General features: G+C 34.0%; 9 protein-coding genes and 2 long non-coding RNA genes across 35 annotated transcripts; 4 read left to right on the top strand and 7 right to left on the bottom strand.

The window, feature by feature from the left end:
- Positions 1–15,501: 15,501 nt before the first annotated feature.
- Positions 15,502–18,074, bottom strand: LOC107900792 (E3 ubiquitin-protein ligase ATL4). Of its 2 annotated transcripts, XR_001685038.2 has the most exons (3): positions 16,646–18,074; positions 16,464–16,537; positions 15,502–15,723 (listed from the first exon to the last, which is right to left on the bottom strand). XR_001685038.2 is itself a non-coding variant. In XM_016826504.2 (2 exons), exon 1 carries the CDS (start codon positions 17,666–17,668, stop codon positions 16,649–16,651), a length of 1,020 nt encoding a protein of 339 aa, XP_016681993.2. In that variant the 5' UTR covers positions 17,669–18,074; the 3' UTR covers positions 16,272–16,537; positions 16,646–16,648. The 2 variants fall into 2 exon arrangements, 1 of the variants encoding a protein (XP_016681993.2); XM_016826504.2 differs by lacking the exon at positions 15,502–15,723 and having other exon boundaries at positions 16,272–16,537.
- Positions 18,075–54,279: 36,205 nt separating this feature from the next.
- Positions 54,280–64,956, bottom strand: LOC107900793 (uncharacterized). 19 transcript variants are annotated; one of them, XR_005916834.1, is made up of 5 exons: positions 64,405–64,956; positions 62,226–64,132; positions 61,330–61,403; positions 59,574–60,897; positions 54,280–55,410 (listed from the first exon to the last, which is right to left on the bottom strand). It is a non-coding gene; the product is annotated as an uncharacterized lncRNA (long non-coding RNA). The 19 variants fall into 19 exon arrangements; XR_005916839.1 differs by lacking the exon at positions 59,574–60,897 and having other exon boundaries at positions 62,441–62,871; positions 63,990–64,132; positions 64,405–64,865; XR_005916835.1 differs by lacking the exon at positions 54,280–55,410 and adding an exon at positions 55,417–59,178.
- A 947-nt stretch (positions 64,957–65,903) lies between these two features.
- LOC107900794 (ATP synthase subunit delta', mitochondrial) lies at positions 65,904–68,512 on the top strand. Its single transcript, XM_016826505.2, has 2 exons — positions 65,904–66,326; positions 67,928–68,512. The coding sequence occupies exons 1-2, from the start codon at positions 66,066–66,068 to the stop codon at positions 68,270–68,272; spliced, it is 606 nt and encodes a 201-aa protein (XP_016681994.1). The 5' UTR covers positions 65,904–66,065; the 3' UTR covers positions 68,273–68,512.
- A 492-nt stretch (positions 68,513–69,004) lies between these two features.
- On the top strand, positions 69,005–76,629 carry LOC107900795 (eukaryotic translation initiation factor 4G). Of its 3 annotated transcripts, none has more exons than XM_041098365.1 (12): positions 69,005–69,361; positions 69,520–69,747; positions 69,884–70,023; positions 70,136–70,270; positions 70,366–70,439; positions 70,529–70,585; positions 70,862–71,717; positions 71,815–71,909; positions 71,988–72,263; positions 72,356–75,429; positions 75,836–76,030; positions 76,125–76,629. In XM_041098365.1, exons 2-12 carry the CDS (start codon positions 69,584–69,586, stop codon positions 76,453–76,455), a joined length of 5,397 nt encoding a protein of 1,798 aa, XP_040954299.1. In that variant the 5' UTR covers positions 69,005–69,361; positions 69,520–69,583; the 3' UTR covers positions 76,456–76,629. The 3 variants fall into 3 exon arrangements, with proteins under 3 accessions (XP_040954299.1, XP_040954300.1, XP_040954301.1); XM_041098366.1 differs by having other exon boundaries at positions 69,031–69,119; XM_041098367.1 differs by lacking the exons at positions 69,005–69,361; positions 69,520–69,747 and having other exon boundaries at positions 70,122–70,270.
- Positions 76,630–76,969: 340 nt separating this feature from the next.
- LOC107900797 (metacaspase-1) lies at positions 76,970–79,604 on the bottom strand. The gene is made up of 5 exons (XM_041098368.1): positions 78,974–79,604; positions 78,383–78,713; positions 77,981–78,101; positions 77,653–77,880; positions 76,970–77,219 (listed from the first exon to the last, which is right to left on the bottom strand). Exons 1-5 carry the CDS (start codon positions 79,377–79,379, stop codon positions 77,160–77,162), a joined length of 1,146 nt encoding a protein of 381 aa, XP_040954302.1. The 5' UTR covers positions 79,380–79,604; the 3' UTR covers positions 76,970–77,159.
- Positions 79,605–85,861: 6,257 nt separating this feature from the next.
- LOC107900799 (60S ribosomal protein L37a) lies at positions 85,862–87,396 on the top strand. Of its 3 annotated transcripts, none has more exons than XM_016826510.2 (5): positions 85,862–86,055; positions 86,443–86,482; positions 86,817–86,905; positions 87,013–87,095; positions 87,185–87,396. In XM_016826510.2, the coding sequence occupies exons 1-5, from the start codon at positions 86,053–86,055 to the stop codon at positions 87,246–87,248; spliced, it is 279 nt and encodes a 92-aa protein (XP_016681999.1). In that variant the 5' UTR covers positions 85,862–86,052; the 3' UTR covers positions 87,249–87,396. The 3 variants fall into 3 exon arrangements, with proteins under 3 accessions (XP_016681999.1, XP_016681997.1, XP_016681996.1); XM_016826508.2 differs by having other exon boundaries at positions 85,950–86,055; positions 86,385–86,482; XM_016826507.2 differs by having other exon boundaries at positions 85,951–86,055; positions 86,378–86,482.
- A 298-nt stretch (positions 87,397–87,694) lies between these two features.
- LOC107900798 (uncharacterized) lies at positions 87,695–90,654 on the bottom strand. The gene is made up of 3 exons (XM_016826506.2): positions 89,317–90,654; positions 88,599–88,860; positions 87,695–88,297 (listed from the first exon to the last, which is right to left on the bottom strand). The coding sequence occupies exons 1-3, from the start codon at positions 90,423–90,425 to the stop codon at positions 88,130–88,132; spliced, it is 1,539 nt and encodes a 512-aa protein (XP_016681995.2). The 5' UTR covers positions 90,426–90,654; the 3' UTR covers positions 87,695–88,129.
- A 3,211-nt stretch (positions 90,655–93,865) lies between these two features.
- LOC121203436 (casein kinase II subunit beta-1) lies at positions 93,866–97,570 on the bottom strand. Its single transcript, XM_041098363.1, has 5 exons — positions 96,713–97,570; positions 95,971–96,189; positions 95,135–95,244; positions 94,874–95,039; positions 93,866–94,310 (listed from the first exon to the last, which is right to left on the bottom strand). The coding sequence occupies exons 1-5, from the start codon at positions 96,915–96,917 to the stop codon at positions 94,180–94,182; spliced, it is 831 nt and encodes a 276-aa protein (XP_040954297.1). The 5' UTR covers positions 96,918–97,570; the 3' UTR covers positions 93,866–94,179.
- A 1,862-nt stretch (positions 97,571–99,432) lies between these two features.
- LOC107929665 (rac-like GTP-binding protein 5) lies at positions 99,433–102,520 on the top strand. The gene is made up of 7 exons (XM_016861154.2): positions 99,433–99,802; positions 99,915–100,002; positions 100,481–100,590; positions 100,736–100,799; positions 101,246–101,310; positions 101,789–101,854; positions 102,133–102,520. The coding sequence occupies exons 1-7, from the start codon at positions 99,668–99,670 to the stop codon at positions 102,229–102,231; spliced, it is 627 nt and encodes a 208-aa protein (XP_016716643.2). The 5' UTR covers positions 99,433–99,667; the 3' UTR covers positions 102,232–102,520.
- Positions 102,008–104,996, bottom strand: LOC107900801 (trihelix transcription factor ASIL2). 2 transcript variants are annotated; one of them, XR_005916824.1, is made up of 3 exons: positions 103,142–104,996; positions 102,549–102,752; positions 102,008–102,452 (listed from the first exon to the last, which is right to left on the bottom strand). XR_005916824.1 is itself a non-coding variant. In XM_041098362.1 (2 exons), the coding sequence occupies exon 1, from the start codon at positions 104,284–104,286 to the stop codon at positions 103,162–103,164; it is 1,125 nt and encodes a 374-aa protein (XP_040954296.1). In that variant the 5' UTR covers positions 104,287–104,996; the 3' UTR covers positions 102,008–102,752; positions 103,142–103,161. The 2 variants fall into 2 exon arrangements, 1 of the variants encoding a protein (XP_040954296.1); XM_041098362.1 differs by having other exon boundaries at positions 102,008–102,752.
- A 17,457-nt stretch (positions 104,997–122,453) lies between these two features.
- Positions 122,454–123,273, bottom strand: LOC121219848 (uncharacterized). The gene is made up of 2 exons (XR_005916823.1): positions 123,125–123,273; positions 122,454–122,794 (listed from the first exon to the last, which is right to left on the bottom strand). It is a non-coding gene; the product is annotated as an uncharacterized lncRNA (long non-coding RNA).
- Positions 123,274–144,179: the final 20,906 nt, after the last annotated feature.

Genomic DNA, 144,179 nt, shown 5'->3' with positions numbered 1-144,179 from the left:
AAAAACATAAACATTACAAGAAAAAGGCTAAATTGCACTAACCAAATTAAAGCATCAAAGTTGAACCCTTATGGTCGAAACCCTTCTTCTTCTCCTTCTAACATTCAGTTATTTAAGGAAGAAAAGAGAAAAATGATTTATCTTCCTTTCTGATACCTATCTTTATCATATATTTTTTATTGCAAATTTTTATATTATAACATGTTTGATATAGAATGGGACAAATGAATTCGAAAGTGGATCATAAAGTTTGTTCAAGTCATGGATTTGACTTAGGGCTTTAGACGTTCTAAAAGAAACTTGGGTTTTGACACAACCTAAAACACAATCAAAGCCAAGTCAAACAAAACAAATTAAATAATTAAATAACTAAGATAAATAAATAGAATAATAAATCAAATATTTGAACAATAAAGAAGAAAATAAAGGCGATAGATGGAAAAGACAGAATGTGATATGTAGAAGTCCTAAGAAGCTTTGGAAACACGAAGAAACTACAACTCCCTTTAAACGACTCTAGTTTCCCTTCCAAGATAGAAACCTTGGCAAGAAAAAGTTTGAAGATGATCCCCACAATCTAAAGAGATTGTTAAAACTCTTTTAAAAGAAACTCAAGAAAAATTCTTGAAAGAAAAACTTAGAGAATTTATTAACTCAAAAGAAAAGTTGAATAATAATGAATTTAATGATTTGTGTACAATGCAAAGGCCTATATATATAGGCTATCTATATAAAACTCTTAAGTATACTAGAACTCTAATTAACCTAAATAAGAAGTATTTTTAAACTAAACTTTCTTATTGACATAAAAGTCCTAAATAACTTAAACTACTTAATAATTACTAAAATTTTAGAATAATAAAATGATAAAATAATAGTAGTTGATAAATACAATATTGTGCTCATATATAATAAAAATTAAGCCTAAAACCTGAACCCAATATGATTTAAACTCGAATTAAAAGCCCAAAACTCATAATTCCCATTATAATCACGTCCAAAAATTCTATTCGCGTGGTCTTTAGTAAAACGGTCATAACTTGAAGTCCCAAACTCGAAATGGAGTGATTGAAAGTGAGTTTCGAAGCTAAAAGATAAATCTTCGAACGCCATGAGACGTCTCAACCTAAAAATTCTTGGATCCCATCCAAAAAGTCATTGCAAATCTGTTGATTTCTTTAAACTTGAAAATTGGCAGCTTAGATAAATGGAATTTAATAAATTCCAACCATCCGTGCATGTATCATTCCCCATTTCCTCGAAAAGGTTCATCCTTGAATCTTGTTTTTGATCTAATCTTGGTTTGATTTGCTTAGCCTGTGACATTATTGTTAGGCCTTGAGGTAACGTGAGCCCATCACATCAATGGGTCTAAAATTGGCCTTGAGACTTGCATCATTCCCCCTTCCTCAAGAAGATTCGTCCTTGAATCTTTAGCTGTACAAAAAGAAAAGAGATTAGAATAACTAACAATAAAATAAAAAATACTTACCTAAGCTTTCTTGTACACCAAAACTATCTCCAGGATCAAAGATATGATTTTGATCTCCCAAATCAACATGGATCAAGTATCTCTCCTTAAAAAACAAACCATCAACACTAAACAAAGAAATATAGGGCACATGAGTGTTCAAGTAAAAAATAGCTTGTAACTTTCTTTGAATATGCATGATCATCCATAAGAATTTCCAACGATGAGTCAATAATTTCACATAATTATAAAAATCAAGTAGTTTAATATTATTATGTAAAAAATTCATATTTAAAGTCTAAGGTAGAAAATTTTGTTGTCAGATCAAATGCACAAGGTTTTTTAATAAACATGTCGAATGCAACAAAAGTGAGTTTTAAATACCTAGATAAACCCATAAAATCAATTGAACTTTCAGACCATTGTTTATTGAAACTTGACCAATGAGAAAACATGTCGTAAGGAAAAAAATCAGTAGCATACTTATAAAAAACATTCAATGTATGCCTACATATTTCAATTTCTGATGTATCATTACTTTTGTTACCTTCTAGCACTTGTGGAGAATTATTAATGTTCAACTTACCTCTTTCCTACAAGTAAAATCGTCTATCACTAGTAGAGTAATATAATTGAGAGTCCGTCAATGGATCTTTGAAATCCTGTAACAAGGAAACACCACTAAACAAATTTGAGTTAGTGTTAGTTAAAACATATTCATTCCTCACTTTTGTATGGGTATTTTCTTGCTTTTCATTTTTTTCCCACTTGAGAACTCTCTAATTTTACCTCATGGATTTTTACTCACCAAATTTGTACCATCAAGTAGACTTTTATCACTCAAGGTTTCTTTTCTCTCGGTCTTTTCAAATGATTTTTCCTCACTTCTCATATCCCCCTCACAAGTATTATGAACATTTAATTTAGTGCAATACATCTCAGTGGGAGAACATTACATTTCTATATCATAAACTCCATAGATTCGAGGGAAAAAATTTTCACTATCATTTTTTTATCAATAAAAGTCTCGTGTTGGCACAATCACCACTATAGTGCCCATGCCCTTTGCACTTAAAACATTCAATTTCACGAGCTCTTTGTTGTTTTGGTGAAGAATTAGTGTAATACCCCGAAAATTACTACAGTAAGAAAGTAAGATAATATCCTTGATATAGTAAAATAAGGAAATAAAGTGATAAAAAAGGTAATATTGAGTTATGTCAACATTGGGAAGTATATTATGACATATTAATTTAAGAAAGGATTAAATTGCAAAAGTGAGAAAAGTTTTGTTGCCCAAGAATAAATACTCAAAATTTGAGGGGTTAAAGTGTAAATATAAAAAAATTGAAGGACCAATAGTGTAAATATTTTAAGAGTGGAATAATCTAGAAACTAAGGAAAATTGATGAATTAGGACCAAATCGAAAATGTGAAGAATTTTGAGGGATTAAATTGCAATTTTACCAAATTAAGTGATGACTCAAGGATGGAATTTCAAAAGATTATAAAGGGAAAAATGGTCAAATAGAGAGAGAGAGAGAGAGAGAGAGAGAGAGAGAATTCTAGAAGGTAATGATAATGTTTGTGATATTTTTAATTAATTAAATAGATAAATGTTATTTAATCAATATTTTATTAAGATTTTTAGTATTATTTTATTATTAAATGATTAATATAAAATGGAGGAAAGATGATGAAAAAAATTATCATCTTTTCCATGCAACCAACGTGAGAAGAGAGGAAAAGAAAGAAGTTTTCCTTTCTTTACAATTTGGTCCTCCCATAAAAAATTCACCATTTTCACTTAGAAATCAAAGAAATTTTCATAGCCACCAAGAGAGAAATTTGATAAGGAGACAATGGGGAACTAGAATATCAAGTTAGATTCAAGAAATAGAAGCTGGAGGAGAGAGAAAATCAAGTTAAAGATTGAAATCAATAGGACAAGGTAAGAACATCAAGATTTCAATATATTTTTAAGTTTGATATTATTGAAAAAGCATAGAAATAATGTTATAGTAGAGTTTTCTTATATAAGGTCTTAAGTTCTTGATATATTAGTGAAGAGAAATAAGTGAAAGTGATGGGAAATATTATAGAGAAAGGGAATAAGGGAGTTATACACCTAGTAATCAACATTTTGCACTAAAACAGTTTTGGATAGCAATAGTAGGTTAACTTTGAAAAATCACCATAAATTGTGGAAATCGAATTAGAGTATGAATAAAATATGGAATTAAATCTTATTAAGTCTAGTTTCTCATAGAAGAAACGGTGTAAGTAATGGAATTGTAAATCATGAGATATAATAAATTTTGTGAGACAATGTCAGAATGAATTTGGGTTCCCCTGTTTTGACTTTGTAAAATCATAAAAAAATTGAATAAAAAAATTAGAGGCTTAAATTTATATGTTTAAAATCATTAATGAGTATATTTTCAATAGAAACAAATGGAAACATCATCCAAATGTTTTACAAAGAGATAATTAATTTTTAGTGAAGAGGGGTCGGAACTGTCAAACAGTGAAAAAGGGAAATCTTTAAAGAATAAATTGTACTTATTGGCTAAACCAAAAATTCTGAAAATATTATGGTAAGTAGATATGTTAGTATAGTTTCATAGGAATTTATAGGATCTTAATTTGGAGTTCCGTAGCTTAAGATATAAATAATTTAGTGACTATGACTCAAGTGGACAGCTTTGAATTAATATATAAATAAATGGTGGAATTATAGATAATGTTACATATAAGCATATTATACATTTAAGGATGTGGAATGGAGAGAAGGAGGAGGAAAATAAATGATTTCAACTAGCATGAGTTCTCATTAAAAATGGCCAATTTGCATGTTTTAGGTTCAAGGACTAAATTAAATAAAAGTAATATTTTAAGGGTAAATTGGTAAAGATGTCAAAAAGTGACCAAATTGCATGAAATGAATTGTTTTATTATTTAAATTAATAAATTTAATGAAATATTAATTTGTATCAAGATTGGGTGAAAATTCGAGGAAAATAGAAAATTACCAAAATGTCCCTGAATTTTGGTATTTTTGCAATTTAGCCTGGTAAGTTCGTGTAACTTGAATTATGTTCTTAGATGATTGAAATATATATATTGGATTGAGAAATTGATTTGAATTGTTAACATGAGAAATTATGAATTGAATGAAATGGAAATGAAACTTTGAATTACATGAGTAAATATCGGGTCTCGTAGGCCCTATTTGTTATGAATATAATATTTCGAGGATATGTTGTAAAAAATTATAAAATCACGTTAATAATTTAAAAGTTTTAATTCGGAAGAAATTTTGTAACTCGGTTTAATACGTATGCAAATATATGTCTTCTAGTAATGCCTCGTACCCTATTCCGACGTCGAATACGGGAAAGGGGTGTTACAATGTGACATCGCTAGTTTCGGTCATAACGTTTAGACCAGGTTTGAAGTGTTACAATTAGTATAAGTGGGTTGCTTAGAATATGTAGAATAGGGTTTTGTAGAAGCCTCACTTTTCCACTCAAAATGGTTAGTCTCATCACATTTTGGCAACAACTTATTAGTAGCATAAGGAGGTTTTGAATTCTTGAAAGTAGAATTAGAACTCCTACCTTTTATAATATTGTAATGCACCAAATGGACAAGATTGACGTTGTTGAAATTGCTACTCAATCTCAAATGCTTTGTGTACCGCCTCTTCAAGATCAATGTAGGTTTGAAGATTAAGAACATTAACTATCGAAACGTTCAAGCCATCTACAAACCACACTATGGTAGTCTCTTCATCTTCTCACACATTTTCTATTTGTATAAGCATATCCATCTCCTTAAAGTACTCATCAACAGATCGATTACCTTAAAGAAGACGTTAAAGTTTCATTTTGACCTCTCTGTAGTAATGAGAAGGAACGTAATGCTTTCGCATCACTTGCTTCAACTCGTCCCATGTTTCAATTATCCTTTCATAGTTTCTTTGACGATTAATTCCAAGTTGAACCCACCAACTCAATGCATAATCTGAAAATCCAAGGGTTGTTAATGAGACTTTTTCCTCTTCCAGGTATTTATAGTAACGAAACATAAATTCAATTTTTGATTCCCACTCACAATATGCCTCAAGATCATACTTTCCACGAAATTTGGAATTGAGAACTTTGGTTTAGCAAAAAAAGGTTGTCCACGATCATTATTAATGAAAGTCTCATCATTCGTGTGAGGTGCACATCTAACATTATTTGCACGAAGACGAGGTTGATCAACCTTATCTCCCAAATTACAATTTCGATGTTCAATTTGGGTAGTTAGACGTTCCAAATTTCTGTTGATCGTGTCTAGAATAGTGTCCCATTGCTGATCTTGAGCATCTCGAACCTCTTGATCTTTTTGCAACTTTCTGATCATAGTATCGCAAATCATTATGAAAACCTGAAAAGAACACAACACTCAAGAAAAGAAAAATTAAACAAACCTATTTGTTATGCACTTAAAAATAAAATCAAATTCTCAATGAGGTAAGAATTAATCTTGTGATTTTTTAAAAGTGTTTATATCAATTAATCAGACCGCATTAGAATCAAACTAGCAAAGAAAACCTAGTAGCACTATTAGTCCAAAATCAGCTAGACACCAAAGAATTATGTTGCACGGATGAAGGAATATGCAACATGCTTTAACCTACTAACATAAGAAACAATAAAGTGTTAGGATGCGTAAAGGAACAATAAAAAAAACAAAAACAAATTAAAACCTAAGGCTAAGAGTTAATGAAAATTGTTGAAACCCGAAAACCCAAAAATTTATTGTAATAGCTCGTTTTTCAGTGTTATCAAAAATAGTGGTTTCGAGGCTACAAATCCAACGAGTGAGTCTGCAAATATTATTATTTAATATTTACAAGTCAAATATTGTATTACATTTGATTTTGATATGGTAATTTATGTTATGTTAATGAATAATTTAGTTTAAGTGGCGTCCCTAAAGTCAAGTGGGTTTAAAAAATAAGGTATTGGGACCTCGTTTCTATAAACCAAGCCCATAAATATTTAATAAAATATAGTGCTATTAAGGCTATATTAAAATTTAGTTAAGAAATTTTAAGGTTTAGATAGTTAATTAACTAAAAATGATTAAATTGCAAAGGTTGCAAAAGTAAGTTTCTATTGATTAAATGGATTAAATAGCTATGGAAAGGAAAACTAAAGGAACTAGATGGTAATTATACTATATATATTAATGAGGGAAAATATGAAATATCCTAGTTACTTTATAAGTTATAGCTTATGGTTAAATAAGTAATTAAATAAATAAAAGTTTAATTTAATAAGTTAAAATAGCATCATCTTCTCCAAATTTCTAATTTTTCAAATCGAAACCCTTGTTGAGAAGATGAAGCTTTCGACCATGGATTTTTACATGCATGGTATGTTGTTGAGTCCCGTTTTTAGTGATTTTTATATTTTTGAGCTTATATTAACTTAATTTAGTTAGCTTGGGGGTCACTTTGTAAAGTTATTAAATGTTTAGAATTATGCCATGGATGTAATTGATGTGTTATGAATTTAGATGATTGATTATTAAATTTGGTTACTAAATAAACAAGTTTTGTTAAGTAATTTTTAGTGATTTTAATGTTTAGGGATTTATTTGTGAAAATGGTAAAATTCAAGGAAAACATTGTAATTTTTTTATAAATATGAGCCTTATAAGATTGGGTAAAAATCTGCTAGCATGAATTATGGTTAAAAATGGTGAAATTTCAAGTTTCGGGTTTAGGGACTAAATTGCATAAAATTTAAAATATTAGGAATAATTTTGTAATTTTTCAATAGTATGGGTTATAAGCTTGAATTGAATATTTTAAGTTAATTGAATGGTTTAATTGATTAGAAAATTATTATTAGATCAAGAAACGCTACAATTGAAGTTAAATCTCTGAAAAGCTTAAGTTTCGGATTAGTTGTCAACTCTGTTTTAACAACAATTCTAGTTGAGGTAAGTTCATGTTACATGTAATATGTTATATTAAATTCTTGATATTTATTTTATTCTAATAATTTTCGTTATTATAATTATTGAATGTTGGTTGTTGAAAATTAATAATGAAATTGAATTGTATTAGAGATAATATATCGGACTTTGAGTCTAGCAGGCTTCGTGCTGGTGATTTATATCAGGCTCTATGCCTAGTAGGCTTCGTGCCAATGATTTATATCAGGTTATGTGCCTAGCAGACTCCGTGCCCATGTGTTGTATCAAGCTGTGTGCCTAGCAAGCTTCGTGCCGGTGATTTATATTAGGCTCTGTGCCTAGCATGCTTCGTGCCAGTGATTTATATTAGGCTTCGTGCCGGTTATTTATATCAGGCTCTCTGCCTAGCAGACATTGTGCCGATGTAATTGTATCAGGCCTCGAGCCTAACATGCTTTGGTTTGGTATGATATATCAGGTAACTGGTACGGTAAATATTGTTTGAATTATCAAATGTTGTTCTATTTGGTTCAACGGGTAAGGTATTGGTTAAAAACGAAAAAGTATGTAATGAACGATTGTTTTTGAGTAATGATATTGTTTATGATGATATGTGCAATTGAAAGGAAAATTTGGTTTAATGTATGTGTATGAGTGATGAATTACAAAAGTGAAATGTAAAATATGTTTTACACCATGCTTTGATTGGATTTGTATATGAAATGTTGCACCAAATGACCTTGTGAGGTGATGTGTATAGGAAAGGAAAATTGGCTTATGTTATAATGAAGTTATGCTTAGTTTTTTAACTTAAAATGTTTGGTAAGTTTAAGTTTCCTTGATACGAGCTTACTAAGTACTAGTTGCTTATGTTGTTGTTTTCTCTATCATGCAGATCATCGGAAAGCTTGATCGGTTTAAAATTCTGTCGGAGCACCATCACACTATCCATACATTATTTTGGTAGTTTTGGTTGTTTTAGTTATTGCTTATAAATGGCATGTAATAGAAGTTAATTTTATGCTAATTACCAATGTGATGTGGTTTAAGTTTACTTGCCTATATGTCTTGATGTTGGCTTATAAATGTATATGTAAGCATGAGTTTTGGTCACTTGTGAATGCCTTGTGATTTAGATGGCTTTTGGTTCACAGAAGTGTAAATGGAGTGGTTATACAATAGATGTGTGAGGTAAGTTTAAAATATGAAATTATGACATTGAGTTTAAGTTGATTTGAATATTTACATGTGGTACTAATGATGGTACATTGGTTGGTTGATGGAAATAGGTTGTGTATGTGTGATTTTGGCATGTTTTGGTCTTGTTTTAGTGAATTATTGAATGGGTCTAAAAGTTGGCTAATGGTATACTTGTGGCCCAAGAAAACATTTTTGGTAAACTTAATTTTTAAGGTGCATTTTGTTACACATGACCTGAGACACGGGTTGTCACACGGCAATGTGTCTTTTTAAGTTTTAGGTGCAGGTTCTATACAGTTTGATACACGGCCATGTGACCCTAGCTAGTGAGTTACATTGTTCAGGAACACAGATGTGTGGATTAGCCACACAGGCGTGTGTGTTAGACACGCGACCATATTTTTAGCCGCATGAGCTGGCCTATGTCACACGGCCTGGCCACATGGCCGTGGAACCCCTGTTTTTAAAATTTTCAAGTTTTTCCTAAAATTTATGTTTTGATTCATTTTGATCCCTGATTGCTTTTAAGTTGTTTTTAGGGCCCTCGAGAGTTTGATTTAAGGCCTAAATAAGTATGTTTGCTATGATTGGAATGAATAATTGGTAATTATACTTAAGTTGAATTATTTGTTCGAATTTAAAGTTAAAGTTTCTGTTTTGTACAATAACGCTCTATAACCCTAATCTGGCAATGGAGACGAGTTAAGGATGTTATAATTGCGAAGCAACTTGACAAACTTCATTCGAGGTGTTCCCTATTTCCAAAAATCACGAAATTTAAATTGAAGCCTCCTCAAATAATATAGATCTGATTTGAAAAATTTTGGCACAAAATTCAACCTACATAATATTTTTTATTTTTCGTTTTTTCTTTTTTTTTGTACTTTTTCGATAACTTTTTTGTGGGAAATATTTTTCATATTCTAAAATAGTGCCAAGAAACATTATGTAAAATTTTAGATCGTTTGAAAAATGTTTACCTACTAAAAAATATTTTTTTGAAAACTGTCTAGATAAAAAAAATTATTTTGAGGCTGTTTGCAGGAAATCAATTTTATAAGAACACAAAGAATACCTAAAACGCCCAAATCTGATACCAAATGATACGGAATGGGGCAGATGAATGCGAAAGTAGATCATAAAGTTTATTCAAATCGCGGATTTGACTTAGGACTCTAAACGTTCGGAAAGAAACTTGGATTTTGACACAACCTGAAACACAATCAAAGACAAGTCAAACAAAACAAATAAATAACTAATATAAATAAATAGAATAATAAATCAAAGATTTAAAAAATAAATAAGAAAATAAAGACGATAGGTGGAAAAGACAGAACGTGATATGTAGAAGTCCTAAGAAGCCTTGGAAACACGAAGAATCCACAACCTCCTTCAAACAGCTCGAATTTCCCCTCCAAGATAGAAACATTGGAAAAAAAGTTTGAAGATAATCCCCACAACCTGAAGAGATTGTTAAAGCTATTCTAAAAGAAACTCAAGAGATTCTTGAAAGAAAATCTCAAATAGAATTTATTAAGTCAAAGAGCATTTATTAACTCAAAAGAAAGGTTGAATAATAATGAATTGAATGATTTGTGTACAATGCAAAGGCCTATATATATAGGCTAGCTAAATAAAGCTAAAAAAACTCTTAAGTAACTAGAACTCTAATTAATCTAAACAAGAAGTTGTTTTAAACTAAACTTTTCTTGTTGACATAAAACTCCTAAATAACTTAAACTACTTAATAATTATTAAAATTTTAGAATAATAAAATAATAATAGTTGATAAATACAATGTTGGACTCATATATAATAAAAATTAAGCCTAAAACCCGAACACAATATGATTTAAACTCGAATTAAAAGTTCGAAACTCGTAATTCCCGTCATAATCACGTCCAGAAATTCTGTTCGCATAGTCTTTATTAAAACGGTCATAACTTGAGCTTCCGAACTCAAAATCGAGTGATTCAAAGTGAGTTTCAAAGCTAAGAGATAGCTTTTCGAACACCACAAAGACATCTCAACCCAGAAATGTCTGGATCCCATCTAAAAAGTTGTCGCAAGTCTATTGATTTTCCCAAACTTGAAAATTTGCATCTTCAATGAATAGAATTTAATAAATTTCACCCCATCCGTGCATATATTAATATTTAATTATAATTATAATTTTTATAACATATATATTATACTTTAGTCCTTATTGTTCCCTTATCATATCTAAAGTGGTTTAATTGTCACTTTAGGTGTTATTTTTTTTAATTTAAAAACTTTTAGCAATTAAACTTTCACCACTTTTATAATTTAATCTGTTTTATTTAATTAATCACTAATTCAATAAAATTACCTATCCAAAATTAAATTCACCTATAATATAACTCCATAAATATTTAATAAAAATATATAAGGACTTGGTTAACGGAAATGGGGTCCCGAAATCGCGTTTTCTAACACCACTGATTTTCAGGTCATTACAGAGTTGGAGTAATTACCGGGCTTATTACTTCTAAATCCAACTATACTATGACCTTCTAAACTCCTACGATATTTAACTTTAAGAAATTATTTTATACAAGTTTAAGTTATAAAAATTATATTATAAGTATGAACACATATGAATGTTTGGAATGGTTATGACAAAAAAATTCTATAGTTGTATTATAAATATTAAAAAGTTATATTATAAAAATAATTTGTGTTAATTTGTAAAGTTATAAAAAAAAGTATATTATTAAATCCTAAAATTTTTTAAAGTTATGATCAAAAAGTATATTGTGAAAATTAACTTACACCTTATAAAAGTGTTATAAAAAGTACTACTATATACTTATTTATAAAAAAGTTATAGCCAAAAAGTATGAATATAACATATTTGCATGTCAATGCTATATATTATAAAAAAATTAACATATTTATAAATAAAGAGTTATAATTTTTTTGTCATAACTTATTTATAAGAAATAACTTGTCAAAAAATTATATTTGTTATGGTATTCATCATTACCGACCCACTACCCGATTACCCACTCGGGTTCCAGCCCGTTGCCTACATTGTTCGCACCCTAAGTTCACATGTGAGGTGTTCACATCTTTTAGTGAGCTTGTACGATATGGGTTCGCACTACCATGCAGGTGAACCCACACATAGAAATCACATGTTAATCCTAAAGTAGGGTACGTGTTGGCATGCATGGGGACCTACCTACAATGTCACAATCTATGAACAGTAACCGTATCATATAAATAGAGAATTTCAATCTTCAGATAATCAGAAAACCAAGATGACTCACCCCAATGAGAATTTCCCCAGTAGTTTCCCATCGAACCATGTGGGAGGTTTTGGCACCGATAAACAACCTAGTGAAATGGACCTTTTGCTGGTTGGTTTGCTGACTAACTAGAAAATCTGGGCAACTCATGCCAAGTAGGTGCCTCCAATTCTTTCAATCTTAATGCTCCCTCTGGTTAGGAACTGTCATTTCCTTCTAATTAGGGAGCGTTGCCATAACAACTATTTGGTTTACATGAGTATCTGAGGTTGATGAAGGAACAAATGACTCAACAAAGTGTCAAGTTTAGCAAGTATTTCAGCAGGAGCTGCTAAGACAGAACGAAGAACTAAGAAGAAAGATGCAATTTGACAACTCTGATCTTTTGGACCATGTCACGCCTTTTCAGAATGAGGTTGTGGGAACACATGCAAAGCCATGACAAGATGAGATAGATGATTTGCGTAGAGATGTTCGAGCATTACATTCTGATGTACAAGACATGAACTGGTTGTTTTGTTCTAACAACCCTTTATCTCCAAAAATAGCAACTGTGAGCTTGCCATCTGAGTTCAAAGTGCTGAAAGAGATGTTTGAAGGCAAGAGGGATCCTAGAGCCCATCTCATGTAGTATAATGATTATATGAATGTATTAGGGACCTCAGATACGACGAAATGTAAAGCTTTCTCAACGATTCCCAGAGGAAGTGCGAAGGATTGGTATTTATCCTTGCCCCAAGGCTCCTTAATGTCACTTTTTGCTAAAACATATTGACAAAATCATTTAAATCTGGAACTAAACATAAAATTTTTTATCCAAAAAAATCAATTAAATAGAAGTAAATCTGATGGAGGAAATTCAAATAATAATAATAATAAAAGAAAGAAAATGATTTCTGCAGAAAGCTTAAAGAAACCTACGTTGTAGTTAGCAGATCGAATTTCTCATACCATTGATTTTTTGTTGGATAAGTTTAATTAAATAAATAATTTAAAATTAAAAAAATATAAAATTAATTCAACCATTAGTTCAATAGTTTTTTTAATCTGATTCAACCAGTCTCTTATGCTAGTTTAATATCTCAACCGGATTCCTAATTCGACTACTTCGATTCTAAAGCAATGATAGCTAGTGAAAGTGGAGGGGTTTTTTACATTAATAATAAAAATATATAAAAATTGGGTGAAAAATAAATTGTTTGCTAGAATGGATTTTTTTGAACAGTAGATGTGGTATCCATGGTAAAACGATATCACATATAAAAAATAATATGATAATAAAAATAAATAAAAAATAACATTTTAATTATAAAAAGGTGTCTGCCAACTAGAGGTGATCATGGGCCGGGGCCAGGTCGGGTTCGGGTTCGGGCCGGGCCCATACAAAAATTTTAGGCCCATTTTTTAGGCCCGGGCCTGGGCTCGGCCCGAAAGAAAATTGTTAAGCCCGAGCCTGGCCCGGCCCATATTTGATTAAAAATAAAAAATATATATTTAATATATAATTCGGATTAAAAGTCCAAAAAATATATATATTTAATAAAAAAATATATTTGATTAAAAATAAAAATATATATTTAATATAATTTGGGCCGGGCCGGGCCCAGGCCAAAAAAGTCTTACTCGAGGTCTGGCCCGTTTTCTAAACGGGCCTCATTTTTTTGCCCAAACCCATATTTCAGGCCTATATTTTTACCCGAACCCTCCCATTTTTCGGGCGGGCTGTCGAGCCGGGCCGGATAGCCCAACCCATGATCACCTCTACTGCCAACCAAGGGGCCGCGCTCCTTTTTCACCTGCCTTTTACTTTTATTTTCTTTTATATTTTTTAAAACAAATTTTATATTTTATTAGTTTTATATTTATATTTTATAATTTATTTATTTAATAAAAAATTTGTTAAGTTGTTAATTTTATAATTTTATAATTTTATAATTATAAATTTTGGAATATTTAAAATAATGACCAAATTTTTAATGTTTAGAAGAAAATGGTTGAGTTGTTTTATTTTTTAAATTTTATTTTATAATTATAATTTTTTTAACATTTAGAATAATAACCAAGTTGATAACGTTTAAGTGTTGAGGGGGAAATGTATTGACTTTTTAGAAATAGAATCAACTGGATAGAATGTGTAAAATATTAGGGGCTAAATTTATTATTATACCAATTAAAAGATCACATAGACATTATGTTTGGTAATCCGAACAGAAACTCGCTGAAAAACTTGAATGACTATTTAAGTGATTTACCCTAATGTTTTTATGTCAATTTTACTAAAAATTTATCAATTTGGTCATTATTTTAAATATTCAAATATTTATAATTATAAAATATTAAAAAATTATAGAATTATGAAAATAAAACAACTTAGATATTTTTTATTAAATAAAATAAATTATAAAAACTATAAAATATAAACATAAAACTAATAAAATATAAAAATTGTTTTAAAATTATAAAATAAAAAGTAAAGGGCAGGTAAAAAAAGGGTGTTACCTCCTTGGTTGGCGACACCCTTTCATAATTAAAATATTGTTTTTAATTATTTTATTATTTATAAATGGTGTCCCCTAACACATTAATGCAACCATGTTTTGTTGTTCAAAATAATTTATTCTTGTAAATAATCTAATTTTCACCCATTTTCGTTATTATTCTTTTTGGTATTACTAATTAAAAAACCGAAAAGATGAGAGTTGAGACTTGAGAGTCAAGAAGAAGGCAAGTTAAAGAGGAAATTCAACTTTGAGATGGGAATGCAAAATTCTAACGGTAAATTATGTCATTTTTTATTTTAGCAAAGGTACGCTTGGAATATTCTAAAAATTTTTAGATTTCGGGTAGTGTTAAGAGGATGATAAGTGTCCTATGAAAATATAATAAAATATTAAATAAATAAATATTTGTAAAAAATAAAAATATATTAATTTTTTAAAGTTATTTGTGGAATAAGAAAAATACATTATTAATATACCAATATTGACCTAATTTTTAAAATTTAATTGTAAAATTAAAATTTTTGGAGAAAAATGATTGCCTCAGCATAATGAGAAACAAAAAACTTTTAATCAAGTAAAATGAGGTGTTGTGACATCTAATTATTACCAAATAGAATGAAACCAAACAAGGCCTTTGTTATTAACTAATGTATTTAAAGATGTGTTGAAAAAATTAATATTGTTATTAAATATGGCACAAAAACGTATCGACAACCTTAACAAAAATGTTACATATGTCGTCGGCCTCTTTTTAAGAATCTTAAAACTCTCACTCCAAAGTCTAAACTAAGGGTGTTCATGGCTCCAGCTCCTACTGCACTTAGTTGGCGGGCCAGACTCATGTCACTTTGAGCAATATTTTCAACCTCGGAACGTTTTCAATTAATTTATTTTACTGCTTAAAAATAAATTTATAATAATATTTATATATCTCTTACAATTAAATATAAATATAAATAAAAAATAATCATTTGAAATCGAAATAAATCCTTCTAATCTAAACCCACCCTAGTTGTAGAATTAAGAATCAAACTCATCAACATTTAATTGTTTATGATTTAAAATGAAGATAGCAGATGGATTTGGAAATAATAAAACCAACGATAATTTAATTAATTAGGTCATTAACGTTGAACAAACGCGACCAAAACTACTTAATATATGTACCTACTAAAATTAATGTTCGAGTGGCAGCAACAGAAACAATTACAGGTAAACCTGAAAGAAAGCACAATCTCACCTCCATACTATATGCACTAATGTACACTGCTGAGGTGGTGTTGTATTCCATGGAAAAGAAATCCTAAATAAATGCCAAAAGAAATTAGCTCAACCCTTAACCACTTAGCAGTTACAGTGGGATCCACTCTATTTTGTAATTATATGATCTGATCTTTGTTTGTTTCTGTGTGTGTACTGACATGTGCGCATAACATTGCATGACAAATACAAAAAAAAACCAGCACGCACTCTCGTTTTCCATTGGGTTTGGTTTTATTACACATTTTGTCTTTAAACTTGACTTGGCTCATCCTATTTAAACAAACCTTTCAAAAATAACTAAATTTGTACTAAGAGCCCCCAAATTTTGCTACTTCAAGTATTTCTTTGCCTTTTTCCAATGACTCCACTAAAAAGAGGGGATGACAAAAGTTTATGCTTCTACTCTAATAAATAAAATTATTAATGGTGGTTTTTAGTGTGTTAGTTAATCGTAAAAACACAAAAAGCCAACAGTAGTTACCAAAATCTCTAGACTAAAACCATGAATATCATGAATGGTTGAGGTGGAACTGTTAACCATACAATATTAAAAAATAAATACATTATATATATGTAACTACGACATCGTTTCGGTGCGAACAAATTTAATTTATCATGACTATCAATATAAGTAGTTGTTATAACATAAAAATGACCCCCTGTAAAAATTGAATTATACTCCAATATTTAATCCCTCGAGTTTTCCACTGTCAATTGTTAAAAAAGGCATTTTTTAAAGCGGATAAAATGGTAAAAAAAAACAATAAAGCATAGCTTCACCTGGCTGCAAGCTGCACTTCTCTAAAATGTTTTGCAATGTCCACTCCATTTCTCAATTCTCTCTGTCGTTTGATCTATTAGAAATAAAGTGGACTAAGCAAAAAAATAGGGTGGAGTAATCGTACCGAAAAGCCGTAAATGAAGAAATGCCAAGTGCTCGTACGGTCAAGCCTGGTATTTACCTTTTATACCCCCGAGAACCAGCGAAACATTTCGCTGATCTCCTCGCCGATACGATTGGCTTCCACGTCGTAATCTCCATCGGCACCGGATATGTCGCTTCGGCCGCTGCTCCCGGTGACTAACCTTCCTGAGCTACGAAATGACATGGCACGAGATGATAACGAAAAAGAGAGCCTGTCCACGTACTCCTTAAGCCGACTCCTTCCGTTAGCAACCTCCGCGGCGAGGCTCGTTTCCGATATTGCCTCAGCTCTTCCAACCTCTTCTTTATCGGACATATTTCTCTGGTGTATTTGGTTCCTATTCAGCTGCGATTCTTCCTCGACAATGTAATCGAAGGATCCAATGGAATAAGACCGTCTCTGATCACCGGAGTCAGAGCCTGTTCGCTGCTGACTGATAGAGCCGATCTCGAGCCGGAAACTATCGGTACCGCCACTTGTAAATGCACAGGCTGCGTTGGACGACTGAAGTAAAACCTTCATAAGATCGGACTCGGAGGCGAATAGAGATGAGCGACAAAGAGGACAAGTCTGGTTTGTAGTGAGCCAAGCATCAATGCATTGAGCGTGGAACGCATGGCAACAGAGAGGAAGCAGCCGGAGTTGATCCAGCGGTTCAAACTTCGACAAGCAAACGGCACAATCTCCGGAAACCGTTGAGCCGTTGTTGGAGCGGCGAGTAATGGAAGAGAATGTAAACATAGGGAGAGAATCTAGGAACGAAGGCGCCGGCGATTGTTCAGGAGTGACACGGTGGCTGGCGGAGGCGGTGATATTGGAGGCAGAAGAACGAAAGACACGACTCAAGCATCGGCGATTGAGGTGGCGAAGGAGGAGATAAAGAGAGACGGAGAGAAGCACAGTTATAGAAAGGATCAAAATTATGACTATAATACTCGGTTTCACATTGTCGATCGACGAGGAAGAATGCGAGCGGTCACTGGTGTTATAATTTTCGTCGAAGTTAACAGCCCCTCCTCCCATAACGCCATAAAACAAAGGCGGCGGCGGCGAAGCCATCAGAGACTTGATACGAAGGAACAGAAGAGAAATGATGTGTTCAACTGGAGGAGGAGGAGGAGGAGGAGGAGGAGGAGGAAGATCACGTGCATGTCACATGGAAGGAACAAATTGTACGGAGAGAGGTTTGAAAAGTGAAAAGCGTGGCGAGATGAGATTATGATTTTTTTTTCTTTGGAGGGGGGGGGGAGAGGGCGTGGATGCCTTGAAGGGGTACTTATAATGGAGGAAGGGAGTATTAAAAAGAGTCATTCATTTTGAACAGCTAAAATGAATTTTAACGAAAGGAAGGGCAGGGATGAGTAAATGCTATGGCGCAGATTTTAAAGAGGCAGACAGCGGCAACGCTGAGTCGTGACTTGTCGTCGACTCACTCGAATCCGATCCTCAGACTCAGGGCAGCACAAAAACCCTCAACATCCCCACTCACAATTAAAGACGCTTCAACTTTCACCGCAACTTCAATAATTGCTGTTGAAATAAAATAATATAAAAGGCATTATATGTTATTATTCTTGAATTAAGCCTGGTAATAGTTTTGAAAAGTATTTTTGAATATTTTTGTGAAAAAGTATTTTTGAAAAGTTTAGTTTAAAATTTGAGTGTTAAGTACTTTTGAGAAATAAAATGTTCATTGTAGACATATCATTATCAATTAACAAATATGCATTTAAATAATATTTAAATTAGTTAATATTATTATATTTTAGTAAAAATATAAAAAAAATTATTATAACTTGTTATTAATACTTTAATATATGAAATATAACTTTTAAATATTTTTAAGCAATAAATATTAATTATTTATAAAATTTAATTAGAATATATAAATTATATTTTAAATATTTAAATATAACCATTAAATATTTTTAATTAGTATTTTAAAAAATATTTTTTTATTTTTAATTAATGATTTTAACACATTTGTAATTAATCACCAAGAAAAGAAAGAGAAAGTACTATGTTATTGGAGGGGTGAAAAAGTAATTAAGTACTAAAAGTGCTTTTGGGAGAGGGAAAACTAAAAATTTTTAGCTTCTCCTTTCATAAATGTTTTGAAAAGCTAAAAATTTCAGCCAAAAATAATTTGTTTAGCACAGCTTTTCTTTCAAAAAGTGTTTTTGGAGCTAAAAGTACTTTTTTAAGCATTGCAGAACAGGCCCTTAATCCAACATAACTCAATTAAGCACCGGACGTAACTCAGTTAAAAAAATTAATATTAGACTATTTTCTATCATTTTATATTTTTCCTTAATATATTAATATGGTAGTATTTTCCCTCCAAAGAAAAATATATGATAGTATTGGGCATAATACCATTTTTTTTTTGCTTCAACCATTTAAAATTCATGTAAATTTTTATAAATCATATTTTTAAAAAATTAAAAATAAATAAGACACATTATAAATTCTTAATCATGATTGGGAGTTTAATTTTTTTCACCGCTAGTATATTAGGTTTAAATGAATAAACGTTTGTTTTTGTTTTTTAAATTGTTCATGTTCATACTGACTGCGTCTTAATTTGATTAGTACGTACATTGTTGTCAATGTAGGAAGATATGGATTCGAATGTGTTAAAATGTATTATTCTCTTATTTATGGGTGGATGAAAGACTATAAATAATTTTAAGTATTATAAAAAAATATTCATGTTAGATTTAAAATTTCTACATCATCATGTTCGAACACGAATAACAATGAACAAATATTATTCGTGAAATATTATAAATATTTAAAAAATTAAAAATAAAAACAATTAACCACTTATATATATGTCTTCATATAATGTGTAGACATGGGAGGTCAACTTCACTACATACACTACATGCGCATGATTACTATTATATTTCTCCACTTTTGGGGTGGATTAATGAATCCAATAGCCATAAAGTCAACAAACCTAAATATTTATATATAATCCTTAAAATTTGGATAATAGTTGTTTTTTAATTAAGCAAGCAGAGTCAAATTTATATTTATTTGAAAATCACGTGGATGTAGATTAGTGCATATGTTATCCAGATAAAAAGTGTAGGAATTTCGTAAAGCATAACGTATTGACATTTGTCATGTGATCTCAATTCTCTGCCTTTATCTTACTACTTAGTTGTATTTATTGGTTTTTTTTTCGTAATTTCATTCTATTGGTCGACTTTACCTTGATGAAAACTCATGTATTTGTGCATAAAAATAAATAACATGGTGCTTTTAAAAGTTATAGAAATCTTTAAATAGATAAATAAATATAAAGCATAACTACCCTCAAACTTTTAAAAAAATCATTTTAATATTTAATGTTTCGTCTTTTTTTACTTTTAAAATTATATTTTAGTCAAGTCGTTTTAAATGGATGGAAACATTTGCTGACGTGGCATATATGTAGATTGTCACATAGGTGACACGTCAACATTTAATTATTTTTTAAATTTAAAAAATATTTTAATAATTAATATAATTTTTAAAAATAATTTTTATATTTTTTTTTGAAAATTTAAAATTTAAATGTCAACAAAATTAGAAAAACGTTAATTTGTCCATTCATTTTAGGATGATTTGACAAAAAAAGAGAGTGAATTTAAGGGCTAAAAAATTAAAAATTAAATAAAGAACTAAAACGACAATCTTTTTAGAATTAGATAACCAAATAAATTATCATGCCTAAATATAATTTGGTATCCCATAATTCATTTCACACTATAAACAAAGGGAAATTAGGGCGGGCCTACATATACCAAAACAATATAAAATGTAAGCATGACCTCCTCATTATCATTCTAAAATAATGCAGGTATCGTTACTTTCATAATATGTATTTATGTATGTATGAAGTGGGAAAGGAATGTTGGTGTGGTGTTGAGTTGATTTATGGGAAATGAAGCTGCCCAAAGATGCATAATTTATATTTCCTACCTAACTGGATCTGTCTTAAAAGTAAAAACCAAGATGTAAATTAAGCTTCATCTTGATTTTAGGTCATCTAACATCATTTATTACAATCAAGTACGTGTAAGGAATTCATGCTACAATATATATACTTGTTAGATAAACTAGTTTCTTCTTGCAACTCAGTTTCATCTGTCTAAACTACCTCAAGGTTTTGATTTGCAGCAAACTCAAGTTTCCATTTCTTATTTTGAAAGGCAAAGGCAAAGTAAGTTCCATTAACCATTAAAATCTTTTGATTCACAGGTCTGAATGGTTAGCCTAACTAAAGTCTCCAAGTCAATGAAACATGTATAAAAGAAGGTAGATAATGGGTAAGAATAGCGGTGGGATTGAATGACGGGTAAAATGAATGTGTTACATGGAGATGATGGAGTTGGACAGCATTATATGGGATGATGGGTAACTTCGGGTGGATGTAAAATTTTAGACCTATTTTTTAGGTTTGGGTTCGGTTCGAAAAATAAAAATAAAATTTTATTTAAATTCGGTTCAAATTAAAAATGTTAAATCCGATATTAATTTGACCCACACGTATTATTTTTATATATAAAAATAAATTTAAAAAATATAATACATCAAATATTAAAATAAATGTTTTCTAACAATTTGAAAATGCATTAAAAATATTTATATTTAAATAAAATTAGAGTTGTCCATAGCCCAATCAGAAGGCCTACTCGAAAAATGAGAGGATTTGAACAAAAATATAGGCTTGAAAAATGGGCTTAGGCAAAAAATAAGACCCGTTTAGAAAATGGGTTGAGCCTCGAGTAAGGTTTTTTTTTGCCCGAGCCCAAACCAAATTTGCAATAAAAAACTCTAGCTGTTTTGCTGTTGTTTTCCCGCTTTTTGCCATTGTTTTGCTACCATTTTACTATTATGTTGTTAATGATTGGATATTATATAACACTTGTTTTATTGTTACTTTTGCTACTATTTTAGAGGCATCTGCTTGTTAAGTTGTATTTATCTTAGTGTTATTCAAGTATAAAGACTTTTTAAAAAAAATATTTTCAATTTGTAGGGAAACATTTATTTTAATATTTTAGTGTATTTGGTGTATTATATTTTAAAGTCATTTATATAAAAAAATTTAAAAATTAATACGAACGAGTTGGGCTCGGGTTTTAGCATTTTTATCTGGGCCGAGTTTAGGTAAAAATTTAGGCTCATTTTCAGGCCCAAGCCAAAAATTTTGTTAAGGCCCGGCCCACGGATAACTCTGAATAACACTAAAATAGTTGCAACTTAGCAATCAAATGTTTATAAAATAGTAGCAAAATTAACAATAAAACAATAAGTATACAATACCCAAACAACAACAATAACATGATAGCAAAATAAAAGCAAACAATAGTAGAAAAAAAAGTTTAAGCTAATTCGGGTTAGGTTCAAATTAAAAAATCCTACCTGAGGCCCGACTTATTTAGAAAACGAGTATTATTTTTTGTACAAGCTTAATTTTTGAATATAAATTTTTACCTAAACCCTGATGATCTAAAGGGTAGACGTACAACACACCACCTTGTAATTCCATTGGACTAAAATTAAAAAGAAATTAACGGACTCTGCCCATCTCTTTTTAGTTTATATTCTTCCAATTTTAATTAAATTTGCAATTGAAATTTTATTACCATTTGATTGAAAAGAATGGGTAAATCCCTTTCAGTTCAGAGGATGATATTTTATTTGATTTAAACAAGTTTGTGAGAGTGGAGTTATAGTCTCAAAATCACCAATGATTAACATTTAACATTTGATGTTCTCATTTAAACAAATTTCTTAATAATGAATAACATTTGTGTCGATTCAGTTCTTTTATATGTAAACATGGAATCGATTTTACTGTGAAAACCGATTAATCGAACTAAACTGCTCAATTTTTTTTTAGATTTATTTAGGAAAGAAAAAAAAACTACCACTATAAACCACACATTATAAAATTTATCATTACACATATGTGACCGAATTCTTTTATTATTTGATTCTAAAAACAAAAGAAAAGACAACAAATTTGACAAAAAAAATGTATTGTCGGTATTTTTAATTAAGCATGTATTTTAGGTGACAACTATAGCGAGAACTTTTAAAATGTGAACTGTGAAAACTAAAATGATCTTAGTCATTAGATCAAAATCAATAGTTCTAAGTATTAGATTTTGTATTTATCTTGTCTTATTTAAATAAAACAAGCAACACCTAATCTTCCCTTTTCTTTTCACCGTGTATTTGAAGTCTTAGTGTGAAAAAAAATTAAATAACCTTTATTTTCATATTTAACTTGTTTTGAGAAAAACATTGGAATGGAAAGTAATAGACTAGGGTTATTAAGATTAATCAATTTGATAGGAAATTTGATGGCGGAAGTTAAGGGCTAGATGGAAGGCTTATCGGGGCTGGGTTAGGATCTAATGGTATAAGACCAAAAGGATAACCCAATTGAAGGCCTTGAGGGGAAAAAGAGGCTGAGATCAATGGATCCTTCTGCTAACATCTCGGGTTTTTCGGATGCTTCAGTGATAACTGATGGGTGTCTTCAAACTCATCGCATGAGATTATCGGCGGCCGCTAAGGGGCAGGCTTATCGGTCGCATTGAAACTCATGAGTTGGAATGTCTAAGGGTTGGGGAGTCCGTGGGCAATTCGAAGACTTCAGTATATGCTGAAGCTTAATCATCCCTAAGTTGTCTTCTTTATGGAGACAACTAGATGCGCGAAGAATGGAAAGAGTGCATAGGAAGTGTGGGTTTTATTACGGGATTGACATACCAGATGAGGGAATTAGGGGGGCTTTGCCTCAGACGGAAAGCGAATGTGAAAATAAGTTTAAGGAGTTTCTCAAAGCATCATATTGATGTGAAGATAAATGATGACACAAATAGGGGTAAATGGAGAATGACAAGTTTTTATAGCTTTCTTGATGTTGGATTTCGAAAAAATGTTTGGGACCTCTTAAAGCGATTGGGTAGGATCAAAGTTTGCCCTGGATGGTGTATGGGGGATTTTAATGAGATCATATATTCTTTTGAAAAAAGGGCAGGTTACCTTAGAGTGAAGTATGTATAAAGGAATTCTGAGATGTTTTAGTAGATTGTCAACTGGAAGATCTGGGATACGAAGGTTCTTGGTTCACATGGGAAAAGAGGAATTTGGTGGGAAACAATATTAGAGAGAGATTGGATAGGGATGGCAAATTCGGTTTGTTGGTTGAAATTTCCTGATTTTTCATTACGGCACTTGACACATTCTATGTCTGATCATTGTCCACTACTCCTAGCTACGGATCAAGAGGATAAACGTAAGTCTCAACATAGATTCCAATTTGAATCTTGGTGGACTTTAGAAAAGTCATACGAACCCAAAATTCGTAGGTTGTGGGCTACTAATGTTGGGAGTGTACCAGAATGTCTAACGATTTTATGCTTAAGAATGAAAAAAATGGGCTAATCGATTGAAAAAAACAAATGAGGAAAGGATAAGTATGCTCCAGAGACGAGTGGGTTATCTGAACCTGGGAGATAAAGATGATATGAATCTTTCCGGGCTTCAGGATGTCAAAGTGTTGCTTAACATGGAAATAGATAATAAAGAACTTTATTGGGGACAGAGGATAAAAGAAAATTGGTTAAAACTGGGTGATCGGAATACGAAATTTTTTTTTATCATTTTGCGACTCAACGGCGTTGTGAGAATCGAATAAAAATGCTTCTTAGGGATGATGGATAGATAACCATGGATAAAGAGGAAATACGAGGTATTGCTAATAAATACTTCTCTACTCTGTTTTCATCATAGTGCTTGGGTAATTCGGATCATATTTTGGAGGGAGTTAATCAATGTATTACGGAGGAGCAAAAAAGGATCTTAACAGTAAGCTATGAACGAGAAGAGATTCATGCGGCTTTAAAGGAAATGACTCCAATAAAAGCTTCAAGACCTGGTGGCTTACTCGCTTTGTTTTTCCAAAAATATTGGCATACTGTAGGCCAAGACATTGGTGCGTTTTGTCTTGAGGTTCTTAATAGAGGTACTTCTCTAAAAGAGATTAATCATACTCACATCGTGCTCATTCCAAAGATAACAAACCCGACTAGGTTGGTACATTTTTGACCTATTATTTTAGGTTTGGTTCTTTTTAAAATTATATCCAAGACAGTGGTTAATCGATTCCAGAAGGTGCTGAATGAATGTATTGACGAGGCACAAAGTGCTTTTGTTCTGAGATGATTAATTACATACAATATTCTATTAGCTTTTGAGCTTTTGAATTCTTTCAAACAAAAAAGGACTAAGCAAAAAGGTTTGTTTTCTTTGAAGCTTGATATGAGCAAAGCCTATGATAGGGTGGAATGAGTCTTTTTGGAAAAAGTAATGCTAAAGATGGGCTTCTTGGTAGGATGTGTTGAATTTATTAAGTAATGTATAAGCACAGTATCTTATTCGGTAGTACTTAATGAGGAATTAGGAGATGTTATCACACCGGCTAGGGGATTAAGGAAAGGGGACCCTTTTAGTCCTTATCTTTTTTTTTATATACAATGAGGGACTTTCATCACACATGCGACTAGCAAAAAGGGATGGTTTACTAAAAAGGGCAAAAATCTGTGGTCAAGGGCCACAAATTTCTCATTTACTTTTTGCGGATGGCTGCATTCTCTTTGGGGAGACAACGAGAGAGAAAGCTCGGGTTCTAAAACAGATCCTATAGGAATATGAAGTAAGTTCAGGCCAGTGTGTTAATTTTTAAAAATCAATGATTTTTTATAGCTCGAATGTTCATCAACAATTAAGAATGAATATTTCGAAATATTTAGGGGTTTGATCTTCCTCCGATCAGAAGAAATATTTGGGTCTTCCTAATATGGTTGGGCAAAATAAAAAGAGAGCTTTCCAATTATTAAAAGATCACATGTCAAGCCGGATTAACAATTGATGTATTAAACCTCTATCGCAGGAGGTAATGAGGTTTTCATTAAGAGTGTTTTTTAGGCTATTCCCACATATGCGATGTCTTATCTTCTTTTACCAAAATCTTTATGCTCAGAGTTGGAACGCATCATAAGTCGATTCTGGTGGCAAAAGGATAAGGGGAAAAGGGGGATTCATTGGTGTGAATGCTTAAGCTTGTGCGATCTTAAAGAGAATGGCGGAATAGCTTTCGTGATTTAACAAAATTTAATGTTGCGCTTATTGCTAAATAGGGGTGGCATTTGATAAATAATCCGAATACTTTGTTGGAAAAATTGTTAAAAGTTAAGTATTATCCTGAATCAGATTTCATGGGATCGAGCTTAGGATCTTACCCATATTATACCTGGAAGAGTACATGGGTTGCAAAAAGTCTGCTCCAAATGGATTAGGTTAGCGGGTTAAACTTGAATAGAAATAAACATTTGGGCCGATGCGTAGGTTTCTGGATTAGATGGACACAATATACAATCAAATGTTAGTGGGATAAATATAATGAGGATTTCGAACTTAATAGAGCAACAAACTAGATAGTGGAAATCACAGTTAATTACTAGTATGTTCACTGTTGAGGAAGCTAAAAAGATCTTGTGTATTCCATTAGCACAGTCCTAACAGGAGGATAGGATTGTATGGCGAGGCAAATCAAAGAGGGAGTTCTCAGTCAAAAGTGGATTCAATATTCTGTTACAAGAATCAAGTTTTCCAAGGTCTAGTGAGCTACAAAATAATTACACATTACTTTACAATAAACTATGGCAACTTGAATTGCCTGAGAAAATAAAAATCACAAATTGGTAGAGTTTTTGCAATTACATCTCTAATTTCTATAATCTCTACAATAGAAGGTTGGTGGGTTCGCTAGTTTGCCTAAAGTGCTCAAATGGTCCTGAAAGCCTTGAGTATTCGTTCCGTGATTGCTTCACTGCAACAGAAGTTTGGGAGGAATTAAATATTCATTGGCTACAAGAGATATCAAATTTTTTGTTTCAAGATTGGCTATACTATATGTTCTTTACTTTTTCTAATCGTGTGTGTAGGGTGGTGGTGTGTACATTTTGGTTCTTATGGTCAATAAGAAATAAGGCAATTCATAACAAAGTTACTTATCAAGCCTAGGAATTAGCGAGGAAGATTCATGCTTATATTGAGGAGATAGATGCTCTACGGCTGAAAGCACCGGTCAACATGACCAAATTTGAGAGATGAGACCTCTAGAAAATTTCTCCATAAAAATAAATTATGATGCAACTCTTTAAATTTAGTTCTTGAAGTCATGTTCAGGGATTGTAGTGAGAAATCTTAGGGGTTATGTTATTGTTTCAACAACAATCATCAATCAAAATATACCTACTGGGTTTGTCGTGGAGGCCCTTCGATGCCTTTAAGCAGTTTGTTTGGCCATAGATCTGGGATTTTAGGATGTTTTGGTAGAAGGTGACGCTTTTACGGTGGTCAAGAAATTATGGAATAACAGTCCCGATGGTTCATGCATTAGCACATACATCACAAGTTTAAAAGATTTGAGTAAGAATTTTAGAAAATGTCTTTAATCATACACCAAGGAGAGGAAATAATGTGGCTCATCTATTGGCAAAGGAAGGTTTAAAAAGGGAACAGAACACTTATGTCCTTGGAAGAGTATCAAAGTTTGCAATAAATGTGTAAACTTGAAATTATATAGGGTTTTTCTATATGTTTTTACCACCTTTTTACTTAATAAATGTGTTTATCTTAAGTAATTGTAATTAAAATAAGTGAATTTTACTTAATTAGTAATATTGGTCATGAATTTATAAAGTATGTCAAATTGTACTTAATTACATTATTTTTGTACATATTTTATATTATTTCATGTTAATTTATTAATATGTGATTTTTCACTATGTAGGAAGACCATTGAAGATGTGATTAATATGAATGAAACATAGACATGCACAAATCAATTCATGTGGATGACAAGACCATGCAAACCTGGTCATGAGGTTGATAATTTGAACCATTAAAATATGTACTATAAGATGGACATGTCTGATTAATTATTAGACTAGGAAACCGTCCAATAAGGGGGAATTAAAGCCCAATTTCGACACAAGTAGATGGCTGCCCAAAAGCAAGCTTTGCGGTATTTAATTAAAGGTCCTTATAGTTGGAAAATAATTAAAAATTATCCCAACAACTTTGCTGTTGAAACTGTCCACCCTATGGCTATTAATAGCCTTGATTTGAATTTAAAATGAGAAGACAAAGTCATCCCTTTTCCATGAATTGTGACCGGCCATATGTGAGAGAAAAGGAAGGAATTTAAATTCTATTTTTAGCAAACTCTACCCCTTACCTTCACTTATAAATAATATGCACCTATCCCTCATCCCTTAACACTCATCTCTCATTCATTCTCTTATTCATTATTCTCTCTCATTTTCCTCTTCCTTTCCTATGCATAGCCACCATCTCCCTTTCCATCCTTTAGCCAACATAAGCTTTGCCAAAAGCATTCTTTGGCCGACCACCTTGAAGCCCTTAGGAAAAAAGCATCGGTCAGAACAAATGAGCGTATCAGTCAAAATACATCCGAAAGGCTGCTGAACTGAATAGAGTTTACTCTTTCCTCTTATTATTTATTTTAATTATGTTTGCTTTGATTTTATTTTTTTGACATCAACTATGGTATTTTAAATCCTATTTGCTAGGATGATTATGTTAATTTAATAAGATTTATTTGATTCATGTTTAACCTGTTTGTGCCTCAGTCGATCATGTTTTCAATTAAAATCAAGATGTATTTCATTCATACGTGATTGGGAGCATTCAGATTAGCTGAGCAATCCTAACCAGGCGACGGCTAGTAGAAACATAATTGAAAAGTGTAATGCTCAATTTAGATCATTAAACCCGACTAAGTTGAGGTTCATAATATCTTTAGTTAGCTCTATTATCTTGCATAGTTTTTAGGTTTATGTGATTAAATTGTTGGAAACGTAAATGTCCCTGTGACCTCGCATAAATACTAAAAAACCCTTAGTTTAATATGATCAGTAAAATTTATATTTCACTAAGTAAAATATCCAAAAGGACTTAATTTGGTTTCCAAACTCATGAAAGATAGAATTGCCATGGAATGTTTTCTGAATATTGTTAAGCATGATGAAAATGAATTGAGTTGATTAATATAATTATCATAGCCTATTTTGTGTTGATTGTTTCTGTTGCTAAAGTCATTCATTCATACGTTTAGATAATTTGCATTTAGATTAAAATTGCACAGGGATCAGTCTTTACATCTAATTAATTTCACTTAGTCTAAACATCACCATTCAAATTATTGTATTTTTATACCAAATTGTGAATCTATAATTTTACAAATAATCGATTAATATACACAGTACCTATGAAGATGATAACTTATTTTACTTACTTATTACTTGAACGACTGTTTACACTTGAACAAATCACGTTATAAGAGGTGATGGAGAAGGATCAATGGGGGGTAACCCTACCAAACGAACCTTGACTCGTATAGATCGATGCCAGTTATAGCTTCACATCAGCCTGAGTTTGATGGTGAAGGATCAGAAGGGTGGTGAAGGGTCTGGAAAGATGGGAGAAATGAAGGCTAAGGGTCACAAAAAACCGTTTTAGTTTCTAGAGAAAATAAAAATATGATTTCTGGAAATGATAAGTTTTAGAATAGGCTCTTATTAATAATTGTATGTTGTTTTCGATGCTTGAAAGGGTCCATTTAGTAGATGGGGTTAAATTAAGGTTAGGTAAGTAGTGGCCTGTTTTGGTTAGGTTTGTTTTTAATTTTTGAGCATTGTTGGTCTTTTATTGTTTGTTTTTTCAATAAATAATAACTCCAGCAGATTAATTGTTCAAAAAAAAGATTAATCAATTTGAGGATTACATATTTTTTTTCTTAATATACAAATTGATTAATCTTTTTATAAGGGAAATTGATTAACCTAATATATTTCTTTCCATTCCAATTTTTTTCTAAAAAAAAAAGAAAATAAATATGAAAGTAAATATTATCTACAATTTTTTTCACATTGATACATTAATTACACAATGTAAAGAAAAAAAAAGAAAAGAAAGATCGAGTGTTGTTGGTTTTATTTTAATATGTTAAGAAAAATATAAAATCTAAAGCTTAAAACCATTTATTTTAATTTAATGGTAAGATCATTTTTGTAATACCCTTATACCCGATCCGACCCTTGGAACCTGATATAGGAATATAACATTTGATGCCAAAGTGGTATTAGCTAAACACTAGGTAATTTAAAACATTAACAATAGTATTTTAACTTATTAGGCTCAATATTTATTACTTTGAACATTTTGGGTCATTATTGGTTATCTGATTACATTGGAAAATGAAATAAATATGATTTTTAATCAAAACAGTGGGCAAGTATTGGTACCAGAACATAAAGTGTCAATACCTAACACAAAGTATTTATACCTCTGACAAGTACCGATACCAAAATCGGCTAATGCAATTGAAGTTTTTTTTGTAGATATCAATACCTATATTCAAGGTATCAGTACTTGACCTTGGGTACCAATACAAAAAGAGGCATCGATACCAAATTAGCATTCTGTTTCGAAAATTTTTTATTTCAAGACCTAGGTATCGATACTTGAACCCTTGGTATAGACACCTTAGGTCAATTTTGGTCGAAATCATTTGGAAAATTTGCTAAAAGCCCCTTGCAATGAGTTCAAACCATTTCAAACACTTTTAAACCATTTCAAAATAGTCCAAAACTTACTAAAGCAACCTCATTCATATCCACACACATCAACTCTTGAAACCTTATTTTGAACATACTAAGATTTCATATAAACATACTGAATTACACACCATAAGCCTTTGTACATGCCATTCTATTACAAAACATAAAACCATACTCTTATCCAAGCCCGGTGATATGATGGGATGAGTAGGTCTCGAACCACTTCTAACTTCTCTTTTCGACTTCAACCTATGCATTAAAAGAAAATGCGTTAAACTAAAATATCTTAGTAAGTACTACAAGAATTTAATCATAAATCACTTATAATATTGCAAAATTAATATACTTACATATGCTCTTAAAATTAATCATACTTATTCAAATTATACTTACCAATTTGCATTTCGATCACAAGGCCCACAGTAGACTGATTAGAACAATTAGGACATACATAATAGAACTGAACATCGCCGAAGCGAATAACAGAACACTACCGAAGCGAATAACAGAACACTGCTAAAGCGGATTAACAGTAAGCACTATATATGTTCCTTAATGACATGCTACTAATATCCTAATGGTTCTTATTTCGTCTACTTGGGTTCAACATCAACTATGCAAAATTTTCAATTTTTACAATTTAGTCCTTGGACTTATAGTTCCACATACAACTTCCATTTACAATTACATCTTTACCACACACATAATTAGCTTAACACATATAATTCACCGTCCCACTTTTATTTTCATTTACATTCTTATAACATATTTTACTATCTTTAAAATTTAGTCATTTTTATTACTATTACACATATATATCTAAGATTTGAGCATCCAATTAACAATCCTATTATTAATATATAAGGAAATGGGGATTAAATCCTTGTAGTATTTACAACCAAGGCTTGAATGATTAGTTTTCTTCTTCCTTCACTCTTTAGCTACACCTTTTCCTTTTTCTTCAATTTGATCATCTCCTTTCTTCTCTTTTTCTTCAATGTCCTTAACAAATACATAATATTTTCTTGTTAAAATCATGATCACATAACATATTCATGCTCAAATAATAGAGAATAACATGAACATCATGAAAATTTTCCATCTTTTACCTTGAGTTCTTGATATCACAAACTAACACTAATTTTCTCTCTCCTTTTAGATAGATATTGACTCTCTTTTAGTGAAACTAAGGTTACACTATTCTACTAAAATATCTCATGATTTTAATTAGAAATGGTTAATTTGCTATCTAGTTCTTAAGCTAACATATTTACAATTAACCCCTAATCATTATGTCTCATAATATCTTATTTAACTAATTATTATTTTACCCTTCCTTATCTCTAGAAATTCCATGTATGAATCATATCTTGTTTGGTAAAAATTCCTCTTAGTCCTTCCTTGTTTTTCTACCAAGTCTATGTTACTAACTTAACTTTTAATTTTCACTCTTTTTCCCCACTACTTTTCATTTTCCTATAATTTAGTCAATACTCCAAGTTAACTTTTCTCATTTCAAAAACACTCCAAACCCTCAACTGGTTCCAACTAAATTCCACACTATTATATTGATATTCCTAATAAATTTATTTCAAAAAAAACTTTAATTTTCTCGGCCCTACTTGCTACTGTACCACTTACTGTACCTTGAGGATGTTACAATTTTAGCTGTCATGATTCTCATTTTAAAAGTTCTCATTTTGCCACTATGCATTATATTTTATATTTATTTTGATTTAAGGTTGACCTTATATTTGGAAGAGTTTTGATAAAAATATTAGCCTTAAAATAGGTTTGAGTAATAAAAAAAAGACATATCTAAAATTCAGTTTAGGCTTAATATTAAAGTTTGAGCCTAACTCAATTTGTTTCTAAGTTCATAATATCTTATTTTTCTTCTTTTTTAATATATATTATGCAATTTATATCATATTAACAACGCTTTGTTGGATAGGGTGGTAAGGAGCTTAATGCCTCATAAGCAAAGTTTGGAATTCAAATTTTATGAATGAAGAAAATAATGCTAGAGGGATTTGCCATTGTTTAAAGGTTTTATTAGGTTCCGTTGTTTAAGGGTTTGATTAGGTTTGACTTCACATTTAGGCATTGCTTCTCAAACTAGCTTTCCAAAAAAAAGGCTTTTTGACTTATAAGCAAGGTTTAAACAATATGTTTTTTAAGCTAATCTAAAAAAACTAAAAATCCAAAATTTTGGCTTTTCAAAAGTTATGGAAAATTATAAATTTGCTCCTCATTTATGTAAATTATAAAAATGATTTATATATTTAAATTAAAATTTAAAAACAATTTATATTAATTGCTTAAAAAATATTTTTAATCGAGCATTAGTTCGGTTAGCATCATTGTCGTTGCAATATCTTAGAGGACATGAGTTCAAACACGCTTAAGAGCATAGTATACTTACAAAGTTTAACATGAGTTCAAAACTCCATTTTCGTAAATATAAAACTTGAGTATTTACAAAGTTAACACAAAAATATATTAAAGAATGATTAGATAATTTAGTCAATTACATAGTTAATTAAGGTTTAGAGACTAAATTATAAAAGTTCAATTGCTATAAAATTTTAATTGTCAAAAGAATTAGGGACTTATATGGAAATTAACCAAAGGAACAGAATGGTAAATAAACCATTTTGAAACAGGAGATAGTGAATGATGATGACATTTCCATCTAAACATGATTGATGATTAAATTAGGTTAATTAAACCTTAATCATACTATATATATTAGATTAGTAGGTGGAAGTGTCATCTTCCTTATCCATCTTCTTCTTGTCGTCCCTTGAAGGAAGAAACCTAAAAAATATTGTGACAGTCGACCATTAATTAGTAAGTAAAATTATGTCCTTTCTTATAAATTTTATAGATTTATGATCATTAGAGCTTGACTTAGCTAACCCATATACCAATTTGATAAACTATTAAATTTTTAGAAAGTTGTCATTAATGATTAATTGATGAGTTAGGCTTGAAATTGATAGATTTTAAGCTTAAATTATGGAAAGGACTAGATTGTAAAGTTAATCTAACTTGTTTATTAACTTTCTTAAATTAGGGATCGAATTGACTAAATGTAAAACCTATCATGAAATTAGGTTAGAAATAGATAGTATAAGGTTCCTAATGAAAATATATGAAATCAAATTTTAATCTGAATCTAGGAATTAGAAGTTATGTTTATCCCAAGTTTAGGGACAAAATTGAATAAAATGTAAAATATGAGGGAAATTGAAAATTGGATTTACGTAAGATCATGCTTCTCATAACATTTCTTGAAAATGTTTGGTATTGATTTTTTATATAAAATCATTGTATACATCAAGAATTGGATCAAAGTGGAGTTAATAAAGAAAAAACCAAAATTACATATTAGTCTTTGAAAAATCCACTCGTTTTGTATTTTGAATAGGTAAGTTCATATGGAACTTAATATCTCATGTTGTGTTATATTTATGCTTGTATACTTGTGTTTAAATTGATATATATATTTGAGTATAGTTGAAATATTAGTGAATTTAGCATATATGGCTAATAATGGATTTAATTGAAATGTTATGTGATAATTGACTATTGTATGGAAATGAAAAAATGTGATCACTTACAGGGTGTCATATGTAACAACCATTTTCAGTGAAATCAGAACAGTAGTTTCGGGACCATAAATATGAAGTGAAAATATTTATTTTATTATTATTTTAACATCTAAAGTTTTTTAGTAGTGTCGTATAAAAATTTCGTTAAGAAATTTTATCGTTTGCATGCTTAATTTGGTAAAAAGGACTAAATCGTAAAAGATTCAAAATTAGAATTCTATAAGTTAAAAGTACCCAATGGCTATGAAATTAAATTTTTAAGGGATTTAAATGGTAATTTTACCATTTATAAAGTTAGTGGACATTCTTGGACATGAATTAAGTATTTTATAATTTAATTTATAAGGTTATTTAAGTAAATTGATAAATAAGTTAAGTAATAATATAACTAATAAAACATCTTCTTCTAAAATGTCTTCATCCACCAAAATTGAAGATTAGAAACTCCATCCTTGCATGTAAGTGAATTTAGGTTCTGTTTTTAATGATTTTTATGTTTTCGGAATCGTTGTAGCTTAATCTAGCTATCCCAAGGACTAATTTGTAAAAATTTTAAAGGGTTAGGGTTTTTCCATGAATTTTTTAATGAGATTTTTTATGTTTGATGGAAGAAAACGAATCTTTGTTGATAGATAAATAAATAACTTTTGTAAAGTGATTTTTGTTGAAAATGTCAATTAGGGATTTATTTGTAAAATGTGTAAAATTCATGGTCAAATTGCGAAATAATGATTTCTATGAGTTTCTATGGGTTTATATAGAATTTTGCTAGCATATTAGGTGGATGAAATTGCATGAATTTCAATATACGAGCTTAATGACTAAATTGTAAAGAAGTTAAAATATTAGGGGTAAAAGTGTAAATTTGAAAATTATGTATTTTGGAATGAATTGATTAAAGTGAATATTGAATGCATTGAATTTTCTTATTTATATCAAGTTAAACCTCGTACGGATCTAGATCGAAGAAAAGATAAAGTATTGGACTAGTAGATCCTATTTTGTCGTTTTTGTGTTCGAGGTAAATTTATAATATTTAAATGTATAATTGAATTTCCATATGTATTTTCATCTTATAACTATGTAATTAAATACTGATGTTAATTATACCTGAATTGCACATACGTGCCCCTGTTTGTACTTCGGTACCCCTAATTGCATATACGTGCCCTTGTTTGTACTTCAGTACCCCTAATTGCACATACGTGCCCCTGTTTGTACTTTGGTACCCCTGATTGCACATACGTGCCCCTGTTTGTATCTCGGTATCCCTGATTGCACATACATGCCCTTGTTTACACTTCGATAACTTCAATCGTGTAAAATAAGAGTTGCATTCAATCGATGTTAAGTTAAAGGATTTACTATGTTTTTACTAAGCTCTATAAGCTCATACGTTTTTGCTTATTGTTTTGTATATCGTTATTGCTGACATTTAGGCGGATCGAATCTTCGCTCACATTATCCATCGATGTTGGTAGTTCTTGTACTCCTTAGGGTTGTGGCATGTATATGTATATGTAGCTTTGTAGGTTATTTTGGTACATTATGGCAAATTACTAAATTAAGTGGTTAGTTAATTTTCTAAGTTTATGAATAGATATCTTTTGGTATAAATAGAATGGTATGAAAGTAAACACTTATGGATTGTTTTGGTATGTTGATGAATTAAGCTGTTATGTTTGGCTTGTAAATATGGTACTGTGGTTTGTGTGCTTTTGGCCCTTTGATACTTTGTTGATTGGTACGGATATGGTCAAGTGAAAGTATGTTTTGAATGGTTAATTTGGTATGTTTGAATATGATTTTGTAACACCTCAAACTCAGCCTAGACGTTATGACCGTATCTGGCAATGTCACACGATAGTATTTTTGAAACCTCGTTGTTACGTTGAAAACATTCCATTTTATTATCTTTAGTAAACCTTTGTTAGAACTTAGGAAGTCGTCTTTATTCATTTAAAATATTTGTTTTGAAACATCCATCATTGCGGAAGCTTTAATAAAACAGTCTAAGTGATCATGCGTTTAGAAACTACTTTAACTTTTGAAAACCGAATTTCCTACAACCAGCAGGTATAAATCCATGAAGTAAAATAAATAAATAAAAACCCAAAATTTAAAACTAAAGTCCTAGAGGGTTCTTAAATTACAATCCAAATAATCAATAATAATTAAATCATAAAACGTAAATTGAAAACCATGAAGTCCAAAAATTTTTGTGGTCACCGCTGAGTCTTTCGTCGCATCGATCTGTCTAAGTCTGAGGATTACCTGTGCACATTAAACAAAAAGGGCGAGTTTACGTAAACTCAGCGTGTAATCCCGTAGAAACAAACAAACAATTAGTATTCACAGTGTACAGTTGAACAGTCTTGGGCCTAAGCCCTTTTCAATATCAGTAACAGTTTGGGACTTAGCCCATCACAGTATCAGTAGCAGTAACAGTTAAACAATAGAAAAATCCTACCCAACCAGCCTCTACACACCATCTCCATCCAACCCTACACTCCATGTGCGGATATAATCAACCCACCCATCCCTACACTCCAAGTAGTACCGAATGCGGCACAAATCAGTAGTTTGCAGCTGAGCTGCCATTAAATTAGGCTTAAAGCCTTTTAGTACACTTCCTCCGAATAACAACCCTCAACCCAATGCAATGCAACATACAATGGATGATATGCTATTATGCAATTTCAGTACATATATTCGGTTCAGATATTAACATGTTCAGTACAGATATTATTCAGTCAATTTCACACATTTAAGGGTTTAAATAGCGCTTACTGACCTTACAGTAGGTTCACAGTCAACTTCATGTGACCCATGCAACCTTAGAAACATTCCAACAAAAATGGGCCCACACACCCGTGTGTGCCTGTGTGGCCCACTCGGCCTAAATTGGCGTTGGCCGTGTGATCCATTTTTAATGTAACACATGCTAGCTAAATATTCAAATATGTTTTCACTATTTACCTATATGTTTATTCAAAGCTGTCTACTTGAGTCATTGTCCCTAAATTATTTATATCTTGAGCTAAAAATTCCAAATTAAGATCCACTATGTTATCAAAACTAGACTCAAATACCTTTCTACCATAAAATTTTTAGGTTTTATAGTTTATCAAATAAGTACATTAAAATCTTCAAATCTATCCCGATTCTACTGTTTGATAGCTTCAACCTTTCTTTACAAAAAATTATTTATCTCTTAGTGCGGAATTCGGATGATGTTTCTATTTGTTTCTCTTGAAAATAGGCTCGTTAAGGATTTAAACATATAAATTTAAGCCCCTAATTATTTTTTTACAAATTTTTATGATTTTCCAAAGTCAGAACGGGGGAACCCGAAACCATTCTAACCTTGTCTCACAAAATTCATTATATCTCATAACTTACAATTTCATTGCTTACACTGTTTCTTCCATGAAAAACTAGACTCAATAAAATTTAATTTCATATTTTATTCAACCTCTAACTCAATTTCCACTATTTTTGATAATTTTTCAAAATTACACTATTGTCACTGTCTAGAACTATTTTAGTGCAGAATGTTGATTTCCAAGTTTATAACACCCTTTTTTCCTTTCTCCATAATTTTTCGTATCATTTTCTCTTAATTCTCTTATTTCTCGATAGCAAGCAATTTTATCTTTTCATCGAATCCCATTTTTTGCGTTTCGAGTACACACCTGGTATCTATTCGCTGTGCAAAGTAACCCGAGCCTTCAGAAACCTATATTTAACCAATATATCCCTTAATTAATCACTTGATTCGTCAATCAACCAAATATCCCCAACATAAAACTCCAGAAAATAAACCAACGATGATTCGAAAGCTTACCGCGATGAAACCGATAACCAGTCATCTCTACACACTGGAATATCTGCTTTAAACCTTTAAACAGCACCTAAACGAGAGTAAATCGAACCCTTTGTTAACTGCCTAATCAAAATACGATAACTAAGAGGAGAAATTCCACTTACCGAAACAGATGAAGTTGAAAGTTGTACCCAAAGAGATGACTCGTAAAAAAATATAGGAACGAAAAGAGAGAGGAAAGAGAAGAAACAAGATTCGGCCAAAGGGGAACAAAAACCAAAAGTGAACAAGAAGGGAGAAAATATGGCATAGAAACAAAAGTCTAACGTCAGAAAATTTGTTGGGAAAAAAATAGAAAATAGGAAACTGATAAGGAGAAAATCTGATTTTGATAACTTCTTCCCAATTATCTCTTAAAAACACTCCCTATTAATCCACTAAAACACAACTACTCAGCAGTCTAGTTTAATTTGAACTCCACCATGCCACACGCCTCAAACAAAAATCAATTTCCCTGCTTGTGTAGGGACTCGAACACAGGACCTCCTACACACTACCACTCCACTTAACCACCAAACCAGCAAACCCATTCTGATAAATTTTCCCCAACAATCAAATAAAAGCCTACTAAACAAGAGTAAGGCCTAATTCGTTCAAAATACCAAAATTTTCCCAAGCGAAGGCTTGAACTTAGGACCTCCCAAACACTCCCAGAGCTCATAACCACTAAAGATGACAGATATTTGTGTTATATTTTCATAATAACGAAATTAGAAATTTTAGGGCGTTACAATTCTACCCCCTAAAAGAAAATTTCATCCTCGAAATTTACCTAATCAGAATAGGTGAGGATATTGCCGACGCATCGCATCCTTAGGCTCCCACGTGGCCTCTTCAGTAGTATGGTTACGCCACAGAACCTTCACTAAGGGAATAGACTTTTTCTGAACGACCTTTACATCACGCTCCAGAATCTGAATTGCTCATCCTCGAAGGTCAAGTCTAGTCTAACCTCAATCTTCTCAACAGAAACAATATGCGTGGGATCAGAGAGGTAGCGCCTGAACATCGAGACGTGAAATATATCATGAATACGATTCAACTCTCGAGGTAACTCCAATTGATAAGCGATAGGTCCCACTCATTTCAGAATGTGGTAAGGTCCAATAAACTGAGGGCTCAACTTACCCTTGCGATCGAACCTCAAACCTTTTTTCATGCTGAGACCTTGAGAAAAAACAAGTCCCCCACAAAATACTCGATCTCACGCCTCTTCAAATTCATGTAAGATTTCTGCCTGTCAGAAGCCGCTTTCAAACGATCTCGAATCAATCTAACCTTATCCTCTGTCTTAGAGACCAACTCAGGACCCAGAACACGTCGCTCGCCCAACCCAGTCCAACATAAAGTAGTGCGACACTTACGACCGTATAGTGCCTCGTAAGGTGTCATCTGGATGCTAGACTAGAAGCTATTATTGTAGGAAAACTCTGCTAATGGCAAGTACTTCTCCCAACTGCCTCGGAAATCAATAACATAGCTCCTTAACATGTCCTCCAGTAGCTGAATCACCCTTTCCGACTGACCATCTGTCTAAGGATGGAAAGCAGTACTGAAGTCTAATCTTGAACCCAGAGCCTCTTGAAGCTTCTTCCAAAACTGAGATGTGAAACGAGGATCCCTATAAAAAATGATCGAGATAGGTACCCCATGCAGTCTCACTATTTCTGATATGTAGAGCTTAGCTAATTTCTAAAGAGAAAAGTCTGTCCTTATCGGGATGAAGTGAGCAGACTTAGTCAATCGATCCACGATGACCCAGACAAAATCCTTCTTAGTGGGTGTTAGAGGCAACCCACTAACGAAGTCCATCATTACCCACTCTCATTTTCATAACGGTATCTTAACTGGCTATAGCAAACCCAAAGGCAACTAATGCTCAGCCTTAACCTGCTGACAAGTCAAACAGCTAACATTTCAACCCACAGCTCATATAAGCAGGCCCATTTCATAGCTCGTGTGAGCATTTGTGTAAAGGAAAAGTTACGGTTATAAAGAAACACACACTACGTGTGTGAGTATTCCCGAGTATCCAATGCAATTCTAGATGATTCAACCGGTAAGAAAAGAAATGGAATGGTCAGTAAGTAAATGGAATGGTTCATAATCTTATGAAATGGTTGATGAATATGTTATGTATCTTATGAAATCTACTTATGTTATGAACTTATATGTATTGTTGATGAATCTACTAACTTGTTAGCTTGATGGTGCTCTAATAGGCTTTTATTAAGCTATTGGTCTTGGTAATGATATCATGCTTATTCTAGAAATTGTATTAATGAAATGGTAAGTTATGTTTAAGTTTATATGAGTTTACTAAGCACTAGTTGCTTACGTAGTTACTTTCCTTTATTTTATACATATTCGAAAGCTCGAACAGTTGGAAGATCGTCGGAGACCTATCACACTATCCAGCAACCATTTCGGTAGTTCTTAAGTATTTTGGTCAAGGTTAAGAATGGCATGTATAAGATCTTCTGTAATGGTAGTTTATAAATGTGTTAATGGTGATTTGGTATGTTCATGTTTGTGAAGTTTATGTTTGAATTTGATGAACTTTTAATACTTGTTTAAGTTAGGTCATTTTGACCATTCTTAAGTACTTGTATAGAATGCTCTTTTAGTATGTTTGTGATGGTTTGAAAATGGTCATTTGTGGTATCATTTAGTGGTTAAATGAACTAGGCTTGTATGCTTGGAATATGACAATATTGACTTATTTTGGTAAATAATATTTTGGTATAATTGTGGTGCCTTTAAATGGCATATTGGTTAAATGAATTGGGATGTTTGAAATGGTATGTTAGGTGTGTGTGAATGATGTTTTAAATCCCCTGAAGGTATGCCCAAATGGTATAGATGTCTAGGTTTGATTTAGCCTTGAAATGACATGAATTTAGGGTCAAATTATAGATCACACAGCCTGGGACACGGGCTATCCCATGGTCGTGTGTCATTGAAATTTCTTAGTGTTTCAAGTCAATGAGTTACACGGCCTGGCACATGGTCATGTGTGGCAATTCAAAGAGTTACACAGCTTGCGACACGGCTGTGTGACCCTACTCAGTGAGTTACATGGGTCAGGGCACGACCATGTGTCCCTTTGTTCAAATGTTACACGGCCTGGGCTATATCAAACAACCTGGTCACACGGCCGTGTGACACCTATTTTTCAATTTTTTTTCAACCTTTCCCAAATCTTCTGTTTTGTTTTAAATTAGTCCTAAACTGCTTCTAAGCTATTTTTAAGGCCTCGAAGGCTGATTTAGGGACCAAATGCATTTGTTTGATTGTATTTAATATGATTTAATTAAGTAATGTTTAATTACTATATTGAGATGTATTAAGGTTAAATGTTTTTCGATAGTACAGTAATGCTTTATAACCCTAATCTGACGATGGAGACGGGTTAAGGGAGTACATGATATGTAAATATGGATAATTATAGTGTATACACACGTGAAAATGATTTTTTATAGGGAATGATATTATACATATGTAAAATTGATGCCCATGTGAACTTCGTAACAAGTTAGGATACAATTGGCCTGCCAATAGGGTCATATGCGCACTTGTACAGGATATGTGATTGTACAAAGATTATTAAAGGTTATATCGAGATCCAACATATGTTGCAGATCATTAAGCATTATATGTCTCTACGAAGACCCTGGTGTGGTGGAGGAATGTATTAGCATATGAATATGCATTTGATGTCTACAGGCTTTGTACTTCGGTGTACTGGTGTGGTGTAGTTAATTCTCTTACAAGCTACCTGGTGTGGTGTAGTTCACACGTGTATCGAAGTCCATTTTACTAGAGTTCTATCGAGCAAAACTTGTCAATTTAAATTGGAAACTTGAAAATGGACATTGAAATGAATAATTTGAATTTCGTATAAACTTATAGATTGATAATAGAGTATGACAATGAAAGGAATGATGTGAAATTGGTATAGTCCTATAAATTGATGTTGGAATATGACATTGAGATGAATTGTGTGAAAGTGATAAAAACTGGTTGTGTTTTGAGTTTTGCTTTTAATGTTTAATGTTCATGAATATTTATGCTCACTTATTGTCATTTTAAATGTCATGTCCTAGCCAAATTTATGCCAAAACTATGGTAACTTACATGCTTAGGTATGATCAACGTAAGCATAGTATTTTTCATTTGAACTTACTAAGCATTTATATGATTATTCTAGTTGTTTTCCCTATTTGTAGATCATCACCTTGCAGAACCTGTCAAGCAAGATCAATGGGTAGCACACATTGTCAATAAGACAATAGAAATATATTTGTTTTGACTCTAAATATTGTGGCATGTATATCAGGGCACCTTATTATGAAAATGGTCATTTTTGGTGGATTATTATGTGAAAATTGTGGCTATGGTTGAACTTGTAATATAAGCTTGAAATATGACTTATTTGATGCATGGTCTTGGTCATGTTTGATGATAGTATGTTTGATGATCTTAAACTTGCATTGTTGGAAAAAAAATCTGATTTTAAAACAATTTTCTTGTACATTAGAAAAATAAAATTTTGAAAACTGAGTCAGTTTGTGATATTTATAGTAATAAACTTTTCCCAAAATTGCACCTTTGTTTTGGGATAGGCAGATCTTTGTCGTTCCCGGCTTTCAACGGAACGATCTTTTCTGCTATTCTCATACCACAAACTGCTTTGAGTATGGGCTCGAATACTTTCAAATCAAACACAAAACTAGAAATTATTTACTTTACTTTCAGTGGGAAAGTAAATCTCTCTCTTATAAAAACTGGTAGAATTGTTATTCCCGAAAAATAAATGTTATACTTAGAAATAAATTCTCAGTATTTTCGGACAGAATAACAAAATCTCAAAGTTGTGTATAATTTATTGTATTTTTATCCCAATCGATGTCATCTATTTATAGAGAGAGGAAATGAAACCCTAGTTGAATTAGTAGATTGCATTTAATGTCTATTTAATAGAAAAAAACAACAATCCCTTAGTTCAACTAGGAGAGAGGGGTGGCTAATAGGGTGTGTTCCCCCTCATATGTATTATGATGAGGATTTAGACCTCTCTAATATTGAGTCCAATTATATGTGTTTCATGAAATTTTAACTCAACACTTTATAATTTAATCCAACGTAGTACATGTTTTTCTATTTCTCATGTAATGCCTCTCACTTAGTCCGATCACCGAACTCAAGTATTAAGGTGCTACGAAGAATTATCACACAATAACAAACATTTTACAATTTAAAGTCATGAACAAATATTAAGTAATTATATACGAGCATGTATATGATCATTATTCAATCTAATTCAATAAAATATTGAGTATTCGGTAATAAACACAAAAACAAAATGTAAGGAAAACCTGCATACAGGGGAGTGTCCCCTGACTGTGTGTACTTAGAAAATGCCTTTCAAAACAAGTAATTTACCTATAAAACACTTATGCTACAAGCCACCATTTATACCAAATTTAATATCTTCAAAAGCATTCAATTCAAGTCAATAATAATGATGATGATGATGATAATAATAATAATAATAAACATCATTTTAAACAACCATCCTAAATGCCTAACTAATATGCCACAATTGGCACCTCATTCAACAATTTAAACTAGCCAAATGACCACATTCATTCTTACCAATATACCTTCAATGGTATCTCAAATATTCAAGCCACAAATGTATACATTCAATCATTCAACCATCACATATTTAAATATTCAACTTACCAAAACATTTCTTACTTATAATCTAAGCATATCATCTATCAAACCAAAATCAAGCATTAACCAAACACATTGCCTAGCATAATTTTTTTTCTCAACTAAGAAAACGTTAAGCATATTACTCAAAGCAACCTATGAAATTATCAACCACATGACAATTGCCATCACACTTATATATGTTTACAAAATCTCAAAAAGGCTAACTAAATACAAAATAATCATTTAATCATTAAACATCCTAGGTAGATGTCAAGACCAAAATGAACAATTCACCAACATTTGAGTTCAAGATTGCCGCTGGATGCTGAGTCGAGAATCGAATCGATTTGTACGTAATCTGTGCACGGAAAATAATTCGTGCGTTGAGTATAACTCAACGGTATTTCTATAATTCAAAAATTAAAAGCAAAATATAATACATTAAATTGCTCAAGTTAAAACTAGATAATGCTATACTAATGTCATATCGAATTTGCAAGTTAATATATGCATTAATTTATCAAATACATTTTACTAATTATAATAATACAAGACAAATTCAATTCACATATAATATAGTATCCAAGCCTAATTCCATACCATGATCGCATCAACCAAAATTCAGTTTATTTCATATATAAATCAACACTATTCCTTATTCACATATCCATTCACTATTTTAATTTCCAATTCACATTTCATTTCATTTTGAAACATTTTCTATTTCATTAGCATTGTCATTTCAATTTCATTTGCCATATCAAAATCATTATTTCGAGTTTATCATTTTCTTCCCCTATTAACATGACTCAAACTCGGACGGATACACAGATCCAACCAACACACCTGTTTGACACCCAGAACCTCATCGAATAAATCTGAAGCAAATAGTTGCGCCCAGTGCTATAAATAAATTGACACTCAATGTCTCATTGATTAAATCGAAGCAAATTGGCACCCAGTGTCTCATCGACTCATAGTCGAAGAATCCCTAAACTCTTCCTATCCTATGGCATGCCAATTATATCTGACTCTTCCCGAACAATTAATAGGGTTTCCATTTAATTATTCAATATCAACCAATGTCTCAATTCACATTTATCTATATTAAGTAAACATTGATTCAACATATATAGCAACAAAAAATATCCCAAATCATGTGCAATTTTCACATTATAAAGAATACACACATTTTTCAAGTATATTCAATTTAATCCCCATAATCATCAATCGACTCAAATAATTACAAATGAACAATAATCTCACCTTATAATCTTTCCATGAATAAATAAATCAATATGCAACATTTATAAGTTAGTTCAAATTATAGAACTACAAACCGTAAACTCCTAGCTATTCGTCGACGACTTTTTCTTTTCCTTTCTTTTTTCGAGGAATCCGGGTCGACGTTAGCTACAAATCAAAATAACCATAATAATTTATCAATAAATAACCAAAAGCTTCAACTATCTTATAATAGCAACATTATCAAACTTTAACAATATAAAAAAATTTCAACATGGGTCTGCTAGATTGAACTATAGGAACTCCGAAAATATAAAAATGATAAAAAATGACTAAATTGGAATAACTAATTTTGAGCTTGAAATTTAAGAACCCTAACATGCGTTTCTTTTTCTCCCTGCTCTTTCTTATTTCGAAAGAAGAAAGTAAATTGAAAAGAGAATTGTCTCCTTCTCTTTCCATCCACTAACCATTTTATTTTTATTTTATTTTAATAATATCTTATATTTTAACTTGTTTTATTTTAATAACCAGCCACCATTATGACTGCACATAATGGTTTATTTCTTTAATAAGTCCTATAAATTCAATTTTAATTATATTTCTTTAACAATTAGATTTTTGACCCTTTTTATAATTTAGTCATTATACTTTAATTAAACACTATTTCATCGAAATTACTTATCCGAAATTCAATTCACTTCCAACGTAATTTCGTAAATATTAAATAAAAATATTTATGAGTTCGTTTTACAGAAACGGAGCCCTGAAAATACACTTTCAACACCACTAACTTTTGGGACGTTACATCTCAAAATAGACATTATTTATTAAATTAAATTAAATAAATTAACTTTTGTTGAGATAGAAATACACCTTGAGGGGGGTGAATTGGTGTATTAAAATGATTTCGGGAAAGGGAAAAAATAAAACGACTCAAGTATTTATAGTGATTCGGCCTCAATTGCCTACATCCACTACCTTAGCTTTCCTCAACTAAGGATTTCCCAAATCCACTAGATTTGACCTTTAAGGAAAATGTTTAACTTACAAATCCCTATCTTTTCAAAGGTAAGATAGAACCACTTTCGCTTAAAGTTTTCTACCCAAAACCTTAAGTAATAGCTCATAAATGAGAGAAAAATAATGATGAATAAGATGATATCTCTAAAATGTAGATAATCAACAATTAAGCACTCTCACACAAAGTTACAACACTTGAAAGAATGATAGAAAACTTAACCCACAAGTGTGTACAAGAAATATTTAGTAAAAGATTGAGAAAGATTGAAAATTGAGTTTAGCGTTGGAGTAAAACGCCTGAACAAGGTTGTCATAGCAAGGACCCCTAAGTTGGAGACATTCGAGCCAACCCCAATAGCGAAGTTGGTCGGGGTATTTGAATTTAAGGGTATTTGCTAAAAAGTTTAGATCAGCGAGACGAGAGAATTGAACCGTACGGGTTGCAAAATAGGTGTTAAATTTTTCGAAGGAATCGTTGTCCTCGAAACATTCAATTATCGAAGGGTGATCTAAAGGAGCAGAAGATGACTCACCTCTAGCATGTTTAAGTGCGAGACACTTACGGGATGTATGGGGAGGCATTTTATCTAAAGGATAGGTAGACGAAAGGTTAAGGGGTTGGTTTAAAAAGTGTACCTGTAGAAGAAAACAATGATACGAACAACTGATATCCCCAATAGTAGAATATGCAAAATTTTTTAATGGAAACCTAAAAAATATTACTATAAAAATATACCTAAAAGGACTAATCCCTAACTATGTTCTTTTAAAATTAGTATTAGTAAAAAAAATTTTGAAAAAGGAGATTTTAGGGTTTACCTTAAAAATGTGGGAAGTGAGGAAAATGTGGAGACTTTTGGTAAAAATCATGTTGAAAATGAAGTCGAAGGCATGTAGGAGACAAGATTAAGTAAGGAATTTTTAATATACTTTTTATTGTATCAAAATACTTGAAAAACTAAAGCTAACAACTTTCCCATTAAATAATTTTCTCAACTTAATTCTGATTCTGTTAAAATCATAACAACTGTATCGTAAAATAATCTATGAGAAAATATATTTAATTTTCTACATTCAATGGATTCACAATTACCAAGTAACCTAATTATATTTTTGAACTTCAATTAATTCATTAATTAATAATTCAAAAAATCATAAATGAATTCCACTATAGTAATGTGACTAAGCTCTCCCTAATCGCATACCATTATGAAATCTACGAATGACTTAGAAGTCGGTGGGGTCAGGAATTTGTCAACCGAAATCGTAAATATTTAATAAAATTATTTATGGAGATAATTTGTAGGCTAATTGAACCTTAAATAGGTAATCTCATTTACGTGGTGCTTAAATTAAGTGCAGGGACTAAATTGCATAAGAGGTAAAAGTGCAATTTATAAAAGGATTATAATTTGAAATAAATAGAAAGGACAAAAGTGGCAATTAACCATTTAAAGTTGTTAGTGTCGTTTAGGTGAGTAAATGTACGCTATAATATATGTTAATAATAATAATAAATAAAATAAAATAATAAAAGATAAAAGAATTGAAATGTGTAAATGGTAGGAGTGGGTGAAAAGAAATAGATTGTTTCTTCATCCTCATACCATCGACACAGGGGGAGAAAAGTTTAGAGAAAAACCTTATGGTTTTAAAAGTTCAAAATTTCAACTGGTATGCTTAATTTAATCTATTTCTTGTCATTTTTATGTTTTTGGAATCCTTATTCTATAAGCTAACTGACCTATGTATTATTTTTCGGTGTTGTTAACTATTGAAGATGCTACCAGTTTTGTATAGTTAAAGTGTTAAGGATCGGTTTGATAGATTCTTGGGTTAGAAATGAAAAAGAGTTAAATTATAAGATCAATCATTGATTTTGTACAATACAGACTAAACCGCAAAAAAAAATTGAAATATTGAGGAAAAAATGTAAAATAGGGAGTTAAACTAGACTTAGAGCAAAATTATTTTACAGTTGAGGGTTAAGTTCGAAAGTTATGTTGTTCTCGATTTCTAGGGGCTAGACTAAATAATATACAATGTTTGTGTATTGTTAATGTGTTTTATTTGTTTAATCCATGACTAATGTCAACTTGGAGCCTTCAAGGAAGAAAGGAAAAGACAAGATCGACGATGAATAACATGGTGATTATGGTTGGTGTTTTCTATAACTCGTCTATTTCAGTTATTGTTCTTACATATATATATCCATACACATACCACTTTGTGTATGTTTGTGTAATGGTAAAATAAAATTGAAACATGAGTTGGAAATGAATGAACACTTATTTGTCGGTTATACCGACCAGTGCTGGGCACACTTATTTGTTGGTTTTACCGATCAGCGCAAGGCGCATTTATTGTTGGTTATACCGACCAGTGCTGGGCACACTTATTTATGGATTCTACCGACCAGCACAAAGCGCATTTATTGTTGGTTATACCAATCAGTGCTGAGCACACTTATTTGGCAGTTCTACCGACTAGCGCAAGGTACATTTCTTGTCGGTTATACCAACTAGTGCTGAGTAGACTTATTTTTTGGTTCTACCGACCAACACAAGGCGCAATTATTGCCAGTTATATCTACCAATGTTAGGCACACTTATTTGTTGATTTTACCAGCCAGCGCTAGGCGCAATTCATTATTATGGATTTATCCGTCAGGCACTGGGTGCCAAATTTAGTGTGTTAATCAGAGTCGCGTAGACATCCAAGGTCGAATTACGTTAATAAGGAAAATAAACAGAGGAAATGGAAGTAGGAATTAACATGAGTTTGATAAATGGCGTTAGAGTGGGACATGAATTAGTTGATTATTTAGCAATATGATTAAATTGTTGACTATTCCGCAATATGATTAAGTTTTCAAATCATAGGAATACTTCTAGACTATTATCCAGTGTATGATTCCATTTTCTGTTATATGTATAGGTTAGGTACTCATTGATCAGATTGTCGGTTCAATATCCAGTGACAATCCTGGACTCAGATATTGGTGGTTTATTCTTTTGGTCTTGACATGTACCTCAGTGGTTTAATGTCTTTTTGTTTTAGTTGTTCCTTTTGTAGATGATGTAAACATGCATATTTGATAAATGAATGTGGTCATTTTGTAACACTAAAATGTGTTGAGGTGCCAATTGTGGCATATTGGTTAGACTCTTAGGATGGTGGATTTTCCATGATCATTTGGGTTTAGATTAATTACTTTTGAATGTATTAAAGTGGTTGAAAATGGTATTTTATAGCATAGGTGTTTCTAGGATGAATTCCATGATTTTATAAAGCATTTTTAGGTACACACGATCTGGCACATCGTCGTATGCCACACACGGAATGATGGAACGACCGTGTGGTCTGTAATGTTTTCAGTGACTTTATTACACATAGGGTCAGTGAGTTACACGGTTTGCTCACACGGCTGTGTGACTCTCTGACACAGTTGTGTGAGTCTCTCACATGGTCGTGTGGCTAAACACATGTGCTGAACGATTTTCACATGGTCTAGGGACACGGTTGTGTGTCCCCTATTTCTAATATTTTTTCTAACTTTTTTTCTTTGTCTCAAATTTATCCCCAATCTTTACAGAATTATTTTTAAGCTTTTGTATACTCTATTTAATTGAATTGGAGTAAGAGGGTTCATATGCATGCCCGTACAAAATTATTCGCAATTTCATTATTCTTTTAAATGTTTAAATTGTTTGAAATTTTATTATAATTGTTTGTAACACCCTATTAATCAGGTTCGACGATCAAACTGTGTGTAACGCTTCAGAATTTAGGCCTAGAAGTATTGGGCCTTGAGCAAGGGAACGGTTCGAAAACTGTGTACAAAAGTATGTCTGCTTTAGTGGTTAAGGCTTTTGAGAGGAGTTGAAAAAGTCCTGGGCTCAAACCTTGGCTTTAGCAAAAATTTTGGTTGTAAGTGGATAAAACCCTGGATGCTTAGATGTAGGCCTTTTAAATTATTATGTTAAAAAATGTCATAAGGAAGCATGTGGTCTAGTGGTTGTGGCCTCATTAAGGTTACAAGGGAGCTTGGGTTCAAGTCTTAGCTCTTGTAATTTATTTTGGTTTTTCTTTTAAAGGAACATGGACTTTGGCCTTTAGACCTTTTAGTTAATTGAAGACAAAATGTGACACAAATGAGCTTTGTGACAAGGAGGCAAGTGGCGTGTTGAGCTATTAAGGGGGGCTTGGGTTCAAATCTCATTGCAAGCAAAAAGGATATTTATTTTGCTAGCATGAGTCGACAGGAGTTTGAGGTGGTTTCGAACTTTGTTGGGTGAGAGTTTGAATGGGTCTTTGAGGTTGTTATGAGGATATCAAGGAGAGATATTTGAAGAGATTTCGGGAGGTTGTTGTTGTGGAGAGCTATATATCACACCGCATTTGTTCCTCTAAGAACTAAGGGTACAATGATCACTGTAACTGTAGAACAGCAAAAGCTGAAAAGTTGAAATACGTCGTTTGAGAACACACGAGCGTGTGGGACACTTGGGCCTTGGGCACATTTACACTATTGTGACCAATTACGTTACCTGAGTCGCTCGAGACGACTGCAGATCTTTCGAATGGTCGATATCTAGACTGAAATACCCTCTAGGGTAAAATAACCATAATGCCCTGGTGGGTAAATGACTATGTTTGCCCCTCGAGGTTAAATGATTGTTTTGTCTGTGGTTAATTTATTGATTTGTCTGTGTTTGGTATGACTAATATGTCTGTGATTTGAATGATTGATTCTGAGCATGGCATTCTGCAAACACGAATACTGCATAGGGTTGGGATATTGTTATGGAGGAAGTACTGTACTGGTGGCTCTGCCACAATCACTGTTACTGGTGGCTTGGCCACATATACTATTACTGGCAGCTTTGCTGCGATACTCTTGCTAGCAGCTTTGCTGCGATGCTACTGATGGCTTTGTACTAATCATAGTACTGTTACTGATGACTTTGTGCCGATCATATTACCATTACCGATGGCTGTGTGCCGATCATTTTACTGTTATTGATGGTTGTATACCGATCATGTCACTGCTACTGATGGCTTTGTGTCGATCATGTTACCGTTACTGATGACTATGTGCCGATCATATCACTACTACTGATGACTTTTTGCCAATCACATTACTGTACTTATGGCTTGTAGTCATTCTGTTTATAGCTTATAGCTATCCTGTTTACGATTCTTAGCCATTCTGACTACTGGCAGCTCTGCTGCATTATTACTACTGGCAGCTATGCTACGATATTGGTGTGAGGGTTGGATGGGTCGACTCTGTCCCCACATGGTGTGTTGGGTTGGTACGGGTGGTGTGTTGGCTGGATTGGGATGGGTTTGCATACTTGCACCATACTAATACTGTATCGGGCTTAGGCCCACACTATTTCTGTATTGGGCTAAGGCCCATACTGTGCTGTTCCTGTTAAAGGGCTCTGGCCTAGATTGATTCTGTTCTGTATGTTGATTGCTTGATAAGGGATTACACACTGAGTTTTCGTAAACTCACCCTCTCCTCTTAACTGTGCAGGTAATCCTCCACCATAGTTGATTCGGTGCTGCGAGGGACTCGGAGGTGGCCACACAACCGCATCAGCATTCGTTTTTAGATTTTGATTTATAAGTAACTGAATTTAGGTTTTTTATGTAAAAATGCCTCTTTAAAGTTATAAACTTTAAATTGGGTTTTTTATTTATTTAGTTTGATATAAACTGATAGTTATATAATAAGATAGGCCTTCAAAAGGTAACCGTTTTCAAAGACACCACGTTTTCGCAATAAATGTGATGTTTGAAAATTTATAACGTTTTAAAAGTGGTTAGTTTTTAATGATGCATGCTTGGAAATGAACAAAATGATTAATTGATTTTAAAGACTTCAACAACAAAAAGTTTTACGCTAAACACCTCAATGTGACACTGCCAGATTCGGCCATAACTCCTAGGCCGGGTTTGGGGTGTTACACTAGGCCAAGGGTGTTACAAGCTACTCGATCAGTACTCGTCTAATCACCTTGTTATAAGTTTGTTACTCTCATAAGATATCTTTAATCTCTTTGAGATAACTCGTTCTCTCAACATGACCCTATTTTATCTCATGGTAGTCATTACATCTTCCTTGATGAAAAGTCATCTGCTATCAAATAGTAATTAAGTCATTCATCACAAAGACAAACGACTCTTTACCACGTTTACTTTTCATCTATAATGTAATGCCAATGAGAGGATATCATTTACCCATGTTTTGGGCTATGAATTCCACTATTGTGAATGATGCTACGTAATGTAGAAGTCGTATACCCAACGAATCAGCTTTCAGTTCCTTATCTATTCGAACTCAAGCTTTTACTTATATCAAAGTATACGAATCACACATACATAGTCCATCATCCACTTAGGATTAAGGTATGCCACACTATGAATGTCACAAGTGACTAAATCCATAAACAGATTTAGGATCTATTCTGCTTGGGTCCAGTCAGTCACATCTATGTCTCTATCTTCTAGAAGTCGTCCGCTCTAATCCCCAAGACAAAACATATCCTCAATTAGACTTGATAGATGACATATTAGTCTTTCAATTGGTTTGCTAATTTCGTATTAGACTAAAGACATATTTAGGTTCGCCTACTAATATAGGTTTTCTTTTCGTATTATGATCCGACCATGTAATATTGCTTATATTAGTTAAAAATTAAACAACCGATAAGCTAATATTTGCTTTTATTTTACTTTACATGCAAAAACCACGTAAGAAAAATATACAAAGGGTAGTAATGTAATTCATGAATAATTTTATTAACCAATCTATTACAAAAACTTACAAGTGTTTATAGATGAAAACACTACACTTAAGACATCAAATCCAACATGCATGACTTTGGCATGTTAAAGGTTGCAAAGTGAACTAGTTGGGATAGATAAATTGATGAATGGTTTGAAAATGCTTTATTTGAATGTTAAGCATGAAATATAGCTTAGTGTATACTTTTTTTAATTCATGTTAAGGTCCTTTAAGTGCTTGGTTCTCAATTTGCATAAGTATGATATGTTTGAATTGGAAAAAAAATAATTTGGTATGGCTAGTTTGATAGAGGGTTTGATTATGTCTTAATGATGAATATTTGTTTTGTACTATATTGAATGTTTGATTCGAAATGTTCATAAGCTTGAAATGGTATAAATTGATATGGAATAATGATGTTTTGATTGGGGAAAGATGTATACAAGTATATATGTGTTTGATTGAAATCATGAAAAATGTACGAATGTGTTCATTGCCAAAACAAGGGCAACGTCGCGACAATAAGTCCCCGACATCGCGACATAGATCAATAGTGAGTGGCGCCACGACGTCAAAATGCCTAAAGTCATGACATAACTCATTGATTGATTATGTCGTGACGTGGAAACCATGATGTCGCGATGTCGACTAGAAAATTTGAAAACTTTATAATTTGGTCCTAATTCGACCTCATGTTAGCAAAAGACCTTTCGTAAGCTTGTATTGAACCCAAAAATGATTATGTAGCATAGTATGATTGCATAATATACTTATTTGCATGTGTAAATGGTTGTATAGTATATAATTGACAATAATTGCTCCGGTAACGAACTTAGTATCCTGTAGCTCGGACTCGACGATCGGGTCGAACAAGGGGTGTTACATATAGACCTGTTCATGGGTCAAACTACCTACATAGGCCTAAAGGCTTGTTTGAAATTTGGGAGGATTTGGGTAAAAATATTAGGCCTATTTAAAATATGGGTCACGCTAGGGCTTGAACACTCAAGCCCCAAGCCCGACATGTTTTAAAGTTTATAATACTTTATATTATGTTATTTTTATATATTATATAATTTATGACACATTACAAAAATAAAAATATACTAAATATATAATACTACTCTAATGTAAACATTAAAGTAATGTTAAGATGACTATATAAAAAATTTCAATAAATAAAAATATATAAAATTATTAAATATTAAATTAAAAATAATATGGGCGAGCTTAAAATAGGCTTGAGTAAGTCTTTTGCAAAAATGGGCAAGCTTGAGCAAAATTTTTGACTCATGTTTCGAGTCAAACTGGGTTTCGGCAAGCATAAAATATATTAAATTTATGCTTAGACCCGACCCAAACCAGGCCCAACTCGATCCATGAGCACCTCTAGTTCCATATTATATAAATAATGCATTAAAAATAGAGTTAATTTCACAATATATCCCCAAATTATTGATGTTATATCATTAAGGTTATTCCATTACAAAATTGTTAATTTAACTGTTAAAATAAGATGTCAGATCTTGTAACACCCCTATACTCAGCCCAATCGTACGGACCCGGTATAAGACTATTACATTTGGTGCCAAAATGGTTTTGGCTAAATACTGTTAATTTAAACATTCATACATAGTATTTTAACTTACCAAACCACATTTGCAAACATACTTATAGTTTCACTAATTCATTTCATATAGACCAAAATACTTCAAGTAACCCAAAATAAATAGAATTTCAAGAGTTTGCATTTGAGTCCCTAACACATGGAAACACATTTGGTCTATATATGTACATGCCATTTTAATTCAAAATATGGTATCTACTCTTGAAGCTCTTGAGGATGTGATGAGATGAGAGATCTCCTAACCCGATTCTACCTCTTCGAGTCTAACTGTACTATGCTTTAAAAATAAACGCGTTAAGCCGGTGAAGGCTTAGTAAGCACTACAGGAATAAATTGGTAAATGAACCATAACAAAATATTTTAAACTTATTCAATTAATACATATTTACACACATATAAGTTTCTTTAACTATGCCTTACTTTAATAAAATTTAACTTACCTTTTAGTAAGTTATCAAACTTACCTTAACACATTGGTGATTCACTTTTTGTTCACAACTCATATTCTTAGCCCAAAGTGGACTTTATAGAACACACTAGATATACGGAACAAATACAGAGGTGCATTGTTATGCACTATTGAACATAGAGTACTAAAGTGTTATACAGAGAGCACGAATGTGCTAAACGGAGAGCACTAATGTGCTAATAATCAGATAGCACGCTAAGGACCATTAATAGCATGCCACCAATATCCTAATAGTTCTAAATTCCGTCTACTTGGGCATTAAAGCTGAATTTCATATATTTAAATACTTTACATAAATATTTCGAAAAAAAACTTCTCATTTCTCCATCATCTACAATTTAGTCCCCATTTCACAAATCACAAATATCACACCTTTTTCTCACATACACTTTTACCACAACATCATTACTTAGTGTTCAAACAATATACCATTTCATATTCTCCACCTATAATTTTCTTTACAAATTTCGTAATTTCATAATCTAATCTCTTTTTTTACAAATTTAAATATATATTTTACATTTTTATTCTAAGTAATTTCATACTACAATATAAGTATTTAAATAAAAGTAATTTAAAAATCTTGTAGTACTTACAACAAAAACGTTGAGATGATGTATTTTCTTCTTCCTTCACTCCTTAGCCTTCTCTTTGCCTTTTTCTTTAATTAGGTCCTCTCATTTCTTTTCCTTTCTTCAATTTCATATAAAACATATAACATTTATATGTTAAAAAAACAATCAAGTGACTTTCCTATAGTATTTAATAAAAATAAACATTTATGGAATGATAATTTCATCATTTCTTACCTTAGCCTTTTGATTTTTACTAAGGAAATTTCAAAGAAAAATGAAAGTTTGAAGCTAGGATGGTTCAACTATGATGGTAGGACATGTAGGGAATTAAAAGAAAATTTGGATGGAAGTTGAGGGCAGATGACTAAGTAGTGACGGTTTGTGTTGAGAAAAGATGATATATTTTCATCTTTTATCCACTTTTCTACACCATTCCACTAAAATATCTCACATTTTTAATTAAAATTGTCAAATTGCTACTAAGTCCTTAAGCCATCCATCTTTTTATTTTTACCCATCATCATTACACTTAATAAATATCTACTTGGCTAATTACCACTTTGTCCTTCCTCATCTTTCATATTTTCTAGTATGACTCATACAACACATTGGTTAAATTTTATTTTAATCATTCATTCCTTTCATCTACAATTATATGTCTCCTAACTTAATATTTTTCCTACTGTGGCATAAACAATTTCTTTATTCTTTCAACTAAATCAATCTATCTATTTTAAAATTTCCTATCTAAAGAGTATTTTTTTAATTTTTTATTGGATCTATATACTTTCGAATTTAATACTCAAAATTCCTATTTATTATATTTCAAAAAAATTTTATACTAATTCTTGACTCGATCCATCACTGTACCTAACCCCGAGTTAAAACGTGGATGTTACAATTCTCTCCCTCTTAAATAAATTTCGTCCTTAAAATTTACCTGATGTAAATAACTGCAGATATTGCTGTCTCATCGTTTCCTCTCTTTCCCATGTTGCTTCTTCTTAATTATGATGTCTCCACTAGACTTTTACCAACGGAACTTGTTTTTTCTCAATTCCTTTACTTCCCGAGCAAGTATATTAATTAGCTCCACTTCATTACTTAAATCCGGTTGGACTTCTATTACTTAAGGAGTAATCACATGAGATGGGTTAGACCGATATCTTCATAGCATTGAGACATGAAACACATTGGGAATTCTATCCAACTCCGGTGGTAAGGCTAACGATAAGCAACTGGACCAACCCATTCTAAAATCTCATACGGCCCAATGAATCTTGGACTCAGCTTCCCTCTCTTCCCAAATCGGAGAACTTTTTTCCATGGCGACACTTTCAAAAATACTTTTTCACCCACATTATATTCAATATCGTTCTTTTTAAGATCAACATAAGATTTCTGTCTATCTGAGGCTACTTTTAAACGGTCCCTGATCAACTTCACTTTCTCTTATGTTTCTTTAATCAAGTCAAAACCTACTAATTTATTTTCACCCAATTTTGTCCAGCACACAGGAGTTCTACATTTTCTTCCATACAGTATTTCATACTGCGCCATTTGAATACTAGGCTGGTAATTGTTATTATAGGTAAATTCAACCAATGGTAAATGCCTTTCCCAGTTGCCTTCAAATTCGATGATGCAACTTCTCAATGTCTTCTAGTGTCTGAATTACCTGTTTTGATTATCCATCAATCTGAGGGTGATATGCCGTACTGAAATATAATCGTGTACCTAAAGCTTCATGCAGCTTCTCTCAAAACTTCAATGTAAATCTCGAATCCCAATCAGAAATGATGGATACTAGCACTCCGTGAAGCTTTACTATTTTATCTATATACAACTGTGCATACTTGTCCATGGAGAAATCAATTCGTACTGGTAGAAAATGGGCAGACTTCGTCAATCGGGCGACTTCGTCAATCGATCTACAATTACCCAAATAGCATTATTTTTCTTCGGTGAGAGGTAATCCTGTTACAAAATCCATAGTAATTCTTTCCCACTTCCACTCTAGTATGGCTATTGATTGTAGCAATCCCGACGGAACTTGATGCACTGCCTTCACTTGTTGACATGTTAAACATTTAGAAACGTATTCAACTATGTCTTTCTTCATCCTTTTCCACCAGTAAAATGGTTTCAAGTCGTGATACATCTTATTACTCCCCGGATGTAAACCAAACGAACTATGATGTGCTTCATTCAAAATAATTTGCCTCAAAACTTCTTGATTAGGTACACATAACCGACCGTGAAATCTCAAGCTCCCCTCACTATCAATCTTAAATTCACTATTTTTCCTTTCCTCAAGTTGTTTCTTAATCACCAATAATTCTACATCTTCTTTTTTAGCATCTTTCACCTCCTGCAACAAAGTTGGTTTCACCTTTAACTCAACAAATAACTCACCATTTTGTTTCATTTCTAAATGTGCATTCATCGTTTTCAAAGTTGCCAAAAATTTTCTACTTAAAGCATCTGCTACTACATTCGCCTTCCTGAGTGATAATCAATGATACAATCATAGTCCTTTAGCAATTCAACCCATCTTCTCTGTCTTAAGTTTAAATCTTTCTAGGTTAACAAATACTTCAAACTCTTATGGTCGGTGTAGATATAGCATTTTTCCCCGTACAAATAATGTCTCCATATTTTTAACGTAAACACCACTACAGCCAATTCAAGATCATGCGTCGGGTAGTTCTTTTCGTGTGGCTTCAATTACCTAGAAGCATATGCTACTAACTTTCCTCCTTGCAATAGCAGGTAACCCAAACCATTGTACGAAGCATCACTAAAAATCACGTACTCTTTACCAGATTCTTGTTGAATCAACACAGAAGCTTTTGTTAATGCTGCTTTTAATTTTTCAAAACTTTGCTGACACCTTTTTGTCCATTCAAATTTCACATTTTTTTGCAACAATTTTGTTAATGGTGATGCAATCATAGAGAATCCCTCAACAACTCTTCTATAGTAACCAGCCAATCCGAGAAAACCCCTTACTTCTGTCACATTCTTTGGTGGTTTCCATTCAAGTATAGCTTCTACCTTATTTGGATCTACCCGAATACCATCTGTTGATACAATGTGTCCCAGAAAAGTGACTTCTTTTAACCAAAATTCACACTTACTCAATTTAGCATACAATTGTTTTTCTCTTAAAATTTGTAGCACAATTCGAATATGTCCATCATGTTCTTCTCCTTTTGAATGCACTAGAATGTTATCTATAAATACCACCACAAACTGATCTAAACAAGGTTTAAAAAATCTATTCAAAATATCCATGAAGACGGCTGGAGCATTAGTCAATCCAAATGGCATAACCAAGAACTCATAATGACCGTACCAAGTCCTAAAGGCAGTTTTCAACACATCAGATTCCTTCACCCGTAACTGATAATACCCTGATCTGAGATCAATCTTAGAAAATACATTTGCTTCTTTTAACTGATCAAAAAAACCATCAATCTTGGTCAACAGATATTTATTCTTTACAGTCACTTTATTCAACTAACGGTAATTTATACAATGCCTCAAAGACCCATCTTTCTTCTTCACGAACATACTAGTGCTCCCATGGTGATACACTAGGGCGTATGAATCCCTTATCCAGTAACTCTTGCAGTTGAGTTTTCAATTCTTTCAACTCAGTGGGTGCCATCCGATAAGGTACTGTAGATCTCGGTACAGTGCTCGAAATTAACTCAATCCCAAACTCTACTTCTCTTTCTGGGGGCAAACCCAATAATTCTTCTGGAAATACGTCGATAAAATCTCGAACCACCAGTATCTTTTTAATATCAGAATTCGTTGCACGAGTATCTAAAATGTAAGTAAGAAAAGTAGTATATACTCTTCTCATCATCTTAGAAACCTGCATTGCAGACACGACATTCGTCAATGCACTATATTTTTCACCGATTACAATCACTTCCTCTCCATCTAAAGTTCTCGAGGAAATTCTTTTTCTTCTGCAATCAACCATAACCTCATGTTCTGAAAACCAGTCCATACCCAATATCACATCAAACTCATGAAACGTAAGTGCCATAAGGTTTGCTAGAAACTCATAATCATGAATTTTTAAGGGACATCTTCTACACACTTTATTAACTTTCTCACTTTGCCCAAAAGGATTAGTAACTACTACTTCGTATTCTGTAAGTTTACTGCTAACTCTCTCTTTCACTAATGTAATGCATATGTATGAATACGTAAAGCCAGGGTCAATTAGTGCAATTACAGAAGAATCAAATAAAGAGAATTTACCAGTAATCACATCAGGAGTGTCTCCCTCTTCTCATGTCCTAATAGCATAAGTCTGAGGTCTCTAGGATTTAGATCTATCAACTGTTTCTCTTACCGATCTTGTACCACTACTAGTGCCACCAGAAATTCCAGGTCGTCTACCTCTTTGTGAAACTGAGCTACCTCTCGCAGACTGTTCTGTAACACTTTTTGACATCTTTGGACAATCTCTAATCAAATGATCTTTCGATCCACATCAAAAACAAGCTCAAGAATTCAGTCGACATTCTCCCCAATGATATCTTCCACAATGCTCACATGATGACAATGTTGGTTTTCTTCTGGAACCCTCAATACTAACCATAAAGGTCGTTTGCTAAGTTTGTCTTGTTTGACTTCTGGATCTTTGCCCAACAGTGGGAGATGAGTATTTAGAATCTCTAGAATCCCTCTAGTTGCTAATATTTTCCCAAAACTCTTCTCTTTGGATCGAGATCACCCTTCTTCCAATCGTTGTGCTCTATCAACCAAAATAGGAAATTATTGTAGATTTAATGGTATAAGAGGAACATAAATTTCTTCATTCAATCCCCATTCAAATCTCCTACACATATCTACTTCATTTGTTATTAATTCCTTGGCATATTTACTCAATCTGATAAATTCACGTTCATGTTCAGCAACAGACATGTTGTTCTGCTTTAAATCCAGAAATTCTCTTTTCTTCTTTTCAAGATAAAGTTGATCCATGCATTTCTTTCTAAATTTGGACACAAAGAAATTCCAATTAATTTTATCTGTAGGATGAATATTCATGACAGTGGTCCACCATTGGTAAGCCTCACCCTTTAATAAAGATACTGCATATTTTAACTTTTCATCACCTGTACACTACAATTCTTCAAATATCCTTTGACTATTCTCTGACCACTCTTCAGCTGTAGCTGGGTCATCATCTTTCTTTCCTTTAAACTCTTCAGCTCTATATTTTCTTATTTTCTCCAAGGGAGATCGATGACTAGATATAGACGGATGTGGATGTGGAGCAGTAGGATGAGGAGATGGTGGTGGAACAGGTGGAGCATTATTAGTTCTTACAACTTGCTGCAATAACTGATTCATTGTCTATAACAAGGCTGCAATTGGAATTTCTTCTTTAGGCAGTATCGACTCAATTTCAGTTTGAGTTCTTTCTTCCAATTCAGGCTCTCTATCATCCCCTAAGTTTACCGATTCACTTCGGGATTGGGCTCTATGTTGATCTATTTCCCTCTCTAAGTTTGGTGCCCTACTCTCTACATCATTTTTCGACTCTTCACGAGATCTATTTGACATCTTTAAGTTTCTACAATATTCATAAATTACACAATTAAAAAACTAAACCTAATCTCATCTCATTAATATACAAAATGACATGCACAGATAGACTCATTCCCGACCCAAAAACTCAGAAAACCTAGGCTCTAATACCAATAAATATAACACCCCTATACCCGGTCTAATCGTATGGACCCGGTATAAGACTATTATATTTGGTGTCAAAACAGTTTTGGCTAAATACTGTTTAATTTAAACATTTATACATAGTATTTTAACTTACCAAACCACATTTGCAAACATACTTATATTTTCTCTAATTCATTTCATATAGACCAAAATACTTCAAGTAACCCAAAATAGATAGAATTTCAATAGTTTGCATTTGAGTCCCTAACACATGGAAACACATTTGGTCTATATATGTACATGCCATTTTAATTCAAAATATGGTACCTACTCTTGAAGCTCTTGAGGATGTGATGAGATGAGAGATCTCTTAACCTGATTCTACCTCTTCGAGTCTAACTGTACCTACGCTTTAAAAATAAACGCGTTAAGCCGGTGAAGGCTTAGTAAAGCACTACAGGAATAAATAGGTAAATGAACCATAACAAAATATTTTAAACTTATTCAATTAATACATATTTACACACATATAAGTTTCTTTAACTATGCCTTACTTTAATAAAAATTTAACTTACCTTTTAGTAAGTTATCAAACTTACCTTAACACATTGGTGATTCACTTTTTGTTCACAACTCATATTCTTAGCCCAAAGTGGACTTTATAGAACACACCGGATATATGGAACAAATACAGAGGTGCATTATTATGCACTATTGAACATAGAGTACTAAAGTGCTATACAGAGAGCACTAATGTACTAATAATCAGAGAGCACGCTAAGGTCCCTTAATGGCATGCCACTAATATCCTAGTAGTTCTAAATTCCGTCTACTTGGGCATTAAATTTGAATTTAATATATTTAAATACTTTAGTAAATATTTCAGAAAAAATTCTCATTTCTCCATCATCTACAATTTAGTCCCCATTTCACAAGTCACAAATATCACACCTTTTTCACACATATACTTTTACCACAACATCATTACTTAGTGTTCAAAAAATATACCATTTCATATTCTTCACCTATAATTTTCTTTACAAATTTCATAATTTTATAATATAATATTCTTTTTCTTCTTCTTCTTCTTCTTCTTCTTCTTCTACTTCTTCTTCTTCTTCTTCTTTTACAAATTTAAATATATATTTTACATTTCTATTCTAAGTAATTTCATACTACAATATAAGTATTTAAATAAAAATAATTTAAAAATCTTGTAGTACTTACAACAAAAAAATTGAGATGATGTATTTTCTTCTTCCTTTACTCCTTAGCCTTCTCTTTCCCTTTCTTCTTTATTTAGGTCCTCTCTTTCCTTTTCTTTCTCTTCAATTTCATATAAAATATATAACATTTATATGTTAAAAAAACAATCAAGTGACTTTCCTATACTATTTAATAAAAATAAAAATATACTGTATGATAATTTCATCATTACTTACCTCAGCCCTTTGATTTTTACTAAGGAAATTTCAAAGAAAAATGAAAGTTTGAAGCTTAGATGGTTCAACTATGATGGTAGGACATGTAGGGAATTAAAAGAAAAGTTGGATGGAAGTTGGGGGGCAGATGACTAAGTAGTGACGGTTTGTGTTGAGAAAAGATGATATGTTTTCATCTTTTCTCCACTTTTCTACTAAAGGTGATCATGGGCTGGGTTCGGGCCGGGCCCAGAAAAAAATTTCAGCCCGCGTCCTAGGCGCCCAGCCCGGCCCGAAATATGGGCCTAAAATTTTGTCTAGGCCCGGTCCGAAAAAATTCCTAAGCCCGAGCCCGGCCCGTCCCGGCCCGTTTTTTTTGCCATTTGTATTCTTCAATTTTTTCTGCCTCTAATATTGTCAACTTCTTTTTGGCCTTCTCATCAGATTTGCATCTGAACAAAACAAAGACAAAGTGAACAAACCTCAAAAATTGATGTCTTCTAGAAGTAGAGAATTTAGTTCAGGACCTAGAACCAAATAGACTGCATGTAGTGGCACAGTACCATTACCAATGTCAACAAACACAAAAACTCAACGAAAATGTATGTTCAATAAAATCAATCAGAGTAATTCTATGCCATTTATCAATCTTTGAAGAAAGACAAACTTTTTTCACATGCAATTTTAATTCCATTACAGAAGTTCTGTTAAATTTGTTTATTTTTCAGTATACAGGTCAAACATTTTTTTTTCTGCCATTTGTATTCTTCAATTATTCAATTTTGTAGTCTTTCAAAAAATCAAAGGACCATAACCTATAAACCTTGAAACAAATCTATAAGCCCATTTGTATTCACATCATTGGCTAAGGCCTATATTTACAGTAAAGATCAGAGAAAGAAAAAATAAAGAAAACTAACTAAATGTCTAATGAGAATTTAACCGAATAAACTAGGGTTAACACTGTTTTGTAGTCTTTCAAAAAATCAAAGGACCACAATGCAATGAATTTTGTACAACATGCATGAATCAATATTCTAGGAGAAATCGCATTAATAGATACAGCTATTCAGAGACATCAATATAGCAAACAAGAATAAATAGTTTATTAGAAGCAGCATCAAACCTACCGAATCAGGCACGCTCCTTAACATCATTTTCAATTTTTTTCTCTTACTTCTAGGTGGAAGATAATATACCGACTTTTAGTTTCTAGGTTAGAGCCTTATCTATTGCCATCAATCTAAAGTGAAAGCAAGCAACCCTAATCACAAGCTACTCAAGCTTGACTGAATCATACTCTGGTTCAATTTTTTGATGTCAGAATGAACCAAAAGAACATTTTATTCTCAGCCCCAAAAGTTCCCAATACTATTTAATTGATATCTAATTAAGTAAGTCTTGCCATTCCAAATTAATCTAAATTGATGGCGCTGAGTCTCACTACATTTTACAGTGTAGGCATTGACCACCCCCAAGCAAGAACATAAATTTCCATCAGGACAAAGAAGAGGGGAATTGCATAGAACACAGCCCACTACATTTTCAATACAGCTTCAGGTAGTGATACCTTGATGGAAATATTTCTCTTATGCTTTTTCAAGATGTCTAAAAGAAACCTTGTCCAGTACCCCCTGTAGCTCAACAGTCCTAGATCGGATAGTGGTCTTTCAGGTGTGCCAACTTTACTTTCTTTCTTTGAAAGTTCATATGCTGGGTCCATAACAGACACAAAATAAGCAATAAAGTTGAATTATAAAAATACCGATGGGATCAAATACAAAGTACAATACAACAAAATCAAGTATAATATCATTTATATTCAAGACTACGCAACTAGCATGAAGCAATAAAATTTAAGAAATTAGAAGATAGAGATTAAGTTTACTCCATGAAAATGTTATAAATTCGCAGCAGCTCATAATTCTAGTAAACTAACTTGAGAACAATTCCAAACAACTAATTTTGAAATAAAGAAAACTAACCTCTGATTCTAGAAATGGGTGGAGTTGTGGAGGACCGGAGGTGGATCGGTGCCGGACCGGAGGTGGATTGGTGCCGGAGGTGAAGGTTGAGAAAAAAAGGGAGGAGGGCAGTCGGGCAAGGGGTTAGGGATTTGTGGAAGAAAGGAAACGAGAAATAGAGGAAATGGGTGGATTCGTGGAGAACTGGAGGTGGATCAGTGCCGGACCGGAGGTGGATCGGTGCCGGAGGTGAAGGTTGAGAAAAAAATGGAGGAGGGTTGGGCACTAGGGATTTCTGGAAGAGGGGAAACGGGGAAATAGGGAAGAAATGTTTTAAAAAATAAAAAATATATATTATTTTCAGGCCGGCTCGAGCCCACCCGAGGCCCAGCCCGTTTTCTAAATGAGCCTCGTTTTTTGCCCAAGTCTATATTTCGGACATATATTTTTACCCGAACCCTCCCATATTTCGGGCGGGCCGTCGGGCCGAGCAAGGCCGCCCAGCCCATGAGCACCTCTATTTTCTACACCATTCCACTAAAATATCTCACATTTTTAATTAAAATGGTCAAATTTCTACTAAGTCCTTAAGCCATCTGTCTTTTTATTTTTACCCATCATCATTACACTTAATAAATATTCACTTGGCTAATTACCACTTTGCCCTTCCTCGTCTTTCATATTTCCTAGTATGACTCATACAACACTTTGGTTAAATTTCTTTTTAATCATTCATTCCTTTCCTCTACTATTATATGTCTCCTAACTTAATATTTTTTCTATGGCCACAACAATTTCTTTATTCTTTCAACTAAATTAATGTATCTATTTTAAAATTTCATATCTAAAGAGTATTTTTTTATTTATTTTTTATTGGATATATATACTTCCGAATTTAATACTCAAAATTCCTATTTATTATATTTGAAAAAAATTTTATTCTAATTCTTGACTCGAACCATCACTGTACCTAACCCCGAGTTAAAACGTGGATGTTACAGATCTTATGTGGCATAGCTTAAAATAATTTTTTAAAGAAAAATTAATATTGTAAAAATGGATGTTGTAAAGAAACTTAGTTTTAAGGTTTTTGGCACTTTTATAAAAGTTTTATCGTCCACCCTCTGTTTTTCAGTTTTACTTTATTTTTAGTTTTAACTTTTAAAAGTTACATGGTATTAATGTTTTGCTTTTCTTTAAAATTTTCATTTTACGATTAAATTAACAATTTTAATAATAGAATGACCTAACTAATATAATATCAATTGTTTGGGGATATAATTAGAAAATTTTAAAATTTGAGACTAATTTAAAATGAGAATTCTTGGTTGTAAATGATTGGTGCAATTAACTCTTAAAATATGTTGTTTTAAAATTACTAAAAATTAAATAAAATAGTATATTTAACAATTTTATAAATATAAACGAATTTAAAAATAATATTTTAAACATCGAATTTATACAATAAATATAAAATTACTATAATATATATTAACCCGGAACCCCGACCTGAGTAATCTTTTTAACAGCTTTAAATATTCTTAGATTCCAAATTTTCGCTTCACAAATACAAAGTACCAAAACAGAAAAAGAGTGAAGACAGAGACTGAACGGCCCCTCTTCTCACACTCTGTCTCCGACCTTGCGATAGCCGAGCCATCACCGCCAACCCCCCTCCCAGAATGTTGCGTCGAGCATCGATGCTATTGGCCCGTCGACCCATTTTGGCAGCAAGGGCTCGACCCTTCTCCACTGATCTGCCAGCGGCTCCCTCTGCGGATGCCACATTCACGGAGGCGTGGACTAAAGTGATCCCCAATATGGACCCTCCTAAAACTCCTCTCTCTTTCATGCAACCTCGTCCTCCCACTCCTTCATCCATTCCTTCCAAGCTTACTGTCAATTTCGTCCTTCCTTACGCTTCTGAGTTGGCCACCAAAGAGGTAACATTTGGCTTTCTTTTTTCTTTTTAATTCTATTTGGGATATTTCCGATTTTTCTTCAATCCTGTTTTCTGGGATTAGGATTGTGGAAATGAATATTTTCATGCTATTCTCCGGTACAAGGCAAAATGTCAAACCTTTATTTTTTATTTTTGCTGAAATTATGTTAGTTGTTTTTTTCGATAGAATGCAATGCCAGTTACTTTTATTTTGTCTTCTCTGTTTGTAATGGTGATGATCTGAATGGGTCTCTAATTGTACGGCGTTACTGTTAATTTCAAACATTTGCCCTATACAACTCCTATTGGTGAATTTATCCAATAATGATACCATTCAATGCAATCTTTAAATCAGGTTACAGATTCTGAAACAAAATTAAATTCCCTGAAAGGCAAGACAACCAATTGTGTTATTGCACTGCAATTTAGAGTGTATTCGTATTACCTTTGCTGATTTTCGTATTCAGAAACTGATTATAGGATATCTTTTAGACTTTTAGCTGCAACTCCTTTATCCCAAAAGAAATGTTTGTCTTCGTATTTGTTGTCTATTTCTTGTCAATGCCAATTCTGCTACTCCTTTTAGATGAAAAAGTTAATGGCCATATCAGGTTTATTTGATTGTGAGTTCGTTGGGAATGCACTTAAAAGTGCAGTGACATAGATAACTAATGTCCTTAAAATCCTTGAGTAGACAAATAGAGAGTGAGGGTTGTATTTTTATTAGTATTTGCACTTGCACGCCTTACCGTCATGATATTTCTAAGCATTCACTTGGATACCTGGAGCATTTGTGTCGGAAAGCTGGATTTGCTTATATAAAACCTATCTGTTCATATTTTAGTTCCACAGTATTCCTTATTATGCTATATATACTTTTATTTAATTTTCAAAAGCATTTGCCTTGCTCTGTATTTTGGACATCGAATGGAACCTCATAATTTTGCATAAAGATAATTAATTTCAGCTCATGGGCATAGATTGGTAATGAGGGAAAATATGTAATTCTAAAGGATTGCATCTAACTACCAAAACTACTATCTATCTATCACTAATATTTTTTCCTTGAAGGAAGATGATAGTACTGATACTTGATCAAGTTTGCTAATCCTTGCTATGATTTGATTCCAATATTCAAACATTCCATTCTGTCTTTATTTCTTTTGATAGGTTCCAACACCAAAGGCCACTAAGAAATCTCCTATTATTCTCAAAATGTAATTCTGGCCATATCTATGCCTTCCTTTTAAACGGATCACTCAAGTAACAAAGTTAACTGTTAAAGGTTTTTCTGCATAAATACCACTTTTTATTCATAAGGGGAAGGGGGTAAGAGATTAATTCAGAGATCAAACTTGAGACTAATGTCAACTGAAGACTTGATATCAAGTCCTTTGTCACTCCACTAGTGTTTATTTATGTTCTACTCTTTGTGTTCTGGTATGGGTTTGCGGTTTGCCTATGAAAATTGAAATAAAAATGCAACTTTTCTTGGTGCCTTTGCCAAGCAGGAAAAAGGTAGTGTATGAAGGAAAAGAATAGATAATATAGTCTTTTATGAATTAGCTCAGATTCCGGGTATCTTAAATTCTCTGTTTCCAGGTTGACATGGTTATAGTACCAGCCACAACTGGGCAGATGGGTGTTCTTCCAGGACATGTAGCAACAATTGCAGAACTGAAACCTGGAGTTTTATCAGTGCACGAAGGAAGTGAAGTGACAAAGTATTTCGTCAGTAGCGGCTTTGTTTTTATCCATGCCAACTCTTTTGCAGATATAATAGCTGTTGAGGCTGTGCCACTTGATCGACTTGATGTTAACCTTGTTCAGAAAGGGCTTGCAGAGTTCACCTCGAAGCTGAGCTCTGCCACAACCGACTTGGAGAAAGCTGAAGCCCAAATTGGAATTGATGTGCACAGCGCACTCAACTCCGCCCTCACGGGCTAGCGTTGTTTGCCATTCATCCGATTTTCTCTTCCTTAAACCTGCCCTACCGATCCTTAAGATTCATATGATGGATGCAGATATTGTTCTGAATATGTTCTTTCCTTCTATTTCTATGTTCAAACGTGTAACCGATACGAATAATCTTCAAGGGCTTTCACCCGGTTTGCAGTGGAGGAAACTTTTAAGAAGCAACAAATTCATGGATGTTATACATAATGCAAATTCATGTGGTTGTTCTTATTGCAGTTCAAATATTGGCATCGCAGATGTTTTGCTATTTCTTAATGCTAATTGAAATTACAAGCTTGGTTGCATTTGTTGACAAATTAACTTGAAGCCACGAATTGAGAGAAGAAAGAATATTTACTTGGTGTACTAAGATAATGAATTGAAATTGTAATTGGAGTCTGATATTGTTTACAAATTTAAATAAATATAAATACCATATTTAAATTCGACTTTGTGAATGTGAAAGCTAAACTCAAATGCAAAAGTTAATGTCGTTTTCACTTGGACTTCTGCACTAAAAGATCTAACTCTTGGAGTACTAAACTGATAATAATTATCCCCCAAAAAGATCACCGCCTCTCCATTTTCCACAACCATCCACGGCGGCGCGTGGAAAGAGACTTAAAATATAAATTTAAGGAAAACAAACCAGGGTAAAAGATGACATAAGGTAGGTAAAAGGCAGTATAATAAAAAAAGGGTTAAAATTTAAATTTAAAAAAGAAAAAAGAAAAAAAAGAAACAGAAAGAAAAGATCGGAGATTTCTCTCACTTAACCACGACTCGTTCGATGTTATGATCTCCTAAAAAATCTAACTTTTTACCACCTTGCTCTCCGGTTTGTTACTTAATTTACTCTGTCCTACTAATGACTCAGTCTTCTTTTTTATTTTTTTATTTTCACCCTTCTGTTGTTTTTACTTTCTTTCCTTCCTTCAGAAAAAATAAAGAAACAAAAGGTTTAAACTTTTATTTTTGCTGCTTCTGATTCTGTTTCTGCACGTATATCAAAATGTCTACCCAATTAAAAAACCCTATCTTTATTGCTCTCTGCATACTCTTTTGAGTTATAAAAAAAAGGTACACTCTTCCATTGATCGAAACCTAATTCTCCATTTCTCATTGTCGTATTGTTAGAATGTTATGAGTGTTATATGTATATGTATATGTATATGTATATATATATTTCTCTATTGTAATGTTGTTCATTTCCATTTTGTTTATCGGTTTGGATGTAGATATAAAAAGAAGGATTGAAAAAAAAAGGGAGGGAAATAGGAGGAGGAATCAAGGGTGGGATATATGTCCTTCAATCAATCAAGGTCCGATAAAAGCGAGCAACAGTACCGAAAATCCGGGCGATCCGCAAGTTTTAATCAGCAGCGGTCATCCTCAGGCGCTTACGGTAAGGGTGCTGGCGGAGTGCCTGCCCCTTCACCGTCTCTTTCTTCATCTTCCAGTCGAAGGTAAAATGCTTTATTGGTTTGCTTTGTTGGTTTTTTATTGCAGTTTGTTCAGGGTTTGTACAGGATTAGGGTTTTGGTTGATCAATGATTCTTTTTTTGTTGTTGTTGTTGTTGTTGCGTGGTGATGATACAATAGTTTTAAGAAGTCTAACAATGCACAAGGAGGGCAATCTAGAGGAACTTCACCTGCTGTGAATTCTAGTAACGCGAATTCTGGTAATGCTCCTGCTGGCCATAATGTACAAAATGGTGCGCATGTACAGTCCCAGTTACAGGGTATGATTGAAAGCTTTTAAGCTTGTTAGAGTTTTTAGATTATAATTGAAGAAAATAGGATCATATTGATGTTATTTTCATTCATTTTCATTTATAAGAGCATCTGATGCAGCGATTGCAAGTGGTACTGCCAAGCCGACTGAATCGGCCACCAGTCAGAGAAGCACCCGAGCTATTCCAAAGGCTCCAACTTCTCAACCTGCCACCATGAGTTCTGATAGTAATAACCCCACGACTCCGATTAAGGGTATGTTTTTATACTGCCTAGTGTTCTAAGCTTACTGGATATAAGTTATTGCAATTATAGGAAAAGTTATAGTAATATATTTTATGATGGATCAGCTTCAGGAGATGCATCAAAAGCGTTTTCTCTACAGTTTGGGTCCATAAGTCCTGGTTTCATGAATGGAATGCAGGTATCTTACTATACTCATGTTGGCCTTCCATTTCCCCCCATTCAAAACCTTGTTTCTAACAGCAGATGTTATGTCCCCATCTGCATCAGATTCCAGCTAGAACTAGCTCAGCACCCCCAAATTTGGATGAGCAGAAACGTGATCAGGTTTTTCTCTTATCATAAATTGTAAATTGTCTATTGATGTATTTTGATATGTATTTCAATTTTCAAGAACCATGAAATTTGCCACCGTATAAAGCTAAAGATCATTTTCGCTGATCACCATGGTAATGTTTTATAATATTAACTTACTCATCACCTTGCTAGACAAATATGACATGTTTGGGCCCATGTTGATCGCTGATCTCATGTTCTTTTGAACTGATATGGTTTTGGCATTTTAGGAGTTCACTTAAATTTGAATGGCATTTTAACTTGCAGGCATGCCATGATTCTTCTTTTAGATCTGTACCGGATATGCCAACTCCTGCTCCTAAACAGCAGCAACCAATAAATGATTCAGTTGCAACTGTTCCATCTAAATCCGGGGAGGCTCATCCAGCACCCAAGGTCAAAAAAGATGCACAAGCCTCTGTGGCATCCCCCATAAACCAGCCACAGAAGCCATCCCTTCTTAGTTTGCCCTTGAACCCTATACAGATGCCATTTAATCACCAGCCACAGGTTTCCATGCAATTTGGGGGACCTAGTCCGATTCAGTCTCCTACTTCAATTCAAATGCCAATGCATATACCTATGGGAAATGCACCTCAGGTGCAGCCACCAGTTTTTGTTCCAGGTCTTCAGGCTCATCCATTATCACCTCAGGGAATGATGCATCAGGGTCAGGGCTTAAGCTTCTCGCCACCCATAGGTGGGCAGCTTCCTCCCCATTTGGGCAACTTGGGAATGGGTATTGCCCCTCAGTATCCTCAACAGCAGGGAGGGAAGTTTGGTCTTCCTCGTAAAACTACCCCTGTCAAGATTACTCATCCTGACACTCATGAAGAATTAAGGCTTGATAAACGAACAGATACCTATCCAGAAGGTGGGCCATCAGGTCCAAGGTCTCATCCTATTGTCCCTTCTCAATCCCAGTCAATTCCGTCATTTGCACCTTCTCATTCAATCAACTATTATTCCAATTCCATGTTTTATCCGCCACCAAGTTCTCTTCCATTTTCTAGTAGCCAGATATCACCTAATGCCCAAGGGCCGAGATTTAACTATCCTGTTAGCCAGGGTCATCAGAACATTTCTTTTATGAACTCAGCAGCAGCCCATGGTTCAGTACCAGGTAATAAATCTGTGAAATATTGCACATGGTACTTCGGAATCACCAAATATGGAGCCTACAAATGATGCACATCCTGTTTTGTCCTCTGCTCCCTCAGGTTCAGTACAGGTTACAGTTAAGCCAGCCGCTGTTTCTCTTGGAGAAAGGGTTGCAGATTCCTCGTTGTCAAGCAGCTTACCTGCTGTTGAAAAGGTTAGGTCCCTCAAACCTTCAATTCCGGCTAGCGAGATTAGCTTACCTCAGGCTCAAAGGGAATTGGATGCTTGTCAGGGGAGCACTGTACAGCAGCCAAAACCTGGAACTGAATCTTTAACATCCAAGTCGTTATCAGCTGCAGCTAAACATTCCAGGGTGGTTCCAGCAACTAACTTGGATGAAAGCCTGCCATCTAACTCTGTATCCTCTGCCCCAGCTGCCACATCTGAGGAGTCTATGCTAGTCATTGCCAGTAACGAAGGCAGGAAGGAGAGTTTGGTTAAGTCCATCTCTATAAAAGATCATCAGAAGAAAATGAGCAAGAAAGGACTTATTCAGCCAACAAATCAGGTGTTTTTCTTGTTTTTCTTACAGTTTTTTTTTAACCACATGTATGTTTTGTTTGCATGTATTTATCTGCTCTTTCACACATTGATGGACAGTCTACATCAGCAACCGGTGTGGCTTCCCACACTGCAGAGCACGGTATTTCCTCCGGCAGTGCAGTTTCTGAAACTATTGAGGCTAAAACAGCTCTAACATCATCATCAGCTGTTAAGGATGATTCAGCTCCTTCCGTGGAGCTGAAGACAGAAACCAAGAGAGAAGGCTTAACCTCTGTTTCATCTGATGTTTCTGGTACTGGAAGTAATGTTGATAGCTTGAACATGGTTCAGGATGAGCAACTGAAACCTGAAACTAGTGGAATTAAGGGTGAAGAAGGAAAAACTTTACTTGAAGAGCACTTAACAGATAATGCTACTCTTGAGATTTCTTCTCAACCAGCTCCCCTGAACTCTAAGGAGCTTAAGTCTAATAAGGGACCTGCCTTGAAGGCAATAGCTACCAGCAATGTTCCAACCTCAGGAACTTCACAGAAGGTTCTGACTGAAGATGTAGGGGGTAACTTAGAAAATGAGAGAGTCACTGATAGTAGGGATGTCTCTCCCTCTAGAACTGCTGAAACTACAGATTTTAAAGGTTCTCACGTTGATAATACCATTGCTTCTGCTGCTGGTAGCAATGAAATCACTGTTACTAAATCTTTTGCATCAGACCAGCAGTTTGATCCTGTCCTAGCTGTTGATCTCTCAGAACCAACTTCAAAATACGAAAGGGAAGGTGTTCAGGTGCCTAGTTCAAACAAAACTGTGCCAGAAGTCGGTAGGACAAAAAGTAATACAACTAGAGGGAAGAAAAAAAGAAAAGAAATTCTTCAGAAAGCAGATGCTGCTGGGACAACTTCTGATCTCTATATGGCATATAAAGGCCCTGAGGAGAAGAAAGAGACAGTAGCAAGTGCAGAAAGCAATTCTGTCGGTCTTAATTTGAAGCAGACATCTCGTGAGACCCCTCATGCAGATGCCATAGAAAGTGAGAAAATTGCATACAAAAAAGCTGAACCAGATGATTGGGAAGATGCTGCTGATATCTCTACAACAAAATTAGGAACTTCAGATAATGGTGAAAAGGCTCATGGAAGGCTTGGGAATCATGAGAAAGATGGAAGTAGAAATATAGCAAAGAAGTATTCCAGAGATTTCCTGCTTAAGTTTGCAGAAAAGTGTACTGATCTTCCAAATGGATTTGAGATTGCTTCTGATATTGTAGAGGCCTTGATGGTTACCAATACCAATTCCAATGCTTCTCACTTTGTTGAGCGTGATTCATACGGTAGTTCGGGAAGAATAATGGATAGACAATTCAGTGGATCTCGACAAGATTGCCGTGCTGGTGGAATGGCTGATGATGACAGATGGATTAGACAATCTGGTTCTTTTGGCCCTGGAAGGGATTTGCGCCTTGATCTTGGTTATGGTGCTGCTGCAGGTTTTCGGCCTGGTCAAGGAGGAAACTTTGGTGTTCTTCGGCACCCACGTGGGCAAGCACCTCTGACATATGTTGGAGGGATCCTTGCTGGCCCAATGCAACCTATGGGTCCACAAGGAGGTATGGCACGCAATAATCCTGATTCAGACAGATGGCAGCGAGCTTCTAACTATCAGCAAAAGGGGTTGATTCCTTCTCCACAAACTCCTTTGCAGATGATGCACAAAGCTGAAAGGAAGTATGAAGTGGGTATAATAACTGATGAGGAAGAATCCAAGCAAAGACAATTGAAAGCCATTTTGAACAAACTAACTCCACAAAACTTTGAGAAGCTCTTTGAGCAGGTAAAAGCAGTAAACATTGACAACGCAGTTACACTCACTGGTGTTATCTCACAGATCTTTGACAAAGCTTTGATGGAGCCTACTTTCTGTGAAATGTATGCGAACTTCTGTTATCATCTGGCAGGAGAGTTACCTGATTTTAGTGAAGACAATGAAAAGATAACTTTCAAGAGATTGCTACTGAACAAGTGCCAAGAGGAATTTGAGAGAGGAGAGAGAGAGCAAGAAGAAGCAAATAAAGTTGAGGAAGAGGGTGAGGCTAAGCAGTCTGAAGAGGAAAGAGAGGAGAAGAGAATAAAGGCACGAAGACGAATGTTAGGTAACATTAGACTTATTGGGGAGTTGTACAAGAAGAAAATGTTAACTGAGAGAATAATGCATGAATGCATCAAGAAACTACTTGGTGAGTATGAGAATCCTGATGAGGAAGATGTTGAGGCATTGTGCAAATTAATGAGTACGATTGGAGACATGATTGACCATCCAAAAGCAAAGGTGCATATGGATGCTTATTTTGAAAGGATGACAAAGTTGTCAAACAATATGAAACTGTCTTCTAGGGTTAGATTCATGTTGAAGGATGCCATTGACCTGAGAAAGAATAAATGGCAACAGAGGAGGAAAGTTGAAGGACCTAAAAAGATTGAGGAAGTGCATCGAGATGCTGCTCAAGAGCGCCAAGCACAAACCAGTAGGCTTGCTCGTGGTCCTGGCATCAATGCTGGTACAAGAAGAGCACCCATGGATTTTGCTCCACGAGGGTCTATGTTATCTTCCCTTGGCTCTCAGATGGGTGGTTTTAGAGGGCCACCCACCCAAGTTCGTGGACTTGGTGCTCAGGATGTTCGCATGGATGACAGGCAGTCTTTTGAGGCTAGGACTGTGTCAGTTCCCTTGCCTCAAAGACCAATGGGTGATGATTCTATTACTTTGGGCCCCCAGGGAGGTCTTGCTAGAGGAATGTCTTTTAGAGGACCACCAGGGGTATCCAGTGCTCCCTTAGCTGATGTTCCTCCAGCTTCAGGAGATTCAAGAAGAGTAGCCACTGGTTTGAATGGTTTTAATGCTCCCTCCGAGCGAACTACTTATGGTTCGAGGGAGGATCTGATTCCAAGATATGGGACAGATAGATCTGCAGTGCCTGCTACTTATGACCACTTGAGCTCCCAGGAATGTGGCCTGAATTTTGGTAATAGGGGTCCTGATAACAGCTTTGATAGATCTTCTGCAGCTTCTGCCGCAGGCCAAAGATCCAGTTTCACTCAAAATGTTCCCCCAGAAAAGGGCTGGTCTGAGGAGCGTCTGCATGATATGTCTATGGCAGCAATTAAAGAATTTTACAGGTATCCTCTTGGCTCAAGTGTGATCTAGTGTTTCCCTTGTACTAACCTCAGTGTTTCCCTCCAATATATGCAAGTACAAGCATAAACATATACTGTATACATGCACTCTACTTTTAGCAGAAAAATTGAAATGTAAAACTGCTTTGGAAAGGATTGTTTTAGTTATTCCTTAGATGATGTTGATATATCAAGGTTTTGTCGTTCACAGTATGGTTAAGATATATTGCAATACAATTTTGATATTTATAATGTGCTTGATTTGAGGCAAGTAGTGCAAATCTTGATGGTAACCTTAGAGTTATTGACAAGTTTATACTGCTGTCCTTGATTTATTTACAGAATTAGATGTTATTACCTGGTTATGCCTATCAAAGTACTTAGGATTTTTCTCTTTTAATTCTTACAGTGCTAGAGATGAGAAAGAAGTTGCTTTGTGCATCAAAGACTTGAATTCTCCGAGCTTCCATCCCTCAATGATTGCTCTTTTTGTAACGGATTCTTTCGAGAGAAAAGATGTTGAACGTGATCTGTTGGCCAAGCTACTTGTGAATCTGACAAAGTCTCATGATGGTGTGCTGAGCCAAGTTCAACTTGTTAAAGGGTATGAGAATCAATCATCTAATAACAACATTTTTACTTGCTGATTGGTAATAAATAACCCTTTTAAGTTTATGCATTTTTGTTTCTTCATTCAGGTTTGAATCTGTTCTCAGCACATTGGAGGACGCTGTAAATGATGCTCCAAAAGCTGCAGAATTTCTTGGTCAAATCTTTGCCAAACTGGTAATGGAAAATGTGATATCCCTGAAGGAAATCGGGCATTTAATACATGAGGGTGGGGAGGAGCTAGGGCGTCTTCTGGAAATTGGACTTGCCGGGGACGTTCTTGGAAGCACACTGGGAGCAATTAAAGCAGAGAAAGGAGAAAGTGTGTTTAATGAAATTCGAGCAAGCTCTGATTTGCGACTGGAGGACTTTCGGCCACCAGATCCTAAAAAATCAAGGTTATTAGAAACTTTTCTTTAGAGGATAAAGAATAATTTTGTATTTTTGCTTAGAGAAGAAATTCAAAGTCTAGTGCTTTAGGGTTTTGCTTATGGGTTCAGGATTTCTTCTACTAGGCTACCCTTTGGTATTATTATTGTTATTTCTTGGAAATATTCAATGCAATTATGAAATATCAAATTTTTAGCTTCCAAACTTGGATCTTGATTTTCTTTTACTCCACCATTGTTGGATTTTTAAGATGCATTCAACAAGGCAACAGCTTAAAATTATCATTTTAAAGAGCCCAAAGAAGAGATTATTGATACTTCGAATATGTACATATACTTTGTACAATTAAGACATAGAATGAGCCTTCAAGGCCTTTAATTTAAGCATATCCCCCTGTTGGTACAGAAGTCACAAACTTTAATCTCAGAGGCTACCAGTTGAGAAATTGAGCATAATGATTTCTTCAATTTGTGTTTTTAAGCAAAAATCTCTGTTTCACTTTTTTGGAAATATATTGAGACAAAGCAAGTAAAAGTTGTACAAATAAAGAAACATGTATTTATTAATCGCAGGTGATGTAATCCAGATTTGTTAAATATAATGAGAGGAACCCAGAAAATTCTTGTTCAACCAATGTACTTTGGGAACACAAAAGAAATTCAACCCCTTATCCAGAAATATAAATAAATTCAATTTACAAATAGCATATAACAAATTCGTATTTTAAAAATTTATCAAAGGGAGAAAGGTTTCATATAAACATCGAACGGTTTGCATGCTGTCAACTGCGGCTCCTGTCAACCAATGAAACACCAAAACAAAAAGTCAGAATGAAATTTGCAATTTTGCTTCATTAGTATTCCAGGTTCTAAAACTCAGACAAGGAAAAAACCTTTTGTCTCATACCAAATTCCAAATTCTAAAATGAACTCATCTTAAAAGATTTGATATTATAAAACCGTAGAGAGACACTATCAGGTCGAAGTTTCGGTTGTTTTAACAACAAAGATTTTACAAATGTTCTGTTCCAAACAATGTTACTCAGTTAGTTGGCAGGATATGTGTTGCTTCCACATGCATCTGCACAATCATTTCTACTTATATGAACCTTGCTAAACATTAACATGTTTGAGATTCTGGACCACACAAAAAGTACTCAAAGCCAATCAATCAGACCACCTTTTTTCTGAGGAACAGAAAATTAAACCAATAAGTCGGAGATATTACCTGCCTCAACCCACCAAGTCCAACAGTGCTACCACCTGTCAAAAGCATGCTGATGAGGGATGTAACAGCACCACCACCAAAGTCACCGCCACCTCCACCACTCCCCACACTTCGAATCGCATTGCGCATTGCAGTGAGAATGCTCCCATATGTAGCTGCATGCCCCCTTTCGATGGCTTGGATTAAGCAGAATGTCATGGCACCGGTAGATGTAATCCTTGATAGGGCCTGCACCCCAAAGCATTAAAACAATTTTTTAGTCTTCAAAATCTAAAATGATATCAGAACTGAAATTTCAAATTACATAATCAGTTTTTCAGAAACTTACAGATGTATCAGCAGAGGTTTGATCATCATCACAACCACTAAAGGAGATCACTTCTCCACCACTTGTTCCCTTCCACAAACCTGATGCAGGACGATGGTCCTCCCATACATACTGTCCAGCCCTGGCCCAAGACAAAGCATCAATTTCCAGTCTTCAGATTATATAAAACAGCATAATTAAAAATAAAATAGAAGGCCAAAAGGGTAGGAAAAGTTTCTGGATCATCAAATATAGGTCCTTCCTAGTACTCTTTGCTCCCTTCATCTAACACGTTTAACATTAAATACACTTTCCTTCTCAACACGGAAACTAAATTTCTTCTCAAAGGAATGGTAACAAAATTAGTAAGAGAGATCTCCATTACAAGTTAACAATACATGAGCATGTTTGGAAGTAACAAACCTATTCATTCTACAAAGGAATGGTAAATCCAATACAGTTCCACTATGGCAAGCATCAATAATCGCATGAAGCCTAACACCATGAGGTAGAGGTCGAACAATAGTTGCATTGATCTCGTCATCAACAATCATCCCTTGAGTTTCAAAATCCAAAGGGCAAAGAGTCTCATCGTAGCCGTCAACTTCATCACCAGTGTAATTTCGTTGCCGTGAACCATGACCGGAATAGTGAAATAACAGAGAATCACCAGGTTGACAACCTTGTACTAACCAAAATAATGCCATCCTTATATTATGCTTCGTTGGAAGCCTGTAGGGATCAGTTTCTTCTTCTGCATTAAGAAAACAATTAACACCCCTAATTACTTTATTCACATACATAATTAGGAAAACTTGATTCAAAACCCGAACATAAATGCCATATTACAGAAAGGTAAGATTCTCTAAGGTAGCTACCAAATTTATGGTCCAAATTCGATATTTAAAGTTTAAACCCTAGAATTTACTGCCCAGTCAAATATTGCTCGATAGAATTGATTCCAATTCAAATGCAAAGATATGAAAACTAAAGATCAAAAACAAAAAAATTTACCTGTGAGCATAAGAATGGAATCCTCGGGAAACTTAAACTTGTTGACGAGAAGGTAACGCATGCACTTGGCGTCATTGATGCAACCTTTGAGCTCATGCCTCGAGTATCTATACGAAATCCCACAGACCACCGCCCTTTTTCGACCGTGGGCGTGGGGAGGTGCCCCGGGAGGAGCATGATTGTAAGGGGAGGGAGAAGGAAGCGCGTGGGTGGAAGGAGCAGGTGATTGGGACGCGGGAGGGAGGGATCGAGGGTCAGCGATGTTGGTAACGGCTTTACAGATGGCACAACGGATGGATCGGGCACCTTGCGGAAGCTGCAAAGGGGTGTGGCAGCCGGAGCAGTTGACCAGCATAGGCGGCGGGTAATTGTAGTACATGCCTCCTGGCCCTGGCGGCGGATACATTATTCAAAATCTCAAAGGTTAATTCCTAAAAAAAATTATTTGGGGAAAAAAGGGAATTTCTAATGATGAAGAAGAAGAAAATAAGGAGGTGGAATTAGCGTTGGGCCTGCGCTGGCGTTGATTGGTAGCAAGGTGGAACCAACAACCGATTATCGCGTTTTAGAATTTCAGTTGATTCCCCTTTGACTTTTTTATTTGTTTTCTTTTTCCTTATTTCAGCCCTTTTTTTAAATATATAATAATGTAAAATATATTTCTGCTTTATAATTTGAAAAATATTTATTTGCCTCTCTCATAACCCTCCCTTCACATTTACTAAGCAATTAAAACGATTTCTTTATTTTTAATCACAAAATAATAAAAAATTTAATTACACCTTAAAGTAAATTTAATATATTTAACTCCAATTGAAATTAATTATTTTACCAACAAGTGGTTGGATACAATAGTAAGATACATTAAGGAGAATATAAATTCGAATCTTAGAGATAATATTGTTGAGAGGGGCAGTTACAAATCCCGAACATGAACTACAAAACAAACATGCATAATATCAAAAAAGAATTATATATTTTAAATTTATATTTAATTCAAGATGAAATCATTAAATTAATTGATTACTCTTATTTATAAAATTTTAATAGGATTAAAATATAAAAGCAAACAAATCATTTCAATATTTTTTAAAAAATCTTCTCAAAATTAATATATATATAATTATATTAAAATTAAGTTTTAAATACTAAACATATATTTATATAAAAAAATTGTTAAAAGAGAATGGGAAAAATAAAAAAGAATTAAAGCTTATTCGATTCGGTATTTGTAGTTTTTGTTATAAACCCAATAAGTGGAAATCAGAGATGAAATTAGAAAAAAATTTAGGGGTTGGAATTAGATTGTATACCTTTACAATAGTAAAAAAAATATAATTTTATCATTTTAATAATTTATATCTTTATAATTTTGAAAGGACTAAATCAAATTTTTATCATTTTAAAGAGGTATAATTTTACCACTATTAATTAAATATTTTATAAACTATAAAAAATCTAAATAATTATTTTTCCATTTTAAATATCATGCATTATATACATAATAGGGGAAAAATACCAAAAAAAGCCACTTTTTTTAAATTTACCGAAATGGGCCCGGTATTTTATTATTTACCGAAATGGGTCATTTTCCCCTAAATCGCGTCCACGTCACCACGAAGTAAGGGACGTGTCAGCAAATTGCGACCACGTCAGCGCGCTTTGCTGACGTGGCAACAAAGCACGTCCACGAAAGTGCGATTTGTGTGCACGTCAGGAAAGCGCACTGACGTGGCAGCGCTTTGTTGCCACGCAGGGGCGCGATTTGCTCCACTAGTGAACAGTGCAACGGTCATTTTTTTGACCGTCGCCCCCCCAACAGTCAAAAAAAATCTATAAATACCCCCCACCCCTTAATTTTTTTTCACAAACTAATCCTCTCTCAAATTTTCTCTCAATTTCCTCTAAATTTCCTCTCAATTTGCTCTCAAATTCCTTCCAAATTTCTCTGAAATCCATATTTAATCTCAATTTGCTTTCAATTTCCTCTTAAATTTCTCTTAAATCCCTATTTTTAAATAATTTTAAAAAAATTATTTTTTTAAATTTTTTTAAATCGTAAAAATTTATACGATTTCAACAATGGCCGGAGAATTGACTCATCTTGATAAGCAGCACATATCCGTCGAACAAATGAAAATGGTAAGTGTTAAATTTAATTTTTAAATATTATTTAAGATTTTTTTATTTATGCATTTTTAGATAATTATTAATTTATTATAGACCTGTCCATGGGTCAGGCGGCCGGCCTGGCTCGACGGCCCGCCCGAAATATGGGAGGGTTCGGGTAAAAATATAGGCCCGAAATATGGGCTTGGGCAAAAAAACGAGGCCCGTTTAAAAAATGGGCCGGGCCTCGGGTACCACTTTTTTGGCCCAGGCCCGGCCCGAATATAATAAATATATTTTTTATTTTTAAGTTTTAATTTTAAATTTTAAATTTTAAAATATTTTTTTTATTTTTTTATTTTTAAAATAATTTTTTAATGTTTATTAAAAAATGGGCCGGGCCGGGCTCGGGCTTATGATATTTTTTCCCGGGTCGGGCCTGGGTAAAATTTTAGGCCGGGCCGGGCCTATGAGGTGGGCCGAAAAAAATTTTCGGGGCCGAGCCGACCCATGGACAGGTCTAATTTATTATTTGTTATAAAAGTCTGTAGATCGGATATTGGAATGCAATATCCGGAATATCCATGCTCCTCCATCACCGTTGGTAGAGAACTACCTGCAGGAAGCGGGTTTTTGGCACGTGGCGACGGTAAGCCGGGGATGCAAGGTGGACCCGAAACTTATCAGTGCGTTGATCGAGAGGTGGAGACCCGAGACGCACACATTCCATCTTCCATGTGGGGAGTGCACTATCACGTTGGAAGATGTCAATCTACAATTGGGATTGCCGGTGGACAGGTACAGTCACCGGGTTTACCCAATCTAGCGATTGGGGAGCGGTGTGCTACGAGCTTTTGGGCGCTATTCCGGAGAAAATAGACGGAGGTAAGATCGAGATAGGCTGGTTACGAGACACATTCCCGGATCCGGATGATGATTCAACCGAAGTAGAAGAATCCGATATGCTCGGGCATACATTCTTCAGATAATTGGAGGTTATCTGATGCCGGACTTGTCACGGAGCCGCGTACATCTAAGATGGCTACTGAAACTCATTGATTTTAGAGCAGCTGGTGAGTTGAGTTGGGGGTCTGCCGTCTTGGCGATATTATATCGGGAGATGTGTGGGGCGACGCGACCGACTAAAGCAAAAATCGGAGGTTGCCTGTCACTACTACAGTCATGGGCACGATTTCGCTTTCCATTTCTACGTCCTCGAGTGGACCACCCATATACATTCCCACTCATAACGAGGTAAATTTTATATTAGATTTTACAATTATTTTGTAGATTTTTAAAAATAAAAGTATGCTAAAAAATTATTTAATTAGATGGAACCATCCGGTAAGTCATGCTCGATTACCTACCTCTCTTGAAGATACACAGCTTCTATTAGACTAACAGTCGGAAGCACATGTAAGTATTAAATAAAATTGATATTTCCATCATTCGCTAGTCGATTGGTATTTAGTATTTAGTATTATGTATATAACTAATATTTCTATCATGTTCATATAGTTTCAATGGACACCATACGAGGATCTGGCAATTCGAGCAATAATTCCGGATGAGTTCTTACAAAATCCAAACGCTTGGCACGCGAAAGTCGCATTGATAAGCTATGCGACCGTAGAGATGCACCAGTCAGACAAAGTGTTACGGCAACTTGGATGTAGACAACCGATTTCCGTGACACCTGAGGTGTTTGATGATTACCACAACATCGACCTATGGCAACTACATACGGATTGGCCGAGATTCTGGTCCCACTACATCGAAATGTGGAAAGATCGGTATGAGTATATACCTACTATGGAACCGATCATCGTTCCGGAGTTAGCGTGCATGCCGGAATACATGCCATGGTTTAGGATCCATGGCAAGCAGTATTTATTGTCGGCAGAAGAAAGGCAGCGACAATTACGTGTCCAAAGGGAAAGACGCGGGCCTTTAAATCCAAGACGACAGGACGACGACACTGGCCCCTCAATGAGGCCCAGACATTCACCCGGTCCATCATCAGTGGCCATTCAATCACCAGGCCCAACGAGAGCACCGACACAGTCACCCGACCCAGCAGTTCAACCGATGATACCCACGGCACAGCCTTTCCAAATGATGCCAGGTGCGTTTTCTAGCTCTTTTTTGTATCATAACCCTTATATGTTTTCTTTTTCGAGTCCTATGGCAGGTTGGAGCCAATGGTCCGGTTCAACTCCATTTCCTGTTACACCGAGTGGACCGCCGATGTATAGGCCAGCGGCGCACGAGGGATTACAAAAGGGGCCGTCGGGGAGCTCTTCTTTTTACCAATCCCCACCACCGTATGGGTTTCAAACACTGTCGTCGTTGGTGATGCAAACACCTCCACATTCACTATTCTATCAAGGTGGCTCATCGTCCCCACTCTGACAACCAGATGCCCTACCGGAAGAACCAGAATCCCCGCCGGAGGAACCACAACCGCCGCTGAAAACTGGACAAAGGAGGAATCCAGCGCGTAACCGTCGACGGCCGCCATGTGGCACTGAATCCGGCGGGCACGGAGATTGATTTGTATTTTAATTTATTTGTACAAATATTTTGAATATTTTGATATTATTTGATGTAATAAAATAGAAATTTTTTTGAGTTATTACTTAAAAACCCTAAACTAATTTATTAAAAATTTATAAATTTATAATTTATAATTAAATGCATAATTTAATTGACAAACCTTAAACCCTTAACTTAAAAACCCTAACCCTAACCCTTAACTTAAAAACTCTAACCCTTGAATTAAAAACCCTAAACCCTTGACTTAAAAACCATAAATCCTTAACCTAAAAACTCTAAACCCTAAACTTAAAAACCTTAACTCTTAACTTTAAAACCCTAAACCCTTAACTTAAAAACCCTAACCCCTAAACCCTAACCCTTAAATAAAAACCCTAACCTTTAACTTTAAAACCCTAACCCTTGAATTAAAAATCCTAAACCCTTAACTTAAAAACCAATCTTTAACTTAAAAACCCTAAACCTTTAACTTAAAACCCTAAACTCTTAACTTAAAAACCCTAATCCTTAACTTTAAAACCCTAAACCTTTAACTTTAAAATCATAAACCCTTAACCTAAAAACCCTAAACCCTTAACTTAAAAACTCTAACCCTTGACTTTAAAACCCCAAACCCTTAACCTAAAAACCCTAAACCCTTAACTTAAAAACCCTAACTCTTAACTTAAAAACCCTAACCCTTAACTTAAATATAATTCTTCTCGTAACGCATCCTACTTGAAGCATTTTTTATACTATTTGCTCAGAAAGGTTAACTCGAAATTATTTTTCCAGGACCTACTGTAGCAAAAGCGCGTACACGTAGGCGCGACTTCAGAAATCCTTCTGATAAAGCATCCTGCTTTGATTTTATTTTAAAAACCCATAAACACGAAATGTAATCCAATTTTGAATAAATTATAATTAATTTAATTAGGAAACCTTAAACTCTAATCCCTTATTTGTTTACTTTTTCTCCAAAACCCTAAAAATCTTAAAAACCTTAAACCTTAAACCCTAAAATCCAAAAATCCAAAAATCTAACGTGGGAAAACGGGGAAATCGCGTCCCCAGGGGCGCGCTACGTGGCAACAAAGTGCGGCCACGTCAACACGCTTTCTTGACGTGCACACAAATCGCGCTTTCGTGGACGCGCTTTGTTGCCTCGTCAGCAAAGCGCGCTGACGTGGCCGCGATTTGTTGACACGTCACCTGACTTCGCGGTGACGTGGATGCGACTTAGGAGAAAATGGCCCATTTCGATAAATTTAAAAAAAAAAGCTTTTTTTGGTATTTTTCCCACATAATAGCTATAGTTAAGTAATTTCAAACAATTAAAATTGAATACCTATCTATAAAATATGAGCTGAGTTAACACAACATACTAAAAATAATGTGGGAAATAACTTTAATGGTTAATATAAATAGTATGGTCAGAAGTTAGTTAAATTTTTTTTCAAATTTTAATTAACGGTTAATTCAGTTCGAAATTGAATAATTAATCTAACTTAATAAATAATATTATATATTATATGTATTAGGCTATTACTAATTCAGATAATTTAATCAAATGAATATTATCAGATTTTTTATATGTTTTATACTTGTTTTAACAAAAAAAACCATATAAATTTCGGCTAACCGACCGAATTAATCGAAATATTTCGGTTCGATTAATTTTTTTGAAAAAAATTTCGGTTCGGCTAACGGTTAAATGATTAAAAGGTTCGGTTAATACAAGTTCAATTTGATTAATAGTTTGAATACCCCTACTCGTGGCATTTGGGATAATTTTATACATTGTTATATATTTCTCATAACATTTTTATTAAATCATATATTTTTTTATGAAATTGAGTAACTATTAAAATGATAGTTTTTTAAATCGGATTGAGTCGAGAATTAATTGATATATTAATATGAGTAAAGAGTTGAATAAAATTTGAACTGGTTTTTGAGTAAATAGCTCGTAATCAGTTAAAGCGAACTAAAAAGATGATTGAATTATTATTATTTTATTATTTTTATTTTTATTTAAAATTTTATTTTTATTGAATTCATAATGTTTTAAAAAAAATTATAAAACGTGAACACTTAAAATTATAATTTTTCAACAAAAAATTTAAGAGAATTTAATTTTTATATTTTGAAGTATAAACATTCAAATTTTATTTAAGTACTTGAAAAAAAAGAGTCAATCTATTAGTAGTATATATTCATGGGTTCGGTTCGGATTTTATCTTCCGCCCACGTTAATTAAAACCTTAACGGGCCGCATACCGATGAAGCCGGGTCGGGTTTTAGGGCAAATAATTTTAAGCATATATAAAACAAAATAATCTTCTCCGTCTCTATTTACTTGGCCGCGCAGACTACAAGCGGGATTTGTAGGGTTTTTGTTCCATTCCTCTTCCGCATATCCGAAGCCTTTCAATATGGTACGCTCTCTTTCACTGAAATTGCTTCTTCAATTTAGCACGAAGTTCCCGTTTTTAATCTCAATTAACTACAATTTATATATTTTTTTTTCTTAAGTTTCCAATCGACACATATTCTTAATCCATGTTGATATATTCTTCTGCGCTGTTCTTGAATAGTGGAAATGGGTTAATTCTCTAACGTTTTAAGATTCAATTAAAAGCTAGCTTGTTTCTTTAGTGAAACTTAAAAGTAAAAAGAACTTGGCTTTCTAATTTCGTGGAAACTATGTTCCGTTTTTAGTTGATATTATTATTTGTTTGATTGTGAACATGTTAAAAGTATGTAGTTTTATGAATCTCGACGGAGTAGCTGATTTAGCTCTGCATCGCTTCAAATCTGTGCAGACAAAGAGAACCAAGAAGGCCGGTATTGTTGGGAAATATGGTATGCGCTCTATTTAGCTTTTATCACGGTATATAATCCCTGTTTTTTGGTATATTTCATGGGAAATGAACCATAATCTGAACTATTCTGTTGTGTCATTGTAGTGCCATCAATTTCTGGAATGAGGGATCTTAGACTGTTAATAGGGGTCGAATATCTTATTTTCATTATTACGAATTTTACTTGCATGGTGTGGTTGATAACTGGATAGTTAGATATTGTGTTTATTGCTTAATGATTTGGATACTCGGCACGACAGTTTGTGACACTTGACTCGTTTTAGGTACTTTGTGTGATTAAAAATAGGAAGTTCCTAACAACTGGTAAATTTTAGGTACCCGTTATGGTGCTAGTCTGCGCAAGCAGATTAAAAAGATGGAAGTCAGTCAACACAGCAAGTACTTCTGTGAATTCTGTGGAAAGGTAGTTTTTTCATTCTTATTAGCATTCGTTTCCTTCTAGTTTGAGATTTCAGATGACTTGATTGGCTCGATAGTGGCTTATTTAATCTAGCATGTCAATGAATGCAGTATGCGGTGAAGAGAAAAGCAGTCGGAATTTGGGGATGCAAAGACTGTGGAAAAGTGAAAGCAGGGGGTGCTTACACTTTGAAGTAAGAATCTGTTGACCATTGTTTGTAATTATATTTGCTCATGGCATTGTGTTCTCTCTCTAATTACTTTTTTTTTTTGTCTATGGCAGCACTGCAAGTGCTGTGACAGTCAGGAGCACCATTCGGAGGCTTAGGGAGCAGACCGAGAGTTAAAACTTGATTTATAAAGTGCGTTTGTGCTTTTCATTTTCTTGATTTATGGAAGTGAATGCAGTGCCTTGTGCTAGTGCTTTTAAACAATTTGCTTTTTGGTATATTTTGAACTCATGAATCAATGGAATCAGTTTTGGTGTTTAGATTACGTCATCGATTATGCTAATATTGACTAAAATGGATTGAGTTATTGAAGCAGCTTTTCTTATTAACTTTTTTATTTCTTAGATATATCCATCTCTGGTTTCTAACATATATCTTTTCCAACAATTAGGCTCGAACTGTTTAAATCGTGTCAAGACAAATTTCCTTTGCCCTTTAAACACTAACCACTATCACCATGGGGGTAGCAAAGCCACATAATGAAATGTCACAAATTTACAGGGAAGAACCTGGGGAAATAACTTTAACACAACTAAATTACCTTCATGTCAAAGCATTTTAACTTTGAGATCTAACACTACCATACATTCATGGTTTTCTTCATTGCAAAATCCAATTAAGTTCACATACAACAGCATTGACTGGATGAGGTTTCAACTGCCCACCATTTATATATGGTTCTTTTCATATATCTAGCTCATCTTTACAAAAACTGTACAAAGATAGGATACCTAAAGTTAATTAGAAAAGGGTGTCATCACAACCACCGCCGTCAAATCTCTCTCTCCACCTTCACTTTTATGCTTGGAATTTCTTCCCAGCATGTGTAGGTGCTTTTGATGTTAAAAAGGATCTGAATACTCTTCAGCCAAGAATGAAGACTGTAAGAAGATGACAATAAAAAACACAAGGCTATATGAAAAGAAAGTCGCATAAGCATCATCCTCTTGCTGGCATCTCATTGAGTTTCAAATGCAAACGAGCTATTGTCAGAAGTCTCACACGGCATTGTTGTTATTGTGGTTATGATCCATTTGCTTTTGGACTGCTTTTACTGCAATTACTCTTGCTGCATTGGCTGCTCTATTAGCTGAGGCTACTGCCTTGTTCACTCTCTCATCTACCTTGGCCACATCATAAGCTTTCTCTGCAGCCCTTCTTGCCTCCTGACAAATGAAAAAAAAAACAATCAGACATGTCCCTGCTTCACACTGAAGACTGCAAGTACAGCAAACTGTTGCATTGCAGAGCATAATTCTTGACCACAAAATACAAGCCATGCAAAAATTTGAAACTGTCGAATCTTGAAAGTATTAGGCATGTCTTCCATGCACTTTGGATGTATTACACCTAATATTTGACATCAGTGAGTTACATTTTAGATACAAATAGTTTAAGGTTGGCCATCAGGCCAAGCAATGATTGGGAAAACTTATTACAACCTATGGCACAAAAAAAAAAAATTACCTGAACAGCATTAAGTACTTTAGAATGATAGACAGCTACAGGAGATACAGGATATATATTATTCCGTGTGCTTGGGACATCAAGGATTCCATTTTGCCAATGACCAGATTGTGTTTCCCCACTTCTAAATGTATACATTCCAAGCCCTTGTCGTCTGCCCTCATGCCAAGCACCTTCATACTGATGGCCATTTGCAAAACAATACACACCAAATCCATGCATCTTGTCTGCAAAATATTCCCCAGCATATGTATCTCCATTCCTAAATCAGAAGGTTCATAAATCTATGCTCATAAAGTAGATAGGCAGTAATTTCATTTGTATGAAAAGGCCACCCTCACATTGCAAAAATGCACTTAAAACATAAAACCAAACTTTCCTACATAGCTTGAGCTAGATTCCAGTGAAACCTATCAGTTATTCAAGCTAATACATGTAAAAAAACAGGGCAAAAAATGAACAAGGTTCCCAATCGGATCCTACAATCTAGGTGGTAAGTGATAACGCAACAATAACATTAGCTTTGTTACCTAAGCATACATGTAGTAATAGTATAATAAAACCATTTTGTAAGAATAAATTCATCCAAAATCTACAACAACAACAAATTACTAAGCATATTCATTCAGACACCAAGAATCTCATAACAAGAATCAAAAACTCGGAATTTATTCATAGCATAAGCCAAAAGAAACCTAGAAAATACAGAATTATTTACCTAAAATGGTAATGTCCAAGTCCATGCTTGACACCCCATTGGAATTCCCCAACATATCGACTTCCATCCTCACAGGTATGGATTCCACAGCCATGGCTCTGCCCATTAGACCACTCACCAGCATAGACATCCCCAGTATAGAACCAATAAACTCCGAATCCATGCCTAAGACCCTGCCTAAACTGCCCACGATATCGGCTTCCTCTCGCCCATGTTTCCACCCCATAGCCGTCGTACTTCCCATCTACCCAATCCCCCTCGTATCGTCCACTCATATAATAGTGATAAACGCCACTCCCTGAGCACTTGCCTTTATGAAATTCCCCTTCGTAAACGTCTCCGTTGCTATAAACTTGAACCCAACACCCTGAACTCGATCTCTTTTCGGATTTTGACCGAGACCCAATTGACCAAAACACTGGTAAGTGCGACCTCGATAGTGAAGATGATGACTTGAGCGTAACTGGAAACGAACGGGCTAAGAACAGTCGAATACAAGGGAGGCGAGGAAGGGCGAGGTTGAGGGAAAAAAGAAGGGCAACCGAGAAAGCAAAAGCCGTGAGGAAGTCAAGTAAAAGGGAGTGGCTTGGAGGTGAAAGTAAGAAGTACAAAAAGGGGAGAGATAAAAGGAGGATTAAGCGTAGGTAAACTCGAAGACGACGCAGGTGCTTGAAACGGTGGAGGATTCGATAAAAGGACGATTTAGCAGCGACGGAGAAGGAAAAGAACGACGCCGTATTCCGGGAATTGAACTGCGGGGGAGTGGTGAAATGGTACAAAGTAGGGGATTTGGTGAGAGACGGCGTTTGGGTCAAAAGGCGTCTCTTGTAAGGGGTCGGAGAAGTGGAAGATGAAGACGGAGGAGGTGCAATCGCATCATTTCCAGACGTGGTCTGAGTAATTATCTGAGGGAAAACGTAAACCGGAGACGTCCCGGTAACCGCCGGCGCTGTTGTATCGGAAAGCTGTTGTAAACGGTGGTGGTAATTGAAATGCTGGTGGTGGTGGTGGTGGTGGTGGTGGTGACCGGTGGAAGGTTTGGGATTAAAACCGGAGGAGACGCCGCTGCTTTCTTTTCCGAGCTGAACTTCCGATTTTTTCTGATGCATTACATACGTAAAAATCAATTTCCCTCCAATTCACTCTTAACTTTTTTTTTCCCTATTGCTTTGAATAGATTGGAAATTTCTCAAATCACTTTTCTTTTCATTTGCTTTGCTTTGTGTGTAGAGGAGAGGTTTTCTCTTTTTCACTCTAATAACTGTGAAAAGACAAAGAAGACATGAGCGTGGAATTAATGGTAATCATCGCCAAGCCATTTTTTTTTAATAAACCAATAATGGAGTGGTCCTTTTTGTTTATTCTCATTATTTTTTGTATTTGTTTTTTCCCTAAATAAAGAAATATTTAATTTATTATTAGTTTTTTATGCGTATTTATATCTCAAAATTTAAAATAAGTTGTTTCCTTTTTGTTCCTAAGCTCCAAAGGAGTTGTTAAAAAAGTGGGTTTTCAGAACCCCCAATACCATCAACCCACGTGGCTTGGGTATCTTTAGCCGCCGCTTCAAGGGCTCGTTAAATCGGCGCCATTCCGCCACGTACAAAATTACCTTAATGCCATTCCCTCTATTTGACTTCAACTTCAATCAAAGAAAAAGAAAATGATTCAGTTTGGGGCCAATGGGAGCAGACCCAGTTGCCTGCACCTACCAATCATTTTTGCTCTACCGCCGGCATCATCATCAATTGAATCATACTTTTTAGCCACGTTGTAAGAATTATATTGGAAGTTGAATGGGTTAGATTTTTCTTCTTTTTACCTCATCTAATTATTTTAATAATTATAGTCATTATTTTTTAAAAATAATTTAAAGTATATTTACTAAATAAAAATGACCAAATTATAATGAAAGTTTTCAATTTCTTGCTAAAAGAAATAGTAGTTTTATCAATTTTTAATCAACTCTCAACTATATATTTTTTTATTATATATTATCAGTTGAATTGATTGAATCTTCGGTTTTTAGTTTAATGGGACATCTCAATTTGAATATAACCAAAGGCATAACCTAAAAAATTTCATTTGACTCCCTCCCAAATATTAAATCATTCTATTTAAGTCTTTTAGTTCTTAATTGAATAGAAGATTTTTATTTTTGGCTTTTTTTAATTTGACCCTTTTAAAATTTTATAATTTTATCTCTGTTTCCTTAAACAAAATTTTTTATTTTTTACATAAAATATTGAACTATTGTTCTGGTGATCAAATTTTGATAAATAAATAAAACATGTTTTTAAAAGTTGATACAATCATAAAAAACTTAAAAAATAAATAAAATTTATATGAAGATTTAGAATATTTTTCATTTAAGTCATTGAATTTAACAGCAATCTTTATTTAAGTCATGAACTTTTGTGTAGTTTTTTTCTTTCAAATTTTATCATTTGTACTTCTATTGTTAACAAATTAGACCAATGATGGCATCTTCATTAATTAATTTTAATGTAAAAATTTCCATTAGAATGTGAACATGATGGGATCAACTCACATATGGACCACATCTTAAGGTATCGGTGGTGTGTAGAGTGCTCACATATGATCTCCCTTGTATTTACTTGGCGAGGTGGTGAGATGATAACACCTTGCATGGTGCTACTGATAGATAGTTTGTGACCACACAAGGTGGAGAAATGGCTAGAAGGTTGCATCTCGCAAGATGGTTAGTAAGGCCTTAGTGGAGACGACATTTCCCTAAGGTGGTGAGGTGCATCCTATGAAGTGGCGAAATGATGATTTGAGAGGAGGGCTCGCGAGGTAGGCACAAAGTGGCGAGGCATTTCACGAGGCCATGGCTGGCTCGCGAAATGGGTCGGATTTCGGGTTTTTGAAATATTCTATAACAAATTTTATAATAAAATAAAATAGAATAAAAGTTTTGAGACTTAAATGAAAGTTAATGCCAAACTGAGTGACCTAGAATATAAATTACCCGAGAACTTAATCTAGAATTGTTTCAATAATGACATGAGGGAAACTAATACCAATAATTAATCTTTATATGCTTGTCAAAATGTTAATCCCAAAGTTACTTTTTGCTCCTCATGTGATTAACCAATATTTAAAAAAAAAATTTAATTGCACCAAACATCTCAAATTATATTTTTATTCTAAATTTGTCCCTAAATTTCAAAATATTTTAATTATATCTCTAAACTATCGATGTTATATCAGTTAGGTTCTTCTATTATTGAAACCATTAATTTAACCATTAAATGACAAGTAAAATCTTATGTGGCATAATTTAAAATAAAAAATTTAATGAAAAGTAAATTATTGTCACATAACTTTTAAAATTTAAAACTAAAAATGAAGTAAACTCGAAAAAAAAAGAGTGGACGATAGTTTATGTAAAAGTTTAGAAAAGCCCAAAAACCAATATTTTTACAACATCCATTTTACAATATTTATTTTTCTTTAAAATTTTTATTTTAAATTGTCACGTAAAATATAGTATCTTGTTTAATGGCTAAATTAACGATTTTAATAACGAAAGAAGCTTATTGATATAATATCAATGGTTTAAATATATAATTTAGAATGATTTAAAGTTTGAGGACCAATTTAACATGTGAGGTATAGTTTGTGGATGTTTTAAAGAATGTGAAGAAAAATCTAAATAAGTGGATAAAGGAAATAATGAGGCCAAAGTTGGATGATGTAACAGATAAGGAACCCACTTGGGTTTGTGATGTAGAAGGGAAAACTTTATATAAATGTTTTGTTTTAGACAAATTTAACCTACTTTGACATTAAAAAAAATTAATATTTGGTAGCCACATTAAAATTTGATTAAATTCGAAAATGAGTTAAATAACGTTTTCTTTATTTATAATATTTAAATTTAAGATAAAAAGTTAAACAGATATAAACACTCGTGCCTCCTCTAAAATGAAGAATTTATGTTTTAACTTTTTTAATATCAAAAAAATTACGATGAAATTACATTTTGTCCCTTAAAATAATAAAATTGTGATTTAATTTATAAAGCTTTAAAAAATTTATATTTTAACTCGTAAATATTTAACTTAATTTGGGTGCTCTAAAAATATCTCCCGGATTAGGAAAGGATTATTTATAGTGAAGGTGTCCCACCAAGTAGCCTTGATATGAGAAAGATAGGGCAAGTGACATGCATATGGTGGTGCATGGATCACATCACATCACAACATCAACATAACATGTTAGGAAGATGCGGCGTCTGTTTCTTAAAACGGAAGAGGGGAGTGACTAGTGAGCTGAACTGGAGGTTAATGTCAAGTAAACCACATACCCCTTTTACGTTACGTGTGAGAGTCCAATATATTACTATCCTTCTCTGTCATAATGCTATGCTAATCACATTACCCATGGATGAGTACAGTACAGAATTGTGAACAGATGTCAGCTATGTGTACTCAGGTTAAGCATAATACCTTAAATCAAAGCCAGGCAGAACGCATTCAAGTATTATCTATAAGTGAAAATTGAATTGAATTGAGGTCTGGAGGAGCAAAAAGACCACTCCGTAGAGCACTTTTCATCCAATTTTAAGAACAAAATGTTTATTATTATATACATAAATATATGTTAGATAATTTAAATTCTAAACATATACATTAATATAATCAAATACATTACACAAATTTCAGAAATATGCTGTGCTCAACTACCAACAGGTTTGAAACATTTTGATTGGCATGTCAATCGTAACAATTGATGTATTTCACCATGCTGGGCAGCGCAACCAAGGAAGCACCAAAGCTAAGTGAAAATGGCCAGACGCTCTCAACACAAAACTCCTACAAGCACAAGTAGGTCAGGTCAGGGCTTGTGGATCTTGAACCCAAATACTCTGGGGATGTAGTTTTGCGTTGCCTTTTGTGGCTTTAGGTGTCCATACGTCATCAGAAATAGATGTGGAAATGTCGCCCCAAAGTATGCTCCATCGATATCTTGTTTAACATGTCAAGAATATGAAGCTGTATATCAAAGTAATACAACAGTAATGCCTGTGGCAAAGGACTTGATATCAAGCTTCTAATCGACGCCCATTTCGAGTTCAACATCACCTTTCCAAAAGGCAAAATGAAATACATCTTACATGCCCAAAGACATTATATGTATATATTCATGATTCAGAGACAAAGGAAAAGGATAGCATGTCTCCCACTAAAGTATGTGCAGACTTGACCCACCAAACCCACCATCAAATTTGGGGAGAAGAATGTTATAAAAGAAAGACAAGCACTGACTTGGGGAAGAATGTAGGGAAATGCATACATCCAAATAATGTCAGATCCAATTGTCATGATCAATATGTAAAAGAGAATTCCAGGATAAAAGATTTATGATCAATGCGAGGCCAATATCATCTAAGAGATATATATGCCATAGTAGGGGGCCACTTAAAATGCATGTACAAAGAGGGTAGTGTAAGACACAAGCATACTAGGTAATTTAGTTAATTATCCTAAAAAGAAGAGAAGTAACATAGTACATGAAATAAAAAGGATACTGCCTTGATACTTGGACCGAGGATAATATACATCTTCACACTTTGGACAGTAGATTTTCACGGTACTGGCACGAGGAATATCTGACTGACCAACTGGAAGACAAGATTGTCCACAGCAATAAACTCTAGGGCATCTCCCAAAACCGTAGCTTTTGTACTTCTCCAACTGAGATAAAAGTTTCAAGTAGAACTTTGTAAACAGAGATACCATAAAGTCAATGGAAAGCAAAGAAAAAACAGGGAAAATGAAAGCAATTTTACCATAGCAGACATTCCCTTGCTAGTTAATATGTAACGTACATGTATAAGACCATACAACATCTCAGCAGCTGATTCAACTAATTCATTCTGTTCTTCGGTGAACATATCACCTATAAAATCCAAAAGACATTTACTTAATCGCAAGAATGAATGTTCATTGATGATTTACTTGAGCATCAAGAAACAAAAGTTGAAGCCATATTTTGTAGGAAAAAACTTGACATTCAAAGCATACGGGCAGACATGACATATTATACAAAGCAACGCTAAAAATGCAAGAAAAGTAGCAAATTAGACACCGACATTATGACTGCAAACAATATGGTCAGAAATGCCGAAAAACACAAGGTTTAAAAATAATTGCAACAATGTGGTTCCTCAATTCACTTGGTGTAATATTTCTGATGTTAACTTTCTGCAGCAATAGTAAAAAACTCCGAAGTAAAAAGAAAAAAGCACTTCAAAATAATAAAGATTGTCTCGAACAAGAACAAGAGTGATCAAATTAACATCCAGTGAGTTATGGAGTCAGTGAAGAGTCGACTATGTGGGGGTTCCAAATTAACCGAACTACCAAAATTAAGTTGGCTGTCTTGCAACTTATTTCCCAAGAAAAATTTGATCTACCCTTCTAAATTCTTTAGTGGCCAGAATCCTCATGAAAATCCAAAAACAAAACTATCAAACTTTAGACCCGAGACAGCAGAGAAGAATTACGGATGGAGGCGGCAAAAACATCTGCTAAACAATGGTAATTTGGTAAACCATAGCACCTCGAATAGATATCAAATCATCCAAAATTTATATACAAAAATCAAGTCAATGAAAATGCTTACCATGAGAAGATTCAACATCCAATATTAAATCAAGGGCGTAGTCATAATATGGAACTTGACTGCTCAACCCGCAAAGATTGAAGTCATCTTGGATGTATTCATCATCAACTTCACAAAAGAACTCATTGCCTCGCAAACCGCAAAACCACGAAATCCAAGACGTGTCATCTCCCTCGGAACCACTAACGTCTGATTCTTCACTGTCGGTTTCTGACTCCTCTGCAATCAAGGCAGTATGAGCAGGTAATAGAGAAGTACCTCACATTTTGTTACTTGCTTATATCATTCATGACTGATGATCTGAGATTCTTAATGGTCTCCATTGCATCTTATGCAAAATCCAAACAAGATAAATCGTAAGGTTTACACTTTTCCGGATAATATAAAAAAAACCAAATCCGCCAACAACCTCTTAGCAAGATTCTTAAGTTGTGTGGCATAAGAGCTCGGAGTTGGGGTTCAATTACCGGCATCCCTACCCCTACCCCCAATCCTAGCTAAACATGGTAAAAAACTTGAAATATATTATATTAAATCAACAACCTCAATGGAAGGGGATAACATACAAAATTTTCAGATTACCAAAACATGGAAACAGAAATATATTTAAACACCTATATCATTCCAAATCAAATTAAACAAGCCAGTCAATGCATTCGACGCAATACACGTTTCACTACAGATTAATCGAAGGGGGGAAAAAGCAGAAACAAAGAGAGAAAGTGAATGACGAGTAACTTACCAGCAGAACATTTGGCTTTGGAACGTGAATCGCGATGAGAAAGCAGGGATTTACCAGCGGAAGTTGAAGGAACAGAGGGTCTTCCTTTGTCTTTGCTGTTGAAGCCCCTCGAAGTGGACGGGGAAGACTTGTCCAGCGCATCGTTTATGCGCTTCCGATCCAACGGTCCTCCCCCTCCTCCTCCTCGATCTCTATGACTATACATAACCTTTTTTTTTTACCTTTCACAACTCAAATTCGCAAAAGCTCCCAACTTTTTTCAATGCAGGGGCAAAAAATCAAGCTTTTTTGGATTCATGGCGCCGTGAGGGGAGAGTAAGATGAAGAAAAATCCCAGGAATTGAGAAATTAAAGGGTTTTCGCAGGGTGGGGATGAAGCAAAAAACGGCTTTTTATTTGAGAATCAAAAACAAGTTGGAGGTTGAAGGAAGTGGGGATGAAGAAGAGGGAAAGGAGACAAATTGGGGTAAAAATGAGAGAAAGGAGAAGCCAGGGTTTCCCTATTGTCCAGTTGTTGTCTTTGGGGGAGATTTTTTTTTGTTTTAAAATTCTTGGATGGATTCCCCCATGGACAGGACAGGCTACAAGTCTCAGGCCCATAGAAAATCAAGCTTTACCTCTAAATTATTATTCCATTCATTCATTAAACAATGCGTGTGTCACTACTCTCTTCTTTTAACCAACAGAAAATGAAATTGAAAACGAAAACCTCGGCAACTTTATTAAGTATAAGCCCATACTCCAAACCCTCATTTTCAACCTTTCCTCCCAAAATATTGAATAGGAGTAATTGTGTAGTTTACTAGGAAAGACAGGTAGCAAGAATGTTGATAATGGATTGCCTATTCTAGCAAGACAAATGTAAGTTTTATGTTCTGAGATATGCTTTGGTATTTACATTATAATTTTTGGATTACATGATTATAAGTTGAATAGCCATGTGGCTAAGGCGTCTAGCTGATAGTTGGAGGAGTTGGGACCTCTCATGATTGCTATCAGATTCTTAACAAAGGAGTGCATATAATATAAAGCTTGTGAGATTACAAATTTACAATGGAGAGGTTCACAGTGGCTATGAAACTAGTTCCACTGCTACTGCAGCTCTTCCTAAGCCCTGGAAGACACAGTTTGTTGAATAGCAAGGGAACACCGAACATCATAGTCTTGGTGGGTATTTTCTTTTTTGGGTTCAAACATGGTGTTGGGTATGTTATGCTGTGCAAAGGCTGTCATCACCCTACTTACTACTTCCACAGTCAGGATGCCTTTGAACAAAAAAAAAAGTGAGTAGCATGTGCAGCGCATAAAGTCAATAAATGTAATGCAAACCTTTAACCAAATAAAGATAATGCAGGCTTATTCAAACTGAAATAATAGGATTCTTCATAAAAAGGAACCATCTTTAGTGAAATTTATTAAACCCTAAACATAAGAAATTAAAAAAGAAAAAAGAGCATTTCCTTTCAAAAAAACAGTTTCATGTCATATCCCATTTTCAACGTGACTGGGAATAAAAGATACTTCGTTGGATAGTTATTATACGTACTAACAATATCAACAATTCAACATTAAGGGTGTTTTCACTCCTTTGAGCGCGTGATTGAATTTTCAGTTTTTTTTCCTTAAATTTGACCTTTGCTGCTGGGTCCGAATCCGACATCTATTCCACTGTCATCTTTAGGGTCCGAAGAGCGCGCTGTCCACGCGCTGTCGCTTCTCGTGCTTCACACTTATCGCAAGTCTCGGCTAAGCTCTCTAATCATTTTTCAAAATCAAATGCAAAGAACGAAGTAAAGTTTTACTTTTAATACAAAAATAAATCCATATTAAAAAAATTTAAAAAACGTATTACTTTGTCAATTTTAATTAGGGTTAATTCTAGCAAAAATCAGTTTTTAAATTTTAAATATTTTAATTAAATCTTAAAGTATTGGATCTAGTCCTTCTAGCAACTTAATCATTAGTTTAAGTATTAAATGTCCAACTCAAATCTAAGATGAAGCATATTTAAATATATATGTATCCAAGGGAAAATTGAGAAATATTTTTAGAGGGAATTAAATTATGAATTATAAAATTTTGAGAGGTAAAAATAGAATTTTATTATGTATTATAATTCATGATTTCATCGTTCTTACAGGGTTTAAACATTTTTTTGGGAGAAAAAAGTGAAAATTTATCTTATATTAACTTATAATTTTATCAATAATAAAGGGGCTAAATTACAATTTTTTTTATTTTGAGGGCTCAAGGCTCTTTCCTACCCTTTGGATTCGCCTTTTTGTGTACCTACCTTATGGACATCATAGACCTACGTGTTAAAAAAAAGTTTTTTATAAATTTTATTGACGCTACCTATTCTTTTAGAATGCGACAAACTCAAATTGTTTATATAATAGGTATACACGTATTTATAATTTGATCAAAGCGTTTTAAATATGTTTCGTATCATATTTGAACTAACATTTAAACCCTAGGTGGATGAAAGAGGTGATTGACATAATACTCATACTTTGAAATTTTAATTAAAACGTTTTTACAATTTAGATACCAATTTAAAATCTAAGATACAAATCAAGGACATTTATTGAAATTAACCCTTATATTTTATTGAGCAGAAAAAACTGATGAATTCAAGGGAGACGAATGCCGATGTTTTCACATGCACGAAAAATCGCGTGGAAATAAAAATATATTGACATTGGAGTATGACCTTCCTTTTTTTTTTGTTCTTCTCTTTTTGCCTCTCTGTCAGCTCAAATTAAAGCGATCCACCATTTTTCTTTTTACTTTAATTTTCTTTCCTCACAAAGCCCATAAAGACTTTTGTTACTTTTCTTCATTCTCCCCTTCTATATTTAACTTTCTTTTTAATCAAACCATGGCGCAGACAAAGGGAAAAAAGCTCTGAACCTACTCAGGCCTGATAAAGAAACCTTAGTTTAACTGTATACAATGAGTACGGCGGCAGCGACGGCGGCGGCAACAGCTACAACACAAACGAAATTCATAAAATGTGTTACAGTTGGGGATGGAGCTGTGGGAAAGACTTGTCTCCTTATATCTTATACAAGCAACACTTTTCCAACTGTATGTATGATTATACATTTTCTTGTCTTTTGCATTGAATTTGTTTGTTAAATTGTGGTAATGGCTTTTGGTTTTTTTTTATTTTTTTGGGGTGTCTTCTTGTAATTTACAGGATTATGTTCCTACTGTTTTTGACAACTTCAGCGCCAATGTAATGGTTGATGGGCAGACTGTCAATTTGGGTTTATGGGATACTGCTGGTATTTGCTCCTTTTGCTTCTTTCATAATCACTTCTACAAAAGAGCTGAAACACAATTAAAACAATAGAAATGACCCTATAAAGTGCCAAAAGTTACAAGGCCAAGGCCAATTTCACTTCGAAATGAACTCTGCATTCTCTGTTTGCTTGTAAAATTATAACTATCTCTTGGTTTCATAGATGGGGAGAGAGCACATTAGGAAGGTGCTGAGGTCCTATTATACATTTTGGCAAAGGGTTTGCCTGACTAAGTATTAACACTACCATATTGTTTCTTATACATTGAAATTTATAACACCCCATTGGCTGAGATTGTTTCCATATGACATGCATATTTATCTTGTTCAAGGTCTTTCAATAGCCTTTGGATATCAATTATTAGTTAAAGCAGGCATCTTTCTTGTTTAATTCGTTCAGCGGCTTGATTATATGCAGGACAAAGTAGATTTCATAGTGTTGATAGTATAATTTCTTTCAGGTCAGGAAGACTACAACAGGCTAAGGCCTCTAAGTTATAGAGGCGCTGATGTGTTTCTTCTTGCTTTCTCCCTTATTAGTAGGCCCAGCTATGAGAACGTATCGAAAAAAGTAAGTTTCTTTTTCTCGTTACTTGTTTTTGAAGTTTAAATCTTCAGTGAGTTCTCTTCTCCTTGTGCTTAGCTTATGAAATGTGTTTACTACTAGTTTTTTTATTCCTTTTATGTCTTTTGTTCTCCTTGTTGTGTTGGGGAAGTGGGTTCCAGAGCTGAGACATTATGCTCCAAGAGCGCCGATTGTTCTTGTGGGGACAAAACTAGGTGATGGATTCTCTCCTCCCTGATGTATTGCTTCTGCAATTGGTCATGCCTTTTACTTATCAATCCAGGTTCAAAATGCTCTGAATAATTGAGCATGTCTGATGAAAATAAACTAGAGCTCACTAATATGAAGTGCTTTCTCTTGTTTCTTTTTCCCCTTTTTACATTCATAAAAGTTGCTTTTCTTTTCTCTTTATAACTTTATATTTTTTTCCTGAAAAGTCATCATTGTATTCTCATGTATGTTCGTGATTATTTCGGCAAATTTATTTCACCTCTATCCAACATGAACAGCATAAAAAAAGAGCACAAAAGAAACGAACGCACATAACGTATACATACTTCAATTGCATTGGATTTTCTAGCTACAAGCTCTATTTGATTATCTATCATCATGCATGGACAAGCATGCTTTTGTTCGGTTAATAAATTTATATTGGATGCAGATTTAAGAGATGACAGACAGTTCCACTTGGATTATCCTGGGGCGTGTACTATTTCTACAGAACAGGTACCTCTTCATTCTCTGCTTGTTTACGGCACCATTAGTTGTTTCACTTCATAGAACAGAATCTGTACAAGTTATCACTGGATAGGGTAAGTTGCTGCAATTACGAAAGCTTTACAGAAACAAACAAAGAGAAACTTTTTTTCGAAAACATGTACAGGCAGACTGCAGTGGGGAATGGACTGGTTCCAACTTTTTAAAGCTTACTCCATACTTTCACAAATTTAGTGTTATGCTCATCTATTGAGCAAGGTATAGAGTTTTAATCCATTCCAGATGGCAGATATTATATCTGCTGTTATCATCTTTAGGCAGGCATGTTCAACTTTTGCGAGACCTAAATTCAACCACTAAAAAGACGGCGTTTTTGTAATGTGTCAAAGAAGAAGATAAATTCATCTGTTGTGCTTCTTGATTGCAAATCATACTTTCTTGTTCTTGTTGTGATCTGAATACTCAGATATTTTAATTCTATTCCCAGGGTCTTGAACTGAAGAAGCAAATAGGAGCACTGGCATACATAGAGTGCAGCTCAAAGACACAGCAGGTTCGTATAGCATGTGTTATTTGTGATGAAACTATTAGCCCAAAGTGCCTATCACATATACCTGGAGGATCCCAATATATTTCCATTCCTCCCAAGTGCAGTCTTACAATGTTTAAACTAACAGAAAGACCAAATGATGACAAAATCAACTCATTGAGCACCGGCACTGATTTGACATCTTGCTTTGGATTTAAGTTTGGAGGAATTAATGAAGGACAACATTCATTTAAAAGTTCATTCTTTCTAGAAATTAAGAATTTATGTGTTGAAATTTGCAGAATGTTAAAGCTGTATTTGATGCTGCTATCAAGGTTGTTCTTCAGCCTGCAAAGAAAAAGAAGCAAAAGAAGAGAACAGGTATATGCCTTGTTCTCTAACCAGAAATTCCCAAGTAGAAAAGCCAGTGTGAAGCTGACAATGTGATTCTCTTCTTATAATTCTGTGCATTCTTGATCTTGTTTATTACAAATCTTTTTCGAGTTGATTTTGAGTGCTTGTTGTCCTTCTGAGGCAGGGAGTTTGCAATAGTTTGATCAGTGTGAACTCCACTTGTGTATTATCTTCAAGAACTCAAGGGTGTTTGGATTTTGTATATTGACTGCATATCGCAATGATTTGATGTGAATGAAAATATCATCCATAAACAACGGCCAAACTGTTCTGCAATGGTTCATGCTCTTCAAATAACTCTTACCACTTAACATATTGAAGGAACAACCACCTTTATGCATACAAAACGAAACACCAGCTTTGTAGACTTCTTCTGCTAGCCGATAATCACAAACCATAGCCGTAAAATACATCCCAATTTATGTAGCAACAACGAAAGACAGGGTTTCTCAACTGGTATAATCTAAAAATGAAACTAAAATCACAGTTCCTTTGCTGATTCCTACACCTAAACAGTCATTTGTTAAGGATAAAAAAAGTTCCCATGTCATCTACAAAATTGTCAAGATATGTTCATGATAGCAGAGCAAAGCAATCAAAGGGGGGAAAAAGCACTTACACGTTACACGTTACACGTTACACCTAATATCAAACAAACAATGTTCCTATGCCTAAATGAAGATTACAATGAGAAAACTAGGATTTGGAGCAAAGTTCATAAAAAAAAAAAAAAACAAAGCTACATTTAGTCCAGAAAAAGAGGCAAAAGCTACAGCAGATCGGGATGCACTATTGCTATCACTCAATAATCAAACAAAGAAAGATGAAAATTGAAGTAAACCCCTAAACATTCCACCAACTTACACTTGCAAATCCGTAGTCAAAAGGATAGGATACATTGCAGTAAGGAAAATCCATTAGGACTGAGGTGAGGGCATTCTTTTGGGCTTCTTCTTCCTCTCTGAAACTGCCTTAGCGAAAGCTTCAACAATTCTCTGCTGTGACTCCAATATCACCTCGGTTCTCTTCATCTCCATCTCCATCCTCATCGTCTCTATCTCCCTCGCCATTTCCATCTTCATCTGCTCCATCCTTACGAACTCATCTCCTAACACCTTTATAGCTGACACCATCTCTGTAACAGCATCTCTTTCCCTTTCCCTCTTCCCTGATGCTGCCGTTTTCTCGGGCATATCCTCAAACCCTCTTAAAATCCTAGTCCCATAAGCCGATCCGGAACCCGACCCACCAAAATTACCCTTACTGGGGTGAGAATTCGCGTTAACATTGGGGTTAGGATTTGGGTTTGTACCGTACTTGTGATCTATTTTTCCATAAAATCTTGGCCCTGGCTGAGCTATACTAACTCCGGTTGGGATCCTAATTCTGAACCCACCGCTATTCCCGTCACCGCTGACACTTCCACCGTTGTTTCCAATCCCATTTCTGTACAACTTTTGTACACTTCTCGTATTTAGGCTGCCGTTTTTATACCCATCGTCGTAAAACTCTTGGTCTTGCCCATCTTCTTCGTCTTCACCGTTTTCGTCATCTGGGCTATCCGAGTTATAATCGGCTTTCACATTAGGTCCCTTTTCCATAGCGTCCATGCGCTTAAAGTGGACCCAAGAAGAAACAAATCTCGAAACGGGCATAGATCTAGCCCGCTGGATCTCGGTCCGGTACCGCTTCCGGAGCTTCTCCATCTTGTGGCGGCACTGCACGGCCGTCTTAGGAGGCGTCGCCATAGGGCAGCGCCGAGTCACCGCGTCCGCAACTTCTTGCCAGTGGCTGGCCTTAAGGTTCCCACGACGAAGCGTATACCATTTGTCGCGGTAGGCGTCGATTAACGCGACGGTTTCATCGTGAGACCAACAAGGCGGAGGGAGCCGCCTTGGGTTGGGCGTGACGGTGGCGGTTGCCGACGGCGTGGATCTGGACGTAGGCGGTGCCGGGAGCGACAGCAGCGTTTCCGATGGTGGTGGAGGCGATGTGTTGGATGGTATACCCTGTTCGGGTGAGGGAGAAGATGGGTTGGACATGGGATTAGGTTAAAAGATAGGGGAAAAGGGAGGCGCAGTTTGGCAGAGGTGGGTGGGAGTGATGGATAAGGGGTTGCCGTGGACTTTAGCAAAGGGGATAAGGGTCAGGAAGGAGGAAAGAAGAGGAAGATGGGAGGAGCAGAATAATAGAGGGGTGGGAGATAAAGTCGGGGGTGGAGGAGGAGAAAGTGGGGTTTGTTGACATACAGAATGGTTGTGGGCTAAAAGGGCGGGTGGGTGGGTGGGCGGCTGATTAGGTGTGGGGGAGAGGGCTAACATGCGCCGCGAGGGTGGGAGGTGATAAGTTGTGCCGCAACCTATGTGACAAAGCGGTCCACGTCCCTTTTTTTTTCTTCATTTTGTTTTGTATTTTCTTTTTTTGCAGAATTAAATGGCACCCATTTCCATCTATCATTGATGCTTATCACGTAACTGTGGGCATTGGATAACCCCCCACCGAACAGCCGGGTGGGGAGGTGGGGTTCCGTGTGCGGCTCTGAGCCATAACTTGGGCAGCGGGGCGAGCGAGATTTATTTGGGCGGTGATTGGCCTCTTTTTGTTTTATCTTTTTTCAGGCTGATGTTTTTTTTTTTTTTTGGTTTGACTCGAGGGTTTAGAGTTAGAGATTAGCTTTAGCTGAGGCTTTAGCTGCCATTGGTGTTTTCTTTTTCCTTTTTCTTTCCGTATTTATTTATTGGTGGTGGAGAGAGAGATAAAAGAGGATGGTTTATTTTGACCCTCTTAAACTCAAATTGAATTTCATAAATGTTTTTTTACAAAAAATAATTTTAGTGTTTTTTTAGTTTATTGTAAGTTTAGAATATTTATTTTTAAGTTTAAATCACTATTTGGTTTGAATTTGAATTTAGTATTTCTTTTATATTGGAGTTAAAAAAATTTATTCAATTTATGTGTTAAACTTGACAAATATTTTCATATTGAGATTTGAATTTAATAAATATCTTCACATTATAACTTTAATTTTTTTATCCAAATTAATTCTTAAAAACCTTAAAATTAAGGTCTAATATAAGAATAATTATCAAGTTCAAGGTCAATTTCAACCGAAAAAAAGATTCAAAGTCCAATATGAGAAAAGTTATCAAGTTTGAGTCCTAATATGAGAACAATTATCAAATTTAAGATTTAACTTAAACAAAAAATAATTTAAACTCCAATACAGAAAAAATTGTCAAGTTTGAGTCTCAAATAATTATTTAACCCTTTATTTAATGGGTTATTGGGGATGGAGGAGGAGGAGGGGAAAAAGAAATGGGGTAGTTTTGGTAGGAGGAGGTGGGGTGTGCAGCTGGGATCAATCAGGGATAAAATTTTTAAAATTTTGAATTTTATATATAAATTATCATGTATTTTAAATTTAATATTTATATCATATAACATTCACTCCTCTTAGTTAAATTGTATTTCATATAATTCGTTCCCTTAAGCTATAAACTTATACTTTATATTAATAAAATATTTTTTAATAATAATTAAATATTAATATATGATGGACTTTAAAAGATTAAGTTTTGAGACTCAATATAAAATTTAAAATTAAATTCGAGAATTAATTGATTTGACCCATATCCATACATATTAGGTCAATGTTTCTTTTGTAGTTTGACTTTTTTTTATTTGACCCATGTCTATAGTTAGTGACTTTTTTGTAGTTTGATTTGTATGTTTTGTTAAGGAATTATCTTTTTCTGGTAATATGTCAACACTACCAAGATAAAAAAAAAAAAGAGTTTGATGTTGAGAGTGAGAGCACAAGTAAAAGATAAAAACTATCTTCCTCTCCACAGCTTACGCAAAAGACCTCGATAAATATTTTACATAAATTATATACAAATTTAAAAGAATTGTGACTCTTTTTACGATAAAAATATCAAAAAAAATTAATATTTTTACATTAAAAAATCATTCAAATTTAAAATTTTCACCTTTTAAAGAAGGCATATTTTGTGCTAGACTTGGCAAGGCTTTCCGAATCCTGACATCATACTTTGAATTTTAATTTTACGACATTTTACTTTCTCTCTCTCTCTAACGTAGTTCATACTAGTGTGAGTAGTTCTGCATCGTTGGAGGTGTAATGCGTGACGGTGTCCACTCATCCCACATTTAAAGCCCAAAAGATATCTTTTTAAGTGGATAAAGACCCTTACCTCCCGGTTATTAGTCTCTTTGTTAATAAATTAATTAATAAAAAATTAAATTATAAAATTATTTGACATATTTATTAAAGTTACGTAAGTAGATTTTTTAAAAATTTAAAAGGAAAATGTTTAAAAAATAAACTAAGATAAAATAAATTGAAAAAAAGAATTATATTAAGTGATAAGTAGCTCATTATTTACCTATTATTTTCTACACTTTTCATTAAAAAAATTTCTATTATTTATTTTTTTAATTAGCAAACGAACTTAGAAAATTAAATTACTAAAAATATTAATTTTTAATTGACTTAATTTTTCCAATGGATTCTATATTATTAGAAAGAATCAAATAAAGCCAAATATCAATAGAGTTAATATTTACGGTTTAATAAAGTTAATATTTTAAAAGTTTTGTACAATTTTGCAAATGAAATATTTTTGCTTAAAATTGAACAATAAATAAAAAATAATTTCTATGTCATTTTTAAACAATAAATATTAATTTTGTTACAGTTTGACCCTATTATATTCTTCCAATAGTATAAAACCTAAATTAATTTATTTAATAATAAAAAAGCTGATCTGGTCCGACAAGAACAGGGTTATTCCCTTTTCATCTTATTCATAGACCTTAAGGGCACGTTTGGTTCGCTGTATTGGATTAGAGGCGTATTGGATTAGAGGTGTATTGGGATTAGAGGTGTATTGGATTAGAGGTGTAATAGCTAATCCACTGTTTGGTTGAATGTAATGGAATAGAGGCGTAATAGTAATCTTGTGTTTGGTTGAATGGAATAGAGGTGTAATAGCATAATGGAAAAAACTAAAATGACTAGAATACCCTTAGCATAAATTTATTTTGGTAAATGATTATTGTTATTGTTATTTAAATTATAATAAGATTATTATTATCAATAATAAATAATTTAATCATATTTAAACATAATTATTATTAAATATATTTTAATTAAAATATATAATTTAATAAAATTCTTAATAATTAATATTCTTATATTAATTTACTGAAATCATAATATATGATACTGTAAAATATAAATTAACATAATTATTATTAAATATATTTTAATTAAAATATATAATTTAATAAAATTCTTAATAATTAATATTCTTATATTAATTTACTGAAATCATAATATATAATACTACAATACTTACAAATTCTATTAATCTGGTCCTAACTTTAAAAAATTATTCAATAAACTTAACCTTCAATTTTACATATTATATCAATTTAACCTTTATTCTTAAAATTCAAAAATAAAAATTAAAAAACTAAAAAATTTAAACATTTATTTTTCGATAAAAATACATACAAAATTATAAAAATATTTATAAATAAATGAATATCTATTTTTCTCATTTTTTAACATGACATTTATTTATTAGAATAATAAATTTATAAATAAAATAATTTAAGGAGAAAAAGCAATGAAAAAGAATTAGACAAATTTAAAAAATATTAAACATTAACTTGGCTGGATCTTGTACAAGGAAAACAAAGCCATTAACTTGGCAACCATACATCTGAAATAAGCATATGAAATTGAAGTTCAAAATAATCAAAGAAAATGAAGCTTCAAAATGTGTGACATTGAACACATAATCAATTACAGAAAAGTTGCTATGTTTTGGCACTAAAAGCAACCGCAAGCCACAACTACCAGCATGTCAAGGATTAAATTTGTTTTGGCACTAAAAGTAAACCACAAGTCACAAGAACCAGCATGTCAAGGATTGAATTTGTTTGGGCACTAAAAGCAACCGCAATCGCAAGCCACAAGTACCAGTCCAACCCCTTAACCTACAGCTTAATTGCAGAAACCTTATGAGCCCTCAAACTGATATATATTGCCGAATCTTGGTAAGAAGAAGCAAAGGAGAGAAAAGGGGTTTTCCAGGAATGAAAGAAAATGAAAATGAATACCTTGAAAACGGCATAATTAGAAAACAACATGCTCAGTTAGTAAGCAATAAAGAATATTTAGTTTAAATGACAGGAAGGAAGTCTAATTCATTATGCACTCCTTTGTGCTAATAGGAACCATTTCATAGTCGAGCATACCAACAATCAGAAATAGAAACTTATATAATATCCAAGGCAACACCAATGTTCGTGAAGAGAATTCAGAATTACGAACAGCCAAAAACAAAACTTGAAAATAAACTACATAAAAGCGTTCAATGTTATATTTCATATTTACTTCAGGCTAATGCTATTTTCTCCACCAATTTTAAAAACATTGAGCATGACTAACTATCCACAGAAGCAAGTAAGAAAACGAAATTCTAAATTCCACAAAAGAAACCAACTACTGCAAAACTTGAGAGCATCAGGAATAACCATTCTCTTGTCTTGTCATATGGTGCAAGAATCCCCTCATAAGCCTTTAATTCACACCAAAGAAAGCTGCCACTCCATGCTTAGTCTTTGCAAGGAATCATCCTGCAATCAAAGCAAATATCAATTACCATAAGGACAGTCAAAATGAAGCCCAGTTATATACTCCATATATGCTGAAGCCAAACACATTGCCTTTGTACCATAAGATTCATAGACCTTGTCAGCTATTAGTTTTCTCTCAATCCAACAATAATAACCTCAAGCACACTCATTCTACTCTCTTTCAATTCGTCTCTACATTTTACCTATAACCAACTATAACAAACACACAGATCTCTAACAAGAAAAACCAATAGCAAACTCTCATTATTAAACATAAAGCCAAATTGATTAGGAAACTACTTTGGAGGAAGATTGGCAGTAAGTTGCTCAAGTCAAGACTGGGAAACGGATCTCTAGATTCAATTTTGTAACACATGCAAGTTTACCAAGTCTACCACTCATTTCACTACACAAAGACACCCTGAAAATATTGCATTCGATCATTTCACAAGAAAATAGATTGGTAATCTAAACATCCATCAGTATTGCAAATGATAAGCTAAAATTGACAGAGATTTACAGGTCCACGATAGAAAGCAAAGCAATCCAGTATAATAGAACCAGAAATCCTCACATAGAAAAGAACATATATGATATTAAAATCAATAAAAACCTGGGAGGAGTTTGTCCCAGCGAAGCATGTCCTCTTCATCACCAGTCGAGTACAAATTAGTAAAATTTGACTCGAACTCTTCATCATCCACATCGACTCGTGGTTGCACCTCCAATTCATCCATTAATTCATCATCGGTCTCCTCATGCTTCCCAGCCAACTTTCTTCGCAAAATGGCCTCAAGAACTGAAGGGAGTGCCTCTTCATACCTTTCAAAGTACTTCTTGATTCGGGTTTTCAGCTCTGGCACCAAAGAACTAACAAAGTTAAACAACATAACAAAAAAACAAATTAAAGACTTGTTCAAAGTCGGGCAAGGGTTAGGGATTCTGATTTGGGGAAGAGGGGAAACGGGAAATGGGGAAATGGTTGTTAAAGACTTGTTCAGAGAAGGAGCTGGAAAGAGTCGAGTTTTCAGCGCTGGTTGAAGAAGACTGGGAGGGTAAAACAGGGCATAGAAATTGGGAAGACGTCCGTAATAGCTAATCGTCGTTTTGGGAAGGGAATACAAAAGCAGAGATTTTGGGGAATAGGCCGGTAATGTAATACGCCTGTAATAGGCATACAGCGAACCAAACGCCGGATTAGGTGAGGCACGCGGAATAGATGGGTAATCGCATACCCATTACAGCGAACCAAACACGCTGTAAGAATATATATAATATTTATACAACCGTAGTTATGAAGAAAAATGAAACATATATAATATATTCCTAAACATGTAGATATATAATATATTCCTAAAAGATAATATCCCATAATAATATCCTAAAACACCCCTCAAGTTGGAGCATGCAGATCATAAATACACAACTTGCTGAGAAGGTATTCAAATTGCGGTTTACCAAACGCCTTTGTAAAAATGTCAGCCAACTGAACGGAGGTCGAAACATAAAAAGGTGCAATCAACCCATCCTGGATTGCATCCCTAACAAAGTGACAATCCACTTCAATATGTTTAGTACGCTCGTGAAATACAGGATTCTATGCATTATGCAATATGCAACGCTGATTAACTATCACAAAATAAATGAATAACTTTAGGATCAATAGCAAGACCTTCAGCCACTTGAGCTCACAAGTGACGGAAGCCATAGACCTATACTTAGCCTCAATGGAAGAATGAGAAACAATATGTTGTTTCTTAGTTTTACAGGAAATATGAGATTGTCCCATAAAGACAAGTCAACTAGTAAGCGAACATTGAGTTAACGGACAAGTATCCCAATCCGAATCATAGCACCCTTTTCAGGACAAACCACTATTAGATCTCAATAGAATTCATTGGCCAGGAGAGCTTTTCAAGCACTAGACAACCCACAAAGCCGTATCTCAATTCTCCTACCTCGGCTCATACTTAAATTGAGATAAGACATGAACCGAGTATACTAAATTAGGTCTGGTCAATGCCAAATAGATCAAACAACCCATTAACTATCTTCAGTCAAAACTGTCCTTGTAGCATAGGCCAATCTACGATTTTGCTCTATTGGGGATTCTGCGGGCTTTGCTCCCAAAAAACTTGTCTCTGAAATAAATATACCCAAAAAACTATGAGCTACCTTTATCCCCAAAAAATATTTCAAAACACCAAGATCCTTCATATGGAAGTAAGAAATGAGATACCATTTAAAAGTTTTCAAAGAAGCGGAATCATTTCCAAAAATAATCAAATCATCAACATAAACTAGTACACATCCTCAGTGCATGTAAAGAGAGAATAATCAGAATATGATTGAAGAAACTCATACCCTTTTAGTGCAGTAACCAGCTTAGCAAACCAACATCGATGAGTCTGTTTCAACCCATACAAAGACTTGTGTTAACGACAAACCAGTCCAAGCTTATTAGGGGCAAAACCTAGAGTGTAACACCCTTAAACCCTCTCTATTGTCAGATTAGGGTCACGAGCATTACTAACACGTCATACAATTAATCAATCATAATTACACACATATATACTAGCCATTAACAATATAATATACAGGGTCAGGTCACAAACAATCAAATTATATCACAATAGAATATTATACAATCGAATAATGATTCATGCTATGCAATGTTAAACTTGGTCTTCTTTTACACTATTATCCCTATTTATACATTGCTAAACTTAGTCTTCTACTATCTACGATTATCTTTTTAATTTATCTTCAATGATGTTAGTGGAATGTACTTAATTTAGGTTTGTTAATCCACCTCAATTCAGAGTAAAAGTTACTCTTATAGCCCTTATTATGAGTCTACGAGACCCTAAAAGTAGTTTAAAAATAGGCAGGGACTAATTTGAAACAATTCTGGAAGTTTAGGAAATAATTACAAAAATTTTGATTCCAGGGGTCACACACCCGTGTGGCCAGGCTGTGTAACTCTCTAACTTGGGTCACACGCCCATGTGTGACACACGCTCGTATGGCCATACCTTGTGCACCCAAAAGTACCTTAAAACTCAAGTTTACCATTTCCTACTTACTTGGGCACTAAACAACTCAATTATCAATCATTTAACCTATTAAAACACGATTAAACATGCCCAAAATACACCAAATTCATCACCTAATATGCCTAACCAATGTACCCTCATTGGTACCATATTTTATATGCTCAAATACATCAACAACACATCAAACATTCAAGACCTTCATTCATATCACATTTACCATATTTGAACTAACTTTCAACTTCTAAAGTTACCAAATATGAAGATAAGCACATACCAATCATTATGCTAAGCTATTATGCTAAGCTACCAAACTTTAAGCTATCACATACCAAAATATAAACTAGGCTAACATACCAACATAGCTTCAACCACAACCATACACACATTTAACCATCATTTCACTAGCAACTAAGTTAACAGCATTTTATAAACAATATCAACAAAAGACTCCCTAGGTACATGCCATTACAAAATGAAATATCACCACAACTGAGCTCGGGATTTGTGATTTGATGTTGAGTCGGTAATAATTCGAACAGTACCTAGCCTACGTACGGAAAACAAAACCGCACGCTGAGTAAAACTCAGTGGTATTTCTATAATTTGAATAACATAAACTTGATATAAGTATTTAAAATGCAAAATGCAACAAGTAAGCTATGTTCATGTGTTTCAATTCAATAGTATAATTTTTGCTCATTCCTTATTCACATCTACTAAGATTTCACATGTTCAAATTTATAAGTATATATCAATGGCATTTCATTTAACATTTGAATACATCATTTCATGCAATGGCATGATTCATATCTTTGATCAATACTTGAATTCATTCAAGTTTCACATCTCAATTCATCAATTCATATCTCATTTCTCATATCATAATTATTTATCATATTTGTCATTTCAATATTTTCTCATTTCATATTCATTTCTCATATTTTCCATTTCAATATCAATCACATAAATTATTATTTTACTTTCCCCTATTAAGACAACACGGACTCAGACGGATACACGAATCCAACCAACATACGAATTTGGCACCCAGTGCCTCATTGGATAAAGCCGAAGTAATAACTATGCCCAGCGCTATATAAATTGACACCCAGTGTCTCATCGGTTAAACCAAAGCAAATTGACACTAAGTGCCTCATCGACTCGAGGTTGAAGTAATCCCTGAACTCTTCCTATCCTATGTCATGCCATCTATATCCAATTCAGCTCGATACAGTTAATAGGGATTCATTTCACTTTTCAATACAACCAATGTCTCAATTTCATGAATGTATATCATCACATATAAGCATATATTCAATTGGATAATAATCACATTTTTTCTTAATACACATATATTCATAATCAATATATTTCATAATATACAAAATCAATCCATTTCATTTCAATTATGAATTTAATTCAATCCCAAAGTGCCAAAGTACTCACCTCAAATGCTTACCATATGCAAACAATTATATATGCAATAATCTACTATTTAATTCGGATTATAGAAACACAAACCGTGAATTCTGAGCTATTCGACGTCAATTTTATCCTTTCCCTTTTTACTCGAGGATTCTGGCACGACGTTAGCTACGGAATAAAACAATTAAATCAAATTAATATTACACATTTTAACTTCACATTATATTTTAATTTTCACACTATATTTTTCTTATTCTTCAATTTAGTCCCTAAAACGAGATTAATTTTAACCTTCACAATTAACTTCATATTTTTATACTAATTTCACTCTAGACCATATTTAGCTTTCTCTTTTCTAATTTGACCCCTTAATTTCAAATTTTTCACAATTTAGCCCCTATTGTTCAAAATCAACAATTAATTCCATAATTTAGTCTTTTTCCATTTCTAACTTAAAAATCTATCTATTTAATCCCTAATACTTAAACTATTCAATAATGTCAAAATCTAAAATCTTGAACAATACTAAAAATTACCATATGGGTCAGGTAGCCCTAAGTACCGGGATTCTAAAAATATAAAAATTACAAGTGTAGGGACTAAATTACACTAACTAATTTGAGCTTGAACTTCCAAACCCCTAGTGTCGTGCGTTCTCTTCTCCTTTTTCTTTCTTCTTTTTCATTCATTTATTATACATTCATTTTAATTATTATATATATACATTAAAGTTAATATATATATAACATATATATATTAAACACATGCATACATGCATTTTATTTAGCTCATGACCAGCCACTTATGCACACATATTAATTAAGTGGCACAATTGCTACTTTATCCCCTTTAGTTTATTTCAATTTATAATTTAATTTTTAACCCTTACATGATTTAGTCCATGTACCTTAATAACTCTTAATTTCATAAAATTCACTAATCCAAAAATTACTTAGCTACACAACTAACTTTGTAAATATTTAATTAAATATTTACAAGTCTGGTTTACGAAAATGGAGTCCCAAAAATACGTTTTTCGACACCCCTGACTATCGGGTCATTACATAGAGGAAGTTTCATGAAAACCTCTTTATGAAAATCACCATGCATAAAATAATTATGTACATCTATCTGATGTAACTCCCAATTTTTTAAAGCTGCAATAGCTAAGATAGCACGAACAATCACTATTTTTGCCACAGGAGCAAAAGTTTCATTATAGTCAATATTGTCTACTTGGTGATTACCAAATGATAACATGTTAACTTGCACATCATTTTGTGTTTAATTCAGTTTATTTTTGAATCGATCCCTACTAAATTAGTGCTTTTATGTTTTAATCTTGTCAGGGATGCAATTGGGACGCTAAGAGACAAAAACAAGCAGAAAAAGACCAAAGTGTGACTCAATCAATTAATTGAGGCCGAATAAAAAATGTGGAGAAAGCCAAGGACTCGTCAGATTTTTTGACTTTGCAAAAGCCAAAAATAGAAAAAAAATCTTATTTTATTTTTTATTTAATTTTATTTAATTTTATGTTAAAGTGGTTAAGGCCAAAATTAGTTAATTCTATGTATATAAATAGGGCCTTAATGTACTTAGGAAGACACGCCTAATTTTACATTTGATTTCAATTTGAAATTGAATAGCCATTATTCTTTTTCATTCAAATTGGCGTGAGCATTTTGTTTCCATTTCTTTATTATTTCAAATTGGTTTAATTACTTTCCAAGTACTTTTCTTTCCCATTCTTTACCACCATCATCAAATCACCTTTCAATTCTACAAAGCATGAATAATTTCATGCCTCTTAGCTTTAGGTCGATGCTCTTTCCGACCGAGAATTGTGAGATACGTATTCGTGCTAAAAATCCTTCAAATCAGTATTCACTTTTTTTACTAAGTATCGGGATAGACAACTCATCCCTTAAAGTTAAGCTCTATTTCAAGTCAAAGTTCACGTTGGGTTGGAGTCGTGTTTGCTGACAATTGGAGAAACGAGTTGGCCGTGCTGTATTCGAACCTCCGAGAACAAATTAAGGAAGAAGTGATCGGGTTTAAACGACCCATGTAGTTGAGGCCGTTGATTCGATTTGGGTTCTTCAGAGTGTAAGGTTGTCAGAATCTTGAATCAGGAACACGTGTATCTCGGTTAGATAATCGATAATGGTTGATTTGCAGGTCGTACCAGGACCGGTTACGAGAGGAAGAATTGGTGGTTAGGACGTTCTTAACTACTATAACTAGCTTATTGTTTGGAGGAGAAAATTAATTTTCAAGGATCGATTCAGAAATTCGGAATCCACCAAGTCTAGGGCTAAGGCTTATTATCTTTGATTACAAAATTTGAATTTAATTTTCAATTTATTTAATTATTTATTTATGTTTTTTCAATTGTTTAGTTTCTAAACATTTCAAAACTCCCCTGATTTATTTGTTTATTTTTAAGCAGGTCAGTTTGGAATCGTGGGCATGACTTTTGCCACGACTTTCGATACCACAAAAATTTTGATCACAAGTTAAACATGGAAGTTGATTATAACATCCAATCCCTATGGACTCGACCCTACTACCACTCTTTACTACTATTTAGAGTTATTTTGTAGGAATTATTTTTTGTGGTTTCAATGCTCATCATCAAAAAACGAAAGGACGAGCTTTAAGTCTCTCAATAATTCCATCAGAGTTATATTTAATCTTATACACCCACTTACTACCCAAAATTTTCTTTTTCCGAGGAAGTGTCTCCATAGACCAAGTGTCATTATCCTCCAAAGCACAAATCTACTTTTGCATAGCATTACGCCATCCCGCATCCTTCACAGCCTCTTTAAAAGACAGTGGCTCGATTCTTATAGTAATAGTTATAAGAAAATTTCAGTGTTTCACAATAAATTTGTCACAATAAACATAATGCGTAGGAAATGAAGTACCTAAGGAAGGCTCCAAAGTAGGTGAGGTGAGAGATGAACTTTTCTTTATGATTGTATGAGTGGCAAAATCCCGAAGCTTCACTGAGGAAAACTTCTCCTTATACCCTCGTCCAAATTTGGGCTCATCATTACCCAAAGCCCCCTGTACCACGGTGTCATCGGAGGAAGAAGAATACACCACAGGTGGTGAACTCATAGGTTGTGGAGTGATAAGCGAAGGAACTATCACGGGCTACGACACATCTGAATCACTGAACTATGTATCAAAAATTATGTTTATACTCTCATATGGTAGAGCAACATTGTCGAGCTCAATGGTTGCAACATTCTTGTCCAAATATAGAAAAATATCCTCAAAAAATTTCACATTACGAGACATAAATAAAACTTCTTAGAATCCATATCATATAAATACCAACCCTTTTTGGCAAACAAATACCCAACAAAAACACACTTTCGACTCTGACTAGCAAACTTATCACCCTTAGAACGTTGATTATTAACCAAAACAAACTCCTCCCCCCCAAAAAAGCAAATGTCATTAGAAATGCAAAGTACGAGCCACATTTAAAATATGCTGATGTTTTATCTTGACTCTCCCATTTTGTTGAGGAGTACCAACACAAGATGTTTGAAAATTAATGCCATTTGTAAGAAAATAATCCTAGAGACAATTAAAGTTCGTCCGGTTATCACTTCTAACAAACTTTATCTGTTGAGAAAATTGATGATCAATTATAGTAATAAATGACATGAAAATCTTGAAAACCTCCTTCTCATTAACCAATAGATATACCCAAAAAGCACGAGAGAAATCATCAACCAATATAAAAAAATAATGACATCCACAAGATGAAGAAGTGACATAAAAAACCCATAAATCGTAATAAATTAACTAAAAAATACGAGTGACTTTATATTTACTAATTGAAAAGCTATTTCTAGTTTGTTTAGCATGATGAAAATTTTGCATGCTTTATTCAAATGATCTCATGAGTTACTAACATAGGAAAGTAACTTCACTACTTTCTCAGAAGGGTGACCTAATATTTTAAGCTTCAATCGAAGTTACTTTGACTGTCGATACCTGTCGGAAGTAGTAAAGTCCATCTCGTCTCTCACCCACTCCAACAACTCTCTTGAAGGAAGGTCTTGAATTACACATATATTTGTAGAAAATTGGATAAAATAGTTCATGTCATCATTCAAGAGTGAACCCGAAATTAAATTGCAGTTTAATTTAGGAACATAAAGAACATTTTTTAAGTGAATTTTTCCCGTCAATTTAACCATTTCTTCTTAGGTAGCCACCACTATTTAGCCATTAGGAAGTCCTATAGAACATGCTACAACTTTTCTAACATTCATCAAACACATAAAATCACTTGTAACATCATTTGAACACCCAATGTCGTCAGTTATACATGGATTATGAACTATTTTTTATTGTTTAATTGAATGTTTAAAGCTAGGATTGCATGTAATTTGCTTCGTTAAATGTTGTAACATTCTATAGCTCAGGTCAGTAGATCGAACCGGGTGAGGGGTGTTACAATAGAATGTTTCAATGGTCTCTAATTCCTGCATCCTCAAAGTCACAAATTTGGTTGTCAGCATCTGAAGATTGGATTGTTTAACTGTATTGGTTTCTTCATGAGCTGTTTTTAGAATTTCCTAAGCCTTCTTAGCTTCAGTACATTTAAAAATCCTTTTAAACTCTTGTGTATTTACCCTTTAAAAAATAGCATAAAGTGCTTTGGAGTTGGCATTAGCAATATTTTCTTCTTTAGTAGTCTAGGTTGCGTTAGCCTTGAGAGTTTTTATTGTTGAAAAAAATTTGGTTCGAAAACGGTTTTCTTGCACAAAGGAAAATAAAATTTTTGAAAATCAACCTGATTTATTATATTTATAGCAATAAACTATTTATCAAAATCAAACATGTGTTTTTGGTTAGATGGATCCTTGTCGTTTTTGGATTTCAACTAAACGACCTTTTCCAATTTTCTCGTACCATGAACTACTTCGAGTGTGAGCTTGAACGGTTTGAGTTAAACACAAAACTAGAAATAGTTTTTTTTACTTTCAGTGTGAAAGCAAAATCTATTCTCAATAGAAACCGGTAGAATTGTTATTCTGGAAAAAAATATTTAATACTTAGAGGATAAAATCTCACTATTTTTGGGCAGAGTAACAATATTTTGAAGTTGTATATTTAGCCATATCGGTGTCATCTATTTATAGGGAGAATAAGTAAAACCCTTGCTGAATTGTAGAAGTCTATTTCAATAGAAAAATGTACTCCTAGTCTAACTAGGGGTATGTAGGGCGGCAACCCTAGTTAAACAAACTAGGGTTTGTTGTCCTTCTCTTAAACATGAGGAGCTTTTGGGCCTCTCCTATATTGGGTCTAACTATAGGTACTTCTTAGACTTTTAACCAATATTTTATAATTTGATCCTACCCGATATTTGTTTCTTTATTTCCCAAAATAAACATCTCATTAATTTTCATATTAAATAATTTTCTCAACCCAATTCTAATTCCGTTAAAATCATGACTACTTTACTGTAAAAGAATCTATGAAAATTATATATTTAATATTTCTACATTTAATAGAATCACTATGACCAAATGATTTATTTCCATTTTCTAACTTCATTTAGTTTGAAACCATAAATTCATTTCCAAGTCATTTTCATTTTATTTTGGAGAAAACCACATTTATTGCCAAATGTTTCTTATTTCTCCATTTTTACCATTTCTATTCATTTATGTTCATTTGATTCAATATGCAATTCATTTCTAGTTTCAATGAGCTAGTAGAGGGACCGATTGGACATATGCGATTAGGGCTCAACTTATGTATAATTAAGTTTTAGGTTTTCATCTTTAATTATAAACTCATTTAGTCACAGAATTATTTTACTATATTATCATGACTGAGCTCTCCCTAACAACATACCATTATGAAAGTAACAAAATTAGTGCTCATCCAATGACCTTGTCATAAGTGTATTACCCTCATAGGATATCCTTAATCTCTTTGGGATAAATTCGTTCTCCCAATGTAATCCAATTTTATCTCATGGTAATCATTACATCTCCCTTTATAAAAAGTCAATTACTATCAAATAGTAGTCAATTCATTCATCACAAAGACGAACGACCTGTTGGTCACGTTTACTTTTCATTAACCATGTAATGCCAACGAGGGGATATCATTTACCCATGTCTTGAGGTATGAATTCCACTATTGTGAATGACGCTACATGCTGTAGAAGTCGTATACCTAACATACCAACTTTTGGTTCCTTATCTATTTGAACTTCTAATTTTACTTACATCAAAGTATACAAGTCATGCTTACATAGTTCACCATTCACTCAGGATTAATGTGTGTCACACTTTAAATGTCATAAGTGAATAAATCCATAAATAGATTCAGGATCTATTCTTCTTGAGTCTAATCCGATGTACTGCCAGTCTAATCAATCACATCTATATTTCTATCTTCTGGGAGTTATCCGTTGTGATGCCCAAGACAAAGCATCTCCTTAGTTAAACTTGATAGATAACATATTAGTCTTTCAATCGGTTTGCTTATTTTCGATTAGACTAATGACATGTTTAGGTTCATCTACTAAGATAAGTTGTCTTTCCGTATTACGATCTGACCACGTAATACCGCTTAGAATTAAACATTAGGCAATGTACAAAGTATTAATGTAATTCATGAATAATTTTATTAACCATTTTTTTCAAAAAAATTACAAGTATACTTAGATGAAAGTACTACACTTAGGGCACTGGATCCAACATTTACTCCTTCAATTTCTATGAAGGGATGAGTCCATCTAGTTAAAACACCCCTTCAAACTTGTTCATATGTTGACTTAATGAATGCTTTCATCTGAGCTTTCAATATGCATAATTTGCTTCGTCGAGCATAGAGGGAATGAGAAGATCCTTCCATTGCAAGCAAGTATATCAACCAAGATAATCGTTATTTATGTTTAGTTAGAGGCTTTGATACCAATTGTAGAAACAATGAGGTAATTACTTTGCGAACAGAAATTGTGGCTAAAATAGTACTTGGAACTGTGACCACAATTTCAACCATGAAATTAAAAGTGCATAAACATAAAGATGATCATTGATATTGTTTATGTAATTCAAACTTAGTTTATATTTGCAGGGCCTTGTCCAAAGCAATTATCCACTTTCATTTTCACAGTACAACTAATGATTTAAGTCCTAACATCAGTCCAACTCTCACCAATTTAACAACCTCACCATTGTACAAAGATTAGATTACTCTCCCACAAAACTTCCCCTCGAAAGCTTAGTCTTGCAATGCAAAAGACTCTCTTGATTGCTTACAGAAACAATGCACACATAAAACGTTTTTAACTTGAACAAATTCGTGCTTTCTCAATCTCTCGGTATTTTTAACCTAGATAAAACTTAAGTTTATATACTAGTTAAGTTTTGCTTACAAAATAGTCATAGTCTAATCACTTTTCTATAAAGTAAAGCTAAAAATCAACATAGGATAATAATTCCATAAGAGTCTCAATGTCATCCAATGCCTTCAAACCTAAAAAGTGACTTTACTTTTTCCGCAAATAACCAAACTTGATCCGCAAGTAACCAATTTTCAACTCTTCAGTTTTAACTCAATTGATCTTCATGTTTGGAGCTTTTACTCGTCTAAATATCTTCAAAATAGATAACACAATACTTTTGTTCTAATATTTGCCAACTTTGAAAATAGACAAGTATGACAATAAAATAGTGCCTTAAATTGTGGCTACTGTTTCAGCCACAGAAACAACCACAAAATTTTTCCTTGCCTTCAAATGTGTCAACAGTTTACATAAGATCTTAAAGTTCTTAGAGCCTTAACCTTGTCATTAAGCTAATACATCATTGGTTGTAAGTTTATATATATATATAGTATAAATGATAATTGTAATTTGTTTTGTTTTCTTTTTTACACTTTGTTTAATTTTAATATTTTGTAATGCAAATAAATTTTAGATATTTAAATTTTAGTTTAATTATATATATATATCAATTTTGAGATAAACTTTTTTTTTCTTTTTAATTGATTTATTTTCATTAAAACCTTCTAGATAATAATAACTAATCAAATTTCCATGAAAATAATTTAATAAATTCATCTTAAGGTTACTGAATTGAATATAAATTTAAAATACTCAATTTTAATTGAAGCCAAATATAATATTTTATGAAAGAAGTGTAATATATTTAATTTTATATCAATTGCATGTGTAATTAAATTTTTATTATTTTTAATTAAAATAAAAATGAATAAAATAAATAGAAAATACATAAATAAATAATAAAAAGGTATAATTATTAGATATCAAGAGGGTTAATGAGATTTCCTTCAGAGTAGGTACGTATCCTTAAAACCATAGGTGTATGTGTCTTTTACTCAAAACTTGAGGAGTAAGCGTCTTGTACTGTAAAAATATTTTAATTATTATTAAATTAAATTGTAAACTGCATTATATTCTAAATTATATGTTAAACATATTGTATTTTCAATTAATAAATGTAAGTACAATCACAAATGCAATTACGCCGAATACATCTAAATATTATAAATAGAATTAAGTATTATAAAGCTTGACCAATCTTTATAACTAAAATATATCCAAACATAGATTTAAATAAATTTATACAATGCTCATATTTGGTGGGACATAAACCGAAATAAATATTGATTGAGAACTCATACATGGTTTATACAAAGTGAGTATTGCACCTATGATCTTAAATTCCTAAGGCCTCAACCTTGTTATTAAGCTAAGCTAAGCTAATTTATTTTTTATAAAGTTGTTATAAATGATAATTATATTTTGTTTTGATTTTCTCTTTTCTCTTTTGTTTATTTTTAATATTTTTAATGCAAATAAATGTTAAATAATTAAATTTACATTTAATTATATATTAACTTTGAAATAATTCATTTTTAAAATTTTCTTTCATTTTTCTTTTATATTTTTATTAATTTCTTTTCTAAAATCTTCTGAATAATGATAATTGATTATTTTTTTTATAAAAATAATTTAATAAAGTTCGGAACTAAATCAAATATAAATTTAAAATATTTAATTTTTATTGAAGTCAAGTTGTAGCACCCTGAAAATTTTGATATGACATATGTAATTTCGGGTTTGAATATTGAGAAATTATGAGAAAAAAATTATGGAATAGCTTGTGTACAGCCCAAATTCACCGGGCCTCACCAAGTAACAAGCCCAAAAATTTAAAACCTACCCAAACCCAATTACAAAACCCATTACCCAAAACACAAATAAAAAAATCCTAACCATAGGTGCGGCGCACCTAGGACCGTCTGACATTGCCACCGCAACTGCCACCACCGACTCACCCCACTTGCGCCGCGCACGTCCCATCGTCCTCACCTGCTCCACCTTCAAACACGCAAGCAAAGAATGACAAAACAGCAGTAGAAACAATAGAAAAATTGTAAAATGGCTATTTAAAAGCCATTCAAACAGATCTAAAGGGGGGATCTTTATGTTTGTAAAAGGGGGGGAACCGATCTTTATTTTTGATAAAAAGGGGACTTTTTGTAACAAGAAACGGATTGAAACAGAGATTCAAAAAATATAAAAACAGAGAAACTAGTTTCAAGGTGATTTCATCTTATTTTTCTAGATTTCAATCTCTTATTATTGTTATTTTATTTTTATTCTTGTATATACGAAAACAAAGAAAAGGGGGAAGGAAAAGAAATATACCTGAGTAGCCCTTTTCCCTCGCTATCGGCCTAGGGCCACGATGGCGGTGCGCCGGAGGCCGAAAAGGCCTAAATGGCCGGAGTTTTGAGAGATGGGAGGGGAGGGGTCGTCTTTCTTGAAAGAAAACAGAGAGAAAAAAATGTTTTGAAATTTTTTTATTTCCAAATGAAAAAAAATGAATTTTTGTAAAAAAAATTAGTTTTAATGAGATAACAAAACGGCGCCGTTTAAGCCCCATGACCTGCGCGTGATCCGACACGGCGCAGGGGGGATCCGCATGTTTTCGTGATGTGGGCTATTTCGCGTGTGGTCCTTCCCATTTTGCGTTTGAGTGCAATTTGGTCCCATTTGTTTTTTTAATTTGGCCTCCTGGTTTTTCGCGTGTTTCATTTTAGTCCATATTGAAACACTGCATGCTGGGGAGGGGAATATTTCCTGATCAACCCTTCCCCCTTTTCAGAGTGTACCATTTTGGTCCTGAGCCACCCTTTTGTTTATTTACAGATTTTAACCCTGAGATTTGTTTTAATTTTCGATTTAGTCCTGTCCATTATTTCGTTTACTTACTTGTTGAAATTATTAAGTTTTATTTGCATTTTCAAGCTTTTAAATTTGCTATATCACATACGATTATACATACATGCACATACTTCCATTATGCATTTGTATACGTGTATATGCTTGCATATGTTTTTTATATTTTATATTTTATATTTTATACATCTATATAGCTATATCCATGTCCCATTTCCATGAGTATATACATTTATATATATTTTTTATGCTTTAAAAATATATATTCACTTGTAGATATCTTTTTGTTTTTATAACTCATATACTTATATATATTTGTATGTTATATTTTTATTTACATATATATATCTGCGTGCATATTTATATAGTTTGTAACTCATGTATGTATATTCATATATATATGTCTATACGTATACTTATTTTCTTCTTTAAAAATACATGTGTCTAAAATATACTTTTATACCTTTTATAATTTATATGTACATACATACATGTGTACATCCAAACATTTCTTGCATTTTTTATAATTTCATTTGTTTGATTTATTTATTTATTTATTTATCCACTACATACATTTTTACTTAGATTCTTGAAAAGGAAAATTTTTAAAAAATAGAAGTAATACTCGGTATTTGGGATCCTCGAGAGAATCGAGCGCTAACGTATTGGGTTCCGATTTTCTTTGTTGTATCTAAATAATCGAGATTATTTTTTTTTTAAAATGATAAAAAGCTCGTTATCAAGAATTCAATACGTTGTGTCCTAATGCATTGGACGTGACACGTTGTTTTCTCGAGGCGAGGATTTTTCGAAATAAATGTAATATTCAATGTTTAATATTTTGAGAAATTATGCCCTAACGTATTGGGTTGCGATTTCTTCATTTGATTTAAACAATTGAATATTCTTTTAAACTTTATTACACGAATATTTTCCAACTTAAGTTTTAAACGACATCGAGAATCAAAAAAGGATCATGTCCTAACTCACTGGTCGTGATCCTTTTTTTTAATCTAAGATAGTTAAATATCTTTTAAATAAGCATTTTTCATTCGCGTATCGGGAATTCGAGACATTGTGTCCCAACTTACTGGATATAATTCTCTTTCTCGAATAATGCGAAATATGCCCCTTTTCTGAAAAAATTTAACGTTTTAATACAAGGATCATTTTTTTAATTTTCGTTAAAGTTTTCAGTTTTTTGACACTAAGACATTAAATAATCAACTAGGTACCAATTTTGGGCGTATCGAGGGTGCTAATCCTTCCTCGTGCGTAACCGACTCCCGAACCCGTTTTTCTAAATTTCGTGGACCAAACTTGTTGTTTTAATAAAATCAAACCGTTTATTAAAAACAACCACTTTTTGAGGTGATCCAATCACACCTCATAAAAAAGGATTGGTGGCGACTCCCGTTTCATTTTTCAAAACCCAAGTCGACCCCATTTTCCATCCAAAAAATGGTGTCAACAGCTTGGCGACTCCACTGGGGACTTTAAATAAGAGAGTCAAGTCACGAGTTGATTATTTCTTGTCTTTTTGTCGAAAGTTGAAAATTTAATTTAAATATACGATCCTCCCATGGCATTTCAATTGTTTTGAGTTTTCATCATGTTTTATATTTTAAATTTTTTTATGCCTTTTTGCATTGCATTGCATGACCGTTGGTCACACATTCTTAAGTGGGAGTGAGAAGCTAGTCCTTCGTGAGGTTTCACCTCCGTGCAGGATAGTGGATCGCTTTCGGGATACATCCGTACCTATGTCTTCGTGAGATTTTCATCTCTGTGCTGCCATAGGGAAATGTATTCCTCTGAATCGAACTCGGTCTATATGAGCCTATAATGGGTGAAGATCGAGGAATCTGCTGGTTTGGGTACCCTTACTTTAGAGCCAAACCTCATGTAGTGAACCTTAGGAGCCCACCCTAGGTAGAACCACTTCAAACCCCTAGTAGTCACCTGACTAGGTGTTCTATTTATTCTTGATTCTTTTTGCTTTGTACTAACCCATTTTCCTTTTTTTGATGATTTCATTGCATTTTCATCATAAATAGGTGTTGATTCAGGTTCGGTCGTTAAATGGAGAGCTTGTCATAAGGAAATGGGTCTTTTGATAAAGTGAAAAATAATACGGTTGCCCGAATATGTTCCGAGAAAACACAACAAGAGAAAGATGATAGAGGACAACACAACTATTGCTCTGATGCCCGAGGATTCAAGATGACGAAAATTATTCAAGAACCACTGAACTTTCTTAAAGAGGAGCCAACGAGCATCATGAGGATAAGCGAGCAAAGAGTCGTGGCCCGGATCAAGCAAGATAAAAGAGATGTCTCTTTTGAAGAGTTCGTGAGATTCATCTTAACGCACGAATGAAGAAAAGGATCGTTGTCTTGGAATATAAGGGCAAGGCCGTATATATATTCGTTTTATGTAAAGAGATTTGTTTTCTAGTAAAGTTGTCATAATAAGAATTGAACCAAGAATCAACGTCTCTTTTTGCATTCATTTCATGCATTTACATTACATTGCATCATATGCATTAGATTTTCACGAAGTGACCCTAATTAGGTAAAATTATTTCAGAAAATCTGGAAAACCAACATGCTTGCGCTACCCGAATAGAAACTAAAGGAATAGACCAAAGGTTGGAGAGATTAGAGCGAATGCAGATATAGATACAGGAGCAATTGACCGAATTTCAACAGGAGATGAGAGATCAGATGCTAGAATTACAGAGAACTATGATAAGCCAATTCAACCGATTGCTAGCTGGAGAGTTAGAAAAAAGGAAGAACCTGATAGACCACTCTGAGGTTGATAATGAGGATTTTACTTATTTCTTAGATTGTACTCCGACAAATGTCCAGGTCCAGCCAGATGGGTACCCACAAGGGGCACTCTTTACCATAAGATCTCAACAATATCAGACTGGTACAACAGCACCAGTGAGTGGCTTGATGGGCCCAAGATCCAATTTGAGGAATAATTTTCTTGTTGCGCGTGATGATCCAGTAGAAATGAAACAGGTGAGGGCAGAGTACCCAGATACTATAGAGGCCCCAAGAAAGAAGGGGAATAGGGGGAATAATGCGAACAGATATAACAAGGGCCACTCAAAACCAATCACTGTGGGCCGGTCAAAAACAGAAACCACCAGACGTCGGAGTCCTTTAAAGCAAGAATCTGGGGTGAAACCAGGTACCGAGAAGCTCCAGTTCACACCAATTCCAACGTCATATAAGGAACTGTATCAGAGATTATTTGACGCGCGTATTGTCTCCCCTTTCTACTTGAAGCCTTTACAACCTCCATATCCCAAATGGTATGACATAAATGCGCAATGTGACTATCATGCGGGAATTACGGGGCATTCTATAGAAAACTGCGCTGCCTTTAAAAAGCTGGTCGAAAGGTTTATCAATATGGGCATAATCAAATTTGAGGATTCACTCAGTACAGAAAACCCGCTACTCAATCATACAGATAATGAAAGGAATGCGATGAATGAAGAGATGTTGGGAAATGTTCACATCAGTGCCGAATACAAAGAAGTAACCGGAGAAGAGATCTTATTAGATGTTCGCCCTTATAAACTTGGGAGTGTTCTAAAGAAACCCCTGTAGTATTTAGAGCTTACTCAGAGTAATATTCAAAACACACTTGTTGCTTTTAGCCTAAAGGCAACAAGAAGTCTTTTGTGAAACAGGCTCATGTCTGAACGTCATTATTTCAATGGAATGCATCTTTGCGATCTTTTGAACCAATATTCTTTCATTTCTGGAATGATTATTCTTTTATTCTTTCATCCAAATCATTCTTTCATTCATAATCATACTGTGCAGATAATTATTCTTAAATTCATACATTCTTTGTATATTCTCTTGTACCTACAATATGTCTCTGAATATCAACGACATGAATGACACTGCTACAGACTTTGAATCTCCTTTTGAGCGAGACATGTGTTTAGAGGGATCTCACAACTTTGAAGATGACATAGATTGTAGCCTATCCCCGGACTTGTTAAGGATGGTAGAACAAGAGGATAAACAGATCCTACCTCTTAAGGAATCATTAGAAATCGTGAGCTTGGTGAAGACTAGAATTGACCTGATCACAGAGACGAAGCAAGACCTTGTTGAGTTACCTCTAGAGTTTAAAGATGTCTTTGTATGATCATACCAGGGTATGCCTCGATTCTTATAGTAAAACCTGCACAACAGCACGATATCAGAAATTTACAGTGCGAACGATGCAATTCTTTGCCGGGGCAATGCCTCTCTCGTTGAGTCAGCATAGCTTTGCCCATTTGAAGTCGACTTTCCATCCCTTCAAGATGTTGTTGGACTTTATCCTGATTAAAGAGGAAGATCCAAATTTTTCTGTCGTAGTTGCGTCCCAAAAGGGCTCTATGAAAGAAATCTGGTACCAAAGAAGGTTTCTCACATACAAGGTGAAAGTTGAAGATCTTATGTGGAAGACTTTAGAATAACATTGATTCTGGTCGAAAAGCATGACCAGGACTTGCCTAATCTCATGAGTTCAGACTCAAAAAAAATATATAAAAAATCAAAAAAATAAAAAAAATAAAAAAAATCAAAAATCAAAAAATCAAAGTCAAAATAGGAAAAAAAGAAAAAAAAAGAAGAAAAAGAAAAAGCAAAAAGGAGAGGTCAAGGCGAAAACCCGCAAAAGGCGCTTTGACCAAATGTGGATCTGAGTTGAAAACCCGAAAAAGGGCGACTCAAATTTTGAGCGAAATGGGGCATGGACATCACCATTATCGAAGACTTCTAATGGGCATTGCTTCATTTTGAGAGGCTACTTCATGGATCAAGGTCATCCTATACCGATACAGAATTTCAGAAAGGATGGTATTGGAAAATGCATTGAACTTAAATGATAGCACGATAATTGAGATCTGAAATCAATTCAGAAGCAGACACCACGTTTTGTCACCGAATTACCTAGGGGTGAACAAGGACTGGCATGAGAAATTACCATTTGCCCTCATTGTTTGTCGAACATCTATACTGGGGCAACACATCTCTTCTTGGTTTACAAGATTGAGGTAGTTTTACCTATTAAAATCCCCTCATTGCTTATTGGAGGGATCCAATCGCGATGTGATCAGTTGGTTCTAGGAAAAGGGTTAAAAGCTATTCATCAGGGTCGGATGTACCATAAATAAATAATATGAGCCCATAATAAACAGGCTCGTCTCAGAGAATTCCACGAGAGGGCTGGATGTTAAAAAAGATTCTTCCTTAACGGAAGGATTCTAAAGAGAAATGAATGCCAAACCAGAAATGTCCCTATGTTGTAAATAAGACCATTTTCAGAGGAGTACTGATCCTAAGTGAGATTGCCAATCCTATAAACTTAGATCCAGTTAAGAAACACTTCGTTTAAAGGAGAAGGAATGACCAAGGTGAAAACCTGCAAAGGGCACTTTGAGTCAAAAAAAAGATGAAAAAAATGAAAAAATGAAAAAATGAAAAAGTAAAAATGGAGAGGCTAAAGGGAAAACCCGTAAAGGGCACCTTAGGCCAAAGGGGATTTGAGTTGAAAACCCGAAGGGCGGCTCAAATGTTGATCAAAATGGGGCATGAAGTGATCAGATTGGGGCATGTGGTGATCTTGCTATACCTGAAAGGGTAAGGCGACATCTTGGGGCATCGACAGAGTTCTGTAGATCTCCTAAACACATGTCAAACTCAGGATGGTCTTCAGAAAGTTTGTACAGAGAAGTTCAAGCTGCGATATTTGGGGCACCTAGTCTTTATACTATTGAATTTGTTCTTGAAATACTTCATTCTTTTTCAAGATGCATGTTCCCAATTAAGTCCTTTTTTATCCTTGATAATTTATCCACTTCGGGCTATGCTCTCAAATCAATTTTATTTTATCCATCGTTATATTCTTCTTGCAAGCATGTTGCATTGGAATGATGATACTTTCACAATGAAAGTTTTGGATATTACTTTAGAAGTTTCTAAATAATATAGGAACCTGAAACATGACTATTGTTTAGAAAACACCAAGTTTAAAGGGTGAAATATCTAAGAAGGAAGGGTCTAAGTTAAAGACTATCCTTTTAGATTTTGTTGTCCAAACATTGATTGTACAAAATGACAAGATGTCGTGTTAGTGACAAAACTTCAATGAACAAACAAGCAAGGATCATCGAGTGATAAGAAAAGGTTTTCTCGGAGAAGAAAATTTTACAATTGTGCATGAGCATTTGGTATGACACCTTGGGAATGGGGTAAAGGACCAAAGAGCTTCACATTCTGTATCCTTAAATTGCGATAGGAGAAGATTAAGAAAAGCCATATCTTTCTACCATTGGGTTACAGTGGGAGATTGATGGTACAAATTTTGTGCCCCAACGGATTAAACTTTGAGGTTCACAATGGGGGGCAACCTGGCTAAATGTTTCTCCAGAAATGCCAGTCGAGCAAGAAGGCGTTGTAACATGTCAGTGATAAGACAATGAGCAATAATAACTCAAACATTAAAAAATGGATCATTCTCATGACATTCTGCATTCATTCAAATGTCATTCATACACATCTAGTTAGGAGCATTTGATTCATTCTGATCATGTCATCCTAACCACTAGGCATACTTAGATTCATAAAATAGAACATACAGGTCATGTTCCCTAGGGAATAGATCAATGAAGATAGCAGATCTTGTCTTCCTGTATTTGGCAGCGGAGGGGATCGAAGATAGCAGATCTTGTCTTCCTGTATTTGGCAACGGAGGGGATCGAAGATAGCAGATCTTGTCTTCCTGTATTTGGTAGCGGAGGGGATCGAGGATAGCAGATCTTGTCTTCTTGTATTTGGCAGCAGAGGGGATCGAAGATAGCAGATCTTGTCTTCCTGTATTTGGCAGCGGAGGGGATCGAGGATAGCAGATCTTATCTTTCTGTATTTGGCAGCGGAGGGGATCAAAGATAGTAGATCTTATCTTCATGTATTTGGCAGCGAAGGAGATCGAGGATAGTAGATTTTGTCTTCCTGTAATTGGCAGCGGAGGAGATCGAAGATAGCAGATCTTGTCTTCCTGTATTTGGCAGCGGAGTAGATCGAAGATGGTGAATCTTATCTTCCCAATACAGTGGAGAAGCAAATTTAAGCCATTAGTCCTATTACCCTAAGCAGTAATGGGGTAGGTTGAAGATTGCAGATTCTGTCACCCTAAGTAGTAATGGAGCAGATCGAAGATGGCGAATCTTATCTTCCCAATACAGTGGAGAAGCAGATTTAAGCCATTAGTCCTATCACCCTAAGCAGTAGTGGGGTAGGTTGAAGATTGCAGATTCTGTCACCCTAAGTAGTAGTGGAGTAGATCGAAGATGGTGAATCCTATCTTCCCAGTACAGTGGAGAAGCAGATTTAAGCCATTAGTCCTATCACCCTAAGCAGTAGTGGAATAGGTTGAAGATTCTGTCACCCTAAGCAGTAGTGGGGCAAATCAAAAATGGTGAATCTTATCTTCTCAATACAGTGGAGAAGCAGATTTAAGCCATTAGTCCTATCACCCTAAGCAGTAGTGGAGTAGGTTGAAGATTGCAGATTCTGTCCCCCTAAGCAGTAGTGGAGCAGATCAACAATAACGAATCTTACCACGAATCTCATCCCCCTGAAGTTGCAGCAGAATGGATTAAAGCTACAACCCGTATCTCTTTGAAGTGCAGTGAAGTGGATTAAAGTAACAAGACACAGTGGATTGCGAGAAGGCTATCTGAAGAAGAAAGGCACCAAGAGGTCAAGACTCGGTGAGACCGGGCAAATTTGGTCTTTCTTAGTCTTTGCTCTGTTCTCGTTACACGACAACGAGCAAAGAGGGGCAGCTGTACAGCCCAAATTCACCCGGGCCTCACCAAGTAACAAGCCCAAAAATTTAAAACCTACCCAAGCCCAATTACAAAACCCATTACCCAAAACACATAAAAAAACCCTAACCCTAGGTGCGGCGCACCTAGGACCGTCTGACATTGTCGCCGCAACTGCCACCACCGACTCACCCCACTTGCGCCGCGCACGTCCTATCGTCCTCACCTGCTCCACCTTCAAACACGCAAGCAAAGAAGGACAAAACAGCAGTAGAAACAATAGAAAAATTGTAAAACGGCTATTTAAAAGCCATTCAAACAGATCTAAAGGGGGGATCTTTATGTTTGTAAAAGGGGGAACCGATCTTTATTTTTGATAAAAATGGGACTTTTTGTAACAAGAAACGGATTGAAACAGAGATTCAAAAAATATAAAAACAGAGAAACTAGTTTCAAGGTGATTTCATCTTATTTTTCTAGATTTCAATCTCTTATTATTGTTATTTTATTTTTATTCTTGTATATACAAAACAAAGAAAAGGGGGAAGGAAAAGAAATATACCTGAGTAGCCCTTTTCCCTCGCTATCGGCCTAGGGCCACGATGGCGGTGCGCCGGAGGCCGAAAAGGCCTAAATGGCTGGAGTTTTGAGAGATGGGAGGGGAGGGGTCGTCTTTCTTGAAAGAAAATAGAGAGAGAAAAAATGTTTTGAAATTTTTTTATTTCCAAATGAAAAAAATGAATTTTTGTAAAAAAAATAGTTTTAATGAGATAACAAAACGGCGCCGTTTAAGCCCCATGACCTGCGCGTGATCCGACCCGGCGCAGGAGGGATCCGCATGTTTTCGTGATGTGGGCTATTTGCGCGTGTGGTCCTTCCCCTTTTGCGTTTGAGTGCAATTTGGTCCCATTTGTTTTTTTAATTTGGCCTCTTGGTTTTTCGCGTGTTTCATTTTAGTCCATATTGAAACACTGCATGCTGGGGAGGGGAATATTTCCTGATCAACCCTTCCCCCTTTTCAGAGTGTACCATTTTGGTCCTGAGCCACCCTTTTGTTTATTTACAGATTTTAACCCTGAGATTTGTTTTAATTTTCGATTTAGTCCTGTCCATTATTTCGTTTACTTACTTGTTGAAATTATTAAGTTTTATTTGCATTTTCAAGCTTTTAAATTTGCTATATCACATACTATTATACATACATGCACATACTTCCATTATGCATTTGTATACGTGTATATGCTTGCATATGTTTTTTATATTTTATATTTTATATTTTATACATCTATATAGCTATATCCATGTCCCATTTCCATGAGTATATACATTTATATATATTTTTTATGCTTTAAAAATATATATTCACTTGTAGATATCTTTTTGTTTTTATAACTCATATACTTATATATATTTGTATGTTATATTTTTATTTACATATATATATCTGCGTGCATATTTATATAGTTTGTAACTTATGTATGTATATTCATATATATATGTCTATACGTATACTTATTTTCTTCTTTAAAAATACATGTGTCTAAAATATACTTTTATACCTTTTATAATTTATATGTACATACATACATGTGTACATCCAAACATTTCTTGCATTTTTATAATTTCATTTGTTTGATTTATTTATTTATTTATTTATCCACTACATACATTTTTACTTAGATTCTTGAAAAGGAAAATTTTTAAAAAATAGAAGTAATACTCGGTATTTGGGATCCTCGAGAGAATCGAGCGCTAACGTATTGGGTTCCGATTTTCTTTGTTGTATCTAAATAATCGAGATTATTTTTTTTAAAATGATAAAAAGCTCGTTATCAAGAATTCAATACGTTGTGTCCTAATGCATTGGACGTGACACGTTGTTTTCTCGAGGCGAGGATTTTTCGAAATAAATGTAATATTCAATGTTTAATATTTTGGGAAATTGTGCCCTAACATATTGGGTTGCGATTTCTTCATTTGATTTAAACAATTGAATATTCTTTTAAACTTTATTACACGAATCTTTTCCAACTTAAGTTTTAAACGATATCGAGAATTAAAAAAGGATCATGTCCTAACTCACTGGTCGTGATCCCTTTTTTAATCTAAGATAGTTAAATATCTTTTAAATAAGAATTTTTCATTCGCGTATCAGGAATTCGAGACATTGTGTCCCAACTTACTGGATATAATTCTCTTTCTCGAATAATGCGAAATATGCCCCTTTTCCTGAAAAAATTTAACGTTTTAATACAAGGGTCGTCTTTTTAAATTTCTTTAAAGTTTTCAGTTTTTCGACACTAAAACATTAAATAATCAACTAGGTACCAATTTTGGGCGTATTGAGGGTGCTAATCCTTCCTCGTGCGTAACCGACTCCTGAACCCGTTTTTCTAAATTTCGTGGACCAAACTTGTTGTTTTAATAAAATCAAACCGTTTATTAAAAACAACCACTTTTTGAGGTGATCCAATCACACCTCATAAAAAAGGATTGGTGGCGACTCCTGTTTCATTTTTCAAAACCCAAGTCGACCCCATTTTCCATCCAAAAAATGGTGTCAACAGCTTGGATAAGAAAATTTATGAAAGAAATTTGATATTAAAGAAGAAAATATGAGAAAAGAGTTGTAAATGTGAAAATATGACAAAAAGTCTCGAGACACAAATTTTGAAAAGCATGACTAGTGTGTAAAATTGTCCAAAATAGAAAGTATGAACCATTATGGATTATTTGACATTAAATAGATTAGAACATAAATTGGTAATATAAAAATCACAGTTGAAATTAAATTGGAAAAAAAAATAGTGTAAGGATTAAATTATAAGTTATTTATGTAATACTCAATTTTTGCCTGGCCCGTATTAAAACCAAAAAATAAATAATAACCCCATAAGCCTAATTTACAAAACCTATTTTCGCGGCCCAACAATCAGCAAACCACCCAAAACCCTAAACGCCTTTCAGCCTTCGCTGCTCCCACGCACAGCAGCTCCTACGTGCGCCTCCACGCTATTTGGCCATGCTCCTGCAACTGAACAAACAAGCGGCAACAACAAGCAAAGCAAGGAAAATAAAATAAACAACAAAAAAGAAGCAATTAGATTACAAAAAAGGAAATAACAGAATTAGAGGACGGATTTTTATTTTCCTTTTTTTGTTGTTTTCTCTGTTATTTCGGCTATATAAAGCCAAACACGAATCTGTAAAGGAGGGAGATTTTTTTGGAATACAAAAAAGAGATAGATTCAAATATATATAAAAAAAAAAGCAGAGAAGAAAAACAAGAAAATACAAAGGTTCCTTTTTTATTTTTTTCTTTTTCGAATCCGTTTTTTTCTCTTTTATATATGTAATAAAAATACAAAAAAGAGGCTCACCTTTCTTTCTTGATAACCAGAGAAAAAGTGAAAAAATTTCGATTTTTCGGCCACCGTGGACGGCGGTTCGGCGCCGGAGCCATGGCCGGACCTTTAGGCCATTTCAGAGAAAAAAAGGGAGGGGTGTTTTTTTTTGAAAACTATTGAAAATGATTTTTTTTAGAATTTTTAACTTATATAGGCCCTCGAAACGATATCGTTTTGAGGGTGGCCTTAAATGCCCAAAACGGCGTCGTTTTGATCTAACCCGATTTTTGATCCACCCCTGTTAGAGGATCCGAGTTTTTTTTTTGTAAAATGGGTTATTTGCGCACATGACCTTTCTGCCTTTTATTTATGCTTCAATCTAGTCCTATTTATTTTATATATTTGCAAATTTTACCATATAATTTCATTTCTATTTCATTTTGGTCCACCTGCGCATAAAGACAAAATATTTCCCCATTTGGTCCCTCCATTTTTACGCGCGTCACATTGGGGCCCTAATTCATTTTTTTCTTTTGAAATTTGGATCTTTAATTTTATTTCTCTCTCAATTTAGTCCCTTTAGTGTTTTATTTATAATTTGGGCTCTCAATTTTATTTTAATTTCAATTTAATACAGTATTCATTTATTATCAATTTTTTTTATATATTTATATGTATCATTTTCATCTATTTATTTATTAGTTTGCCCGTACATATATTCTTTTTATCATTATTATGTATATTTTTACTTCTTTATTTGTTCATATTTCTTTGTATTTTACTTTATTCCTATTATTATTATTATTATTTCATACTTTACTATTATTTCATACTTTCAATGTTTATAATCGGTTATTTTTCTTTTTCTTTTTTGCTACTTTCATTTGCTATTATTATTATTATTATTTCGTACTTTCTTATTTTCTTTATCGCATATTCCACCTTTTATGTGTTATTATTACTTATCTATTGTTGATATATCATCGCTTCGTTCATATGCACCATCATTTTATTATTATTACAATCATATTGTGAGCCATTTTTAAATAACCATTCTTCACACTATAATTAAAATAAAAATAAAAATATATGTGTAGTTTTAACTCAAAATTTTATATTTCTTATGAAGAAAATTTTCAAAATAAGGCAATGTTCTGCATTTAGAAATACGAGAAGTCGTGCCTTAACTTACTAGCTTTTGATTCTTTTTCGTAATATCTAAACGATCGAATATCCTTTTAAAATTAAAATATGTGAACCTGACATGAAAAAATAAAATTTATTCTCGAGGATTCGAAGTGTTGTATCCTAACTTACTGGATGTGACATTTTGTTATCTCGAGATGGAAGGGTCTTTAGCATACATTTGATTTATTTAAGATATTTTAACAAAGGATCGTAATTTTTAAGAATCTCTTCAAAGTTCAATTTTCGACACTAAGACACTAATTAATTAATTAGGTGTCAATTTTGGGCGTTACGAGGATGCTAATCCTTCCTGTACGTAACCGACTCCCGAACCCGTCTTTCTGAAATTCGTAGACCAAAAAGCGTTGTTTTAATAAATCAAACTGTTTATTAAAAAAACCATTTTCAAGGTAATCCGATCACACCTTAGTGAAATATCGGTGGCGATTTCAATCTTTGTTAAGTCGAAGATTATTTTATTTTTTTTAAATGGTTTCGACAGCTTGGCGACTCCGCTGGGGACTGGTTTTGAGAGTCGAGCCATAAATTGATTAATTTTTGTCTTATGGTCGAAAAAATCAAATTTTGTTTTAAAATTCACGATTTCCCTTTGCATTTATTGTTTTCATCATGGTATGCTTGCTTGATTGGTCTAAGTCTGTTAGTGTATTTGCATTATGCATTACATAAGTTGGACAATTTTACCCCTCTAAGTGGGAGTAAGAAACTATCCCTTCGTCAGGTGTTTACCTCCGCATAAGATATTGGATCGCTTTCGGAATACATCTGTAACTATGTATTCGTGAGATTTTCATCTCCGTGTAGCCATAGGGAAACGTATTCCCCTGAACCGAACTCGGTCTGCATGAGCCTATAATAGGTAAGGATCGAGGAATCTGCTGGTTCGGGTACCTTGACCCTAGAAGCCAAACCTCATGTAGTGAACTTTAGGAACTCACCTTAGGTAGAATTACGTTAACCTTTAATAGCTACCTGAGTAGGTACTTGGTTATTTCCTATTTGTTTTTATACATAATACTAACTTGTTGTGTTTTGTTTTGATTGCATGACATTTTGATTGCATGACATTTCATCATAGAAAAAAGGTGTTGATTCACGTTCGGTTGCTAAATAGAGAGATTGTCATGGAAAACAGATTTCTTGATAAAGTGGAAGACAATACGGTTGTCGAATATGGTCTAAGAAAATATGATGCGAGAAGGGTAATAGTCTAGCAGAAGAGTACACGACTTTGCTGCGTTGCCCGAGGATTCAAAGTTGACAAAGATTATTCGAGAGTCGTCAACACCCTAACCTTGTTAAAAAAAAGAGCTAATGAGCGTTACGAAAATGAACGAGTTATGAGTAGTGGCTCAAATCAAGCAAAAAGGAGCTAGTAGAGGCATTTATTAGAAAATTCGTGAAATTCATTTTAATATCCGGATGATCAATTTATTCGCTTGGAATATGAGGGCAAAGCCGCATATATATCTGCTTTATGTAAAGATATTTGTTTTCTAGTAAAGTTGTTTTAATAGAATTGAACCAGAATCAACGTCTCTTTTTGCATTCATTTCATGCATTTGCATCACATGACATTATATGCATTAAAGTCCACTAAAAGAGCCTAATTGATTAAAATTATTTCAGTTTAATCTGGAAACCAACCAACCAGCCAAACACTATTACGGTACTTGAGTAAAAACCAAAGACATGGACCAAAGATTGGAAAGACTTGAACAGTTCCAAAAGGAGATGCAAGAACAACTTCAGCTGCAAATGCAAGAGAAACTAGCTAAGATTCAGCAAGATATGGTGGACAAAATGCTGGAGTCTCAAAGAAACATGATGACTCAGTTGACTCAACTATTGGCTGGGGGAAATGATAAAGGAAAGGGCATTATGGCTAATGCTGAAGAAGGAGACAATGAGGGACATCTCTATCCTCAAGGCTTTACTCCTCCGCATGTGTAGACTTAAGTTGAGGTATACCTGCGCAAATTTTCTGTCACAATCAGGCCTCAGCAGTTTCAGGCCGGTACCTCAATACCAATGAACTTTCAAGCAGGATCAGGCTCTAACCCTAGAGATAACCCTATTAATCCTGCTATTACTGATTTCAATGAAATGTCTGAAAAAGAAAAAAGAAAGGATGAATTGCCAAAACAGCTAGAGGAAATGTGTAGATGGCTTGAAGAAAAATTCAAGGTAATGGAAAGCACTAAGAACTACCATGGGATTGATGCTAAAGATTTGAGCTAGGTCCCGGATTTGGTACTCCCTTACAAGTTTAAAATGCCATAATTTGAGAAGTACAATGGGACCAGTTGCCCCGAAGCTCATATCACCATGTTTTGTAGGCGGATGACTGGATATGTTAACAACGACCAACTACTAATATACTGCTTCCAAGATAGTCTAGTGGGGGCAGCATCCAAATGGTACAACCAATTGAGCCGTACCAGGATTAGTTCATGGAGGGATTTAGTACAAGCATTCATGAAGCAATACAGTCATGTAACAGATATGGTTCTTGATAGAATCACTCTACAAAACATGGAAAAGAAGCTGAATGAAAGTTTTAGGCAATACGCTTAGAGATGGAGGGAAGTTGCTATCTAAGTTCAGCCGCCGCTCCTAGAAAAAGAAATGACGATGCTCTTTATTAACACACTAAATGCCCCGTTCATCACGCACATGTTGGGAAGTGCCACAAAAAAGTTTCTCAGATATAATTATGAATTGTGAAATGAATAAAAATGCCATCAAAAGTGGAAGAATAGATGGAGGAGAGGTAACAAAAAGTCAGCCTTAGGGAGAAAAGAAAATGAGGTGAAGAACACAGGTTACTCAAGATCAGTTACTGTAAGTCAACCAAGAAAGGTGGTTGCTAGTCAGCAAGCTACATCAAGGCAAGATCCTGGTACGAAGATTGAGAAGCTCCAATTTACGCCAATCCTAATGTCATATAGGGAGCTATATCAAAGTTTGGTTGATGCACACATTGTTTCTCTTTTTCACGTGAAACCTCTACAACCCCCATACCCCAAATGGTATGACGCAAATGCTTAGTGCGAATACCATGTAGGAATCACGGGACACTCGATAGAAAATTGCACTGCCCTCAAAAAGCTAGTTGAAAGATTTATTAATATGGGCATCGTCAAGTTCGATGACTCATCTAATGCAGAAAATCTGCTACCCAATCATATTGATAATGGAGTGAATGTGATGTATGAAGAAGTGTTGGGAAACGTTCACATCAATGTCATACATGAAGACAATTGAAAACAGACCTTGTTAGATATCCACCATTATAAACTTGGGAGTGTTCTAAATAATTGAACTGCAGAAGAAATCCCTGTAGTATTTAGAGCTTACTCGGAGTAATGTTCATAACACACTTGTTGCTTTTAGCCTAGAAGTGATAAGAATCCTTTGTGAAATAGGCTCACGTCTGAACATCATTATTTTAATGAAATACATCTTAGAGATAATTTCGTGCCAATATTCTTCTTTACAAATAATTATTTTTTGATTCTTTCTTTCTTTTAGATTTTCTTCCACATCATTCATAATCATACTGTACAAATAATTATTCATAAATTCATACATTTTTTGTATATTCTTTTGTACCTACAATAAGTCCCTAGATATCAATGACATGAGTGACGCTACTATAGACTCAGAATCTCCTTTTGAGTGATACATGTGTTTAGAGGGGTCTCATGACTTTGAAGATGACATAGATTGTAGCCTATCTCAAGACTTGTTGAAGATGGTAGAATAGGAGGAGAAACAAATTTTACCTTAAAGAAGATTGTGACCTTGGAGGAGGGAAAAGTAGTAAAAATCAGAACATGCAAAACCGAAGAAACGAAGCAAGACCTTGTTAAGTTACTTCAAAAGTTCAAAGATGTCTTCGCATAATCATTCCCGGGTTAAGCACTGACATTATAATCTGAACAACAGCACGATATAAAAAATTTGTAGTATATTCAAGATTAACATCATGAATGATGCAGTGAAAATTCTTTACCAGGACAACGCCTTCTTCTTTGGCTTATCATAGTTTTAGCCATTGGAGTTGAAATCCATTCTTTCTAGGTATTAGCTGTGCTAAAAGTGAGATGAAAAAATGGATCCAATCGTGATGTGATCATTTGAACCTGATAAAAGGGAAAAGGCTAAAAGTTATTCATCATGGTCAGATGTACTAAATGGATGATGCAAGCATATGACAAAAAGGTTCGTCCTAGAGAATTCCATGAGGGTGACCTAATGTTGAAGAAGATTCTCCCTCTACAAAAAGATTTTAGTGGGAAATGAATACCAAATTGGGAAGGACCTTATGCTGTAAAGAAGGCCTTTTCCGGAGGAGCTTTGATTTTGAGCGAGATGGATGGTAAAAACTTGCCAAACCCTATAGACTCAGACCCAGTGAAGACATGTTTCACTTGAAGAAAGAGAAGGGACTAAGGCGAAAACTCGCAAAGGGTGCTTTGAGTCCTAAAAAAGACCAAGGTGAAAACCTGCAAGGGGCGCCTTAAGTTCTAAAAAAAAAACCAAGGTGAAAACCCGCAAAGGGTGCTTTGAGTCATAAAAAAATAATATAAAAATAATAATAATAAAGAAGGAAAAAGAAAAAGGAGAGGCCAAGGTGAAAACCCGTAAAGGGCGCATTGAGACCAAAGGGGATTTAAGTTGAAAACCCGAAAAAGGGCGGCTCAAATTTTTTATCAGAATGGGACATGTGGTGATCAGTGCAGCTGAAATTTTGATCAGATTGGGGCATGTGGTGATCTTGTTATACCTGAATCAACAGGAAAGGGTAGGCGACATCTTGGGGCATCGACAAAGTACTGTAGATCTTCTAAGCACATGTCAAACTCAGAATGGTCATTAGAAAGTTTGTACAGAGAAGTTCAAGCTGCGATATCTAGGACACCTAGTCTTCATACTATTTATATTAAATTTGTTGTTCTTGGAATACTTTATTCTTTTTCAAGATACGTGTTCCCAATGAATTCCTTTTTTATTCTTACTATCTTTCATAATTTATTCATTTTGAGCCATACTCCAAAATTAATCTTATTTTTATCCATTGCTATGATTTTTTGCAAACATGTTGCATTGGAATAATGGTTAATGGACTAATAATACTTTCACAAGGGAAGTTTTACATATTACTCCAGAAGTTTCTAAATAATACTGGAACCTGAAACAGGACTATTATTTAGAATTCACCAAGTTTAAAGGTTAAAATATTTAAGAAGGAAAAGTCTAAATTAAGACCATCCCTTCAAATTTTGTTGTCAAAACATTGATTGAACAAAACGATAAGATGTCGTGTTAGTGACAAAAATTTAATGAACAAATAAGCAATGGTCACCAAGTGATAATAAGAGGTTTTCTTGGAAGAGAAAGTTCTACAATTGTGCATAAACATTTGGTATGACACCCTGGGAATGGTGTAGGAGACCAAAGAGATTCAGATCCTATATCCTTGAATTGCAGTGGGAGAGGATTGGGAAAGAGCTAGATCTTATACTTAGTGGGAGGAAGATGGTTCAAATTTTATGTCCTAAAGGTACAGTGGATTGAACCTTAAAGATTACAGTAGAGGGCAATCTGATTAAGTAAGATATAAGTGTTACCAGCCGAACAAAATGGCATTCTGATGTGTTGGTAATAAAGCCTTATTGGACAATGAGCAATGATAACTCAAACATTAAGAGATCATTTTTCAAGACATTTTGCATTCATGCATGCACATTTAGTTAGGAGATTTTTTCCGATCATAACATCCTAATCAATAGGCATACATAGGCCCATGAAAAGGATTCTACAGGTCATGTTCCCTAGAGAACAGATCGGTGAAACCATAAATCCTATCTCTATAAAGTTGCAGTGGAGTGGATTGAAGACACCAGTCTTATCTCCTTGGCGTTACAACAAAATAGATTAAAGCTAAAAGAACCAAATCTTGTTTCCCTAGCGTTGCAGTGGAGCAGATTAAAGCTGAAGGCAGCGAATCTTATCTCTCTGGCGTTAAAACTGAAGGCAGCAAATCTTATTTCCCTAGCATTGCAATGGAATAGATTAAAGCTGAAGTGGAGCGGATTAAAGATGAAGGCAGCAAATCTTATCTCTTAGGCGTGACAATGGAACAGATTAAAGCTAAAGTTAACGAATCTTGTTTTCTTGATGTTGCAGCAGAGCAGATTAAAGCTGAAGGCAGCGAATCTTATCTCTCTGGCGTTAAGACTGAAGGCAGCAAATCTTATTTCCGTAGCGTTGCAATGGAATAAATTAAAGCTGAAGTGGAGCAGATTAAAGCTGAAGGTAGCAAATCTTATCTCTTAGGCGTTACAATGGAACAGATTAAAGCTAAAGTTAACGAATCTTATTTCCCTGACGTTATAGCGGAGCAGATTAAAACTGAAGGCAGTGAATCTTATCTCCCTGGCGCAGACTGAAGATGGCGAATCTTATCTCCCTGAAGTTGCAGTGGACTAGATTAAAACAAATAATCCTATCTCCCTGAAGTTGCTGTGGAGCAGATTAAAATCACAGATCTTATCTCCCTAAAGTTGCAGAGAGCAGATCGCATCAAGTCTTATCTCCCTGAAGTTGCAGTGGAGCAGACTGAATAAACCAATCTTATATCCTTGAAGTTACAGTGGAGCAGATTGAGGAAACTAATCTTATCTCCCTGAAGTTGCAGTAGAGTGGATTAAAATGATGGATCCTATCTCTCTAAAGTTGCAGTAGAGCAGATCGCATCAGGTCTTATCTCCCTGAAGTTACAGTGGAGCAGATTGAATAAACCAATTGTATCTCCCTGAAGTTGCAATGGAGTAGATTGAAGTTATAAATCCTATCTCCCTGAAGTTGCAGCGGAGCAAATTAAAATGATGGATCTTATCTCTGAAGTTACGGTAGAACAGATCGAATCAGACTTTATTTCCTTGAAATTACAGTTAAAGCTACAAGTCTTATCTCTCTGAAGTTGTAGTGGGGCAGACTGAAGATAGCAAATGTTCCCTTGAAGAGCTACAAATCCTATCTCTCTAATGTTACAGTGGAGTGGATTGAAGTACCAATTCCTATACCTCTGAAGATGTAGTAGGTTGGAATGAGGCTACTTGAAGAGGAAGAGTACCAAGGTCCAGCACGACCGGGCAAAATTGGCCATTTTTTTAAGTCTTTGCCTCATTCCTGTTACACGACAACGAGTAAAGAGGCGAAGCTGTAATACCCAATTTTCCCCTGTATTAAAACCAAAAAATAAATAATAACCCCATAAGCCCAATTTACAAAACCCATTTTTGTGGCCCAACAATCAGCAAACCACCAAAAACCCTAAACGCCTTTCAGCCTCCGCTCCCACACACAGCAGCTCTCACGTGCGCCTCCACGCTATTTGGCCATGCTCCTGCAATAGAACAAACAACTGGCAACAGCAAGCAAAGCAAGGAAAATATAATAAACAACAAAAAAGAAGCAATTAGATTACAAAAAAAGAAATAACAGAATTAGAAGATGGGTTTTTATTTTCCTTTTTTTTGTTGTTTTCTCTATTATTTCGGCTATATAAAGCCAAACACGAATCTGTAAAGGAGGGGGATTTTTTTGGAATACAAAAAAGAGATAGATTCAAATTTAAAAAAAAGCAGAGAAGAAAAACAAGAAAATACAAAGGTTCCTTTTTTATTTTTTCCTTTTTCGAATCTGTTTGTTTTTTTTTCTCTTTTATATATGTAATAAAAATACAAAAAAGAGGCTCACCTTTCTTTCTTGATAACCGAAGAAAAAGTGAAAAAAAATTTGATTTTTCGGCCACCGCGGCGCCGGAGCCATGGCCGGACCTTCAGGCCATTTCAGAGAAAAAAATGGAGGGGTGTTTGTTTTTTGTTTTTTGAAAACTATTGAAAATGAATTTTTTTTAGAACTTTTAACTTATATAGGCCCTCAAAACGATGTCGTTTTGAGGGTGACCTTAAACGCCCAAAACGGCGTCGTTTTGGCCTAACCCGATTTTCGATCCGCCCCTGTTAGAGGATCTGCGTTTTTTTGTAAAATGAGTTATTTGCGCACATGACCTTTCTGCCTTTTATTTATGCTTCAATCT

Source organism: Gossypium hirsutum, chromosome D08 (assembly GCF_007990345.1).
Source record: "Gossypium hirsutum isolate 1008001.06 chromosome D08, Gossypium_hirsutum_v2.1, whole genome shotgun sequence".
Taxonomy (NCBI): Eukaryota; Viridiplantae; Streptophyta; class Magnoliopsida; order Malvales; family Malvaceae; genus Gossypium; species Gossypium hirsutum.
This window is presented reverse-complemented; position numbering and strand designations above follow the sequence as displayed.

Bases quoted from the DNA above. Each gene is read 5' to 3' on its own strand.
- LOC107900792 (XM_016826504.2), bottom strand. From the start codon at position 17,668: ATGGCTTCGCCGCCGCCGCCTTTGTTTTATGGCGTTATGGGAGGAGGG.
- LOC107900794 (XM_016826505.2), top strand. From the start codon at position 66,066: ATGTTGCGTCGAGCATCGATGCTATTGGCCCGTCGACCCATTTTGGCA. The intron at 66,327-67,927 runs GTAACATTTGGC...CTCTGTTTCCAG, and splicing joins CTGAGTTGGCCACCAAAGAG to GTTGACATGGTTATAGTACC.
- LOC107900795 (XM_041098365.1), top strand. From the start codon at position 69,584: ATGTCCTTCAATCAATCAAGGTCCGATAAAAGCGAGCAACAGTACCGA. The intron at 69,748-69,883 runs GTAAAATGCTTT...ATGATACAATAG, and splicing joins TCTTCATCTTCCAGTCGAAG to TTTTAAGAAGTCTAACAATG. The intron at 70,271-70,365 runs GTATGTTTTTAT...ATGATGGATCAG, and splicing joins CCCCACGACTCCGATTAAGG to CTTCAGGAGATGCATCAAAA.
- LOC107900797 (XM_041098368.1), bottom strand. From the start codon at position 79,379: ATGTATCCGCCGCCAGGGCCAGGAGGCATGTACTACAATTACCCGCCG. The intron at 78,102-78,382 runs GTTTGTTACTTC...GTCTTGGGCCAG, and splicing joins TTCCTTTGTAGAATGAATAG to GGCTGGACAGTATGTATGGG. The intron at 77,881-77,980 runs GTAAGTTTCTGA...TTTGGGGTGCAG, and splicing joins AAACCTCTGCTGATACATCT to GCCCTATCAAGGATTACATC.
- LOC107900799 (XM_016826508.2), top strand. From the start codon at position 86,389: ATGAATCTCGACGGAGTAGCTGATTTAGCTCTGCATCGCTTCAAATCT. The intron at 86,906-87,012 runs GTAGTTTTTTCA...CAATGAATGCAG, and splicing joins TCTGTGAATTCTGTGGAAAG to TATGCGGTGAAGAGAAAAGC. The intron at 87,096-87,184 runs GTAAGAATCTGT...TGTCTATGGCAG, and splicing joins GGGGGTGCTTACACTTTGAA to CACTGCAAGTGCTGTGACAG.
- LOC107900798 (XM_016826506.2), bottom strand. From the start codon at position 90,425: ATGCATCAGAAAAAATCGGAAGTTCAGCTCGGAAAAGAAAGCAGCGGC. The intron at 88,861-89,316 runs GTAAATAATTCT...CTTCTGATTTAG, and splicing joins CTTGGACATTACCATTTTAG to GAATGGAGATACATATGCTG. The intron at 88,298-88,598 runs GTAATTTTTTTT...TTCATTTGTCAG, and splicing joins AAGTACTTAATGCTGTTCAG to GAGGCAAGAAGGGCTGCAGA.
- LOC121203436 (XM_041098363.1), bottom strand. From the start codon at position 96,917: ATGTATAGTCATAGAGATCGAGGAGGAGGAGGGGGAGGACCGTTGGAT. The intron at 96,190-96,712 runs GTAAGTTACTCG...CCTTGATTGCAG, and splicing joins CAAAGCCAAATGTTCTGCTG to AGGAGTCAGAAACCGACAGT. The intron at 95,040-95,134 runs GTAAAATTGCTT...CTTTTATCTCAG, and splicing joins GCAAGGGAATGTCTGCTATG to TTGGAGAAGTACAAAAGCTA.
- LOC107929665 (XM_016861154.2), top strand. From the start codon at position 99,668: ATGAGTACGGCGGCAGCGACGGCGGCGGCAACAGCTACAACACAAACG. The intron at 100,003-100,480 runs GTATTTGCTCCT...AATTTCTTTCAG, and splicing joins GGGTTTATGGGATACTGCTG to GTCAGGAAGACTACAACAGG. The intron at 101,855-102,132 runs GTTCGTATAGCA...TGAAATTTGCAG, and splicing joins GCAGCTCAAAGACACAGCAG to AATGTTAAAGCTGTATTTGA.
- LOC107900801 (XM_041098362.1), bottom strand. From the start codon at position 104,286: ATGTCCAACCCATCTTCTCCCTCACCCGAACAGGGTATACCATCCAAC.